Source organism: Camelina sativa, chromosome 12 (assembly GCF_030686135.1).
Source record: "Camelina sativa cultivar CO46 ecotype springtype chromosome 12, ASM3068613v1".
Lineage (NCBI taxonomy): Eukaryota > Viridiplantae > Streptophyta > Magnoliopsida > Brassicales > Brassicaceae > Camelina > Camelina sativa.
Window position 1 is genome coordinate 27,745,620 of NC_141891.1, and position 144,179 is coordinate 27,889,798.

The 144,179-nt window shown below is 37.3% G+C and overlaps 7 protein-coding genes, 2 long non-coding RNA genes, 1 other non-coding gene and 2 pseudogenes across 14 annotated transcripts; 6 read left to right on the top strand and 6 right to left on the bottom strand.

Moving 5' to 3' along the window:
• Positions 1-1,130: 1,130 nt before the first annotated feature.
• LOC104773801 (phosphoenolpyruvate/phosphate translocator 1, chloroplastic) lies at positions 1,131-4,018 on the bottom strand. Its single transcript, XM_010498457.3, has 9 exons — positions 3,360-4,018; positions 2,922-3,044; positions 2,662-2,814; positions 2,358-2,443; positions 2,171-2,255; positions 1,970-2,089; positions 1,815-1,883; positions 1,593-1,722; positions 1,131-1,510 (listed from the first exon to the last, which is right to left on the bottom strand). The coding sequence occupies exons 1-9, from the start codon at positions 3,741-3,743 to the stop codon at positions 1,434-1,436; spliced, it is 1,227 nt and encodes a 408-aa protein (XP_010496759.1). The 5' UTR covers positions 3,744-4,018; the 3' UTR covers positions 1,131-1,433.
• Positions 4,019-6,332: 2,314 nt separating this feature from the next.
• On the top strand, positions 6,333-7,392 carry LOC147930951 (uncharacterized). 3 transcript variants are annotated; one of them, XR_015574104.1, is made up of 4 exons: positions 6,333-6,533; positions 6,617-6,784; positions 6,883-6,958; positions 7,177-7,392. It is a non-coding gene; the product is annotated as an uncharacterized LOC147930951 (long non-coding RNA). The 3 variants fall into 3 exon arrangements; XR_015574106.1 differs by lacking the exon at positions 6,883-6,958 and having other exon boundaries at positions 6,336-6,533; positions 6,617-6,816; XR_015574105.1 differs by lacking the exon at positions 6,883-6,958 and having other exon boundaries at positions 6,336-6,533.
• Positions 7,393-12,496: 5,104 nt separating this feature from the next.
• On the bottom strand, positions 12,497-25,931 carry LOC104773803 (uncharacterized; annotated as a pseudogene).
• Positions 21,985-22,091, top strand: LOC147930952 (small nucleolar RNA R71). The gene has a single exon (XR_015576763.1). It is a non-coding gene; the product is annotated as a small nucleolar RNA R71 (small nucleolar RNA).
• An 11,201-nt stretch (positions 25,932-37,132) lies between the features above and the next one.
• LOC147930953 (zinc finger BED domain-containing protein DAYSLEEPER-like) lies at positions 37,133-37,825 on the bottom strand. The gene has a single exon (XM_087477104.1). The coding sequence runs from the start codon at positions 37,823-37,825 to the stop codon at positions 37,133-37,135; it is 693 nt and encodes a 230-aa protein (XP_087333230.1).
• Positions 37,826-40,522: 2,697 nt separating this feature from the next.
• On the top strand, positions 40,523-43,814 carry LOC104732482 (kinesin-like protein KIN-4C). The gene is made up of 12 exons (XM_010452030.3): positions 40,523-40,802; positions 41,142-41,255; positions 41,341-41,457; positions 41,560-41,640; positions 41,881-41,952; positions 42,052-42,145; positions 42,232-42,263; positions 42,498-42,571; positions 42,713-42,790; positions 42,874-43,018; positions 43,116-43,466; positions 43,545-43,814. Exons 1-12 carry the CDS (start codon positions 40,692-40,694, stop codon positions 43,593-43,595), a joined length of 1,320 nt encoding a protein of 439 aa, XP_010450332.1. The 5' UTR covers positions 40,523-40,691; the 3' UTR covers positions 43,596-43,814.
• Positions 43,815-44,337: 523 nt separating this feature from the next.
• LOC147930954 (uncharacterized) lies at positions 44,338-45,495 on the top strand. Its single transcript, XM_087477105.1, has 4 exons — positions 44,338-44,483; positions 44,612-44,746; positions 44,827-44,883; positions 44,982-45,495. Exons 1-4 carry the CDS (start codon positions 44,338-44,340, stop codon positions 45,493-45,495), a joined length of 852 nt encoding a protein of 283 aa, XP_087333231.1.
• Positions 45,496-56,459: 10,964 nt separating this feature from the next.
• Positions 56,460-60,997, bottom strand: LOC147930955 (uncharacterized). Its single transcript, XM_087477106.1, has 4 exons — positions 60,221-60,997; positions 59,186-60,059; positions 58,917-59,095; positions 56,460-58,754 (listed from the first exon to the last, which is right to left on the bottom strand). The coding sequence occupies exons 1-4, from the start codon at positions 60,989-60,991 to the stop codon at positions 56,460-56,462; spliced, it is 4,119 nt and encodes a 1,372-aa protein (XP_087333232.1). The 5' UTR covers positions 60,992-60,997.
• A 4,416-nt stretch (positions 60,998-65,413) lies between these two features.
• Positions 65,414-67,748, bottom strand: LOC147930956 (xylogalacturonan beta-1,3-xylosyltransferase-like). The gene is made up of 2 exons (XM_087479450.1): positions 67,369-67,748; positions 65,414-66,142 (listed from the first exon to the last, which is right to left on the bottom strand). Exons 1-2 carry the CDS (start codon positions 67,729-67,731, stop codon positions 65,480-65,482), a joined length of 1,026 nt encoding a protein of 341 aa, XP_087335576.1. The 5' UTR covers positions 67,732-67,748; the 3' UTR covers positions 65,414-65,479.
• A 7,799-nt stretch (positions 67,749-75,547) lies between these two features.
• Positions 75,548-76,630, top strand: LOC104733057 (uncharacterized protein At4g02000-like; annotated as a pseudogene).
• Positions 76,631-78,204: 1,574 nt separating this feature from the next.
• On the bottom strand, positions 78,205-109,430 carry LOC104732483 (xylogalacturonan beta-1,3-xylosyltransferase). 3 transcript variants are annotated; one of them, XM_010452031.3, is made up of 4 exons: positions 108,909-109,410; positions 108,681-108,802; positions 79,598-79,973; positions 78,205-78,381 (listed from the first exon to the last, which is right to left on the bottom strand). In XM_010452031.3, the coding sequence occupies exons 1-4, from the start codon at positions 109,275-109,277 to the stop codon at positions 78,220-78,222; spliced, it is 1,029 nt and encodes a 342-aa protein (XP_010450333.2). In that variant the 5' UTR covers positions 109,278-109,410; the 3' UTR covers positions 78,205-78,219. The 3 variants fall into 3 exon arrangements, 2 of the variants coding, with proteins under 2 accessions (XP_010450333.2, XP_087335575.1); XM_087479449.1 differs by lacking the exon at positions 78,205-78,381 and having other exon boundaries at positions 79,414-79,973; positions 108,909-109,408; XR_015575170.1 differs by lacking the exons at positions 78,205-78,381; positions 79,598-79,973 and adding an exon at positions 107,855-108,177 and having other exon boundaries at positions 108,909-109,430.
• Positions 102,232-102,752, top strand: LOC147930957 (uncharacterized). Its single transcript, XR_015574335.1, has 2 exons — positions 102,232-102,593; positions 102,709-102,752. It is a non-coding gene; the product is annotated as an uncharacterized LOC147930957 (long non-coding RNA).
• Positions 109,431-144,179: the final 34,749 nt, after the last annotated feature.

Consider the following 144,179-nt stretch of genomic DNA (forward strand, 5'->3'; position numbering starts at 1 on the left):
ACAATCCGGTGGACATCCTTGAACTTTTTAACGTTGCCTAATCCCTGGATAATATATAGTTATATACATTTGCCAGATTCAAAAACGCCTCTAAAGTACTTGGAGTCTGTCTCCAGATTGATTAGATGGTTGATATTGGAAAAGTCAAATTAACTCTTTTATCTTATGTTGGACGAGCGAGGTTAAGTATTATAAGTAGCATGAGTCTAGTGTCATCTGAAGTCCTTCCCGAACCAAGTGTCGTTAATAAAGAAAGATTAGAATAACTTTGCATTGATAAAAGAAAAGATCTCGGGCCAAAAAAAAAAACTCTTCTACTGGGATAGAGAGAATAAGGTATCCTGTTCGTAAAGGTTCTGTAATACATGCATTTTCAAAACTGTTTAGCAAAATAAAAATAAAAAATAAAAATAAAAAAAATAAAAATAAAAAAATAAAAAAAACAGTAGAACCTCTATAAATTAATACTCACTATAAATTAATAAATTCTTCCGGTCCCGAGTTGGACTAGTGTAAAAAAATGACATATTTCAATAAAATAATAAGATAATAATTTTTTTGGAACTCCTATGTTAAAATATGGTCCTATCAATATTATAAATTAATAACCATTTAAACTGGTACATATATATATATATATATATCTAGAAAGTCTAGTGAAATATGACTCTATTGTTGTTTGTCTATTCTTGAATTTGTATTTTTGTTGGAACTCATCTTTAATTTTTTCATTGTTGTATTCTCAAATCTATAAATTGTGAAGAGTCATAGATGCGAAAATTGTTTCCTTAGTAATTGGTTTTATAGGCACCGCAATATCTTCTGCGACTTCATCATTACCATGAATAATATTAGTAATATTTTTTCTAAACTCTAAACTTCTAACATTTCTTATTTTTACCTAGATAATCTATTAAAAATTTGATATTCATCCTGTTATGATAACCAAGATATAAATGATAACAAAAGTATATTATTTTATAATAAAAATTTTCAATATAAAAATGAAAAAATCTATTTATAAATTAATAAATTAAAACTTCTATAAATTAATAAAATTTTATGGTACCCAGGTCAAACTTTAGGAAGCCAACGATCCTAGTATCCTCTTAGAAGGACCGATTCACCAGTTCCAATAAACTTTTATGAGTTAGCTAAAAGCGCCATTGAGTGTGTTGACAAGATATTCTTGGAAAACTGTAAAACATTTTAAGTGTTTAAAATTTGTCTAGACACAGAAGAGAACAAACAACTTAAAAGAAATTCTAAGAGAAGCGATGGCTGCAGTGAAAAAACTTAGAAAGGGATGATGAAACTTCGTGACCAACCCGCGAAAGAATAAAACCATCTATCTGAAAACTTCCGCTCGAGAAATTGTATAAAAAACCAAAGGGGCCGGAGTGATATGAGATTAGGCATTAGCAGATATTTGCTTAAGCAGTCTTCGGCTTTGGCTTGATACCCTTCACTCTGGAGTATAAGAAGACACCTGCAAGGGCGATTCCAGTTCCTGCAGCAGAGCAAAATAAACAACAAATGAGCTCCAAACTTTTAGCTAATTCACAGAAGCCAAAAATAAGACTGTATATTACCAAAAGCATTAACAGGCGAGACAGGTGTCTTGAAGAAGATAACAGAGCTCACAATAACCACAACACGTTTCACGCAGTTTCCAACAGAATGTGTAACAGGTGATACTCTCGCCAATATCATGTACGACACCTGTATTTTCCGCATTGCACAAAGACAATTCAAAATCTTTGTATGCCCAAGCGAAATAACATATAATCTCTAAGAAAAAGAAAAAAGCTCACCTGCTGGTACGCGTGGAAGCAGAGTGCAGCAATAAGAGACTTTGTGTATATTTGTTGTACATTCACACCCTACAAAACCGAGATGGGCTGTTAGGAACAGGAATTATATGCCAAGGATACAATAACAAAATTAGCATTATGTAAAATATACTCACAACTGACTGAATGTATGAAGGAGTGAACTTGATGCCTTCAGAGAAGAAGGTCACAGGAGCCATCAGAACGAGAGACATCAATGTTATAATTGAGAAGAGGGTGATGTTGTCCAGAGAATCCTGCCGAGACGCAACATCAAATTTAGCTATTTTATTCCACAACACGTCAATAAAAATTTGATCCATGCACAGGAAACTTACATCTTTCTTAACCATGACTTTCTTACTCAGCACATTACGGGATTGGTTAGTCAAGTTTGACGCCATTGCACTCGTAAATCCAGCCCTGCCACAGAAGTTAACATAGTATATATCTGAAAGTTGTCAGAAGAATAGAGATAATCACAACATTAAAAAAAAATGTCACTATACTCGTCGACAAACTGACCAGTTAAATGAGACCTCTGAAATAGAAGCAAGTGCAACTCCACCAACAATTGGTATAATGGCACCAATTACCCACGGAGTAGGCGCCTAAGAAGAAGTTGGTAAATAAGTTATGCTTTAAAACTTCAAAACTGGTGAAGACGTTGCACATAGTTTACACAAATCAAACAAACGCGATGACTAATATTGAATATCATAAATAGGATGGATGGTCGCAACAAGAGATAGGAACCTAGACAGTATACATGAGTGCATCAATCAACTCCGAGATGAGAAAGAAAAACACAAATAAAAAAAGAGCTCACCTCCCCAAGAAACATAGCAGACAACAAAACAGAGAAGAAAGGCTCCATGGCTTTAATGGTGTGAGTAAAGGAAACAGAAACTTTCCCGAGGCTCATGTTCGTAAACAGATTACCAAGTGTGTGCACAACGGCAAGCGGCAAGATGGCCGCTAACTATCAAGGCAAACAAATCAAAGTGAGTGACATATCTCCAGAACAAGAAGCTTGTGATAAACAGTATCAATAAAATAAAATAAAATAAAAAAGCAAATAAAACACACCTGAGCACCAGTGATCTTCGGTCTCTTGTACAGGTTAAGAGCCCACATGATCGTAATGAGCACACTACCGACAGCAAACTGAACCAAAGTGACAGTCATTGGAGCGTGTAGAGCTTTCAAAACCTGCAGGAATCACAAGAAACAAGAAACTATAATTGGTTCACTCACAAATCTCTCTCCCGTTCAATATGACAATAGATTACAATTAAATTTATAAACTGTTCCTCCTCAACAAAAAGCTAATCAAAACACGATTAACACACAACGATGCATCTAAACCTTTACATTCTGAACAGGTTTGTTCACTATATTAAAAATTATTAATGCAGATTGCTCAACTACTCATATCCGTTCCGATTCAAAGCCGATAAAACAGTGAGTCTTCAGACTAAATCAAGCATGTAGAGAAAGCGAAACATTGGAGTTCAGATACAATACCTGCTTATTGTAGATGTTGAAGTAGATATTGAAAAGGTACCACATAGCAAACAACAAGCCAAGTTCTAGTATCTTCGACAATTTCCCACTCTTCTCTCCATCGTCAGCGCTTTCAGGAACTGCAGTAGCGGCGGTTTTGAAACGATTCGTGTCCAAGGAGCGAGAGATCGAAGAAGGGACACCGGACCAAGCTCGGAGAGGCGAATCAGACGAAGCGAGACGCCAGGACCGACGAGATAAAGAAGGAATAGAGACAACATTTGGAGAAACGTTGAGATCGTTGAGGTTCGAAGAAGCAGCGGTTACGGGATGGCGAAGAGATAGCCGCCGTGGTTTTCGGAGAGGGAGCGACGGAGAAAGAGAAAACACGGCGGAGCTCAGCATCGTGGTGGAGATCTGAATCAGAAGTTGGTGAGAGTGGAAGAGAAGGAGGAAGGCGTTGGAGACTCCGTCGAGTGGGTTGGTGGGGACTAAAACCAAATACAACAACAACACTAGTACAGGAAGCAATTGGGTTGAGGCGTCGTCTTATTTATTGAAATGAAATATGAGAAAGCGTTCTTCTATATTATTTTTTAACCTTTACGAAAACCATATAACCTTCGTTGAAAAGTCCGCCTTTTAAAACTTTTGGCTTTGGTATCTTATTATGTAAAGCTTCCTCCTCAAAGTTAGTAACTCACACTATCATAACACGTGTTAAGTTAAAAATTTAGGCATGTATCAGTTTTAACAATTAAATATTTGAGTTAGTAACTTATCAGATTATGATACCTGTCAATTTTACAATCAGAAATCACACATCAAAGTTAGTAACTCATCAGATTGTGACACATGTCAATTTTAACGATCAGAAATCACACATCAAAGTTAGTTACTCATCAGATCATGACACGTGTCAATTTTAACGATCATAAATCACAGCTTTTTTTGTTTTTATTAACTTTTTGTTTGACACATCATCGTTCTTGAACAAGTCTCTAATCGAAGCAACTATATAAAAAGATTTCTAGATATTACCACGTGTTTTCGTCGCCGTTTCTTTGAATTTTGTTTAGTTAATACATACTACGCAATCTTTGACTTTGAAGTGTTAACAAAGTTTCTTATGCATAATAACTAAGGTTTTTGGGATTAACAAATTTCTCAAATGCAAGATAGGTAGCATAAAAAAAAGATGAATACACAAATGCAAGATAACAACATAGATTATATAACACTAGATCAACTAAACATAAAGCATTCTTATCGTCGAACGATAGTACGTCTTACAAGAAAGTGAGAAGCAAGAAACTTTTTTAAAAAAAACAATAAGCTCATTGGAATAAATTTTCTCATAAAGTAGAAAAGGGATTAAGGAAAATATACAAAAAATTATTAATTCTAAAAAATGTAAATACTCACTTCTATATAAACATAGATCATCTCATATTATTCGTCTAACAAAATAATTTATTCAAAAATATTACTTTCAACTTTGTTCTATTGGTCAAACTTTTTTAATGGGAAGACAAATTTTCCATATTTTTTTAAACCAAAATATACTTCCTATTTTCTACTTTTTCAATTTGGAATAGGTAAGATTAATAATTTAATATGTTGACCCAAAAAAATGGAAGGTTAATATTTGCATCTTCTTTTTCTAATACTGTATTTTAAAATTTATTGTAGTAGTTTTAGATTGTTTTATTTAATTTATATTTTCATCTTTAAATTATTTGAGATTCATATATTACCGTGCTTATAATCCTACTATATTAATTGAGAAATACAAATATGAAACTAACCTTAAAATGTATAAAAAATTACATTCAATTGCCATTAAAAAAAGAATTAAGTTTAATTAATTAATTTAAACAAATATAATTAATTAAAAATAAAAAACACTCACAGATCAACCAATCTATATATAAACCAATCAGAATTTTAAAAACTAAAATTTTATATCCAAGTATATACAATACAATTATTTTTAATAACTAAATTCGAAGATTTTGTTAAGTTTTCAAATTAAGATTCTCCTTTCATCTTTATTTTATTTTATTTACAAATTGTTTGGAATTTTCATATAATACTTATAATTTAAAATTCATATTTTTTCTGCATATGTTGTGATTTGAATTTTTTTAAACAAAGATATATTACTCACTGTATGAAAATGTGTGTTTTAATTTCCACATTGGCAGGTTGGTAAAACTAAATTTATATAAATGATAAATTAATAATTTTTACTTGTTCACAATTATAATATTAAAATTACTATTTTATATTTCACAAAATAATGATGCAAATACAACAAACAAGCAATATAAAGCTGTAATAATATGTCAAAAATAAAATACTATAATATTCTAAAATAATTATTATTCAAATAGACTAATAGATTTACATAACAATCAAAATAAATGTTATCTCAAATAAAATAACTTTTTAAAAAATAAAACAATAATTTTATTATTATATTATAATTTTTTTTTTTAAATGTTGATCCGTGCTTTAAGCACGGGATATCTCCTAGTTTTTTATTATTTCATTAATTATGTCAAATTAATTTTCTTCTAATTTCTCAATCTTGATTGGTTGGTCATAAACCTTCTTTTTGTGCAAACATAATTGTTACCATTCGTTCAATCTCAAAAGGAGATAAAGAAGAGAAGGTTATCAACCTAATGGTTGGATAAAAATGGCTAATCAAACACAAGCCTACAACAAACATAGATAGATTGGAAAAATATAAATCGTTGTTGATAGATCCATAAGAGCTTGGAGACAGAGACTACATCATGGTGTGTCAAAGAAACTTTCATGAAATACATTAGGAAATTTAACATTAGTTACTATTGTAACATCCGTGTTCCGGAAATAGAGTTTGGGTTATGTTGAGTAAACCAAAAGAGTGGATTTTAATTAATTTTGGTTTAATTAAATCTTGGTTTAATCAAATTAAACCAAAAACCCTTATTTCTCCTTCTAATTGTCGATGCCTCCTCTCTCCTTTTGGTGATTTTGTCGACATTTTCATCAGAGAGAGGGAGAGAAAGAGACATAACTCTTGGTTATTGAATGTAAAGGAGAAAGAGAAGGAGATCAAGCTTTTTCCTTAGTGTTAAGAGAGAAACAGAACTGTCAGGGTTTGGGAGAAGGAAGATCCGACGGATCAAATCGTTTTGAAAGGTACTGATTTTTGGTAGGGTTGTAGCTAAGACAGTTTCGTACACTCGCCTTTTTACAGAAGTGAATTTGGATTAATATTCTAGGAGATATTGGCATTTTCATGGGGCGTTTCTTCTCATTCGCGGATTGAGACCAGCGGGTGTTACGGGGACGATTGCGGTTTCATCTATAATCTGATCGTGCTGAAATTTTGTGGGAAGCTTCTGGACGTATATACCTTGCTTTTCACCGGAGGGATTAGAAAGTTAACGGTTTGTTTTGATTTCGTGGTTTCACTTGTGAGGTTGTTCTTTTCTGTTTTTTTCTGGCAGTTTGTTTACAATATTTGTTTGTTGTTGTGATTGGTTAGGAACAAGTTTGGTTGTTCTTGGATATTGGAAAGCCTCTCATTTGGTTGTATTTAGTTTTGTGAATCACTTGTTAAGGTAAGTGCAGGACCATGGCTTATCTAAGCTGGAGATTTTTTCTAATCTGTTTGTTTATGTGTTGTTTGGCTTGTTGATTGTTGATTGTTGATTGATGATTGTTGGTTGATGGTTAGAGATGTCACTATTGCTTGTGTGTATAGCCCAGTAGATGGGAGGATTGCCTTACTGAGTGTTTATTAAATACTCATGCATTGCAATATGTGTTTGTGGTGCAGGTAAAGGCAAAGTGTGACCGTGGAATCAGGGCGATGAAGAGGAGGATGTTCTAGTGGTTCGTTTGGTTGTCTGGCTTCTGTTAGGTTGCTAGAGTGGAGTCCTAGAATGTTGTTTAGGATTGCTGGTTCTTTCGATGTTGTTTGGATCATTAGTTTGTGATTGGAATTAATATTGGCTATTTATATTTATTGGATATTGGTAATGTTTTCCGCTGATGATTGTGATTGTGGTTAGGTGGCTAGTGGGTATGGGACCACTAGTTGTAGTTTATTATTATATTATACTATATATTTATTATTTAGTATTTATTATTAAAAAAAAAAAAGGTCGGTCGTTTCAACTATTAAAAGATTTTGTGACGTTGGAAAAGGGACTTTAGTTTCACTAGTTGCTGGAGCAAGCCACTTTAAGATAGCTAAAAGACGTGAACTTGTTCTCTCCACACATAAAGAGGGCAGAGTCTAAAGTTCTCTCTATGGTGGAGGAGGTTGAACACAAGGTTATCTCCCCAAATGAGGAAGGTGTGGGAGGTTGGACGCAAGGTTATTTTTAAAAGGGAGGAAGTTGGAGCGAAGGTTCTCTCCATGGTGGAGGAGGTTAAACGCAAGCTTCTTTCCATAAGGGAGGAGGGCAGAACCAAGGTTCTCTCCATGGTTAATCATACACTATTGTGATGTAATTTATTTTTTTATTCAAAATGTTTTTTGAGCCAACAATTTTAGTGATTAAAAAAACTATGCAAAAGTAAAATTAAAGAGACATATAATAGTTGACTTAATTTGCTTGTATAAAAATTTTATACATAGTGGTAAATAATATATTTGTAACATACAGTATACCTAAGTGTAAAAAATACATTTTTTATGGTAACATACAAAAAAAATTGTATATGGATATTAATCAGTGTATTATAGCAAAAAAAAAATTATAAATAATGTACAATAAATTTTCATATATTTTTATTAAATTTAATTTTATTTACAAAACTTTAAACTCGCACATCCGGCGGATCCTTATCTAGTCTCCTTTATAATAAAACGTAAGTACACAACATTTTTTGTAGACTATATAATTAATAAATTGGTTACAAACAGGTTATAGATTAATTGATAGATTAATTGGTTACAAGTTAAATAGTGGGTGCAATCTTAATCTATTTTTGGAAGATTTTATTACTAGAGCACGTAGTTTCCAAAAATCTTAATAGTGAATATTCTAAAAATAATATCTTAATAGTTTCAAGCTTTAGTAATATTATTTTTTAAAAATAATATCTATTGAATTAAAAATTTTACTAAGTAACGGGTCAAAATTTGAGTATTTAAATTCAATTTCATATTTTTTTGCTACATTTTATAATTTTATAAAATATAATAAACTTTAAATAATGTATTTTGAAATATTTTTAAAATATTGAAACTTGATATAAAAGTTAGAAACTATAAACACTCTAAATTGATTTGTTATAGCAATGTCAATAATATGTCACTACAATATGAAAGAATTTCAAGAAATCAAGTATATTAAGACAAAAAGTATAACAATATATTAAGGGGCATTCTCAAAAATTCCTCTTTTTCCATACCCCTTTTTATAAATACCCCTTCATGTTGACCATTTTTAAAATTACCCCTCTTTATACACAAAATGACCAAGTTATTTTTTTTGAGTGACAGCAAGAATGTACAGTCATCCAAATCGAAAATATTTTCCCGCCAAAAATAAAAAAAGTTTTCCGCCAAAATCGAAAATTTTTCCAGTCGAAAATTATTTTTTCCCCTCCAAAAAAAATATTTTCCGCCAAAATCAAAAAACATTTTCGCCAAAAATATTGAAATTTATACCTTATAAAAACCTTGTAAACGCTTTTAAAAACATTGTAAATGCTTTTAAAAATATTTTAAAAGCGCTTACAAAGTGTTTAAAACCTTATAAAACCCTTATAAAAACCTTATAAAAACGTTTACAAGGTTTTTAAAACATTGTAAAAGCGTTTACAAGGTATTTAAAAAAATTTTAAAAATCTTTTTAAAAACCATTTGAAAACCTTTTTAAACCCTTTTAAAAACTTGTAAAAACGTTTACAAGGTGTTTAAAAAACCTTTTAAAACTCTTTATAAAATCTTGTAAAAGCCTTTACAAGGTGTTTATAAGGCTTTTGTAAGGTAGAAACCTTATAAAACCTTTTAAAAACCTTGTAATTTTTTTTTGGCGGGACAAATTTAGGCGGGAAATTTTTTTTGTCGACAATTTTTATCAAATTTTTTTTGACAAACAAATTTTTAGCGGGAAAATATGTCGGAAAATTCTTTTAATTGATTAAACTATTTTTCATCTAAGGGTAAAATCGTCATTAGAAATTAAAGGAGGGCAAAAATAAAAATGGCCAAAAAAGGGTATTTTTGAAAAGGATATATCAAAAAGAGTATTCTTAACAAATTCTCATATATTAAATTACTCATAATATAATAACTCGTTTTTAAAAACAAAATTTACAAAATTATGTCTTATAATGACATTCAAGTCATGATGTAGAATATACATTGTTGAAATAACTTCATATACATAAACTAATACAATATATTGAAATTTAATTTTAAAATATAAAATATACAAAATTTTGTATAAATTAAATTTTGTTATAACACGGGTACTTATCTAGAATCATTAACAATATAAAACTTACAAAATACTTGTCTTTTTTCAAGCCATCATATTTATCATATGGTTTTATTGCATAATATTTTATCCAAAATTTTTTTTAAAAACAATCACATAAATTATATTTTATCTAAAAATTACAATATAAATAAAATAAATTTCAATTCGTGCTCTAGCACGGATTTTAATCTAGTAATATATAAGAACATATACATTATACACTACCAATTGAAAATAGTATTAACAACTCCCTTACATCGTGTTAGCGAAAGTTTTTTTCCTTGCCATATGCACTATTACCGTAAAGGAAAATTGAAAGTAAAAAATATTTTTAATTTTATCTATATATATTTTTATTTGTAAATTATCAACTATGACTAAACTACTATTATAAAATAAAATTTTAAGACGTTTAAAGAAAAAAAAACCCAGAAAATCATGTTAATAAACAACTATGCACAAAAAAAGAAGAAGAGATTTTGTGATTTTGTTAAGGACAATAAGTTTTTTATATCAATGCTTTTTGTTATGTAATGTCTAAAATTTTTTTTCTCATTTATATATGTTCTAAAAAATTTAGATTATACATTTTATTTTTACATGTTCTATGAATTTCAAATTTGAAATATGTGTCAAAATTTTCAGAATACAGAATTTTAAATGTTCTACGAAATTCATATACATATTCTATACTTACTTTATGTTTTACAAAATTTTCAGGTACATGCGGCGACGAAACGAACAAGCCCGTCACATTTAAAACGTAAATCATCTTTTCCCGTATGAGTTGAATTAGTGACCATGAGTAGTCATTCTGATAACCACTACAAAACTAGATCATCATCCATTTGCGTAATTACAATGCAGTCAAATCTATTTAGTTGAATCCTACATTATTAATACATAGCATCAAAAGCACTCAAGTTATATAGCAATTTCGACTCAAAAGCACTTGTGTTTTGAGTTTTGACTCAACATAATCATAATTTTACAAACATTTTCCCAAATTCGAACATTGAAAAACTGTTGTTTTGTATTTACTATGGTAGGCACTAGGCGGAGTCGCTCAAATGGAAAAAAAGCCTCCACCAAATTTCTTTATGCACATCAATTTAGAGAAACGGGTAGGTGGAGAAGCATGGTACAAAACACATGTGTTGGTCAAGAGGGGGCCACAATCCTACCAATTTTCAGAATCAAGGCCTTATTTGGTACATCATGAATCAAATTCTTAGATTTATGTTTGGCAACTCTCTTTGATCGAGATACCCATGACAACATAGTTAGAGGAGTATTTGGTATTGTGCCTTTTATAACGGAGCTCTAAATGCTTTCAAAATAAGAGATAGAAATATAGAGTGAATCTTACATTACTAATGGCTCTTTTAAAATTGTTCACATTTCCTACAATCTCTTATGGCGAAGAATGTTCTTTAATTCTAGGTTTATAATTTTTAACTAGGTTTTAACCCGCCGTACACCGCGGGCATATAATTTTTATTATAATTTATATTTTATGTAGTATTTATTTGATAAATATTAGATGTTTTGTAAATAGAGTAATAACTAAAATTTCTGGTTGTTGTGTGGCTAAATATTTATATTATTTTTTAATCCGCAATACACTTCATAACTATTTGTTAGTTATATTTAGTTTGTTTTGTTTAGTGTTTGAGATTCTATTTTTATTTTTAATTATTATAACAAAAATAAGGGATCTCAATACATAATCAGTAATTTTTACGCTGTGATTAAGTCACATTTTTTCTAATGATTTAATTATTTTATACAATTTTAGTTAAATCAACTTGATTTTATGTCAAATATTCTAATATTAGTAGTGTTGATAAATAATTAAAAGAGAATTTAACCTGTGTTAACACAAATTTAATAATATTTTATTAATTTCAACATGTTTTCTTTATAACTCATCTACTATATAACCACATTATATAGTATTTTAGACTTTTTTTAATTTTACATATTCGTAATAATTAAAAATTTTATTAAGTTTATATATGTTAATTATAATATTTAAATAAATGTCAATCGAAGATTTTCTTACGTTAAGAATCAAAGCTCACAGGTTTTGGAAAACAAAATGGGAATCAAATTGTTGTTTTCTTTGTTTGCAAAGGATTCATATATAGAATATCTTCAAAACACAACAGAATGTGTGGTTAAATATATGATAATTTTTATTTCCATATTTGATTGCTGTTATTTTTTAGTTGGAATGAAATGTAAAATATTTAGGAAACAAAATCTGGAGTAATTTTAGTTTTGGAAAATTTTTATTGGTTAATCTGGAGTAATGTAAGTTTTGGAAATTTTTTAGGGGTTAATGTTGTAAATAACTTTTTAAATAAACAAAACTAAAAGGGCATAACAATGTTTTGAAACCCGACCTGGACCGTGAACCGGACTAGCTCTCGGGTCACCGGGTCATCGGGTCAACCGGTTCGACCACGGGTCAATTGAATAAAATTTATTTAATGTATTTCTATAAAATAAACATTTTTAAAAATATTATAAAAAAAAAGAATATCATGCTTAACAAAGTATGAAGTTTAATAATAGTAATAAAATGATTAAAACTTTTAAATCCAAATAAGAAAAATAAAGAACACTAATTAAACATCTCCAAATTTACTACAACTAATTTTGGTTATCTCCACCATCATTCCCTTCATACTCTTCAGGTGGCATAGTGAAGTCTTCATCAAAATCTAAAACATTAAAAAATTACATAGTTTAGTCAATGTAACATATAGAATAATACAGCTAAAATAAAATTCTAAGAATTTAATCAACAATTTAGAAGTTACCATTAGAATTTTCAGGGTTCATCTCTTCATGATCTTTGGGATATTCTTCAGCAAGAGCATTTTCTAATTCATCAAGTTCAAGTTCACCTGCTTCTTCTTCTTCAATAATCCAAAACTCTCTTATCAATAGATTCGTAGTCAACAGGATCATATGATCTTTTTTTCTTTGACTTATACGTTTAAAGAAACATGTAACATGGTACAAACTAAATAAGCTAAATAAAAGATAAAAAATTATAGTGACACTCACCTATGTTACAGACGTAGATTGTAGTGCACGAAGATAAGATCATTAAGTCTTTGATGCTCTAGTCTATTCCTCTTCTTGGTATGAATCATCTCAAATACAGACCAATTGTGTTCACATCCAGATGAAGAAGCGGTTTGACTAAGAATTCTTATTGCTAACTTTTGCAAATTAGGAGCATTAAAACCAAAATATCTCCACCATTCATCTAAATATCCATAAAATTAAATGAGATTACTATATAGCACAAAATGCAAGTCAAATTTATGTGGACCAAAAAAAAAATAATGTTGTATAAGATACTTGGCTGAGATGTTTTGCTGCAAGATAGAGCCATAGGGCGAGAAAAGCTGCCTTCACGTTCTCTATACATCTTAAGCTCTTGAAACAGCTTTGTTTTACTATTCTCTGTTTGTTTCTCAAATAAATTCATCAATCCACTCATAACCTCAGGCTTGTCAGAAAATGTAGGATCATAGTTGAAAGTCGGGTTCAAATAGTATGCTGCAGCATGAAGATCATGACGCAACATACGATCCCATCTCCTATCAATGATGTTCGTATAAGGCTTGTAGAGAGGGCGTTTTCCTTGGAACATCTGTTTAATGCCTAATCTTGCTCGATACATCCCTTCATACACATATGGCAACGAAGGCTTCTCATCAGCATCACAAATGTGTAACAAACGGATGATATGAGTCATAATCTTGACTATTATCAAGCAGTCATTCCACATTCTCTCATCCAAGATAATCAATTTAGCTTCCTGAAACAAGGTTATTTGTGTGGTGAATGATGGTGGATGTATGCAATGATGATATATGAATGGAATGATGGAGGGGTGTTTCAATTCCCCTTATGCTATTGCAGTACAAGAGGTATCAATCCTAAATGAGTGCTTGTGAACAGATAAGATGTGCATATGAATCTAAGTTAAGACAAATGTAATGATTGTTTGTCACTAACAATCCTAAGATGGAAATGTAAAGATGCAAAAAGTAAACTACAAGAACCAAGAACTAAATGCAAATGAAACTGAATGATTGAAACTGTAATGAAGCAAGAACAGAAATAGAAACTACTACTAATGAACTAATGCAAGACAATTAATGAACTGAAAGCTAAATGTATGCAACTGGAATGAAACAGGAATGAAACAAGACAATCACAAATCATAAACCAGAGTTCTGGGGATGAACTCGAGCAAGCACTCGACCGAGTGTAGGTCGAGTGAGAGGTCGAGTTGGCTAAATCCGGAAAACAGAGCAACACAACAAAAACAGAGCAACACTAAAACCAAACAAACAACTAGCAAGCTACGAGACTAAGAATTTAAAATCAATAAACAAAGAAGGTTCCTGAGGATGGATTCATGGGAAGAACTAATCATTGTGGTTATCTAACTTGGTCAACAAATCTCAAGCAAACTTTGAGCTAACCTCTAGACATATAAATCTAAGACAAGTTTCTCCCACTCTCATGGTCAAGAAACAATCAAACCTATGCAATTCTAGACTTGTTCTCACACAGTAAAGAATCTACACAAGCAGACATTAAGCAATACATCTCAAACCAAACAAGACCTCTAATCTCTTAGCAAGCCTAATGGTAAGCTCTAGATCTAGCCTTATCTATGCTTCTTAAACATTGGTGTGATGCTAAGGAGCTTGAAATCAAATCCTAACCTCTCAGTTCAAGATCAGCCTTAAGAACATCTAGCCTAGAAGAGATCTACAACAATCAAGCTTGACCAAATCACATAAATCACAAGATCAATCCTTCCTAACCCATCCTCAAGATCCTAAGAAGACTACTCACAACAAGACATGATGAAACAAATCAAAAACCCAGAAAATATTGAAACTTGCATTATTAGAAAGATAAAACTGAGATCTTCAATATTAATCAAAGGATGAAACTCAAATTCTCAATATTAAGAAAGTTATTGAACCAACAATATTGAAGAATCTAAGAGTTTTCTTAAACAAGTAAAAAATCTAATAAAATGCAAAAGGAATAATGCTAAAAAAGGTAAAAACTAGGTTTTTGGGAATATCTAAAAAGCTGGACACTTTGGTGGCTGCAGGTACAAGGTCTTATATAGTGGGGAAGTGGAAGCCCTAAAAATAGAAAAAGTCAAAGCAGTCAACGGCTCGGTCAACTCGACCTGTGCTCGGTCGAGCTAGGGGTCGAGCTGGCTTCTCACATGCAATATCCACTCGGTCGAGTCCTCCTCAGCACACGGTCGAGTGTCTGGTCGAGTGTGCGGTCGAGTTGGACTCCGGACCTTGTTGTTTCAGCCTTAACTCCCTTGTTTCCTCCTCATGGTTGCTTCACATCTCTTCTCCATTGCTTCCATGCTCCATAAGCTCCAAAATCACCTGTTTATGCATGAAAAGATGCAAATGCAATGCAACTAAACTCTAATGCATGATTAGTGCTAAAGCTACACAATAATGGCCTAAATGGATAGAAAAAGATGCAAAAGATGTGAATAAACTAAGGGAAAACAAGGCAAAATATATGAACATCAACACCCCCAAACTTAGTCTTTGTTTGCCCTCAAGCAAATAACCAAAGACATAAGAAGGTAAGTGAAGTTTGAAAGTGGGATCTCAGCTCCTTAAGCTTGCAAATAGACCATCTAGAATCAATGTCCAAGTTACTAATACTATGATGCAAGTTGAATGAGCTGGAATTTAAAGACTTTAGACAAGCATATCACAACCTTTATTGATTTGAGCCTTAGTTATCCACATGCATTCAAATCAACCATTTCCTTTAACATTCATTAAACAAGAATATGAATCAACTCTATGCAATGTTTAAACTCATTTGGCTTGGTAATAAAGGGTTTTGAGACAATGATGGTCTCTTTTTAGAGTGGGGCTTGTCAATATCAAGGTTCTCTCATGAAAATGGATTGAGCTTTAGAAGAATGCTAAAGGTAAGAACACTTAGACACATACAAGAATAAAACCTTGTCTACCCAAAGGTACCCAAAGTGTTTATCCTAGCAATCTAAACCCAAATGATCCTAGTGCTACCCTTTGCTTCTTCTTTTCTCTTTAACCCTTTTCTCTTTTGGTTTTCAAGTCTTATGAGATATTTCTTATTTGATCTTTCTAGTGGAATAGGGGATTCTTTCTTATTGCTATGGTTCTCTTTTCTTCTCATTCTTAAGACATATAAGCATTTTGCTAAACTTGTCTTTTCTTTCTTTTCTTTTCCTTAACTAGAACCATCTTAATCAACACTTTACTTCCCATCGTTTCACTAGACTTTGCTTAAACACAATCTCCTCTTACAGACTCTACCCTTTTTTTTTCTTTCTCTTTCTCTTTTCTTTCTTTTCTTTTCAAAACAGCCAAGTCCCAAACCCAACAAGTGAACCACCTAGTCCTATCTAGTTTGAAAAATGCAAACTAGAACTACACAAGGTCTTACTCTTGTCAGTTCAAACCTAACACTTTCTACCAAGCTCAATCCCAAAAATAGGCCTCACACACTCAAGAACAAACAAGGCTTGAAAGAAGGTATGGTTTAGGGGTAGGGGAACTGATCTTAATGATTTAATCAGCTACTTGGATCAACAAGAGTGGTAAAAAGAAGAAAGATGATCCAAGTATGTATATGGTATCCATGAGTTTAAAGCAATACACACATTGATAATTAAAAGTCAATATTAGGTTCTTATAAAATAGGAAATGGTTTCAAATCACAACATGCTTCAATTTAGACCAAATGCAATGCAAGAATTCAAGCTTGGTTCAATCTTATGCTTCCTACTACTCAACTAGCATCAAAGTACTAATAACTTGGGCATTGATCCTAGTCTAGTGAATAGGCTAGCTAACAAGGAAATACTCATCATAGATCCCTAATGCAAATATTATACAATTCTACATGAAACATGCTAAACAAGATCCTAATATGCAATGCAAACTACATGAACACTCTTTTTTTATGAAGATTTTTTCAAAATTTTTCAAATTTTTATGGTTTTTCTATGCCTTAGATGCTAATGCAAGTGCTAACATGATGATGATAAAAATTTGAAATAAGAACACAAAACACAACATCAAATGCTATCTCAAACCCTCCCCCAAACTTAAATCACACAGTCCCTTGTGTGAAAAAGTTGTGAGAGGATTCAAGATTTAAACACAACACAAAACACAATATGAAATGCAATGGTATAAACAATGGTAAGGTGATAGTGGTACCTTAGGGATTGTGGAAGTAGTTGTCCACATCCATCTGCATGCTGTCATAGGAGTAGTTGGGGTCAGGCTGGTGGCTTGGAGAAGGACTTTGAGGCAGCTCGATGACTCCGATCGATCTTGACTCGGTCGAGTACGTGTCCGAGTGGGGGGGGTCGAGCTGGACCGCGTGTCTCCAAATGTTGAGCTTGGTGCTGGCAAAACTGCTGGTAGAGAGCTGGATCCATGTAGTATTGAGGTAGGATGGGAGGGTATAATGGATAACCTGGATAAGCAGCTGGAGGTGGGAAGCCATAGGGTGATCTGGGAAGGTGCTCGGCCGAGTGCGTCGGAGGTGCTCGGTCGAGTGGGTGCTCGAGTGACCCGGTCGAGTGCCTCGAAAACTTATGTTCGCGGGTACTTGAGCTCCTCTTCCTCAGATTTGGCTCATACATTGAAGCCCTAGCTGGTTCCACAGGATTCGCAACCCTTGAAAGTGCTCTAGTTGACCTACTTCTCCTCAAAGGGCTTGAATGTTGGCTTGGAGATGAGTTTCCAATCTTCAGCTCAGCAATCTCCTTCTTCAAGCCTTTGATAGACTTAGCCATGTTGGTCACCTTCTTCTTCAGCTTATCAAATCTCTTTCCATGCCACTTACCCCATTTTTGCAAAAGAGTTAACCTCTTGGCATTCTCCCTCACTCCTCTACTATCTCTTGGGTTGGGCTCATAATCTTCAAAGTAGAACTGCTCCTCTCCATCAGCTACTTGTGCATTCCTAGCTTCCTCAACTCTACGTTGAATCACTCCATCAAACCAATGCTTCTCAGCTGGCCAAAAATCAATGTTGGCTCCTTCTTGAATGGTGGTGAGCTCTTGGTTAGGCAATATGAATTGCTTTTTCCCTAGTGTTGGAAGCTCAAAGTTGAATATGTGGTTCCCTTGATGCTTCTCCTTGGCTATGATGAGAGTAGAAGTGAGGTAGCTTGAGTCAATCCATCTTGGTGAGACCCTTTCTCCTCTAAGTTGAACTCTAGCAGCTTGTAGGATTGGAGTGATGATGCCTCCAATGGTAAGTGCTCCTCTTGACCCTTTGGTCTCCAACTTTCCTACCCAACTTCTCAATTGGGTCATGTGGTCAATGAGCACCATTCCTAAGTCAGTCTCCACTGTGCTCCCAAGGATGATGGTACCATTCCTTGCTTGAAAGATCACTCCATTAAGAGCCAAGTCAATCATCTTTAGCTCTTCCTCATTGATGTTCCCAGTTTCCTTCCTTGCAAAGAATGTATTTGCAAGAGCTTTGTGGAAGTACCTTAGGACTGGGCTTCTTATCCTAGAGCTCTTGGAGTTGGAGGATGAGTAGTACTTGTTATCTCCAATGGTTTCCCACACAGCATACAACTCATCTCTTGGTACCATCAAACTCCTATTGCTCCCAACCTCAAAACCAAACACATTTGCTACCTCTTTCATTGAAAGCTCATGCTTCTTCCCTTTGATAGTGAAAGAGATGTGACCAGCTCCATGTTCAGCACTCTTCCTTGCATATGTGTGCAGCTTGACAGTAGCTAGGAACTCACAGCTTTCCTCCTTGTAGCCTTCCATGAACAGCCCCATGAACTTGGTGAGATTGCTCTTCTCAAAGAGGTATTCCACATCCTCATCAATGGCAAGCTTCTCCATGGTCTCCTTGTGAGGAGACCTAGTTCCCAAGAACTCCATCCTCATGAAGGCATCATAAATCTGCCTCTTTGACAGCCCACAAGACTCAGCTTCTCCATCATCCATCAATTCTTCTTCTTCACTCTCCTCCTCACTTTCACTTTCAATCTCTTCTTGCTCAACTTCAACAGCTGGCCTCTTCCCTTTGGCCTTGTGTCTCCTCATAAACTCATTGAGAGTAGGCTCTCTTTCCTCCTCACTCTCAGTCCTTTCAGGATCTTCCTCAACAGAGTCTCTCCTTGGATACGGCATCTGGCTCGACCGACTGCTCGACCCGGCACTCGGTCGAGTGGTCCATCGAGTGGTCCGTCGAGTGACTCTCCCAGCTTCACCTCTTGATTCAAGGTCAGCATCACGACGTTCCATGGAGCTTGCAGCGGTTCAGTGAGACTTCTTGGTGATCTTGGAAGACATTTTCAAAAGAAACTAAAGAGAATAAACTCAAAGCTCAAAGTTAATAGGTTAGTGACCCAAAAACTTGAAAGAACAAAGCTTGAGCAAGAGATGAACTTTGAGAGAGATTTCAAAGCTTGAATTTAAGTGTTTTGAGCAAATGAGAGAATGTGAGAGGTTCAAGATCGTGCAAGGGCTATATAAAGAAGCCAAGGGGACAAGGAGACAAGGGTGGAGTGTCCATACCATTCAAATTTGAATTGGGAATCTTTGACTTGCTTTTGGCTGTAGCTCGACCCCACACTCGACCAACACGTGGTCGAGCTCCTTGACCAATTTTGAAATTTCAAAATTTTTCTCCTTGTTCTTCCCTCCACTCGATCGTCCTAACGGTTTGAAGATAAATGGGCTTTAATTCATACCCAGCTCGGCCGAGTACCTTTCGTGGACTGGTCGAGTGGGCCTGCGAGTCTTCTTCTCCAAGTCCACATCTCTCCTTAACCAACTACATTCTCACCTAAAGCCTATCCAACAAAAAACATAAAAGAAAACACGTCAAAACTACTAAGAATTTAAACCATATTTACAAAGGATACCTTAGGGACTTCCTCCCTAGTGAGCTTGTTTAAAGTCACTAAGCTTGACTTTGGTTTCCTTCTTAACTTTGGTTTAGATACCAAGGAGGTGATGAAATCCTCCCTGGAACCTCTTGGTCACTGTGAAGTTGATCCTTGATCACCTCACCCTTGGCACTCAAACCATATTTCTTCTTAAATTTGAGCCTAGGTCTTGCTTTTCTCAAAGACCTCTTGTTCAGCTTGACTTTGAGATCCTCAACCATACTAGACAGCTCTTGAACTGACCTCTTAAGCTCTTCAACAGAATCCTCTTGAAGTGGGAGCTCAGCCTTAGGATCTCCTTCATCCTTGAAAACCTCATGATCAACTTTCTCCTTGATAGTGAAGGGTTGATCATCAATGGTAGGCAGGTTGGTTGGGTTATAGATGTTGAACTTCATGACTGTATCCTCAGCAATGTTCAAGGTCACAAGACCTTCCCTAACATCTATTACTGCTCCAACAGTGGCTAAAAATGGCCTCCCTAACAAGATTGGATCTTCAGGCTCCTTGTCCATCTCTATGACCACAAAATCAGTATGAACCCTTGCCTTCCCTATCTTGAGTGGGACATTCTCCAACCTTCCAACTACCTCTCTATTTGTCCCATCAGCTAGGCACACATGGAGTTTAGTGGATTTGAAATCAGTTCTCCCAAGCTTTTGAGCTAAGGAGTATGGCATCACACTTGTTGAAGCTCCCAAATCACAAAGGCATTGATTGTAGTGGAGGTAACTGATTGTGCAAGGCAAGTAGAATGGCCCTGGGTCCTTAAGCTTAAGTGGGATGATCACTCCTCCAAGGTTCTCAAGATCCTTCTCATCTTGAGCTTGAGCTTTCTTTACTGATAAATCAAGCAAAAAATCTCTATAGAGAGGGTATGGTTTATACTGTTCCAAAGCAGGTCCTCTCTCCTCTTCTTGGTAGGCAATGATGATCTCTTGAATAGCTATCACTTCTTCATTTTTCTCAACCAAAGCTTCTTCCCTCAAAACCCTTTCTTCCTCATGTTGCTTAGCCAACATCTCCTTTTTCTCAATGATTTCCCTTAACTCCTTGATCCTCTGTGCTTTGAAACGCCCAGGGAATGGCAGTGGAGGCTTGTAAGCAGGAGGAATGTACTTAGCAGGCTTGACAGCTTTGGAGTCCCCAGCTCGATCGACCACTCGAGCATGCACTCGGTCGAGTGGCTGCTCGAGCTCCCTGTCGAGTTCTCCTGCGAGTTCCTGTTGCTTTGCACAGATGTCACTTGGGGCTTCAGTAACTAATGAATTCCCCCAAACTTGGACTTCACTGTCCTCAGTGACTTCTTCCTCTTGAAATTGAATGGCTTTGGCTGAGAACTCCCTTGGATTTGAACAGTTTTTCCAGGGAGTTGGTTGGGTTTTGGAGCTGAAGTAGATGCTATGTTACCCTCCATATACTTCACTCTTGAATTAAGACCCTCAAACTTCATATTCAGATCATTGTACTGTGATGTTAACCTTTGGTTCAACTCAGCAAACTGCTTGGCTTCCTCAATCTTTCCTTGTGTTTGCCCAATCAACAATTGTTGCATCATAGCTCTTAAGTCTTGTTCTTGGCCTTGGTTAGTCTGAAACCCTGGTGGGGGACACAACTGAGGCTGGAACACTTGGTGTTGTTGTTTGGGGATGTAGGTTTGTTGCTGTTGAGGCTGCTGAGGTGGATAGACTTGGTCTTGAGGATTAGCCACATTGGTACTCCTATAAGATAGGTTGTTGTTCTTGAAACCTCCTTGGTTGTAGCCTTTGAATCCTCCTTGATTCTGCATGTAGCACAACTCAGCAAACTCAGTCTCCCCCTCTTGAACTTGTGCTTCTTCTTCACCAATGAAATGAATAGACTTGGACTGGCTAAGAAGGATCTTGTCAAGCTTCTCATTGACCATCTTCAAGTTCTTCTTATACTTGTCCTCTTGATCAGTTGAGGAGCTCCTTATGGTCCTATCATAGTCTTCATTATAGTTGCCATCTGACTGAGCAAGATTCTCAACTAATTCCCAGCCTTCTTCCACATTCTTGTTGAGGAAGTTGCCATTAGAAGCTGTGTCAAGCAACATCCTTATCTTTGGAAGCACTCCTCTATACAAGGTACTCAATAGTGACTCATTGCTGAAACCATGATGAAGACATTGAGTCTGATATCCTTTGAATCTCTCCCATGCCTCACAAAAGGTCTCATTGTTCCTTTGAGCAAATCCAGAGATCTCATTCCTCAGCCTTGCTGTCCTAGCATTAGAAAAGAACTTGGCCAAGAAAGCCTTCTTGCATGCATCCCAAGTAGTGATTGCACCAGTGGAGAGAGTTTTTTCCCATAAATGAGCCTTGTCCCCAAGTGAGAAAGGGAACAACCTCAGCTTAAAACCATCCTCACTTACACCATTGATCCTTGTAAGGCCACATATTCTATCAAACTCATCAAGGTGATCAAGTGGATCCTCCATTGGCAATCCATGAAATTTGTTGGCTTGAATCATGGAGATTAAGCCACTCTTGATCTCAAAGTTGTTGTTGGCAACAGTTGGAGGCACAATTCCAGCCTTTTGGTTGTGAGTGTTAGGTGCATATCCAGCACCAATGTTCCTTGGTCTCTGAACCTGATCCTGATGATCCATTGTTACTATAACCTCTTGTTGGTCCTGAACAACTCTCCTTTGCTTAGTTCCCAAACCCTTTGTCACCTTGTGGATGTTGTCAATGTGCTTGAGAAGATGGTCCTTTCCTTTAGACCTTGTGTGCATCAACAAACACAAACGATTTTTCCCAGGCACGCGACTGAGCACAGGCTCTTGTTGGTGATCAAGTCGACTGGAAACTGATGGTTATAGAGATCCGGTGTCTGGCTCGAGCAGGTGCTCGATCACTACTCGGTCGAGTGGTGGTCGAGTTGATGGTCGAGTGGTACCTGAAATGGGACTTCAACCCAGAAACAGAAGATTCAAGTGTATAAACGAACTTAATCTTAGACTAATATGGATCCTAAATGTCACAAAAACACACTCAAATGGGCAACGGCGCCAAATTGAAACAAGGTTATTTGTGTGGTGAATGATGGTGGATGTATGCAATGATGATATATGAATGGAATGATGGATGGGTGTTTCAATTTCCCTTATGCTATTGCAGTACAAGAGGTATCAATCCTAAATGAGTGTTTGTGAACAGATAAGATGTGCATATGAATCTAAGTTAAGACAAATGTAATGATTGTTTGTCACTAACAATCCTAAGATGGAAATGTAAAGATGCAAAAAGAAAACTACAAGAACCAAGAACTAAATGCAAATGAAACTGAATGATTGAAACTGTAATGAAGCAAGAACAGAAATAGAAACTACTACTAATGAACTAATGCAAGACAATTAATGAACTAAAAGCTAAATGTATGCAACTGGAATGAAACAGGAATGAAACAAGACAATCACAAATCATAAACCAGAGTTCTGGGGATGAACTAGAGCAAGCACTCGACCGAGTGTAGGTCGAGTGAGAGGTCGAGTTGGCTAAATCCGGAAAACAGAGCAACACAACAAAAACAGAGCAACACTAAAACCAAACAAACAACTAGCAAGCTACGAGACTAAGACTTTAAAATCAATAAACAAAGAAGGTTCCTGAGGATGGATTCATGGGAAGAACTAATCATTGTGGTTATCTAACTTGGTCAACAAATCTCAAGCAAACTTTGAGCTAACCTCTAGACATATAAATCTAAGACAAGTTTCTCCCACTCTCATGGTCAAGAAACAATCAAACCTATGCAATTCTAGACTTGTTCTCACACAGTAAAGAATCTACACAAGCAGGCATTAAGCAATACATCTCAAACCAAACAAGACCTCTAATCTCTTAGCAAGCCTAATGGTAAGCTCTAGATCTAGCCTTATCTATGCTTCTTAAACATTGGTGTGATGCTAAGGAGCTTGAAATCAGAACCTAACCTCTCAGTTCAAGATCAGACTTAAGAACATCTAGCCTAGAAGAGATCTACAACAATCAAGCTTGACCAAATCACATAAACCACAAGATCAATCCTTCCTAACCCATCCTCAAGATCCTAAGAAGACTACTCACAAGAAGACATGATGAAACAAATCAAAAACCCAAAAAATATTGAAACTTGCATTATTAGAAAGATAAAACTGAGATCTTCAATATTAATCAAAGGATGAAACTCAAATTCTCAATATTAAGAAAGTTATTGAACCAACAATATTGAAGAATCTAAGAGTTTTCTTAAACAAGTAAAAATTCTAATAAAATGCAAAAGGAATAATGCTAAAAAAGGTAAAAACTAGGTTTTTGGGAATATCTAAAAAGCTGGACACTTTGGTGGCTGCAGGTACAAGGTCTTATATAGTGGGGAAGTGGAAGCCCTAAAAATAGAAAAAGTCAAAGCAGTCAACGGCTCGGTCAACTCGACCTGTGCTCGGTCGAGCTAGGGGTCGAGCTGGCTTCTCACATGCAATCTCCACTCGGTCGAGTCCTCCTCAGCACACGGTCGAGTGTCTAGTCGAGTGTGCGGTCGAGTTGGACTCCGGACCTTGTTGTTTCAACCTTAACTCCCTTGTTTCCTCCTCATGGTTGCTTCACATCTCTTCTCCATTGCTTCCATGCTCCATAAGCTCCAAAATCACCTGTTTATGCATGAAAAGATGCAAATGCAATGCAACTAAACTCTAATGCATGATTAGTGCTAAAGCTACACAATAATGGCCTAAATGGATAGAAAAAGATGCAAAAGATGTGAATAAACTAAGGGAAAACAAGGCAAAATATATGAACATCACTTCCTTTGCTTTAGATGTTTTGAAAAGCTGCTTAAGTTCATGATAAGTACTTGTAACCAAAGCTTGTAGATCTTCTTTATGTTGATGTAGACTTTGTAGAGCAATAAAATTTGTAGCAAAACGTGTCTCTCCAGGACAAATGATCTCTTTCCAACCTGGTCTTTTTCTGACCCAATTCAAAGTCGACTTATGATTGTAAACAAATATAGTTACCTTAGACATACAATGCACTAAATTGTGAACAAAAGGGAGTTTCACAACATCTTTCAGAATCAGATTGATACAATGAGCTGCACATGGAGACCAAGCAATGGTGGGAAACTTTTCAACAAGAAGCTTTCCTGCAGCTTTGTAGTTGGGTGCACTATCAGTCACAAAATGAACCACATTATCTGAACCGATCATACCCACAAATTCAGCAAACAAGTTGCATAAATTCTCAGCACTTGCATAGATATCAGAAGCATCAACTGACTTGAGAAATGTAATTCCTTTAGGACAATAAACTAAGAAATTAATCAGCGGCCTTTGTCTTGTGTCCTTCCATCCATCTGCCATAAGAGTACATCCAGTACTACTCCATGTACTTCTAAACTTATCAATGATCAAAGAAACTTGAACCTTAGCATCCCGCAACAATCCAACACGCAGAGCATGGTATGAAGGGCCTACATATCCATGACCCATACTTGCTACCTTACTCATCATAGGCTGAAAAAGTGGAGAATTCACAGCATTCATCGGAATACAAGCATCATAAAACCACAATGCAATAGACATATCCACATCATGTATTATCTCTTTACTCTGCAAACAAGCTTTGATAGTAGGTTGAGTCTGATCATGCACACCTCTTTTAAAGTATTCATGTAGATCAATTCCTTGTTTCCTCCTCTTTTGACTTGGGCCAACATCGATATCATCTCCATCAACATCATGAATTTCAGGACCATCTAAGTTCGTATCATCCAAAACAATATTTTTCTTCTTCTTGCTTTCAATTTCTTTCAGTGCACTCATTATCTTAAATCGCACATCTGCAGTAATCTTCGAACACGCATCAATATCCCCTTTCACGCTAGCAAGATGGTGTTTCATCCTATTAATTCCACCTCCTAATTTTTTTTTGTGACAAAAGGAACATTCCAGAATCGTTTTTCCTCTTGCGTCTTTTGATTGAATGACATACGACCAAGCAATATCAATTTTTCCTCGGACTAAACGGTTTGCAGCTGCTATTTCTTTATAGTTTTCATCTTCCTATGTTACCATTTCCTGTTAAATTCACAACAGAGAAAGAGAAAAAAACAGATTTGAGATATATAGACAGGATCATGATCGTTTGCTAATATATATTTATATATATAAATTATAAAAGCATGAGGATGAATAATTATGACACACGAACACCTAACATCTTATATTTGAAAAAGCAGAGTAGTCACAAGAAAACAGAGTACCACGAGAAAAGCAGAGTAGCCACGAGAGTTGGAAAATTATACTAATATTTAAAATCAATCAAACACATGATCATCAAAACTAAAAAGGAATTTCAGAATAGTGGAGAAAGAATAGAGTTAGAACACTCAATGGTTCTTACGCAAGTATGAAAGATGGCAAAGAAGTTGAAGACGAGAGGGAGGTGTGTGAGTCGTGTGTCGCCGTCTAAGCTAAAAGGTTCTAAAACTAATTGAAAACTGTGAAACCCTATTATTTTTTTCCAAAAATCAAGTAGATTTTTTTGAACCGCTAACCGGCTGGGTCAATCGGTTCACCGGGTCATGGGTTAATAGCGGTTTTTTAGGGGTTAATGTTTTAAATAACTTTTTAAATAAACAAAACTAAAAGGGCATAGCCATAACACAAAATGTTAATATAGATTTTTTAAAAGTATACACTACATAACTCTTATGTTTTTTCTTTTTGAGTCACATACATGCCTTATCAAACAAAACAAAAGCCACATCCAAAATTTTCTAAGTAATTTTATAGTAATGGCCTACAGTAATAATTCTAACCATTAGCCTTAAACTTTCATATACGAAACTAAATTTCAGTATGCCGCTTCGTCTAATTATGTTAGGGGGGGGGGTATTGAACTTGTTTTTTTGATAGGATTTGGTTAATATTTTAGAATTATGAGATATATGAGTAAGGTTTTAGAAGATTTGATGATTTGTTAGAGATTTTATATTAAAGAAATTAGAATATGTGGGATTTTGTAAGTGATTTTAGAATATTTCAAAACACACCATCTATCTTTTTTTTCTTTATTGATAAAATGTGATTATTATTACCAAAAGAAACAGTTTTTTTTTTACAAGAGATTGGTGTAGCAGTGATTTTATTTAGACCAAAAAAAGAAGATTAAAAAGTCTAATGAAAAATGGGAAGTACAAGATGCAGAGATTTACTTAAACCATTGTTGAAGAAGATTTTTAAAAGCATGGTGCTTTCTCCGAGCCAGAATAGTGTCCTAAATGTTCCTGTCAATTTGTTTGAAGATAGAGGAAACAATAGAGGAGATGTTGTTGTGAAGACGATTGTTGCCCTCTTTTCATATATGTAGATTGTGGCATGAGGGCTGAGAAGCAAATCTTTTGAGTTTTGAGGGTTAAGGACACATTAGCAGAAGTCAAAGACAGATGAGGACAGACCAGTCGACAAATATGAAAGATGATTGGCCAAGCTTGTGAAGAACAAGCTTCCAAATCTGTTCACTGAACTCACAATACAGAAGAAGATGGTATCGGGTTTCTCTGTGAAGATTGTGGGTGCGGCAAAGTGTTGATTAAGCTTGAATAAGCTTGAGGCTAAAGTCAAGTATATTTAGGAGAAAAGCTAATTATACATATTTGAGATTTAGGAGTTATCTAATAAGTTAGTTTTTCCATTTTGAATTAGGAAACTTGTCTAACAGTTTTTCATATATAAGGAGATGCTAAGGTTGTGGCATAACTTATGAGTTCGAGAAGAACAAGAGAGAGCTTTAGGTTTTGAGAGATTTTCCTAAAGATTAATAAAAGAGAGTAATTATTTTGTTCTTAAATCATATAAGAGTTTCTTTGTTTCTAGATTCTATATTTGGTATCAGGGCTTTGCAAACGATACCATGGGAGAGATTACGGAGTCATCAAACATGACACTAGCAAAAGTAAAGGAGGGAGGTTCTTCTTCGTCTTCCATCAAGTGTCCTATGCTAACCACAACCAACTACGCGGTCTGGGCCATGAAGATGAGAATTCTCCTCAGGGTACATAAAGTCTGGGATATCATCGAAGAATCTTTGAACGGCGATGAGAAGAAAAACATGGCTGTGGCTTTGCTGTTTCAGTCAATTCCTCAGGCACTTATTCTACAAGTTGGAGAATTGGACACAACAAAGAAAGTGTAGGAGGCCATAAGAACAAGACACGTCGGAGCAGAAAGGGTCAAGGAAGCAAGGTTGCAGACGTTGATGGCTGAGTTTGATCGGTTGAAGATGAAGGAGACAGACTCAATAGATGATATCTCTGGCAAGTTATCTGAAATCTCCGCCAAATCAGCTGCATTAGGAGAAGACATTGAAGAACCTAGACTCATCAAGAAGTTCCTTAAGAGTCCCCACGCAAGAAGTATATTCATATCATTGCTTCACTAGAACAAGTACTCGATCTCAAGAACACGAGTTTCAAAGACATCATCGGACGTCTGAAGAGTTATGAAGAGCGTATCATTGAAGAAGAAGAAGCTCTGGATGACCAAAGCAAGCTGATGTATGCGAATATGGAATCTCAACCATACTTCGAGTCTACTGGAGATTTTAGAGGTTAAGGACGATTCATTAACAGAGGCAGGGGTCGCGGAGGACGATTCAACAACGGACGGTTCAATGGTGGAAAAGATATCTCAAAAGTGATTTGCTATAGGTGTGACAAAGCTGGACATTTTGCTTCAAATTGTCCAGATCGTCTTTTTAAGCTGCAAGAGGTACAAGAAAGTGACAATAAGAGTACACTGGAAGCAGATGAACTTATGATACATGAGATAGTAAATCTAAATGAAGAAAAGGTTGTACCAAGTCAATTTGAGACCAGCACTGGGGAAGATGGTGTTTGGTACCTTGACAATGGAGCCAGCAACCATATGACTGGAGACCGAAGGTATTTTTCAAAGCTCGACGACTCAATCGTAGGAAAAGTGCGTTTTGGTGATGATTCTCGAATAAACATCAAAGGAAAGGGTACAATTGAGTTCATTGATAGGAATGGTGATTCAAGAACAATGTCCGATGAGTATTTTATTCCGGGGTTAAAGAGCAACATCATTAGCCTTGGACAAGCTAAAGAATCAGGCTGTGATGTTCGAATGAAAGGAGACAACCTAACAATGCGTGACTGTGATGGTAAGTTGCTGGTGCAAGCAACTCGATCGAAGAACCGACTATATAGGGTGAATATGGGAATAAAAGATGGATTGTGTCTGTTTTCTACAACAACAAGTGACACAAGTAGATGACATGCACATTTAGGTCATCTAAACTTCGGAGCAATGAAAGCTATGATAGAGGGAGAACTTGTCATAGGATTTCCATGGATCAACTTGGAGAAGGAAATTTGTGGATCATGCTTACTTGGCAAGCAAACATGTCAAGCATTCCCACAAGCCACTGCCTATCGAGCAACAAAACCCCTTGAGCTGATACACGGTGATCTGTGTGGTCCTATAACTCCAAATACAATGGTTGGAAATAAGTATGTCTTTGTGTTAATCGATGATTACACAAGATATATGTGGACAACTTTGTTGAAAGAGAAGAGTGAGGCGTTCAACAAATTTAAGAGATTCAAGATCTTGGTGGAGCAAGAAACAAAGGAGCATATTCAAACGCTTAGGACTGATCGAGAAGGTGAGTTTGTGTCTCGAGAATTCAATGACTTCTGTGCTGATGCAGGAATAATCAGGCATCTTACAACCCCATACACTCCACAACAAAATGGGATTGTGGAAAGGCGTAATAGAACACTAATGGAGATGACTTGAAGCATTCTCAAGCATATGCGGGTCCCGAATTTTCTTTGGGGAGAAGCAATAAGGCATTCTACATATCTTCTTAATCGAATTGCCACGAGGGCACTCAAAGACAAGACTCCATATGAGATGTTACGATAGAAGAGACCAAACCTTAGTCATATTCGGGTGTTCGGTTGCATAGGATATGTGAAAACAGAGGCTCCTCATTTGAAGAAACTAGATGACAAGTCACGAGTGCTAGTTCATCTTGGTAAAGAACCGGGATCAAAGCCATACCAGTTATATGATCCGCACACTCGAAAGATAACAGTAAGCAAAGACGTTGTCTTTGATGAGACAAAGTGTTGGAACTGGAATCAAAACGTTGTAGAGGGAGACAAGGCAGGAGAATTTAATATTAACTTCGGAGTTTTTGGGAATCATGGTATCCAAGATACATAACAAGTCGAAGAAGAACAGAGGAGGATTGAACCTGTTTCTTCGGAACAGAGGAAGATTGAACCTGGTTCTTCGGATAATAATGTTGCAGAATCATCAAATGAGTCTACTATAGAAAGAGATGATGATGAAGGAGAGAGTGATGGTAGTGAAGACCAAGCACAATTGGGGCTCAGGAGATCACAAAGAACAATCGTGAAACCCAATTATCTCAATGATTATGTGCTGCTAGCCAAAGTGTGTGGAGAACACTTGTTGATGGCAATAAACGAAGAACCTAGGGATTTTTCTGAAGCACAAGAATCAAAACAATGGATGCTTGCATGTGAGGATGAGAGTGGCTCCATTACAAAGAATCATACTTGGAATCTAGTTGATCTTCCATCAGGAGCAAAACCAATAGGCTTAAAATGGGTATTCAAGCTTAAGAGAAACTCCGATGGCAGTATAAACAAATACAAGGCCAGACTAGTCGCAAAGGGATATGTGCAGAGACTTGGAATTGATTTCGAAGATGTGTTCGCTCCAGTAGCACGAATTGAAACAATTCATCTCTTAATCAGTCTTGCAGCGTCCAATGGGTGGGAGATACACCACCTTTATGTTAAAACAGCATTTCTTCATGGGGAGCTGAAAGAAACAGTTTATGTAGCACAACCAGAAGGTTTTGTTGTGGAAGGGTGAAACAAGTATTTCTTATGTTTGTGGTGAATGATGGTGGATGTACGCAAAGATGATATATGAATGGAATGATGGATGGGTGTTTCAATTCCCCTTTATGCTATTGCAGTACAAGAGCTATCAATCCTAAATGAGTGTTTGTGAACAGATAAGATGTGCATATGAATCTAAGTTAAGACAAATGTAATGATTGTTTGTCACTAACAATCTTAAGATGGAAATGTAAAGATGCAGAAAGTAAACTACAAGAGCCAAGAACTAAATGCAAATGAAACTGAATGATTGAAACTGTAATGAAGCAAGAACAGAAATAGAAACTACTACTAATGAACTAATGCAAGACAATTAATGAACTGAAAACTAAATGTATGCAACTGGAATGAAACAGGAATGAAACAGGAATGAAACAAGACAAGCACAAATCATAAACCAGAGTTCTGGGGATGAACTCGAGCAAGCACTCGACCGAGTGTAGGTCGAGTGGGAGGTCGAGCTAGTTCAATCCGGAAAACAGAGCAACACAACAAAAACAGAGCAACACTAAAACCAATCAAACAACAAGCAAGCTACAAGATTAAGACTTAGAAATCAATAAACAAAGAAGGTTCCTGAGGATGGATTCATGGGAAGAACTAATCATTGTGGTCATCTAACTTGGTCAACAAAACTCAAGCAAACTTTGAGCTAACCTCTAGACATATAAATCTAAGACAAGTTTCTCCCACTCTCATGGTCAAGAAACAATCAAACCTATGCAATTCTAGACTTGTTCTCACACAGTAAAGAATCTACACAAGCAGGCATTAAGCAATACATCTCAAACCAAACAAGACCTCTAAGCTCTTAGCAAGCCTAATGGTAAGCTCTAGATCTAGCCTTATCTATGCTCCTTAAACATTGGTGTGATGCTAAGGAGCTTGAGATCAGATCCTAACCTCTAAGTTCAAGATCAGCCTTAAGAACATCTAGCCTAGAAGAGATCTACAACAATCAAGCTTGACCAAATCACATAAACCACAAGATGAATCCTTCCTAACCCATCCTCAAGATCCTAAGAAGACTACTCACAACAAGACATGATGAAATAAATCAAAAACCCAGAAAATATTGAAACTTGCATTATTAGAAAGATAAAACTGAGATCTTTAATATTAATCAAAGGATGAAACTCAAATTCTCAATATTAAGAAAGTTATTGAACCAACAATATTGAAAAATCTAAGAGTTTTATTAAAGAAGTACAAAATCTAATAAAATGCAAAAGGAATAATGCTAAAAAAGGTAAAAACTAGGTTTTTGGGAATATCTAAAAGTCTGGACGCTTTGGTGGCTGCAGGTACAAGGTCTTATATAGTGGGGAAGTGGAAGCCCTAAAAATAGAAAAAGTCAAAGCGGTCAACGGCTCGGTCAACTCGACCTGTGCTCGGTCGAGTTAGGGGTCGAGCTGGCTCCTCACGTGCAATCTCCACTCGGTCGAGTCCTCCTCAGCACACGGTCGAGTGTGCGGTCGAGTTGGACTCTGGACCTTGGTTCTTCAGCCTTAACTCCCTTGTTTCCTCCTCAAGATTGCTTCACATCTCTTCTCCATTGCTTCCATGCTCCTTGAGCTCCAAAATCACCTGTTTATGCATGAAAAGATGCAAATGCAATGCAACTAAACCCTAATGCATGATTAATGCTAAAGCTACACAATAATGGTCTAAATGGATAGAAAAAGATGCAAAAGATGTGAATAAACTAAGGGAAAACAAGGTAAAATATATGAACATCAAAGGGTGTGAAGAGATGGTCTACAAGCTAAATAAGGTTTTGTATGGTCTTAGACAAGCCCCAAGAGCTTCGAATGAAAAGTTAAATGAAGTTTTTAAGGAGTTGCGATTCAAGAGGTGTTCTAAAGAACCTTCGATTTATCGGAGAAGGGTAAACCATGAGATCGTCGTCATTGCGGTGTATGTCGACGATCTATTTGTCTCCGGTTCAAGCATTGAAATCATAGAGGAGTTTAAAGGGGAGATGGAATCCAAATTTGAGATGAGTGATCTTGGCAAGCTGACTTACTATCTTGGAATCGAAGTATGTCAACACCAAGATGGGATAAATTTGAGTCAGAAATGTTATGCATTGAAGATATTGGAAGAGGCTCGAATGTCCAACTGTAACTTTGTTCATACACCAATGGAATCTGGACTGAAGTTATCAAAGGCACAAGAGGAGAAAGATATTGATGCTACGAACTATAGGAAACTCGTGGGCTGTCTTCGCTATTTACTACACACAAGACCTGACTTGTCTTTTTGTGTAGGAGTTTTGAGTTGCTATATGAAAAATCCTAAGGAGTCACATGGAGTGGCTATGAAGCAATGTCTAAGATACTTGCAAGGAACCACCACATTAGGGTTATCTTTCACGAGAATGACTTCAAAGAGGTCGAGCTTGGTCGGGATTAGTGATAGCAGCCATAACATGGATCCAGATGATGGCAAAATCACAACTAATCATGTTTTCTATCTTGGAGGAAGCTTGATTACTTGGTGTTCCCAGAAGCAGGAAACAGTAGCTCTGTCATCGTGTGAAGCTGAGTTCATGGCTGCTACGGAGGCAGCGAGACAAGCGATATGGTTGCAGGACTTGCTTAGTGAAATCACGGAGACAGAATGTGAGAAGGTCGTCATCAGAATAGATAATCAATCAGTGATCGCACTCACCAAAAATCATGTGTTTCACGGCCGGAGTAAACACATACACACAAGGTACCATTTCATACGAGAGTGTGTAGAAAATGGGCAAGTGGAGGTTGGACATGTTCCAGGGGATGCACAGAAGGCGGATATCTTGACAAAAGCTCTTAGAAGAATCAAGTTTAAGGAAATGAGGGATCTCATTGGTGTACAAGACTTGATGAAGAAGGAATTCAAGCTTAAGGGGAAGAATGTTGATTAAGCTTGAATTAGCTTGAGGCTAAAGTCAAGTATATTTAGGCGAAAAGCTAAATATACATATTTGAGATTTAGGAGTTATCTAATAAGTTAGTTTTTCCATTTTGAATTAGGCATCTTGTCTAAGAGTTTTTCATATAGAAGGAGATGCTAAGGTTATGGCATAACTTATGAGTTTGAGAAGAACAAGAGAGAGCTTTAGGTTTTAAGAGATTTTCCTAAAGATTAATAAAAGAGAGTATATCTTTTAGTTCTTTTGTTCTTAAATCATATAAGAGTTTCTTTGTTTCTAGATTCTATACAAAGCACATTGTTGGTGATAGCCCAAGAGTGAAGCCTTGATCTTGTTGGGAGTCTATCCAAGTGAAAGATCCAGAAAGTGAAAGCCAAATTGGGAATGTTTCCAGGATACCACACAACTTTTGCCCAAGATTGGTAGAGCCAGTTGGTCTCACATGATTCCAATTGTGAGATGTTGTAAAGATGGTTCTAGAGAAATTACCAGACTTCCAACTGTATATACACCATGTCCTTTTTGACTTGATGGTGGATCGATGGCCAGAAGATTTGATGATTAACATAATATCTCATCATCATTTGCAGCCTGCAAAAAACAAAACACATTAGAGTAAACGAGAAACGATGAAATGGCCTTTTGATAAACAAGAATTGAACATCATTATGCTTCCCACCGGAGCTCACACTTCATCTTCTGCTAAAGAGATGAAATTTGGACAGTAGTGACTCTGATTGTTCCGGTAGTGACTCTGATGTCGTATTAAACGAAGCTTTTGGGGAACCATGTTGCGAAGAGGGTACAAGTGGTTTCGTGGAAGATGCGAGCCTTCATCAGTTCATATATTGTCGCAGTGATGTTCTCAAATCAGGAAAATGCACTGGCTATGACGAAAAACAGAGTCATGTACATAAGTGGAAGATGCAATTAGTCTGACTTTTTTTTTTCGGAAATCCTTTAAAATCCTACCTTAAAGGGTGTGACTATATGAGTCACATTTATCAACTAAAAAATTTCAAAGATAATCATATCCTTGGTTTCTGCTTTCCACTCTCACGTTCTCATTGTCAAACAAATTTTTTTTTTATCATTTTTTCACAAAAAGCCAGGAATCATCTTTGAGAATTCTTTTGTTGGATATGCTCCATCTTCTCTTTTCTCAAGCGAGTAAGGCTTGCAAGTATGGGTGTCAAAATGATTAACTCAACTCAAATCAACTCATTACCTAATGAGTTTAGATTAAATGAGTTCATGGATTAACCCAGCTCATTTAAACAAATGAGCTGGGTTAATCCATGAACTCATTTAATTTGATGAGTTAAGTGGTTAAATGAGTTCTAAATGAGTTCTGAAACCTGTTTGTAAATGAGTTCTGAAACCTGTTTGTAAACCTGTTAAATGAGTGATATCCTTGATTATGCTAAGTTATAAGATTATCATGTGAGCAAATCAATTCAACAACGGCCAGAGAGTCACATTTGCAATCAAAATGTTGGAAATAGACAAGAAAGAGTTTGAATAAGATGTATTCAAAACAAAAGTTGACAGATTCTTTAAAGACGTCTAGTGACATTGCACATCAAAAACCCACAAGATAAAGATTCTATCTTGAGGATCTCACTTCTTTTTGGGATCACCAGCCTTTGTCTGCAGACATTGAACAAAAACCATTCTTAAGGATTCAATCACAATTTTTAAAAAGGGAAAGCAAGATATTAAACATTTAGAAACCAGTAGACTCACCTTCTTAACACCACAAATCCTCTTAGCCCTGTTCTTTTCCACTAGAAGTTGGGTTTTCCCGAATGACAACTATCTCGTCCTTCTCATCTACATCATACAAACCAGTTTATAAGAAGCGAGACAGTAAAATGGCATCAAAATGACAACTCTACATATACGAGCATAGTCAATCAAATAACAGCAACACACATGTACATGAGCACAAGAACACACATAAAGCTTCACCTTACAAGAACGATACACACGAGTACAAGAACACACATCATACGCGAACAATAAACACAAGTACACAAGTTTGTCTCTTACCTTCATCATTAGCCGGATAACCATATAGCCAAGAACGAGTACACAATAAAGCTTGGACATTGCTAGGAAGGAGACGACTTCAATACTTATTTATTACGTGAGCACCAATGCTAAAAGAGGACTCAGAAGCAACGGTTGTAATGGGGATACTAAGCACATCCATTGCCATGTATGTTAGGGCACCAAAACGATGTCTATTTTCTCTCCAATACTGCAAAACATTCAAACTGGGATGACTTTTCATATCTAATTTTGGGTCCTCCAAATACATTCTTAACGCTGACTTTCCTTCTTCAACTTCTGGAACATCATCTAAGTCGAATAAATCCTGTATCATATGAAAAGTTATATCAACAAGACAACAAGTCCAAGTCACAATCTCAAATTTAATAGAAGTCAGATCATTATCAGAAACTTACATCTAGCACATGATCATCCAAATTCTCACTTCCTCGTTCTGAAACACGGGAATTTGTTCTTGGAGAACTCACAATAGGGGTCAAAGGAAACGCTTTTCTATATTCTTCAAAAAGCTTTATAAGCTTACTTTCAAGGAAATCTATCTTTTCCTGTGAAGTCGATGGATCAAGCTCATCATAACAACGCTTCAGAAGTTTAAATTTCATCCTAGGATCCAAAACAACCCCCATTGCAAGAATAACACTATATTCTTCCCAGTATTTATCGAATCTCATCCTCATTTTATAAATCATATCTCGAATTATCTTGTCTTCATTGTATTGGTGCACTTCCAGCAAACACTGAATCTTCCAAACATGTCCAAAATATAAATTTGAAGTTGAGTAGCTTCTCCCAGACATCAAAGAAGTAATCTTGTAAAATGGCATCAGAATCTCATGAATAACCTTTGCTCTCGAACTGATGACTTCCACCACGTCAAGGTGACACTCTACCGCTGAGTTATATTTCCATTTTTCACTTGAGGGAAAATGCTTGTAGTTTTTATCAACTATCTTAAATCTATTCAATGCACGCTGATACTTCAAAGCTTTTGTCAGCATCACATATGTTGAGTTCCATCTCGTTTGTACATCTAAAGATAGAACCACTTCACCTTCACCTTCTACACATTCTGCAAGCGCAATTCTCCTAGATGTTGAGCCTTTAATATACTTAACAGTCTCTCTGATCTTAGACAATGCATCATCAATCACAAGCAAACCGTTTTGCACAATACGGTTTAAGATATGTGCACAGCACCGCACATGAAAAAACTCTCCTCTACACAGCAAATTATCATCCAGATTAAGATGATCTCTCAATATATCTTGCAAACAATTGTTGGCTTTAGCATTATCCAAAGTAAGCGTAAAAACTTTCTATTCTATTCCCCACTCCTTTAAACATTCATAGATCCTACTAGCTAATGCATCACCCGTGTGGGGAGGAAGAATGTCACAAAATGACAAAATTTTGCTATTCAATACCCACTTTGCATCTATGTAATGTGCCGTTAAAGCAATATATCCATCTCCACCGAGTGAACTCCAACAACCAGAAGTCAAACATATCCTACTAGGAATCTTTTCTAGCTGAGACCTCAAAATCTGTTTTTCCTTTTCCCAAGTTCTAACCACATCAGCTGCAGCAGTGTTCCTAGTATAAAACTTATAGTCTGGATTCATGTAATGAATGTAATCCCTCAACTCTTCATATTCAACACAAAGAAAAGGCAGATCATGTCTAATAATCACTCGACTAAACTTTTCCCTAGCAACTGCATGATCAATCTTTGCTCTTTTTCTTTCAACCCCCATCGAACATTTATCTTTATGGCGAATCAGATTAGATGTTCCAGTAGTGGGCAACATCAAGTAACTCTTTGAGCAGTTCTGACAATATGCTCTCTTATCACCATTATCTTCCTTTTCTAGTCTAAAGTAATTCCACACATCTGATGTCCTACTTCTTTTACGAGAAACACTTACCAGGCTTTTAGATTGTGATGTATCCACTGATATTTGCCCTTGCCCACCATCTCCACTACGAGTATATATATCTTGACTGTCCATTGATCTAGAAAAAATAAACAAAAGTGTTTCTTTTGATAGGAGTTAAAGGATAACAAAAATACAATAAACTCAGTGAAAGAGAGATCGATAACAAAGCTCACCTCTTGAGTTAGTGGCACCAACTTGATTGTCGAATTAAGAGCTTTTTGCAGGTCTTTGCTTTGGACTATGTGATGATTTGAGCTACCAAAACTATATCACAAGTGCTCGAAGTTCCACTAGATCGAGTTCTATCAAATGAAAGAAATAAAAACTTAAAGCTATATCATGAACCCATATACAAACATGAAAACAATCATGAACAATCATGAACCCAAATACTTAAAAACAAAACCCAGAAAAAATCAACTTAAACCCAGCAAAATACAAACATGAAAATAATTTTCTAAACAAAAGCACTAGACCCACGTTCCACATCCATAAACCAAATCAAACAAAAACAATTGATACACGACAAACCATAAACTAAGAAAACAACACAAAACGGTCGAAATAATGAACACATACACAATCAAGATAACGAGAAGTCGAGAACAATCATGAACCCATATACGAACATGAAAACAATCATGAACCCAGATACTTAAAAACAAAACCCAGAAAAAATCAACTTAAACCCAGCAAAATTCAAACATGAAAAGCTTAAGGATTGAAGCGAACCTGAGAGGATCGGAGAAGAAGCTTAAGGATTGAAGCTAACATGGGTTGAAGCTCAATCTGAATCAAATTTGATTTTTCACAAATACAGGACGAAGCTCATTCACTTATTTGGGGGAAAAGATCGGTTTACACATTTTGACCGGTTTAGTGGTTTTAGTAATTTTGAGTGGTTTTAGCAATTTTGACCGGTTTAAGTATTTGATGGATTAAATGGTTAATCCATTACCCATTATAACATAACTCAATTGATCCATTAAACCATTTGATCCACTAACTCAATTTATTCATGAAATCATTAGGATAATTTTTTTTAACCCATTAGGGTCTATGGGTTGAGTTGAGTTATGGTTATCCATGAAACTTGACCTATTTTTACATCCATACTTGCAAGTTCCCATAATCTGATTTCACATTCAACCATTTTAGCTCCAGTTTTCTGTTCAGTTTTCTTCTTTCAATATTATTCTTTTTAATCTTTTTCTCCTTCTTTGTGTTTTAGATTTTTTCAAACGATCGAGCAATTTTTCATTCTTCTTTGGTCTTCTTTGCTGGGTTGGCCTAATTAGAATTCAATTTTACATAAATTTCTTGATATGTAGCTGCGATAGAATCTGGGTTAGTTTTTGATTGTATCGGACTTTGCTGTGTTTTTGAATATGGAACTGTAAAATTCAATCTTGGTTAGTTTGTGGAAAAAAAAAACATGGGTACGTATAATAAAAAAAGTATGGAGAGAACCCTCTCCTTTTGCGTCTGAAATCTGAATACTCAAATATCAAAATTCTCTCACCCCAATAGAATTTTTGCTAAGTTGATATTTAAAATGTCAAACAAATCATGAACTTTCAAATTTGGGAAGAAAAAAACATGAACTTTCGAAATGTCATTTAAATCCCAAACTTTTCGTTGACTTTTCAATAAAATAACTAAGTTTCGTTGACCCGGCCATTTGAAACATGACACTAAATATGTATTAAAATAATAATAACGGAGTTAACTTCCGTTAACACTTAGTTAGCAGTCTTCGTCTGGCTCGTTTATAAAGCGACATCGTTTAAATAAAATGAAAATAAAAACTGAAACCAATACTGATCGAATCCTTAATCTTGAATGTCAAGAAATAGTACTCTTCCATCGAGCTATGATAACAATTTGTTAAAAGGTCAAACAGAAATGTGTATATACACAATTAATTGAAAATAAGAAACAGATCGCCCATGGCTAAGCTCTTCAGTCTTCACTTCTCTTGGTTTCCTTTGTAAACTTAAGAAATAGCTTCTGTCTCTTCTTATATCTCCCTTAAACCCAATTCTCTCTTTCTTTTCTTGGTCATCACCCCAGATCTCTCTAGCTTTCTAAAATCCAACAAGATTCGCAGCTTCTCCGGTAAATTAGACCATCGCCTTCTCCGCCGGATAAAGAGGAAGTTCCAATGTTGCCGAGAACCAGCGAACCATATCCGTAAATCGAAGAAATAGTTTAGTGCTTTTAGTTTAAAGATTTTGGATTACCAATATAAATATATACGTTTCTTCATTTTCAGTTAATTAATGTAGCTCAACTGGATATGGCTACATGTAAAATGTCCTTTAGGGAACCGGTTCGAATCCCATATTTGTTTTCTATTTCTTTGTTTTTTTTTTTAAACGGCGTCTTTAAGTGTTAACGGAAGTTAACTCCATTATTATTATTTTAATGAATATTTAGTGTCATGTTTCAAATGGCCAGATCAACAAAATTTAGTTATTTTATTGAAAAGTCAACAGAAAATTTGGGATTTAAATGACATTTCGAAAGTTCATGCTTTTTTCTTCCCAAATTTAAAAGTTCATGATTATTTTGACATTTTTCCCCTTCTACAATCACAAACAACATGTCAAAATAATAAACCAAAACCACTAACAATCACAATCAATGTTATTTGTTCAAATCTCACCAAATCACAAACAAAAATAAACCAAAATATCTTAAAAACTCGCTAAATCTCTCAAAATCCAAAATTTTATAAACTCACAAAATGTTTGAATACGGGCTTTTGTTATTTAAGGCCCATAATGAAAATAAAAAGAAATAGTTAAAAAATAGTGAATTCAAATACTTCCTCTGTCCGCACCTTTTCACCGATTAGGAAATTAAAAGAGAGAGAGAGAGAAGGAGCGTTCTTGTCTCACTCACATCGAGAAAAATTGAGAACTCATCGCCGGAGATGACGAAGAAGCTAAATCTCCGATCAAAAGAGTCATCTCCCGGAGATGATGCTGAGAAACTCTACGAGAAGAAGATTCGAGATCTGGAGTCCGTGAACGAAGCTCTCAAGGTTTCCCCCATTTCTGTTTTTGAAATTTTCTCGGTTTTTCAAATCTAGAATTGCTTCTTTTGGAACAGTGATTTCGCTTTGATTTTCTCCAAAATTTCGTTTAATTCATGGATGATGTTCGTCGCTTCAGTTTCCAATTTTGCAGAGAAGTGTGAAATTTAGTGGTTGATGATAATTGGATTAGTTTATCTGGAATCAGTAGTGCTATTATTTGATTACTCCTGAATTTTTTATATATCTGTGTGGATTCATCTTAAGAAATGAGGTAGGTATACTAATGTTCTGTGCTTTGATGTGTAGAATCATCTTGAACTGATTTTTTTTTTTCGATTTTGGCAGTGTGATGTGGAGGAGTTAAAGTCAAAACTGGCTGATGTTTCCATTAGCTCTTCGGTTGGTACGTTACAGTTAAGCAGAGAGTTTTCTCAGAAGTCTATTGCTACGAAAGTGGAGGTGAAGTTTATTTTTCAGGTTCCAGTTTATAAAGAAGGATACTTATGCTATACCATGTACATTTCTAACCTTAATACTTGTCTAGGGTATGAGTTCAAGGAGTAAGTCAAATTTGCTCTCTATGTGTTCAACGAAGAAGTATAAAACTGAGAGTTCTGTTAAGCAGTTTGATGGTGAAGTTCAGAAATTAAAAGCGCAAAAGGTAAAGCATCTTGTTGCAAATATTGTTAAGTTCAATGAAAAATTACAGCAGTTTTTTTTTTTTTGTAGTTTTTTACTTTTGTGAGTTGTGGCTATTCTTCAGGTTAAGTTGCACTGCAAGATCAAGCTAGACTCTATGCACTTCAGACTAGTGAAAACTTCACTAGAAAAGGAAGTTCTTCAGGTAAAGAGAGTAGTATTTCTTATTATCATACATTCTCTATGGTTTATGAGTGAATCTCAAATTATGAAGTTGTAGATTCCAGATGGAATCTGGTTACCTGCCTTACTATACTTATCTATGATTGATAAAACGTTCTTTTAAACCTTTTCTTGATGGGTTTGGTCGACAATTGTGATTGCCTTATCTAGTTCTTTGTAACACCTCAGGCTTTTTAATTTAATAGTGCTTCTCTTATAACAGCTCAAAAAAGAGCTAAGGAAAAGCGAGTTTGAGAAACAAGTCCTGTCAGCTTTAAACAATCGCCAGAAGCGGGTATGACTTGTGCTGACTGTACTGTTCTATCTGTATTTTTCAGCAACCGTGGTTTACTGAGTCCATGTGGCTTGTTAATTTCTATATTCTTTTACTCAGATTTTGCAGCTGAAGAATACACATGCTTTGACAGCCCTGAAGCGCCGAAAGTTGCTGCTCCAATCTAAAATGATTTCTTCCAACAAAAATAAAGGTCAGATAACAGATAGCTAGTATACATTCCTTTTTTTCCTTTATCTTTTGCTAAATTGTTTAGGTGTCTTCTTTTTAATATGCCAGGTCCATTAAAAGGAACAAGCTCTGGGATTCAGGTATGGATACCTTAGCCAATGTAACATCTTAGTTTCAACAAGAATTTAAGAACTTGGTTAAGTTTACATAGTCTTTCACCTGCACTTTTTCTTGAATTTTTTTATTTAGTATCTTTAGATTGTACCTTACCTTCCACAGGAAGATATAGAGACTTGATATTCCATAAAAGATGCGGCAGTGTATTGATTTCTATAAGTTGGAAGTCCATATGGTTTCTGATTCTGGTTGTGCAGGAGTCTAGCAATGAAACGGGGCTACAAATGAAGTTGAATGAGATCCATTCTGATTACGAACGCCAAATGAAAGAGTAAGCTTTCAATAGAAAAATTGTGGGATTTTATTTCTTTTTGCTATTACAACTCTACGGAAAAACACTGTATGTGGAGCTAATAAAACTTCCTTGTTACTTCAGTAGCTGAAATTATGTGTTCTTAACTATTCTTATCAGAATGGCTGAAGAGGTCAAACGGTTCAGCTTAGAGGCCGGTGTGCTGAAGGGAGAATTTGAGGGAGAGCAAAGCTCATGGTAAGTTTGATCATAGCTAAACTTTTGTTGTAGCCTAAATTTGTTTACTTACGTAATTGATTATCTTTGCTTCTGTTATTTAGCTCTGGGTCGTGTGACAACCAAATAAACGATACTCCAATGGACTCAGAGCTGAAGGAACTCAAAGAGGAATTTAACAAATTGAGTACTCTGGTCAGCCAGATGGAAATGACCAAATCCCAATTCAGTGAGACAGATAAAGTTCAGGTTATCAATCTGGAACTGAATATTTAGTTTATACCTACAAGCCAAGGCCAATTGTTCTGGTTTGTGGTCTGATTTATTTATTCTAATTGTTCATCAGGGTGAACCAGTTGAACGCTCTATTACCAGCAAGAATACCGACGATCAATCAACCTTGGCTCCATCTCAACCTGAAACTTCTGAGGAAACACTTTGCAAAAAGGAGCAGAACAAAGCAGACTTGTGTTGCTCTTGCACTAAAAAATCTTTGTGCAAGACCAAAAGTTGCAAATGCAGGGCAAATGGAAGCGGATGTGGGGACTCTTGTGGCTGCTTAGCCTCGAAATGTAGCAACAGAGAAGAAGAAAATGTAAAACCAATGCAACCAGTAGATGCTAAGAAACCCGCTGGGATTAGCCATGATGACAAAGACGCAAACAAACAACCATTACGCGACATAGGGAATATACAAGTAAGCTTCTTCTTCTGTGAACCTCTATTTTTTATGGCAAACCTTTTTACATATCTTATTTAAATTTGGATTCTACAGGAAGCTGTAAAAGTTGGTAAGCTGAGGAAAGTGCAGAAACGGGTTTCTTAGAAATAATGAAAATGGCAAAAAAAGATATGAATGCAAACAGAGAACTCTTCAAGAAGCTTAAAACGTTTATCTTTTGTTTTTTTTGCCAAAACCGCTGCAGCAATATTATTTAAGAGTTGTAAAAGATAAGGTGTCAGACATCTGGATAAGAATGGATTATAAGATATCTGGTTGTTTAAGAAAAGAAAAGTTTGAATAATAAAAAAAAAAATTCACTAACCATTCCAAATAAAGATTTTCTCTCACGGGAAGGCAAAGTGAAGAGGGTTTCCAGGGATTAGCCACCACATAAAATTATGACAAAAATACTCTTTTGAGGAAACTGTTATCATTTGGTTACATGAACCAATTATAATCTACTAAAGAATTATAAACTGAATATATATATTTATGAGATGAGAAAAAGAAAGAAGAACAAGAGTAAGCGGAAGTTCAAAAAACTGTCTTCTTCACCAAAACAAATTCTGGAAATTTGTAAGAAATCTTAGTTTATTTTATTTTCTCAAACCATCTAATAGGAAAGCTAATAATTGATTGTTTAAGATATAATTAGTAGCAACAAACGACTAAACTCTAGGAAAAATTAGGTAAAGAGTAATCCAAAGAAAATCAGAAGAGGAGGGATGGCGTCCCAAAATCTCGTTTTTGAATTTAAATATGCTAAAATGCATATGCTAGATTTACAAGATTTATGTCTAAAATATTAAAATAAAGAAAACAAAGAATTATAAAAAAACTGTGAATGACTGCTGCAAAACTAGAGTTGCAAAAGGAAGAAACACAAGGGACAAATTCGCGTGGGACTACAGCAGATCAGGACACTACTCTGTTAAGTCAGGCTACTGGGTCATGTCAGAAATTATTAATAGAGAGTCTGAAGCAGAGGAGGTTCTCCAACCGAGCCTATCGCCGTTATTCAAACAACTGTGGAGAACTGATGTCCCTCCCAAAATTCGCCACTTTCTCTGGAAATGTATGTCCAACTGTCTATCTGTTTCTGGCAATTTGGTGCACAGGCACCTTGCGAGGGACGACTCATGCTGTCGTTGTCCCGACAGTGTTGAAACAGTCAATCATCTGCTGTTCAAATGCACCTTTGCGAGGTTAACATGGGCCCTCTCTTCATTCCCTGTTCCTCCAGAGGGTGAATGGTCAGATTCTCTATACCAAAACCTCCACTATGTAATGAATATTAACGACTTTCACCCACAGGGAACTTCGAATAGCTCAGGTTTGATATGGATCCTATGGAGATTATGGAAAAACAGGAACTCCCTGGTCTTCCAAGGTAAGGAATTTACAAGTCAAGAGCTCATTTTGAAGGCAAAAGAAGATGAGGAAGAATGGAGGCTAAGAATACCACCCAAGCGTCAATCTGAATCCCAGAACACCACTACTCCGAAAGCACCAATTAGATGGAAAACCTCCCCCACAAAACTGGTTAAAATGCAACTTTGATGGAGCTTGGAGGGAACAGGAAACAAACTGTGGAATAGGTTGGGTTCTGAGGAATGAGAAGGGTCAGGTATTATGGGTTGGTAAGAGGGCTTTACTGCGGGTCACTTCAGTGCTGGAAGTTGAGTTTGAAGCTTTAAGAGAAGCAGTGCTTTCACTCGCACGACTCAACTATACGAAGGTAATTTTCGAATCAGACTCTCAGCTCCTTGTGTCCATGATCAATAACGGCAATGAAAAGCAACAAATACAGCCAATCGCCCAGGACATAAGACAAACTCTCCAGCATTTCGATGAAACGCGAGTGCAGTTCACACCAAGGGACGGCAATAGAGTGGCGGACAGGGTCGCAAGGGAAGCTCTCTTCTCTACAACTTATTCTCCTTGTTTGTACTCAATCATGCCAATTTGGTTAAAACAGCTAGTGGATGTTGAAACTGTGTAAAACTTAATTTGGTGAATGAATAGTTGATGTTGAGCCAAAAAAAAAAAAAAAAAAACTAGAGTTGCAAAAAAGATAGTCAGGTTGAAGATGATTGTAAATTTACAATTTTGCCCTTCATTGAATTTCTTCCGTGTACGTGTATGCAGTTTACAGTGTACGTAATATTGACTTTGTGAAAATGTATGTCTATCAGATTATCTACTATTATGAAGTTGGTATACATAATATTTAATGTGTACACATGAACAAGCAAATAGAGATTAATTTAATGTGTACGTACACATGAACAAACAAATTATTACTGTGTACGTACATGGTAATGGTAATACTAATATCTTAACTTTTCTAATAAAACGATTCAAAAAAAATTAAAGAAAAAAAATATATATAATGAAATAGATCTTAAAAGTTAGTAGTTATAATCCCTGTTTTTAAAATCCCCGCCTAGCACCGATTACGCCCCGCAAAATCGATAGACCCACCCTCTCCGCCTCGATTAATGACTAATCCCCACCTAGCATCGATTATCCAATTTTATCTGTCTAATTTGACTATAATCCGTCTAATCCGATTACTTCCCGCTTAATTTGTATATAATACTTATATTTAGAGGCAAATATAAATCAAATATGTATTTTTTTTGTTATTTAGACATTTAAATTAAGAGTTTATGATGTTTTTACAATAATTGATGTACAAATTTTTTTTTTAAAATTACGTTTTTATGTGTTTACCGTAATTTTAAAGAAAATACTATAATTTTATATTTATTTGATATTTTTATTTTAACATAAACAGAACTATACGTATATTTAATACTATATATTTTTATTTTATTATTAATTTAGTAAAATAACCCTAAAACTAGTTCCCGATTAATCTCCGTTTAATCTCCGATTTTCTCGCTAGGCGCTAGGCCCACTCCGACCGCCCGACTAGCGCCTAGCGATTTCTAAAACAGGAGTTATAATTATGTGTTTTTACTGTAGCGAGAACACTTTAACGAGAATAATTTCAGTCGGTGTGTCAAGCGAATAGAGAATATAATGTAACTTCACTTCAAATCGATATGTTTTGTGTACAAAAATATATTCATGTGTAGTGTAGGTAAAGAGACATTGTACATTATATATGTTTTTTTTTTTGGATTTGACATAGTTTGGCATAACATATCGATTATAGTCTGGGTTGAATCTTTTGTATGTGTACCAAACATTTATTATGTTGTTGTGTATGTATGTTAGTTGTGAACATTATAAACTTAATTGGTGGATCTGATATAGTTAGTTGTGCACATTATATTGTGTACGTATGTTAGTTGTGTACATTATAAACATATAATAACCTTAAAGAAATCTTGTGTATGTACATTAAATGTGTACATACATATATGAAAAACTAATATCATGTACGGACACATATTTATATGATACCGGGAAGCTGAAATCGTTTCAACAATATGTTTCAAGATTAAAAATTTTATATAATTTAAAAAAGTAAAATGGATCTTTAAAGATTGAAAAAAATAGTTATAATCCAAACTACATAAATAAAAAGTAACTAGGGAGGTACCTGCGCTTAAAGCATGGTATTAAGATTTTAATAATAACAGTTTTGTTATTTTATGATATGTTACTTTTCTGAATAAATATGTAATAATTGACATATTTAAATATAGTGTTTTATTTTTTAAAAAAAAGTTTAAAATGTTTTATTGGATTGTCAAGAAGTTTTTATATTTGCATATATAGAGAAACATTTATCTTATTAAAGATAAATAATACTCTCAATGTGAAATATTAATTGAGTCTTTTAAATAAACAACTAAACTGTAGTAAACAGATATTGAGATTCAATAAGTAATTCCAAAAATTTTAAAAGCATAAGCAATTTCTAATAGTTTAATATTATAATGTATTATCTCAATTACAAAATAAAGATGAGAGTAATGCAAAGTTGGATTTCAAGTAGCGGTTAATACAAACATACTAAATTTTAGAGACATTCAAAAAGAGAAAAATAAACGGCCAACACCTCATTCTTTACATTTGAGTGCCTGAGCTTTCACCTTGTTGATGGTTTATGTAATAACGCCTAGCAAATTCAGACCTGTAAATATATAAAGTGTTTTAAGAAATTGTATTTTAACATCATACAGAACTTGATTTCATATACATAATTACATCTTACATAGCCTAGTGATGCTCTAGTCTTTCGAACTCTGATTTTATGAAGTTCTTCGAAGAGTCCAAGGTATTTTCAAGACATAATGCACCTATGGACATTTAGAATTTTAGGTGAATTTATTGATTACCTTATGATGATTATATCAGGAAAAACTTATGTTACATACTTTCATATTTTCCAATCCTCATAAACCGCATTACACAAAACACAAGTTCGGATTTGTATATGAGATGGCACCCGCTTGATTGCCATATGGTCCTGAATTGAGAAGCGTAGTTGTCTTTGAGACGACACTTAACAATCTCACACCTACATATTTATCAAATCAATAAAAATCTCAACAGAGACAACTTTAAAATGTAACAGTCATAAAGGTAGAGTAAATATCTTTTACCTGCCATTCAACAACAGGCAAACAACTTCATTAATATCAATGATACTCGCAGGCCTTCTTCTATCTTCCACATCCATTATACACGCACAAACATGTAATTTGGGAAAAAGACAGAATTTAGGTTTCGAAACTGTTGCTAATCTATTTTTGGTAAAGTGTTAGTCTTTCTTTTTTATGTGAAGGACCAATACACAAAGTTTCATAAATCCTAAAAAGAATCTAGTTTTTTGAACACAAAGATACCAATTAACTATATTGACAGATTGTTCCAAAATAATATAAAATCAATTAAAGAAATTCCTTACCGAAAGAGATGGGATGATCTATTTTTTCCATGTTTTATGTCATCCAAATCCATGGAAAAATAATTCTTAGGACTCAATGATTCGAGCAGCGTCACTGTGGTTTGACCCATAAATTTAATTTGATAGGGATGATGAGTATTCCTATCCTCCATGGTTGGATTGATCACTTTGAAATTTCTAATATTGTACCACTCACCATCGTCTAGATATTTTGGGAGGTTAGCGAGTGTATCGGTTAAATAAGGAGCTTCAATTTTGTCACCCTTCACAGTTTAACAAAAATTATGTAAGAAGTCTTATATACAATAATTATTAGAACTTGAAATTTAAGTAAAAATTATTCAACTTGTAACATCCGTGAACCAAAATCCCGGTTTAGGGATTGCATCGGTCGATGCACTATGTGCATTGGTCAATGCAAGGTCGATTTTCTGCGGACGAGTTTAAGTTAAACGCTGCATTTTGGGTTAGGGAAAACTCTTAACACGAGCTTTTGTCTCATTCGACGTGTTTTGGCCGTTTTCGAGAAATAGGAAGAGAGAAAGAGTTTTGCGAGTGTTCTTGAGGAGTTTGGGAGATTGGGAGCTGTTCCTGTAGAGATCTGTAGCTGGGATCGTTGTAGGAGCTTCATGAAGTGTTTTTCTTGCTTGTTTGAGGTTCAGAATCTTCTTGGCAAAGGTAAGTGCATGACCATGGCTTATCTAAGCTGGAGATCTCTCTAATTTGCTTGTTATGTGTTGTTAGGCTTGTTAGATGGTTATTTGGGACATTATGAAGCTTTCTTGTGGCTTGGGATCGAGTTTTGTGGTTGTAGGAACGAAGATCCGGCGAGAAGCTTCGGGGGAAAACGATGCTCGGCATTGCATTGTTCGGTTTACTTTGTGCGTTGGTCGATGCAAGTGCGAGGATGGCGTGTAAAACCTAGGGTTTTCGTGTTATGTCGAGCATGCGTCAGTCGATGCAATGGGAGCATCGGTCAATGCAAGTTAACCTTGCATCGGTCGATGCATACCTTGCGTCGGTCGACGCAACCCCCAACTGGTGTCGGTCGATGCGTGCTTGGTGTCGGTCGATGCATTGTCCTGGTTTGTCATTGTTGATTGTTGATTGATGGTTAGAGATGGCTCTATTGCTTGTGTGTATAGTCCAGTAGATGGGAGGATTGCCTTACTAAGTGTTTATAAAATTCTCATGCATTCCAATTTGTGTTTGTGGTACAGGTAAAGGCAAAGTGTGATCGTGGAATCAAGGCAATGAAGAGGAGGATGTTCTAGGGACTCGATTAGTTGTTGTCTGGCATTTCTAGGTTGCTAGAGTTGGGTCATTAGAAACATTTCTAGGTTGCTGGTTCTATGATTCCTATTATTTGGATATTGGTTATGTTTTGAATATTTGGTTATTTATATTTATTGGATACTAGTATTGTTATTCCGCTGTTGATTGTGATTGTGGTTAGGTGGCTAGTGGATATGGGACCACTAGTTTTAGTTTATTTATTATTTATTATTTATTATTTAACAAAAAGGGTCGGGTCATTTCAGTTTGGTATCAGAGCCCTTACGGTTCTAGGTTTTGGTTCACTAGGCTTTGTGCCGTAGATGTTTGAGATTTGCATGCTTTGATTGATTATGTGAGTTAGTCAATTGTGTGTGGCATGGAGTCCTAGAACATCCTCTTCAAGCCTACTGTGTGACTCCACAGTGAGTTTATGTTTTTGTGTTATAGTATAAATTGTTTGCTTAGTCTTCTGTTCATGGTAGTGCAGATGGCTAGAGATGGTGCTGTTGCTGGTCGTGGACGCGGACGTGATCGTGGACGCGGACGTGGTCGTGGTAGGGGCAGAGGCCCGACAGTGAATGATACTGCGGACCAGAGTGTGACAGTTAAGGGTGTTGGCGAGTCGCAGGGTGTCCAGGAGGATTCCTTGAGTGTGGCCGGAGGGGACGGTGTTGACGCTCCAATGGCCGGTGATGCTAGGGTTCCAGGTGTTAGATTCCCAGCGTGTGGAGTCCCTGGTGCTGAATTTATGGCTTTGCTAGCACAGTTGTTGGAGCGGTTACCCAAAGTGGTACCGGCTCAGGCTCAGGTGGTGCCACCAGTGGTGGCGGAGGAGCGGCAGCCAGTGGCTGCGGATGCAGGAGCACATGGTCGTTATTTGACAATGCTCAAGGAGATGAAGGGTCTCGGGACTGCAAAGTTTCCGGGTTGTACAGACCCTACTGCTGCAGATGTGTGGAGGACAAGTGTGGAACATAACTTTCATACTCTGAGATGTCCTGAGGAGTTTCGGATGGACATTGGGGTCCACCATTTGATTGGTGATGCCGAGGTGTGGTGGAGATCAGTGGCTGCTAGGAGAGTGCAGCGGGAGATGACTTGGGCTGACTTTGTAGGGGAGTTCAACCGCAAGTACTTTCTGAGGGAGGCATTGGACCGGTTGGAGGTGCAGTTCCTTCAGTTATCTCAGGGGATGCGGTTAGTGCGGGAGCTGGACTTGGAGTTCAGTCGACTTCTATGTTATGGAGGTCGAGCTATGGAGTCTGAGGAGGCTCAGATGAGGAGGTTTTTGAGGGCCCTACGTGATGATTTGAGGGTTCATTGTAGAGGGCAGAGTTATGCTACGCGTGCAGTGCTGGTTGAGACTGCGGTAGAGATCGAGGAGGATATCCGGGCACAGTCACTGGCGGTTAGTCCAGCAGTTCAGCCTAGAAAGGCTCAACATCAGGGAGGTTCTAGCAGGGGCGGTAGGCCTGTGCAGGGAACCAAGAGGAGGTGGGAGGCTATGCAGAGGCCGAGTGGTGCGAGTTGCTTCGGTTGTGGGAGCAAGGATCACAAGGTTGCTAGCTGTCCCAAGAGGAGGGCTTCAAAGGCAGCGGCTCATGTATGCTACCATTGCAGGGAGCCAAGGCACATCATGCCCTTGTGTCCCAAGTTGCAGCCGGTGGCAGTGGCAGCATTGCAGCAGGTGCAGCCTGGAGGGCAGCAGGTGCCACAGATTGAGCAGGCGCCACGGGTCTACATGACTGTAGAGACTGGTGGAACCAGTGTAGGGGAGATCACATGTATAATTTCTGGTACTCAAATTTTGTGAATTTTAGTAGGTTCAGATTTTTATGTTTCCTGCGATAAAATGTAGGTTCTCAACACATGAGGTTTGTGTAGGGACCTTGTTTTACGTGAGCACGGGTTCAGACTCGCGGCCAGGAACACTTGTACCAGACCAAGACTCCGAGGACGCGGCCGAGACGCTTACACCATTCATGGGACAACACCCGGCCAACACACTAGTAATCACTCAGGGAGCTACGACGCGTTCTAAGAGCTCTTCCAAGTCCACCAGGCAGAAGATCAACTTGTTCTTGCAAACATTCATCCGCAACAACGACCCAACCAAAGCAGATCAAACGGAGACCGTTCGCACGGCCTTCATCCTTACCCAAGGATGAAGGAAACCAAGTCGTTAGAGCAAGGAATCATACTCTTTTTCCTGACTCCGGGTTTTTCCACGTGGTTTATCGGAGGAAGTTTTAACGAGGTGAGGAGCTTTAGCGCAAACATTTGAAGTCAAAGACGTTTCCCGTGCCAAGACCGAAGACGTGTTGTTTTACTTATGTTTTGCGTTTTGAACAATTTCTAGAAATCTCTCTTTGTAACGTTAAGTAGAGTGATGTGTGTGGTTGTGTTCAAACCACTTAGAAGAGCGACGTGTTCTATTTCAAAGAGAACACGTCAAGGGAAACGTGTGCGGACCATTGCGAGTCCGCGTGTCCCTAGTGTCCTCTAAACCTAGATCTATTTAAAACCTCTCTTAGTTCTTGTAAACGCAGACTTGATTGAAATAAAACTTTCTTATCAAAGAGTGAATCGTTGTATCTTGTCTCACTCTCTCCTTAGACTAGTCCGAGACTATCTATTGAGAAACCCTAGCCGATCTCGAACCGGGTTCGCCATCGACTAGCCGATCGTGAGAAGAGTCAGCCCTCACGTGTCGTCATTCATCCCACCTTCGCTCCACTCACTCTAGTAGAACCATCTCTTGGTTCGCTAGCCGTTCCCCAACCTCGTTAGCCGTTCCGCATCGATCCGTCCGTATGACCGAAGTTGAGACCTTCGTCCCAACTCGCAAATCACCCGTTTGTTTCCCTTAAAACTTTGTTTCCACCATTTGTTTTCCCTCTCCTGTCGTTTTACCAAGCTTTTCCCAAGTACCCCGAAGACGAGCCGTTCTGACCGTTCGGCAAGACGACCGGTGCTTGCATCAGCTGGTATCAGAGCTCAATGTTCCTAATCCAAAGGTTGTGTCTTTATGAACCCAGAAACTCGTTTCCTTTAGTTAAAGTTTGGATCTTGAGCTTTTCTAGTAGTCTCGTTTGCTTTATCTTATTTCACTTGTTTCATTTAACCGTTTGGTTTAAATTGGTGCATGCGTAGCATTGTTAGTAGTTTGTTTAGGTTGTTGCTTGTTCATCGTGTTCATCGTATTGTTCATCTATGTTCTTGTCTAGACATTGTTAGATCGATAAAGTTTCGTTTTTGCTTTCGTATTTGTGTTGTGGTTCAAAAGCACTTTTGTCGTGACTCGCTTTTACTTTTGCTTTTATTTAGTCTTAGGATTACTTTTGCATCGCTGTCATCAATCATTGTGTAGCATAAGAGAAATATCTCTTTGTGGTCCATTGAACGTAATATACTCATGAATATTCGTTCTTTGTTTTGACGAGGTTTAAATTCAACCGGACAGTGCATCGTGTCGAGCCACGTCACTGTTGACCGTCCATACAATCACCATGGATGAACAACATCCGCCGGAGATTCCTCTACCTCCACCAGAGATTGGTGCCACCTTGACGGCCTTACGCAATGGTATAGAACGCTTGGCCGAGCGCATGACACGCCTTGAGCTCGCGAATCCCCCGAGAGAAGATCCTTTGACCTATGCAGCGCCAACGACCAGACCCAAATCAAAGCGACCAGTCCGACGAGGACTACGAACCTTGACCAAGGTGACGTCACCGACGCGATGACCAGTACGAGGATGCACCGTGGCCTAACGAACCTGGTCACAAGATGACGGCTCCAACATTTGCCGGCAAGTCTGATCCGGAGGCCTATCTTGACTGGGAGAGCCGAATGGATCACCTCTATTCGTCTCACAACTATCCGGACCTTCGTAAGGTCAACTATGCCGTGGCCCAATTCACCGACTACGCCCTCGCGTGGTGGTACCGTTTAGTGGCCGAGCAACGCCGCAATCATGACCGACCGATCTCCACTTGGGAGGTCTTTAAAGCCAAGATGAGGAGGCGATACGTTCCACCATTTTACCACCAAGAGCTCCAAAAGAAGTTTAGGAGGCTCACTCAAGGCTCGCAGTCCGTAGAGGAGTATTTTGAGGAGTTCGAACACCTACGGAACCGACTCCAAGTCGAAGACACCGAAGAATCCCTCATGGCGCAGTTCCTCGATGGTTTACAAGACCGGATCGCAAGAAAGGTCGATCGCCAACCTTACCAAGGGTTTGAAGAGCTGCTGCACCTATCGGTGCAAATTTAGGGTCAAATCAAGAAGAAGAACGTTGCCGCAAGTCGCACCAGAACCCAAGGAGTTCCAAACTGGTTTCCAAACGCGTCAACGTCCAACCGGCCACAAGAAAAGCCTAGAACGGCCAATGTCGAATCAAGGTTCAAGGCAAAGGAGCCGGCCACCAATGATCGTCAAGAACCGCGGCGTACCACCAATGATGTCCGGAGACGAGACATCATTTTCTATAAGTGTCAAGGACGAGGCCATTACGCACGAGAGTGCCCAAACGCTCGCAACATAATCATCACCGAGTCTGGAGAGCTCAAATCCGAAGGAGAAGCAACCGAGGAGAATGATCGAGCTGAAGCGGAGCTAGAAGAGGTCGTAGTCGAACCAGACGTTGGAGAGCTCCTGATGATCAGACGCGTCCTCAACACCAGCGTGGAGACCTACGACGCGAGCCAGCGCGACAACATATTCCATACTCGTTGCACTGTAAGTGGGAAGATTTGTGGGTTGATCACCGATGGTGTCTTGCACTAATGTGGCAAGTTCTAGCATGGTCAAGAAATTATTTCTTAACACCACAAATCACCCTAGACCTTATAGACTCAAATGGTTGAATGACAAGACCGTGATTTATGTTAAAGAACAAGTCACGATTCCGTTTAGTGTGGGTCCTTACAAAGACCAAGTCTTGTGTGATGTGGTGCCAATGCAAGCTAGCCACCTCCTTTTGGGGCGTCCTTGGCAGTTTGACAAAAGGACCACTCACTGCGGCCACACCAACCAATATTCTTTTGTTCATGATAACAAGCGTATTTGTTTGAAACCGTTGAGCCCTACACAAGTTCATGAGATGCAATCAAAACTGTCTAAGAATTTCGGCAGCACATCTTTAGCAACTTACGAATATTATCACTTTGTGATCTAAGCTCATACTTATTGCCGTTATTCGGACCCATCGAGTCTTTTTTTATCATTCCAAGTATCCATTTTTCCAACATTGGTAACTTCTCCAATGACATCTTAATATATAAGACGCAAACTCAAATCAAAATAATGTATAATACAATAGAAGTCAATTATGGGAGATTCTAAAGTATACAAAGAATATAACTTACTGACCAAGTAATCATCACAATAAGAGTCGTTTAATATTCGATTATAATTGATGAATTCTAAATATTCTTCACCTCCAACAATCGAAGTCTTACTAATTTTGGTCTTCTACAAAATAATAATCTTGTATCGATGAGTGGTAGCTCTGCATGACCCATATTGGTCGACGACTTTAAAATTTTCAAGCTCAATCCAATCGCCAACATGAAATTTGGTCACAAATTTGTCATAAACATCACCACGAAAACTACATTGGATCTTCTTTCCCTATTAAATAAAACAAATACAATAAGATTTCTATAAAATTTGGCTTAGTAATTAATGAAGAATTTAAACATTTAGCAAACCTGATTATCAGTTAAAACCATCTCTAGGGTTGAACCAAAGACGAATAGTTTTTTCTTCCCATAAACACAAAATCCTAACACGGATTTTCCAATCGTATTTTGAAAGATTCAATCGTGAAACACGATCAGCCGGAGAATTCATGACCATAATATAACCTGCACTAAATGAAATCAGAAATTATAAGCAAATTAAGATTTCCAAACATAATAAAAGCATTGTGTGTCGAAAGTTTTCAAGAACCTTGGAATATTCTCGAGATTTGGATATTAAACTTAAGATCTGTTAGACGTCTCTATATATATATATATAAACTTAGAGATTAATATTTTTCCTAACTAATAATAGATATGTGCAAATATATAACATATATGTCTCTTAAATATATTAATTTACTTATTTAAACAATATTTAATTTTATACTAATCTAACAATTATATAAAATCTAAGCAAAATATTTTTATGTCTATCTTTATCACTTAAAATTATTCATATAATCATCCATTTAAGTAATAATATATATATATATATATATTGGGATATGTTAATTTTATTTATCAAACAATACTTGTTACCATTTTAATTATTTCAAACTTGTAAATTTTAAAAAATCGTAAGTTTTATCCTTTTGCTATTTTGCATAATTCATAATTTAACACTTCTCAAAAACGTTTATAATCAGATCCACAAATCATAAAGCTTTGGATATTGTTGGTTCAACAGTTAATAAAGATATAATAATGTCGATTAAAGAAACAATATTATAGGAATTCTGTAACTCAACGTAAATAATGTCTTTGTGATGAGGAGACTTTAAATACTATCCAAAACTCATAAAAGTGTAATATTACAAAAGATCAAAGATAATTATACTAATAATTAGATTATCGTTACATTAAATAAACTTCAAATTAATCTAAAGAAACAAAAATTATAGGAATATTATATGGTGATGGAAATTGTCTTCTCGTTTTTTTTTTTTTTTTTTTTTTTTTTTTTGTATGAATGTTAAATTATGTTCACCAAAAAATAACAGTGGTCCAAAGTTGGTTTTACATCTTAAAACAACAGTTTAACAGTAGAAAAATTTAAGAAACTGAAATGGCTGAAAGAGGATGACTTTGGAACCAGAGTTGAAGTCCACTCTCATAGCCAGAGGTGGATGTCAGTGTGAGCAAACGATTGCGGACTTGCTTGGCAATGAAGCGGCAAAGGGTGGATGACGGAGTTGGAGCTTCACCGTGCCTTCGAGCATTACGTTCCCGCCATAGGCTGTGTATAGTGGATTGGAAGACATACCGCAGAACAAAAAGGGGTAGTCGAGGAGTAGAAGAGTCCACAAGTAGAGAGGCCAAAGTTACCCAAGACGTGGTGAACCGAGCTCCCAGTAGGTTCTGAACAAGAGCAGACCACACGTTCGAAGAATAGGAGCAGGAGAAAAAAAGATGATCTCTCGTTTCCCCATAACCCTGGCAGAGAACACAATCCCCGTCTTCAGCAGCATTCCACTGAACCAACTTGTCACCAGTTGAGAGCCGATTGTGAAGAGCAAGCCAAGCTATAAAGGAGAACTTAGGTGTTGAATGAGTGAACCAAACTCCTGCAGACCAGGCACAGGGAGTGTTTGGTTGCCTTATCAAGCACCAAGTATCGTAGGAAGTGAATTTATTCTTAAACGAACCATTCTTCTGTTTCCAGAGTGAACGATCACCACCTTGAAGTTGCACTGATTGACGGATAGAGTCAAGAGCATCCTCAATCTGATTAAGAATATCAACACGATGCTGTCGTCTGTGATGCGAGAGAGCCTCTGCCACAGTACTCTGCTGTGGGATCCCCATATCAATGCTACCCCGGTTTCCAAGCTGAGCAAACAACTGACCAATAGGACTCCAAACATCAAACCAGAATGAAGTTTCAGTGCCCGAAGATATCTCCTTTTTATGTAAAGTCGCAGCAAGGTCACGGTATTTAAGAATCTTCCGCCACATCCATGATCCACCAACACTCCTCTCATTTACAGACCAAAATGAACCAGTGCGGATCAAGTTCCTTCGAACCCAGTTGACCCAAATAGAGTTATTAGCAGACACTAGTCGCCAAATGAGCTTCAAAATACACACTGTATTCGTATCCTGCAAACGACGAAGCCCCAGCCCTCCCTCATGCGTTGGTTTACACACGTCAAGCCAAGAGATTTTGGCCTTTTTTGTATTTAGGTCCGGACCCGACCACAGGAATGCCGAGAAAAGACTATCAATCTCCTCAAGGCATCGCTTCGGTAGACGGAAAGCAGAGAGCCAAAAATTGGTTAAACTAGATAACACTGATTTAATCAACTGAAGCCGACCTGCAAAAGACAGAAAACGACATGTCCAGCAGGAGATACGACTACGAATACGCTCAAGGAGAGGAAGATAGTCAGCATGTGTCATAGAACGAGTGAGGAGAGGAAGCCCCAGATACCGAACAGGGAGAGAGCCCACAGAGAACCTGAAGTGCTGTAGAATGTCTTGCTGATGCTGCGTTGTAAAACCAGCCATGAACAGCGTGGATTTCTCAAGGCTTATTCTGAGACCCGAGACAGCGGCAAACCGATCAAAAACAGCTAGAGTCTCTGCAATAGAGTGTGAGCTCCCATCAGTAAAGACGAGAATATCATCAGCAAAGCAGAGATGTGTGAGGTTCAGAGTTTTGCAGCGAGGATGATAACCAATGCGATGATCAGTAGCAGCCTTATCCAGCATTAGGGAGAGCACATTCATACAAATGACAAAAAGATAAGGGGATAAAGAACATCCTTGCCTCAGGCCTCTTTTGCTTTGGAAATAACCAGCTAATTCCCCATTGACTTTCACCGAGAAAGAAGCCGAGCAGATGCAGAGTTCTATCCAGTGAATAAAATCCGCGGGAACATTAATAGCTTTGAGGATGTTGAGAAGAAACGGCCATTGCACTGAATCGAAAGCCTTGGAGATATCAATCTTCATCATACACCGAGGGGAGATGGACTCCTTGTGATAATCCTTCACCAATTCCGAAGCAAGCAACAGATTCTCCATCATAAGCCTATCCTTGATGAAAGCTGACTGATTAGGAGCAATGAATGAAGGCAATATAACCTTCAAACGATTTGCAATAATCTTGGAGACTACCTTATACAACACATTGCAGCAAGAAATAGGACGGTAATCTTTCATCTCCTTAGAGTCAGATTTTTTTGGGATTAGAGCCAAGATTGTCGAGTTTACACCTTTAGGAAGGAAACCTTTAAGGAAAAAAGATTGAACCGCAACAACAAAGTCTCGTCCTATGATTGACCAAGCTTGCTTGAAAAACTCTACAGTATAACCATCCGGCCCAGGGGACTTACCAACCGGCATCTTAAATAGCGTTTGTCGAATCTCTTCTTCAGAAACCAACTTCAACAAACCCTCTTGTTGAGGAGAAGAAACACGAAAAGACACCAACTCCTCTAACTGAGAAACACTCATCCCCTCATAGTCGTTTGGCTCAAGAGCTAGAAACTCCTCAAAGAACCTTACTGCCTCAGCTTTAATCTCCGGTTGAGTTTTTGCAGTGGAGCCATCTTGACAGAGAATCTCTCGAATAGCATTAAGAGCTTGTCGAGACTTGACAGATTTGTGAAAAAATTTGTTATTCTTGTCACCCAACAATAGCAAGTGTAGCTTGGACTGTTGTTTCAAAAAACTTTCCTCCAAATCAGACACATGATCCCACCGCTGGAATGCCTTGTCCTCAGCCTCCTCCGCAGCCGAGGAGGGATGTGAAAGCGTAGAAAGCTGTTTCTGACAAAGGTCCTTGTGCACAACCTCCACCTGCTCTGAGAGTTTAGTAAGCTTTTGGCGACTTAAAGACCTTAATAGAGGTTTTAGTGCTTTAAGCTTCTTTGCAAAACGAAACATAGCAGAGGTAGAGTGATAGAGGCTCTCCGAGCTATCCCAGAAAGTTTGCACGGTGGAAATAAACTCGGGACAAGACATGATAGCATTCGTAAATTTGAATGGCCCCCTAGGTTTGCAAACTTGGTTCCCCACTGAGAACCGACAGCGAAGGTGGTCAGAGCAACCACCAGCTTCAAACACACCATAAGCATCGACAAATCGACGACTCCAAACCTCATTGACCAAAATACGGTCTAACTTCTTGCAAATTAAACCTTCATCTCGCTTGTTTTCCCAGGTAAACAGAGGTCCATGCGAATGCATATCTGTTAACGAACAATGTCGTATCATATCCTGAAAATCACGCATTCCACTAGTGACAAAGGGATTGTCATCATAAGTAGAGTGCTCAGCACCATCAAGTATTTCATTAAAATCTCCCACTATCACCCAAGGCTGGTTTTTAAAAAGTGGGGAATCAAAATGAGACTTAAGATCCTCCCAAAGTTCCTTTCTTTCTTCAGCCAGATTATATGCATAAACAAACGAGACGAAGAATTCCATAGTGTTACCATGCAAAAGAATTGAGCAGGTGACGACCTGACCACTCTTAAAAACTGGTGTTACACGAACATCTTCCTTCCATACCACCCAGATTCGACCAAGATCATTGAACTCATAATTAGTAATTGAAGACCATCCACGGAACACTGAAGAAATGATCCTAGGGGCCTTTATTTCCTGGACACGCGTTTCAAGTAAACACCCAAACTGCAGAGATTCAGTTTGCAACCAATCACGAACAATAGAATGTTTTTTAGACTTGTTAAAACCACGCATGTTCCAGAAAAAACCAGACATTAATGACGAGTTCGGGAGTTCTTCCTGCTCGAGACGCCAGGAGGAGCCCCCTTGGCTTGCTGAGAAGAAGACTCCGAAGTAGTCTTGTGTAACTGTTTCGTCTGCCGTGGCAAGGAAGCTCGAATGGGAGCCTCCAAAGCAGCTATCTGCTTAGTAGGAACTACAATAGCTACAGCAGCTACATGAGCGACAGTTTCGACAACTACATCAGCCGGGACCAAATGATCAGACTTAGTCGTTTCCGAGTCCCCAACATCCTCTGTATCCCCCAGAACCGAGAACCTAGAAGAGCCAGAAACAGTAATATGTCCCGCAGCAGACGGAGTGCGAGCTTTGTCAGAACTCTTACACCCCTTCCCAGGAGAGACAACCGACCAACCTGCATCTTCAGCCACTTGAGAAGGAATTTCCTTACTCACACCATCAGTAGCAGTAGCTACAGTTTGCGGAAGCGGGACCGGGGGAGGAACCTCTGCCTCTGTAACCTTTTTTGGAGAAACAATTTCCCCTTCTTCAATAACAACATCAGAACCTTTAGTATATAACACTGGAGCAGACACACAGTCATCACTAATGTGCCCCCACCCATTACATCGAGAACATTTCGGAGGGAGCCAGTGGTATTGGAACTCCACAGTTACATCCTCTGTTTTTGACAATTGAAAACGAAACGTGGAAGGCAAGGTTTGCGTAAGCTTGACTTCTACAAAGACCTTAGCCTCACCGAACCTACTGCAGAGCTCAGTATCCGGGTGCAACCTAATAGGGTTACCTATTGGGCTGGTCAAAAAACCGAGACCCTCCCAAGAAAAGAGAGAGTGAGGAACATTCTTCAGAGAGACCCACAAGGGCATCGAAGAAATAACAGGCTGCGCATCCTCTGGAAGGGGGGACCATTTAGCTAGCATCATAGGTACTCCCGCAATATTCCACATACCGCGTCGCAAAACTCTCTTCCTTGTAACCTCATCACGAATACGAAAACGAACAGAAGTTGCAGAGTTTTCATAAACATCTATGCGGACTGACTTATCACCAAGAGACCATATCTTGTTGACTATTACATGAATATCACCAAGAGACCATATGCGAAATTGTCTTCTCGTTGATTTTCTCTTCCATATCATCTCTTCATGACACCAAACTGTGGTTTTGGAATTTCAGAATTGATGATTTTTTTGGTTTGAAGAGCTTGTGTATTGTATATAACCCAATCCGAAAATTTAGTTGTCGTAGTCATCGAACGAATCATAACATCATCATCAGGACCATCTTCATTGTAGGTATCATATTCATGAATATTAACGATCATAGTATTCATGCAAACATGGCAATCCAAGTTTAGACATAATCTGTTATCTATTATAAATTATAAATCAGTTATAAATCCAAATACAAACGTCGTAAACATTCTGATTATAAGAAATAATACCTGATACTATTTAGAAACAAATTAATGGATCGTTTAACCTGGTCAATGATACCTACGTCAAATAATTATTAGTATTATTATTTATGAACCACCATACAAACAGGTAAATACAAATAATCAATCGATCAGTACACAACACAAAATCGAAAATTTTAATATAATCTTGAGAATATGACAATTATAATTTAATGTAAACATCAACCAAAAAGGGTACAATATTATACCTTTTTAAAAAGATGAACCAACAACAACCAAAGCTTTATGGTTATGGAATCTTGCTTCCCAAGAAACCACTACACGAACAGGAAAACAATTACAATAGTATGAGTTTGTGAATCATACAAAACAGCAAGATCAGAATATAAAAATAAAATTGACAATATGAATGAATTTTATGTTAAAAACTCAACCAAAAAGGCACGACATTATTATACATTTATTAACAGTTGAACCAACAACATCCAAAGCTTTATGAATTGTGGATCTTGCTTTTCAAAAAGCCACTGTACGTACAGGAAAACAAAAGGGATCAGTCGATGGATCATTAAAAAAAAGCAAGATCAGAATACAAATATAAATTTGAGAACATAATAGGAGAATTATTAAAATTCAAGGGAAGAGTTTTTTTTTATTGGGATTATGGTGAAAGCAAACGATATCATTGTATTTATAGATGCAAAATGATCTATCTATTTAGGGTTTTTAGTTTTTTAGGATTTCCAGTAAGGAGGTGTATTGTCATCGAGCTTTTTTCTGCAGAAATCCATTAATTTTGTTCGTCAATCTTTAAGCATTCTAAGCCCATAAACTACCAAAAATCCATTTAATGCATGATAGATTATGGTCATAAATTATCCAATTAAACGTCCAAGAGAGTTTTTCTAGCAAATTTAGGGATTAAATTAGCAAATTCTAATTTTGCAAATATCTTTTTATGCAAATAGATTTTTTCTGTCGATTTTTTGATTTATTTTTAATGCTAAAATAGGTAAATTTACATCCAGGAGCAAATTATTTCAGCGAAAGGGACAATTTCATTAATAGTAAAACGGTAAAATTTTGCTGAGATTGAATGTGGGACGTTTTCACTTCTCTTTTAATATAATAGATTACAAAAGTGAAAATAGAGGAAATGTGAAAACAAAAACAAAAGGGTGGAGAAAAAAAATATATTTAATTTATTATGATAAACTTTTTAATTATTATTTTCCTCTATTTTTTTTATTTTTTAATTAATATTTCTCTTTTTAACTGTAGCCAAAGAGAAATAATGGTGTACTGACTTGTTTCTAACTAGATCACAATTTTGTTAGAGATATTTCTGTCCAAAATGATGCAGATGGCTAAAAAATGGGAACAAACATCTCCTTTGACCTAAAGTAAATAAAAAACATCCCCTATGGCTGTAGCATATAATTTACCCCAAAAAAAAACCTACATATGCCCAAACTACATAGATATTATATTTACTAAACTATCACTTGTGATATATTAATGGACCATAAAGGAAGAAAAACATGTTTATATCATTAGCACGTACAAAACACTCCTCAATTCAACTTTCACAGGTTGAGAACTTAGTTGTCATATGATTTGAAAAGTGTAATCGAACTTTTTGTTGTTGGTGTATGAAAACATTTAAAACCATCCCTTAATGAACAATAAAATGACGAAATGCGCCTAGATGATGCAAATCGGGTTACGCAGGTTGTCAAATAACATTTATACAATAATTTCAAAAAATTTATTATATAAAGTTGGGTTTTAAAAGTTAGTCATTAATAAGATTTTGACATGTGTCAAGTTATTAATATCAGATTTTGAGATGTGTAAAATTTAATATTTAATAGAAAGAATTTGATTACAACAAAAAATAAAATATTTTGTTCTAAAAAATATTAATAAAGTAAAAAAATAATTATCAAAAATTACAGAATTTATAAAAAAAAATACAGTTTTAATATAATTATAAAAAGGTTATCTAGATATATATATATTTCATAAAATTCAAAATTATAATTTTCTTTAATTATTTTTAATTTTACGTTATTCAAAAACATTGCTTTAAACTTTGTTTAGTTGAGAATTATTTTTTTTAATGGGAAAGTAAATTTTTTTTTTTTTTTTAAACCAAAATTTTCTCCTACTTTCTCCTTTTTCAGTTGAGAATAGGTAAGATTAATATGTTGACCCAAAAAGATAATAATATATGCATCTACTTTTCTTAATACTGTATTTTAAAATTTATTGTAGTATTTTTCGATTATTTTATTTAATTTATATTTTTATCTTTGAATTATTTGTGATTCATATATTACCGTGCTTATAATTTTCTATTATTTCTTTACTTATGTCAAATTAATTTTCTTCTAATTTCTCAAACTTGATTGGTTGGTAATAAACCCTTCTTTATTTTGCAAACATAATTGTTACTATTATTCATTCAATCCTAGAGGGAGATAACGAGTAGAAGCTCATCAACCTAATGGATAGATAAAATAGGCTAATCAAACACAAGCTTACAACAAACATAGACAGATAGATTGGAAAAACATAAATCGTTGTTGATAGATCCATAGGAGCTCAAAGACTAGGACACCCTGGTTTGCAGAAAGATTTAAAAGAATTGATTTTGGCTACATATATTACCAAAATGCACTTACTTTTTCGGTCAAAAGTCCTGAGAGAATTTCATAATGGGTGATCTTCCTGGAAGTGATTGTAGGAACTGTGCGAGTGAGGAAAAAGCACAGAAAAATATCATTTGTTGATATGTAGGATCGGTAAACAAGTTTTTAAAGCCTCCCAGACGTAACAAACCAGTCATCGAATATGGGTGGGTCCACGAGCAGAGAATAGATATAGGGCCCACTTAGGAAGGTGAGCCCATGGACTGAGAGTGGACATGGGCTCACTAAGCAAGGTGGCGGTTGAGGCGTTACAGAGACAGAGGCGACATCATGGAGTGTTAAAGACACTTCCACAAATACATTGGGAAATTTGACACTAGTTACTATCAAAAAAATTTTGTGACATTATATAAAAGGTTTTTACTTCTATTGGTTGTCAGATCAAGCCATTTTGAGATAGCAAAGAGACGTGAACATATTCTCTCTACACAGGAGGAGGGCAGAGCCAAAGTTCTCTCTATGGTGTAGAAGGTTGGACAAAAGGTCATCTCCTCATGGGAGGAAGGTGGAGGAGGTTTGACAAAAGGTTATCTCTCCAAGTGAGGAAGGCGGAGCCAAGGGTCTCTCAATGGTTGTGGAGGTTGGACGCAAGGTTTTCTCCATGAGAGATGAGGGTGGAGCCGAGGTTTTCTCCATGGTGGTCATACACTATTGTGATTATACATCATTGATTAGTATACTATGTAATATATTTTTTATTCGAAATGTTTTTTGAGCCAATAATTTTAGTAATTAAAAAACTATGCAGACGTGAAAGTAAAATAGTTGGCTTAATGTGTTCATACAGACATTTTCTAGGTGGGTGAATATATTTGTAACATAGAGTATATTTAGGTGTAAAAAATATATTTTTAATAGTAACATACATTAAAGTTAAAACAAATATATTTGGTCAAATGGTACTATATAAAAATATATTTTTATAAATAACGTACAACAAATTTTAATATAATTTATAAAACTTTAAACCCGCACATTGGACGGGTCCTCAATAGTTCATAATACAACACAATAACGAAGAAAAAAAAGAACGTTAGAATAAGAATAAGAAATGCTTTGTTTCTCTTATTGACATGAAAATTTTTGATCTTATGTTTGTTGTAGTGTATATATACAAGAGATAACTATGCAAATTTATAGAAAGAATACAAAGCTATGGTAACTCATATGAATTTAGACACTTAAAAGTTTATTTGTAACAAAACAAACAATAATGGAAACTATGTACCAAGCCTAAGATTAAGTCGCCTTAACCAGATAGAGTGAAGCATCATATGCATCACATCGTAGGGTTTAGCTGGACGATTCAGTACGAAATGCTTCTTCACTTCTAACACTCTCTTATACATCTTTAAGTATCTAACGATTGAGACACTCTGTAGAATGGTTTTGATCTCTGGTATCCTGGAAACAGGGATTTGTATTGAGAAGGAATCCCAATTAAGCACATCACTGAATGGTAATGAATAATTATCCGATATGATCACCAGTACACAACCAGCGTATATCGCCTCAACCTCTCTTGGACTAGCAACTTCCCAACCACTCGGACAGAGACAAAACTTGCTCATTCCCATTAATTTTGTATAGTCTTTTTCCGGGGGAAGATGGTCATAGACTTGGACTTCATTGTCCATTTCTTTCCAATGTTTAAATAAAATTTTTCGGATATCACCGTGACTTCTTCCAGCAAAAAATGCGAGTATAGATCGAATTCTCGGTGATATTCCAAGAAAAGATGGACCCAATTTACCTTTAGGAAGGTAGATCTCTGGAATAGATATGTCCACATTAGGCCGGAATCCTTCCGAGGTGTTAGCATTGCAAAGTCCCCTTATGAATTTTTCAAATAATTTCGGATTCCCGTCGATCACGTCTGGTGCCTATATATACAACAACCAAAAAAAAAAGTAATCATATTTCTATGCAAAATTATAAAATAGATCATAGATTCTTGATTAAATAGTAACCAAATTACAATATTCAAGCAACTACGTGAAAACCAAAACTAATATATGATATCAAAGTTGGAGAGTTTCAGGCAAATTTCAATACGTAAATCATTTCTCTAATTCGTTTCTTGTTTCGTTATGTATCTATTATCTAACAAGATTATCGGGTATATAATATTTTTTTGTATTATGATACATAAATTAACCATGTTAATTATATTTCACATTTATTATAGTTTAATCATAGTTTACCATTTTATATATTTTATTGAATGTAGAATAACTTAAGTAATTTTTATCTATAATATGTAGAGATATGTATAATAAATTGAATATATACATTTGATTATGATGTATATGGACTAAAAAATATATACATTATGCTTTATTTTTCTTACTGTATGGCATATACATCTGTGTATGTAATAATTGTGTTATAATTATTACTGTATGTCTTTCTAATGACTCTTTCATTCTATTGAAATTTGTTTTTGCCGAAAAAAAAAATTTGAAAATAAACTCATGATTCAGCACTAAAAATCTCAAAGGAGCTAGGTATTTGCTTATTTGAATTTAAGCCAACAATGTATACAACAACCGAACTTAAAATATATATATATATATATATATATATATACATATGTTACTTTAAGAGAAATACTCTAAAACAGCACTAAAACTAGTTTTATGGACAATTATATCACACATTCCATAAATTTCCAAAAAAGCATAATTTAACACATTAGAATATTTAAAATTAATTTTTAAAATTAATTTTTTTTAGGTTTGGGTTCTCAATTTCACATTTAGGGTATAGTTTTGATGGGTAGGGTTTAGTATTTTGAATTTAGGATTTAATTTTGAAAGATTAATTGTGCTATTTTTGGAATTTTAGAGATGTTGTGCTAAGTTTGTAAAAAATACTTATTTTAGTGCTATTTTTGAGAATCTCCCTACTTTTAATTAATAGACTGTGAATATTAAAACCTAATAAATTATATATATATCATTCTATAAGGAAAAGATAAAATAAAATTGTCGTGGGATGTATTACGGCTTAGCCAAGTTGGTTTTACTAATTACAAAAACTATCTAAGATCTTAATTTAAGATGTCTCAACGGTGAAAAAGAAATGCGGGAGTATAAAATATACATACCCAGTCATGGCATGATACCATGAAATGGTCGCCTCCCTGGCTTCTGTTCCAATAGGGATACTTAGTAGCAACTACGTCAACGTAATCCTCTATAAGACGGTGTAGGCGCGTCCGCGAAAATCCTTCAACAGAGCGGATGGGCTTGTAGACGTAGTGGATGACCTTGGCGACACTAAACGGTACGAAGAAAACGTGAGCATTCTCCGGGCGATCCGCCCGAAAAGGGCTTCTACTCTTCGGGCCGTCCACGCACATTTCGTCCATGAATTGACCTTCTATGCCGTAAATGTCATTCACAGGGCCGTCATGGAACAGTGGGACCTCTCCCTCTGTGTATGTCCACGCCTTAAACCGATTCATCATTTCCGTGTGACTCCTGATTTTTGTGCATACAAAAGTGTGACATCAATGTTTATTTTATACAAAGTATTACAAATGTAATTTAAAAAGCATCAAGAAAGATCACTGAGGTGAACTACGTATGCCACGTTGTTAGTCACTAAATATCTCATATTCTGTATGCTACTTGATTAAAAAGAATCGCATAGTCTTTTATCGAATGAACCAACATCTCTTTATTTCAATTTTATATCAAAATCTTAATTTAATACGAAATTTTATTTAAAGAAGACAAAAAAAAAGTCTAAATGGTTTTGTTTTTAATTAGTTTTTTAATAACACATACTTAATGATTAAAACCTTTTCACGGAAGCTTTTTTACTAAAAAGTTTATATGTTAAAACGGTCATTTGAATCACTGCCGTATCCATCTTCTTAGCTCGAAGAAATTGGGGAATCCACTTGATGAACTAAAGTCAGCTTTTGTTTGGATCCTATGGCAGTTATAGAAAAACAGGAACAGCCTTCCCGAGACTAGAGACCTACCGCAGCATTAGATCGTCACCTTTTTATTGCTTGTAGTTCCTTCTTTTTGTTTTTATGTTTCATCTTTCTTAGGCGATATGCCGATGTCGAACACTCTTTGTATGTGGCGAGATGGCAGAAATGAAATGGAATAACAAGTTCTTTTAGGAAAAAAGGAATCTTATTATTTTTTCTAGCTGTGCCCTCGAAATCTCGTGAATGAAACCGAGGGCTGCCTACGTACCCGAGATCCGGGATCAAGCCAGTCGTAGTTCGTTGTGTGCATACTCTCACAACCGAATTTTTAAGCAAATGGTCTAATAATAGTAACGTTTGAGGTGAGCCGCATTCCAAGAGTTTTTGATTTGCTTGCCCTCCATGGTCAGGAGCTCGTACACTCCTGGGCGAATTACTTTGGAGATGAGATACGGCCCTTCCCAGCGAGCGCCGAGCTTGCCAGCGTTGACCTCCTTTGTATTCTTGTACACCTCACGTAATACCAGGTCGCCCTCGTTAAACCTGCGCTGGCGAACGGCTTAGTTATAGTATTTGGATGCGGCAATTTGGTAATTCTGGATACGGACGAGAGCTTGATCGCGCAGTTCCTCGGCGAAGTCAATGTTATCTAGCATCATGCTGTCGTTGAGCTCGGAATCGTTGACTAGCATAGCGCGGCGCAATGTAGGCACTCCAGCCTCGACTGGAGCTAGAGCTTCGATGCCGTATGCTAATGCAAATGGGGATAGCCCCGTGGCTCTGCGAGGGGTAGTCCGGTAGGACCAAAGCACGCCGTCGAGTTGATCTTCCCATGCTTCTTTCTTGAGTCCGAGACGCTTTTTCAGCCCGTCTATGATGGTTTTGTTGGTCGCCTCGGCTTGGCCGTTTCCCTGAGGATATCAAGGGGTCGAAGTGCTCAAGCGTATTCCCCATTTGCCTAAGAAGCGTCTGGTGATCATTGAGGTGAACTGTGTCCCGTTGTCGGTGACGATTTCGTAAGGGAGCCCATGGCGACAGATAATGTTTTTCCAGATGAAGTTGGTGACGTACAGCGATTGTATCTTGTTGAATTACTCTGCTTCCACCCATTTGGTGAAATACTCGGTCAGGACCAAGAGGAACTTCTTTGACCTCGATGGGGGTAATGGGCCGACGAGATCCATCGCCCAACGCATAAAGGGGTACGGCGCAGTAACGGTGTTTAGCAGCTCGGGAGGTACATGTTTCATCTGTCCGTGGCGTTGGCAAGGCTCGCATTTCGCTGAAAACTCCTCACAATCGGCGACCATGGTTGGCCAGTAGTGACCATCCTTCTTGATTTTCAGTGCGAGTGCGTGCCCTCCGGAGTGGTTTCCGCCATCACCTTCGTGGACCTCCATCATTATTCGTTCTGCTTCCTCCCGATCGACGCAGGTGAGAAGGACTCCGGACGAACTGCGTCGGAAGAGGCTGCCCCCCATCATGGCGTAGTGTACGCACCGAGCCTTCAGACGGCGAGCTTGCCAGCGATCCTCTGGGACCTTGCCATCCTCGATGTATTTCTTTATTTCAAGCAGCCAATCGTCTGGTGGTTGTATCACTTCCACGGGCTCCTGGATGGGTGGATCAACTTCCATTGGGTCCGAGGCGTTACTGATGGCGTATGCCATTTCGGAGTGGTCGATGCTAGGAGCCTCGATACATTCGATCGGGATCGTCCGTCATAGACTTGGGTCGGAACAATTTGCCAGGGTGGCGAGAGCGTCTGCTGACGCGTTTTCGCTCCTCGGGACTTTGATTAACCCGAACGAGGCGAACTGTGTGGAGAGAGTCCGGAGTAACTGGCGATATGCCTCCATGCGCCCGTTTTTAGCACCGTACTCCCCACTAAACTGGCTAACCACTAGCTGGGAGTCGGAGAACACTCGGATGCTAGTTACTCCCAAACCTTGAGCTAGTCGCAGTCCAGCGAGGACGGCTTCGTACTCAGACTCGTTGTTTGATGCCTTGAAGCCGAGTTTTATAGCTTGCTCAAGGACTTCGCCCGTTGGAGATCGGAGTATAATCCCGATGCCAGATCCTTGGTTGGAAGAGGAGCTGTCGGTAAACAAAGTCCAGGGTTCTTCCTTTGGTACGGTCTCTTCAAGGTCAGGGGATAGCTCGGTCATAAAGTCCGCTAGGACTTGTGACTTCAAGCTCAGGCGATAACGATATTCGATATCGTACTCGCTTACCTCGATTGCCCACTTCACTATTTGCCCGGACTGAAGGGGGCTGTGAAGGATCGTTCGGAGCGGCTGGTCGGTTAACACGACAATGGAGTGCGATTGGAAGTAAGGTCGTAGCTTCCGAGCGGCGACGATCAAGGCGAGAGCGAGTTTCTCCAAGGTTGGATAGCGTGTCTCCGCGTCGTTGAGAGCCTTGCTTGTGTAAAATATTGGTCGCTGATCACCGCGGTCATCTCGGACTAGCACTCCGCTTACCGCCGAGCTGGAGACGGAGATGTAGAGGTATAGTGTTTCTCCCTCCTCAGGCTTTACGAGCACCGGCTGATTGGTCAGGTACTGCTTGAGCTGTCCGAAGGCAGCCTCACAGGCGTCGTCCCAATGAAAGTCTTTATTGCCCCGAAGGAGTTGATAAAATGGGAGACACTTGTCCGTCGATCGGGCAATGAAACGGTTTAGCGCGGCAACTCGACCTGTTAAGCGCTGTACCTCTCGTTTGTTGGTTGGTGATGGGAGTCCCAGCACCGCTTCGATCTGTTTCGGGTTCGCCTCGATTCCGCGTTCTGTGACGATATATCCCAAGAATTCCCCCGAGGTAACCCCGAAAGTGCACTTGGTGGGATTTAACTTCATCTGGAATCGGTCTAGGATGTCGAAGCATTCGGCGAGGTGCTGAACGTGTTGGTCTGCTATAAGGGATTTGACCAGCATGTCGTCAATGTAGACTTCCATCGTTTTCCCTAACAGGTCGGTGAACATCGTGTTGACCAGGCGTTGGTAGGTCGCCCCTGCGTTTTTCAGACCGAATGGCATCACCTTGTAGCAGTAGGTTCCTCTATCCGTGATGAACGCGGTTTTCTCGCGATCGGCTAGGTTCATTGCGATCTGGCTATATCCGGAGAACGTGTCCATGAACGAGAGGAGTTGGTTGTCTGCTGTGGCCTCCACGAGTCGGTCGATATGAGGTAACGGGAAGCAGTCCGTGGGACATGCCTTATTGAGGTCGGTGAAGTCAACGCAGACTCGCCATTTGCCGTTCTTTAGAAATGCCACCAGCTCGGTCTCGAATTTTTCATCGAGCTCAGCCCCGATTCTGACAGTCCGGGAGGAGTCTACTTCGTCGATGTTGACTTGTACAATCCGGCATCCTGTAGCCTTCAGCCGATCTCGCTCTGGTTTGTGAGGATCCACTGTGTGATCCTCACCCTGTAATTGCTATGCGTCGTCCTTCCGTCTTTGCTTTTTCTCGAGGACGGAGCAGGTCCTAGCCATCTTCTGGTCGCCATACAACGTATAAATTCCCGCAGCCGTTGAGAATTTCTGACAAAGATGGTAGGTGGAAGGAACTGCTTGCATAGAGTAGATCCAAGGTGAACCCAAGATGGCGTTGTAGATTGGTGGGGCGTCTATGACCACGAACTTGGTCTTACGTGCTACGCCACCGGCTTGGACTTGTAGTTTCACGTCGCCCATCGATGTTTTGGCGACGCCGTCGTACCCGGTCAGCGTTCTCCCCCCTGGTTTGATTTGTTCTGGCGTGACGCCCATTTTCTCCAGTGTTTGCGAGAACAGGACGTTAACCGTGCTACCGGTGTCCACTAAGACGCGTTCTACGTCAAATTCGCCCATTCTGACTTCCACCACTAGGGGGTCGTTATGAGGGTGGTGGATCCCCTTGGCGTCCTCCGCGGTGAACGCGATGGCGCTTCGTCTTTGGAAATCGCCTGGACGTTAAAGACCTTACGCGCTCGCTTTTTCAGGGCTCGTACAGAGTCCGGGCATTCATCGGTCTGGCCGATGATCATAGATATATGACCCCGAGGTGCTGCTTGATCGCTCTGCTGTCCTTTTTGACGCTTGGACGGTGTCTGGGGGACTTCCACTGTCCCTGGTAACGGCGTCTGCTGCTCGGTGGGGGGTGGCTGTTGCGGAGTATCTGGTGCGTTATTGGATTGGTTGGCGCCCTTCTGACCTCGGCCAGGGTTGGATCGCCCGAACCTTCCTCCTCGACCTCTGCCACTACGGCCGCCGCGAGAAGCTTTTGGTTGATAGACAGCTTTGATTTCACCGGACAGGTACTTCTCATATAAATAATTGGACAGGTGCTTACACTCGGCTGTTGAATGGCCGCCGAACATATGAAAATTGCAGTACAGCTCCTCTTGTGCATCGGGAGAAGCGGTGTTCTGTCCTTTGTCCTCGGATATCGCGTTGACTACTCCGCGCTTGGGGTCCCTCTGGTCGTGATGCTTCCGAGGTTCCTGATAGGTGTCCCGATTTTTTTCTTTGGCCACGGCCGGGCGAGGAGGAGGGAGCTTCCTCCACATAAGCGACGCGAGATCCTCGGTGAAGGGCTTCGTCCAGGTCAGTGGCTTCCCTGATATTGAGATCTACGTGCAGTCGGGATCCGGGAATGAGTCCTTTCTTGAAAGCAGCGATTGCGACGTCCTCAGCGACCGTTATGGTGGCGTATTTTTCCTTGAATCGGGTGAGGTACTTTCGCAGGAGTTCGTCGGGCTCTTGGACTATTTCCCATAGTTCGGCGCTGGAAGCGTTGCGTTCTATAAACACCCGATAATTTCGCAGGAAGGCTGTCGACAGTTGTTCGAAACAGTCGATAGTGCCGGGAGGGATATGAGAAAACCATATTAGAGCGTTCTCAATCAAACTGTCGACGAACAGTTGGCACTGGCCGGCGTCCTTCTGTTCCTCGGTGAACCTAGCTTTTGCGATAGTAGCCATGAACGAGGTCAAGTGCTGCACTGGATCCTTCGTTCCATCGTAAGTTGGAACCCTTATCTTTATGTTCGGGACATATGTTCCCAAGATGCGCTGGGTGAATGGAGATCGCTGCGTGGCCTCGAACATTCTGTCGATCTCAGGTGCCGAGCTTACAGCTCGGTGGAGGAGGGACCCCATAGCTTTGATCCTGAGGTCCATTTCCTCCAGCTCGGAGCAGGAAGGTGTGGCTGGATTTCTCTGAGAGGATTGCCCCAGCTGAGGCTGCGTCCCTGATGCTAGTACGGATGGTACGTGCTGGTTCGGGAATCGGAAAGTCGAAGACGGCGGGTCGCTGAACAGGCGGCGGTTTAGAGGATCGTTCCTCCGAACCTCCTGTGACGGTGCCTCGTTCTGTTGATGTGGCGGGGGTGCGCTGTGTCCCATCGCGTCCAGCCGTTGATTTGTTGCGGAGATAGCCTGGAAGAGGTCTCTGGATACCTTTCCGAACACGTGACGGAGGTCGTCCATTGTGACGAACTGGGATGGTTGGGCGACTTGCGCAGGCGATCTCAGTCCATCGACAGTTCCATTGACCGGTGGCACCTCCTCGGCCTCCTGATCCCCCTGACGGTGTATCTCAACTTCCTCCACCCCGTCGGCAAGTGCTGCGGACTCATCTGCTGGGTTGGCCAAAGTTCGGCGAATACCCGTCCGCACGTAGACGCGCGTGGTGGGTGCGGCGACAGGTGGATCCGCGGCGACGTCCTGAGAGTTGGTCTCTCGGTTGGTTGGGTCATCTTGTCGTGGGGCAGTTGCGTTGGCACCGTTGTTGATGATTGAAGACATGGTGTTGGCTCTTGCTTTTGATGAGATCTAGAAGAGAAGTGTTTTGTAGAACTTAGGTCCCCTCTCTCTAGCGCCAATTGTAGAAACTGAGGTTTCTCACAATGAATTTGTTTAGAAGGGAAACAAATTCAGTAACAATCTCTTCGAGGATTTCGATCAAAGTAAGCAAGAGAGGAAGAAATGAAATCTCTTGAGGAACAAGCTAGGTTTTGCTCAAGAACAAAGAAGAATTTAGGGTTTTGTATTAATGATTCGATGATCTTACAATGAGAGGATTGCCCTCTATTTATAGGTATTCGAAGATCTACTCAATATACTCAAATATATCGAATATATTGAATATATTGACTTTCCTAACTACAGGTGAATTAATAAGGAAAGTCTTTCCTTTCTCGCTAGGTCAGCCGCAGGGCGAGCTGAAGTGCCGATTCGCCACCTCGTCCATGGGCTTCTTAACGTTATTGGGCTTCGAGGGATGAAGTCCAATCCTAGGTCGAATTCCTGGTTTAGATAGCCGGTTCTTTAACGGGTCGTGATCGGTATGTCGGGGGTGCTAATTCCCGTACCAACACTGAAGGGATTGCTCTGTCACCAGATATTATATAGTGCAAAAAGCTTTGACTGTCACTAGGGAATGGTCTTCAGTGCATAGTCAGGATATTTCGCTTACACAAACCATATCAATGGTCCAAGAGAGATGGCATCCGCCTGCTCAGGGGGAAGTAAAATGCAACATTGGTTTCTCTTGGTCTAAAAGTTTTTGCATATCAGGTGCTTCGTGGGTGCTACGAGACCATACTTGTAATGTTATACTTTATAGCAGAAGATCCTTTTCATTGTTGATTCAGTTTTTGAAGCCAAAATCAAGAGCTGGAAATGGGCATTGGAAAGTATGGCAAGTTTGCATGTGGAGAATGTGATTTTTGGTTCTTCCACTATGGAGATCATCAAAGCTATGCACAATCCTAGTCAATGGCCAGCATTAGTAAGTTATATCTCTCCGCTTATTATGTTTGGTAAAGACAAACCAAGATGGTTTCTTCTTTTTGAACCGACAGACTGCAACAATGGAACCTTACAAATTGCAAAAAGTGTTACTCTGGACCTGAGGTTATCTTCATATGTGGCTCGTGGAGCTCCTATTTGGCTCACTGGTTTTTTTGCTCATGAACAGAGAATGATACAGGACAACAACATGTTTTCTAGCACTATGCTTTAATCAGTATCCTCTTCTCTTGTTCTATATATATGTAACTATCTAAGGGTTGTCTTCAGTAAGTTTTTTAACTTATCACAAAAAACAAAAACAAAAGTCTTTCAGTCCTAAGCGGTGAATATTTTGATCATCATCTCTTACCTTGGTTTAACCCCCTTTTTTATCTACTTTGACTTTTTTTGGTCATTATCTCTTCATCCCTAAGTTTCCTGAATCCCCAAGTTTAAAGTTGAATATTCTTATACGATATTCTACTTCCTATATATATTTCCTTCTTGGGTTCCATATACTACTATTACATTTACTTTCCTTTCCTCTCCTCTTTTTTCTTATGTCTGACGAGTTGTGGAATGATCTGCAATATATGGATCTGCGCAGACATGACCCATAACTGGTTATTCCTCATACCACTTACGCTGGAGTGTTAGCTAGGAATCGAGTTAGCTTGATTGGGAGACCTCTTAACCCTAGAGAGCAAGATCTTAGACGAGTGATCTTCCTTTTACCTCATCACTAGGGTATAGCTTCGCGGGTTCATGGACGTATTCTAGATGACAGTTATGTCCAGTTTCTTTTTAGTTCAGAGGTGGATCTGTTTGCAGTCCTACGAAGGGGACCTTGGGTGGTTGACAACTGGTTTGTTGCTCTACAAAGGTGGGAAGACTTCCCTGAACTTGATTTCCATACCAGTATTGATCTCTGGGTCCAAATCCGAGGTATACCTCTGCCCTATGTTTCAGAAGAATCGGTCAAGTTTATTGCCAAAACTCTTGGTAAGGTTGTTGAGTTGGATTTCAATGAGGAGACTACTTCGCAGATCTCTTTTATAAGAGTAAAGATAGAGTTTGGAATCACAGACCGCCTGCGTTTCTTTAGAAAAGTCCGTTTTGAATTAGGAGAAGGGGCCATGATAGGTTTTGAGTATGAAAAACTCAAGAAGTTTTGTACTAACTGCTCTCGCATTAATCATGACTCCTCCCACTGCCCGTATCTGGTTCCACCGATCCATCAAGAGGACATCCTTAATGTTCCAGTAGGTCCTGTCTTTGAAGAAGGCGAAGGCTCCAACATCTATAGTTTTCTGCACGAGAACCATACATCTCTAAGTTCTGAGATTTCCTCTTACTCTCCCATCTCACAACCACCAAGACCTGCTGCTCCTGGGCCTAATCTGGAAGAATTTATGGCTTCTTATCCGCTTGGAACTCGTCTTTCTTCATGTTCAGACTTTTTAAGAGTCTCCCCTAAGGCGAGAGAAGCTAATAAAGGGAAAGCTAAAGCTAAACTTGAAAGTGGAGAGTGCTCTAAACGTAGGAAAGGAAAGGAAGTTCAGTTAGAGTCAGAAAGAAATACTCGCCAGTGCAGAAAGGATCCTGGCTTAAGGTTCTATCCGACTGAGCATGAATCCCCATGAAAACCGAATAAGGATACTAATCTCAGAGAATGATCAGCTTTTTTGCCTCTGAGATTCTCTTTTTGTTTTAGGTAATAATTTTCACTTTTCAGATCAAGAAAGTGGAAGCTTTTGATACACCTTCTGGTGTTCTGGTCTGTTGAATAGTTGATGAAGAAAGGTCATAGAAGAGATTCATGAAGACCTTTGACTGCAATCTTTTTGATGATGATGGGGTGATAAGTAAAATACTTTCATATCTAAAGCTTATGTTAAATGCTTTAAGACCAGATACAATGATCTTCATTGTAATTTTAGTCTTCTTGTGCATGATATGAAGTTTAGCTGATTCCCCCATTGTCCAATAGTTACTGCTCTGTAATTTAAAGTTGCTCTGTTTTTATGTATGCTGTAAAAATGTTGACTCTCTTTGGTTCTCACCAATGTTGGTGCTGATGATGTTTAATATATAAAATCATACTTTGGAAAAAAAAATCATTTCCGTATGAATGTAGTTGAATATAATAAAAACTTCTTTTTAGTTTTGCAAAAACCTTAATCTCAAAATTCAACTGCATTAAAACTCTACGAACTGAAAAAAAAAATCATATATATAAAAGTAGAGTTCTAATCTCTCCTTATTGGTCAATTTAATATTTAATGTTTTAAAATATAATATTTATTTTTAATTAAACTTAAAATTCAACACATTTAATCATATATATAAATTCATACTTTAATTTCACTAATTACTACTAATTTGTAACTGAAAATTCATACTTTAATTTCACTAATTACTACTAATTTGTAACTGAAATTAAATAAATTGTGAATTGACTTTTGTAATCCTCCATTCATTTTCAATTAAACACACTATCAATTAAAATTGTAACTCCTCTAATTAAATTATTTTAGAAATAACTTCTATCACTACAAATCCTATAAATAACCATTCCCACATCTTCCTCCACCATATCTCAAATTCTGAATACTTTTTTTTTTAATGTTTTTGCATGGATTGAAAACTCGTTGTAAGCGTTTTTTTTTACAACTCATTGTAAGTGTTTAATTATATATTTTGTTGGATATATCTTATATTGTATTTTCAATTTTATTTCTTTGTTTTATGTATTGGTTCATTTCTTCTTTGTTTTCTTATTATTTTTAATTTTAAATTACATATGATAATTAAAAAAATTACATTACATATGTATAATAAAAATTTGATGGCTATACAAAAAAAAATATCATGCAGATTTAAAAATTATTAATTTTGATCATTGCACAATAAGATAATCAAACTAAAGAAATCATCTTTATTCTTTATCTAGATATTTGATTATTTCTTACATATTTATTTTAGGGAAATTACCTAGAATATTACATAAAAGTAGGTTTATTACTAGACTAACACGTTGAGATTTCTGTTTTACTAGAATAACACATAAAAGTATACAAATTACTTCTATACCTGAGTTGTGTGTTTTATTACGTTTTATGCCATTTCTAATTAAATTTGTCTTTGATTATCAAGAGAAAGAAACAAAAAAACTTTGAAGAATCATTCTCATTTTGTTGGGATTCTCTTAAATTTGGGTTGGTAAAAAATATCAAATTGACGTAGTTTCAGATCTAGTTTTTAGATCAGAACAAAGTTTTAGATCTAGTTTTAGATCAAATTTGAGTTGGTAAAAAACATCAGATCTAGCATTGCAAAGTCCCCTTATGAATTTTTCAAATAATTTCGGATTCCCGTCGATCACGTCTGGTGCCTATATATACAACAACCAAAAAAAAAAGTAATCATATTTCTATGCAAAATTATAAAATAGATCATAGATTCTTGATTAAATAGTAACCAAATTACAATATTCAAGCAACTACGTGAAAACCAAAACTAATATATGATATCAAAGTTGGAGAGTTTCAGGCAAATTTCAATACGTAAATCATTTCTCTAATTCGTTTCTTGTTTCGTTATGTATCTATTATCTAACAAGATTATCGGGTATATAATATTTTTTTGTATTATGATACATAAATTAACCATGTTAATTATATTTCACATTTATTATAGTTTAATCATAGTTTACCATTTTATATATTTTATTGAATGTAGAATAACTTAAGTAATTTTTATCTATAATATGTAGAGATATGTATAATAAATTGAATATATACATTTGATTATGATGTATATGGACTAAAAAATATATACATTATGCTTTATTTTTCTTACTGTATGGCATATACATCTGTGTATGTAATAATTGTGTTATAATTATTATTGTATGTCTTTTTAATGACTCTTTCATTCTATTGAAATTTGTTTTTGCCGAAAAAAAAAATTTGAAAATAAACTCATGATTCAGCACTAAAAATCTCAAAGGAGGTAGGTATTTGCTTATTTGAATTTAAGCCAACAATGTATACAACAACCGAACTTAAAAAATATATATATATATATGTTACTTTAAGAGAAATACTCTAAAACAGCACTAAAACTAGTTTTATGGACAATTATATCACACATTCCATAAATTTCCAAAAATAGCATAATTTAACACATTAGAATATTTAAAATTAATTTTTAAAATTTGTTTTTTTTAGGTTTGGGTTCTCAATTTCACATTTAGGGTATAGTTTTGATGGGTAGGGTTTAGTATTTTGAATTCAGGATTTAATTTTGAAAGATTAATTGTGCTATTTTTGGAATTTTAGAGATGTTGTGCTAAGTTTGGAAAAAATACTTATTTTAGTGCTATTTTTGAGAATCTCCCTACTTTTAATTAATAGACTGTGAATATTAAAACCTAATAAATTATATATATCATTCTATAAGGAAAAGATAAAATAAAATTGTCGTGGGATGTATTACGGCTTAAATCTTAGCCAAGTTGGTTTTACTAATTACAAAAACTATCTAAGATCTTAATTTAAGATGTCTCAACGGTGAAAAAGAAATGCGGGAGTATAAAATATACATACCCAGTCATGGCATGATACCATGAAATGGTCGCCTCCCTGGCTTCTGTTCCAATAGGGATACTTAGTAGCAACTACGTCAACGTAATCCTCTATAAGACGGTGTAGGCGCGTCCGCGAAAATCCTTCAACAGAGCGGATGGGCTTGTAGACGTAGTGGATGACCTTGGCGACACTAAACGGTACGAAGAAAACGTGAGCATTCTCCGGGCGATCCGCCCGAAAAGGGCTTCTACTCTTCGGGCCGTCCACGCACATTTCGTCCATGAATTGACCTTCTATGCCGTAAATGTCATTCACAGGGCCGTCATGGAACAGTGGGACCTCTCCCTCTGTGTATGTCCACACCTTAAACCGATTCATCATTTCCGTGTGACTCCTGATTTTTGTGCATACAAAAGTGTGACATCAATGTTTATTTTATACAAAGTATTACAAATGTAATTTAAAAAGCATCAAGAAAGATCACTGAGGTGAACTACGTATGCCACGTTGTTAGTCACTAAATATCTCATATTCTGTATGCTACTTGATTAAAAAGAATCGCATAGTCTTTTATCGAATGAACCAACATCTCTTTATTTCAATTTTATATCAAAATCTTAATTTAATACGAAATTTTATTTAAAGAAGACAAAAAAAAAGTCTAAATGGTTTTGTTTTTAATTAGTTTTTTAATAACACATACTTAATGATTAAAACCTTTTCACGGAAGCTTTTTTACTAAAAAGTTTATATGTTAAAACGGTCATTTGAATCACTTCCGTATCCATCTTCTTAGCTCGAAGAAATTGGGAAATCCACTTGATGAACTAAAGTCAGCTTTTGTTTGGATCCTATGGCAGTTATGGAAAAACAGGAACAGCCTTCCCGAGACTAGAGACCTACCGCAACATTAGATCGTCACCTTTTTATTGCTTGTAGTTCCTTCTTTTTGTTTTTATGTTTCATCTTTCTTAGGCGATATGCCGATGTCTAACACTCTTTGTATGTGGCGAGATGGCAGAAATAAAATGGAATAACAAGTTCTTTTAGGAAAAAAGGAATCTTATTATTTTTTCTAGCTGTGCCCTCGAAATCTCGTGAATGAAACCGAGGGCTGCCTACGTACCCGAGATCCGGGATCAAGCCAGTTGTAGTTCGTAGTGTGCATACTCTCACAACCGAATTTTTAAGCAAATGGTCTAATAATAGTAACGTTTGAGGTGAGCCGCATTCCAAGAGTTTTTGATTTGCTTGCCCTCCATGGTCAGGAGCTCGTACACTCCTGGGCGAATTACTTTGGAGATGAGATACGGCCCTTCCCAGCGAGCGCCGAGCTTGCCAGCGTTGACCTCCTTTGTATTCTTGTACACCTCACGTAATACCATGTCGCCCTCGTTAAACCTGCGCTGGCGAACGGCTTTGTTATAGTATTTGGATGCGGCATTTTGGTAATTCTGGATACGGACGAGAGCTTGATCGCGCAGTTCCTCGGCGAAGTCAATGTTATCTAGCATCATGCTGTCGTTGAGCTCGGAATCGTTGACTAGCATAGCGCGGCGCAATGTAGGCACTCCAGCCTCGGCTGGAGCTAGAGCTTCGATGCCGTATGCTAATGCAAATGGGGATAGCCCCGTGGCTCTGCGAGGGGTAGTCCGGTAGGACCAAAGCACGCCGTTGAGTTGATCTGCCCATGCTCCTTTCTTGAGTCCGAGACGCTTTTTCAGCCCGTCTATGATGGTTTTGTTGGTCGCCTCGGCTTGGCCGTTTCCCTGAGGATATCAAGGGGTCGAAGTGCTCAAGCGTATTCCCCATTTGCCTAAGAAGCGTCTGGTGATCATTGAGGTGAACTGTGTCCCGTTGTCGGTGACGATTTCGTAAGGGAGCCCATGGCGACAGATAATGTTTTTCCAGATGAAGTTGGTGACGTACAGCGATTGTATCTTGTTTAATTACTCTGCTTCCACCCATTTGGTGAAATAATCGGTCAGGACCAAGAGGAACTTCTTTGACCTCGATGGGGGTAATGGGCCGACGAGATCCATCGCCCAACGCATAAAGGGGTACGGCACAGTAACGGTGTTTAGCAGCTCGGGAGGTACATGTTTCATCTGTCCGTGGCGTTGGCAAGGCTCGCATTTCGCCGAAAACACCTCACAATCGGCGACCATGGTTGGCCAGTAGTGACCATCCTTCTTGATTTTCAGTGCGAGTGCGCGCCCTCAGGAGTGGTTTCCGCCATCACCTTCGTGGACCTCCATCATTATTCGTTCTGCTTCCTCCCGATCGACGCAGGTGAGAAGGACTCCGGACGAACTGCGTCGGAAGAGGCTGCCCCCCATCATGGCGTAGTGTACGCACCGAGCCTTCAGACGGCGAGCTTGCCAGCGATCCTCTGGGACCTTGCCATCCTCGATGTATTTCTTTATTTCAAGCAGCCAATCGTCTGGTGGTTGTATCACTTCCACGGGCTCCTGGATGGGTGGATCAACTTCCATTGGGTCCGCGGCGTTATTGATGGCGTATGCCATTTCGGAGTGGTCGATGCTAGGAGCCTCGATACATTCGATCGGGATCGTCCGTCATAGACTTGGGTCGGAACAATTTGCCAGGGCGGCGAGAGCGTCTGCTGACGCGTTTTCGCTCCTCGGGACTTTGATTAACTCGAACGAGGCGAACTGTGTGGAGAGAGTCCGGAGTAACTGGCGATATGCCTCCATGCGCCCGTTTTTAGCACCGTACTCCCCACTAAACTGGCTAACCACTAGCTGGGAGTCGGAGAACACTCGGATGCTAGTTACTCCCAAACCTTGAGCTAGTCGCAGTCCAGCGAGGACGGCTTCGTACTCAAACTCGTTGTTTGATGCCTTGAAGCCGAGTTTTATAGCTTGCTCAAGGACTTCGCCCGTTGGAGATCGGAGTATAATCCCGATGCCAGATCTTTGGTTGGAAGAGGAGCCGTCCGCTAGGACTTGTGATAAAGTCCGCTAGGACTTGTGACTTCAAGCTCGGGCGAGAACGATATTCGATATCGTACTCGCTTAGCTCGATTGCCCACTTCGTGATTCGCCCGGACTGAAGGGGGCTGTGAAGGATCGTTCGGAGCGGCTGGTCGGTTAACACGACAATGGAGTGCGATTGGAAGTAAGGTCGTAGCTTCCAAGCGGCGACGATCAAGGCGAGAGCGAGTTTCTCCAAGGTTGGATAGCGTGTCTCCGCGTCGTTGAGAGCCTTGCTTGTGTAAAATATTGGTCGCTGATCACCGCGGTCATCTCGGACTAGCACTCCGCTTACCGCCGAGCTGGAGACGGAGATGTAGAGGTATAGTGTTTCTCCCTCCTCAGGCTTTACGAGCACTGGCTGATTGGTCAGGTACTGCTTGAGCTGTCCAAAGGCAGCCTCACAGGCGTCGTCCCAATGAAAGTCTTTATTGCCCCGAAGGAGTTGATAAAATGGGAGACACTTGTCCGTCGATCGGGCAATGAAACGGTTTAGCGTGGCAACTCGACCTGTTAAGCGCTGTACCTCTCGTTTGTTGGTTGGTGATGGGAGTCCCAGCACCGCTTCGATCTGTTTCGGGTTCGCCTCGATTCCGCGTTCTGTGACGATATATCCCAAGAATTCCCCCGAGGTAACCCCGAAAGTGCACTTGGTGGGATTTAAATTCATCTGGAATCGTTCTAGGATGTCGAAGCATTCGGCGAGGTGCTGAACGTGTTGGTCTGCTATAAGGGATTTGACCAGCATGTCGTCAATGTAGACTTCCATCGTTTTCCCTAACAGGTCGGCGAACATCGTGTTGACCAGGCGTTGGTAGGTCGCCCCTGCATTTTTCAGACCGAATGGCATCACCTTGTAGCAGTAGGTTCCTCTATCCGTGATGAACGCGGTTTTCTCGCGATCGGCTGGGTTCATTGCGATCTGGCTATATCCGGAGAACGCGTCCATGAACGAGAGGAGTTGGTTGTCTGCTGTTGTAACATCCGCGAACCAGAATTTGGGATTTTGGAAGGAGTGTCGATCGACACTCTAGTGGCATCGATCGACACCACTAATTTCTGGGTTCGACCGGTTTGATTTAATTGCCGAATTTGGTTTGGTTTGGTTCAATTAAAATCCCTAAAATCGTGTGTAAAAGGGGAAAAAACGACCCTAGGTCGTATTATTTGTTTGTACTCGCCGCTTTTGAGAGGAAAAGAAAGGAGAGAGAGTTCTTAAGCTTTTGGGAGAAGTTTGGGAGATTACTTGCTGTTCCTGAGAGTTTTGGAGCTGGGAAAGAGTTAGAAGCTTGCTAGGAGTGAGGATTTCGTTCCTACTGTTCAGAATCTTCCTGTTCTTGAGGTGAGTGCTTGACCATGGTTGATCTAAGCATGAGATCTCTCTTGTTTGAGTGTTTTCCTTGTTGTTTTGTGTTGTTTTGTGCTTGGGTTTGTTGTTTGTGTGATTTCTAGTGAATTCCGAGATGGATAGACTTGATTGGAGTCGATTTTGGGTTGATTGGAGTCGGAGTTCGTCGCTGGGATTCGCGCAGATCGTGTCTGCAGAGGAAGCATCGATCGACACTCAGGAGCATCGGTCGACACCAATTTGATGGGCATCGGTCGACACTGTTTGGCATCGGTCGACACCTTGTTGTAGCATCGATCGACACCGTTTGGCATCGGTCGACACTAGTCTTATCCGAGACTTGTTTTTCTGGTGTGATGTATTGTTGTGTGTTGTTTGTTTTGCTTGAACTTGAGGGTCTCATCTGCTTGTGTGTATAACCCAGTAGATGGGAGGATGGCCTCACTAAGTATTTATGATAATACTTACGCATCTCAATTGTTGTTTGTGGTGTGCAGGTAAAGGAAAAGTGTGATCGTGGAATCCAGGGCTATGAGGAGGAGGATGTTCTAGAGACTTGATTGATTGTGGTCTAGCTGTTGTTAGGTTGCTAGATTAAGTCAAAGGAACATTGTAGGATGTTAGTTGTTGGTTATCTCTTTATTTGATTGATGTTATTGGTTATTGGATTTGAATGTTGGAATTCTTTTGGTTTAATGGAATTTGTTCTATTTGATTATCCGCGGTTATTGATTGATGTTAGGATGTTAGTGGGTATGGGACCACTAGTAAATTAAGGTAATAAAAAAAAAAAGGAAGGGTTGTTTCAATTTGGTATCAGAGCCCTTACGGTTCTACGTCTAGGGTTCATTGTGCTTTTTCTGTTGATGTTTAGGATTACATGCTATAATTGATTGTGTGATTGGCAATTGTGTGTGGCATGAAGTCCTAGAACATCCTCTTCGAGCCTGATTGTGATTCCACGGTGAGTTGTGTTTCTTGTGTATTAGAATTATTGTTTGCTTAGCCTTCTGTTCTTGGATGATACAGATGGTTAGGGGTGAGGATGCTGTTGGTCGCGGTCGTGGTCGTGGGCGTGGTCGTGGTCGTGGTCGGGGACGAGGTCAGGTTCCTGAGGCCAGTGTGAGTGTGACCTAGAGCATGGCCAGTGAGGAGGTGGCGGAGTCACAGGTTCATCCTAGTGTGTCTGGAGACCAGGCTGGTTTGGGTGACGGCAGGGCGGATGGGCCCGATGTCGGTCACGGTGTTGCCCCGGGTGTGGGGGTTGCAGCGGGAGGTGCTCCAGGCAGGGAGGATGTCTTGATGGAATTGCTAGCTCAGGTAGCTCAGGCTTTGCAGCGACTTCCAGCAGTTGTGCCGCCAGTGGTTGGTGGGCAGGATCCGGTAGTGCCGCCCGTGGGTGGTGGACAGTTTCCAGTGGTGCAGCCTGCAGCGGGTTTGCAGGCAGGTGTGCAGCCGGGGGCCGAGGTAGTGGATGCTCAGTATGTTCGGATGATGGAGCAGCTGCGGCATGTGGGAGCAGGGTATTTCTCAGGAAGTACCGATCCGAGTGTAGCGGATGAGTGGAGAGAGCGGATGGAGGATATTTTCCTTTCGCTTAGGTGTCCCGACCGGTACAGGGTGGATCTGGCAGTGTTTTACTTGTCAGGAGATGCTCGTGTGTGGTGGAGGTCGGTGACAGCACGGAGGGTGCAAAGGGGTATGTCTTGGGGAGATTTTGTGGGGGAGTTTAACTCCAAGTATTTTCCTCAGGAGGCACTTGATCGTATGGAGGCACGGTTCTTGGGTCTGACTCAGGGGAACCGTACAGTGCGGGAGCTGGATGCAGAGTTCAGTCGGCTTGTAGGGTATGCAGGCAGGGCATGGGAGCCAGAGGCGGCTCAGGTGCGGAGGTTTTTGTTGGCTCTGCGGGATGATTTGAGGACTCGGTGTAGAGTGAGGAGTTATGCTACGAGAGCGGAGTTGGTTGAGGTTGCAGCTGGGATAGAGGATGATTTGAGGTCACAGGTGGTTGTGGTCGGTTCTTCAATGCAGCCACAGCAGTCTCAGCAGTCTCAGCCGTCTTCTGTTCCTAGCAAGGGCGGCAAGCCTGCGCAAGGGCAGAAGCGGAAGTTTGATTCTATGCAGAGGTCGAGGCACGGGGGTGCGAGATGCTTTGGGTGTGGTAGTAGGGACCACAAGGTGACTAGCTGTCCACAGAGAGGTGAGCAGCGGGCAGTGACAGAGCAGCGGGCGGTGACGGAGCCGCGGACCGATACTCGAGTGTGTTACTACTGCAGAGAGACGGGGCATATCAAGCCTCGTTGTCCCAAGTTGCAGCAGAGGGCAGTAGCAGTGTTGCAGGCTGGAGCTCAGCCAGGGGTGCAGCAGGGTGTGCAGCACGGTGTGCAGCCGGTGGGTTGGATTGAGCCGACGACTCAGGTGTACTCGACCCAGGAGCCCGGTGGCACTAGTGCAGGAGCGATCACATGTATAACTTCTGAGATTCGAACTTAGTCAATTCAATAGTTCAGATTATATTTGTTTTTGCTTGTGGTCAAGTGTTAGGTTCTCAACACATGAGATTTGTGTAGGGACCTTGTTGGTGGGCGGGTTTAAGTCCCATGTTATGTTTGATTCTGGAGCTTCTCATAGCTTCATTACTCCGGAGTGTGCCGTGAGTGCGGGGATCAGAGGGGATTCTGGAGAGCGTTCAGGAGTTGTCAGAGTTGCTGGAGGCAAGTTTCTGAGGGTTATTGGACGAGCTGGAGGAGTTGATATTCAGATCGCAGGAGAGTCGTGGCCAGCGGATTTGCTTATCAGTCCAGTGGAGTTGTATGACGTCATTCTTGGTATGGATTGGTTGCATCGGTATAAGGTGCATTTGGATTGCTATCGGGGTAGAGTGAAGTTTGAGCGTCCAGGAGGGAAGTTGGTTTTTCAGGGTATTAGACCGACTTCGGGGAGTCTCGTGATCTCAGCCGTTCAGGCAGGGAAGATGATCGAGAAGGGCCGTGAGGCTTATCTGGTTACTATATCTATGCCAGAGTCAGTGGGGAAGTCTACGGTTAGCGGTATTCCGGTTGTGGAGGACTTTGAGGATGTGTTCCAGTCATTGCAGGGATTACCACCATCTCGGTCGGATCCTTTTACCATTGAGCTGGAACCGGGGACGATGCCGTTATCCAAGGCTCCTTACAGGATGGCTCCAGCAGAGATGGCAGAGCTGAAGAAGCAGCTGGAGGATTTGTTGGGCAAGGGTTTTATCCGTCCTAGTTGTTCACCGTGGGGAGCTCCGGTGTTGTTTGTTAAGAAGAAGGATGGGAGTTTTCGGTTGTGTATTGACTACCGGGGTTTGAACCGAGTTACTGTGAAGAACAAGTTCCCTCTCCCGAGGATTGATGAGTTGTTGGATCAGTTGAGGGGTGCTACTTGGTTCTCCAAGATCGACTTGGCTTCAGGTTATCATCAGATCCCTATTCATGAGTCAGATGTGAGGAAGACAGCCTTCAGGACGAGATATGGGCACTATGAGTTTGTGGTGATGCCGTTTGGGTTGACAAACGCGCCAGCTGCGTTTATGAGATTGATGAACAGCGTGTTCCAGGAGTTTCTGGACGTGTCAGTCATCATTTTCATCGATGACATCCTGGTATATTCTAAGAGTCCTGAGGAGCATGCAGTACATCTGAGAGCAGTGTTGGAGAAGCTGCGGGAGCAGAAGTTGTTTGCTAAGCTGAGTAAGTGCAGTTTCTGGCAGCGTGAGATGGGGTTCTTGGGTCATATTGTTTCAGCTGAGGGAGTTTCAGTGGATCCAGAGAAGATTCAGTCCATCAGGGAGTGGCCGAGGCTGCAGAGTGCCACTGAGATTCGGAGTTTCCTGGGGTTAGCAGGTTACTACAGGAGGTTTGTTCGAGGTTTTGCGAGTATGGCTCAGCCGATGACTAAGCTTACAGGGAAGGATGTCCCGTTTGTGTGGTCACCAGAGTGTGAGGCAAGTTTTGCAAGTCTCAAGCAGATGTTGACTACCACGCCGGTGTTAGCATTGCCTGAGCAGGACGAGCCTTATGTTGTGTATACAGATGCTTCTAGAGTGGGGTTGGGTTGTGTACTTATGCAGCAGGGGAAGGTTATAGCTTATGCTTCGCGGCAGTTGCGGAAGCATGAAGCTAATTACCCTATTCATGATTTGGAGATGGCAGCAGTGATCTTTGCTCTTAAGATTTGGAGATCCTATCTGTATGGTGGGAAGGTACAGGTATTTACAGATCACAAGAGTCTGAAGTATATTTTTACTCAGCCTGAGCTGAATTTGAGGCAGAGGCGTTGGATGGAGTTAGTAGCGGATTATGATTTGGACATAGCTTACCATCCTGGTAAAGCTAATCTGGTTGCAGATGCCTTGAGTCGGAAGCGGGTGGCTTCGGCTCAGGAGCAGGATATGGAGGTGTTGGTAGGTGAGATTAGTGCATTGAGTTTGTGTGCTATCTCACAAGAACCTTTGGGTTTGGAGGCAGTTGATAGAGCAGATTTGTTGAGCAGAGTGAGGTTAGCTCAGGAGAGTGATGAGGGGCTGGTGAATGCCTCTAAGGCTGCGGGTGCAGAGTATCAGGTTTCTGCTAATGGTACTATCCTTGTGCATGGTCGGATCTGTGTGCCCAAGGGTGAGGATTTGAGGCAGGAGATACTGAGAGAGGCTCATTCGAGCAAGTTCTCTATTCATCCAGGGGCGACCAAGATGTACCGTGATCTCAAACGGTATTATCACTGGGTCGGGATGAAGAAGGACGTAGCAGACTGGGTGGCGAAGTGTGATACTTGCCAGCTGGTGAAGGCGGAGCATCAGGTTCCTGGTGGTTTGTTACAGAGTTTACCCATTCCAGAGTGGAAGTGGGATTTGATCACGATGGACTTCGTGGTAGGTTTACCTGTGTCGAGGACGTTTGATGCTATTTGGGTCATTGTGGACCGTTTGACTAAGTCTGCACATTTTCTGGCCATCAAGAAAACTGATGGAGCAGCGGTTTTGGCCAAGAAGTATGTGAGGGAGATAGTCAGATTGCATGGTGTGCCTGTTAGTATTGTGTCTGATAGAGATTCCAAGTTCACTTCGGTGTTCTGGAGGGCGTTTCAGGCAGAGTTGGGCACGAAGGTGCATATGAGTACAGCCTATCATCCTCAGACGGACGGTCAGTCAGAGAGGACGATCCAGATTTTGGAGGATTTATTGAGGATGTGTGTGCTGGATTGGGGTGGTCATTGGGCAGATCACTTGAGCTTGGTGGAGTTTGCTTATAACAACAGCTACCAGGCTAGTATTGGGATGGCTCCTTATGAGGCCCTGTATGGGAGGCCGTGTCGTACACCTTTATGTTGGACTCAGGTGGGGGAGAGGAGCATATTTGGTGCGGATTTTGTTCAGGAGACCTCGGAGAAGATTCGGGTTTTGAGGCTGAACATGAAGGAGGCTCAGGATCGGCAGAAGAGCTATGCTGATAAGAGGAGAAAGGATCTTGAGTTTCAGGTTGGTGATAGAGTGTACCTCAAGATGGCCATGTTGCGGGGTCCGAACAGGTCTTTGACAGAGACTAAGTTGAGTCCGAGGTACATGGGTCCGTTCAGAGTGGTTGAACGGGTGGGACCAGTGGCATATAGGCTGGAGTTGCCTGAGGTTATGCGTGCGTTCCACAAGGTATTTCATGTGTCGATGCTGAGGAAGTGTCTTCACGAGGGTGATCAGTTGTTGGCTAAGATTCCTGAGGATCTTCAGCCTAACATGACTTTAGAGGTGAGACCAGTGAGGGTGCTCGAGAGGAGAGTCAAGGAACTTCGGAAGAAGAAGATTCCTTTGATGAGAGTCCTGTGGGACTGTGACGGAGTAGAGGAGCAGACTTGGGAGCCCGAGGCGAGGATGAAGGCAAGGTTTAAGAAGTGGTTTGAGAAGCAGACCGCTTGAGCTTGTCTAGCCGGGTCCGAGCTGTAGTCCGTGGCTGGAGCGGGTACGGAGTATTCCAGCCCATCTCTCTTGATTTTTGGTCGCTTAGGGGTGGTTGGTTGTGCGACTAAGTATCAAGATTAGGTGGTGCTCGGGATGCGGGTTGTTGGCTCCGGTTGTTGTATTTTTGGTTTTTCTGATGTAATTTCGTTGAGATTGTAACGATTATGACTTTTTGAGATTAATAAGATGAGTATTTTTCTTTATGTTTGACTGCTGTTGTCATGGGAAAAAGAGAAATAGCTCGGGTTTCTATTTTTGGAAAGTTTCCATAAATAGAAAGTTTCCACAAAAGGAAGGTTTCCATAAATAGGAAGTTTCTAAAATGGGAATGTTTTGTGGAAATGTGAGGTAGATCTAGCCGGGAGATACTCGTTAGCATCAGTATTTGTTTTGCTCTAGGCCGTGTGGGCCCAACTCACGTGATACCGATAGCTCGATGGACTTTGTGGCCAGAGAGTGGGAGTGGTATGTTGCTTCGGATGATGATCCGAGAGCGCGCTTGAGGGTGACGACCCAAGAGCGGGATATGTGAGGCTCCCTGGATACCGTAGCTGTGAGCCGAGGCTCGGCAGTGAGCCGGTATGTCTCGAGGGTTGCGACCCGAGAGCGGGGGGAGTGTGTGTGTGTGACTTCCTGGATGCCGTAGCTTAAGGCGGTTGGCCTGATAGCGAGCCGGCATGATTCGTTGGTTGCGACCACGGACGGGGGAAGCACTGAGTTGTGAGCAGATAGTGTTATGATGCGAGTATATTGGCTAGAGGGAGACCTCGAGGGTCAGTCGGAGGTGTGCGGGCTGTTGCGACAGTGGCACGGGAAACCTTGACTGATGGTGTTTAGTCCGGTCTGGGGACGTGCGGGCCGTGATGACGGTGGCACGGAGGTCCTTGGCAGATGGACGGTATTGCGGGATTCGGGGACGAATCCGTATTGGTGGGGGAGAATTGTAACATCCGCGAACCAGAATTTGGGATTTTGGAAGGAGTGTCGATCGACACTCTAGTGGCATCGATCGACACCACTAATTTCTGGGTTCGACCGGTTTGATTTAATTGCCGAATTTGGTTCGGTTTGGTTCAATTAAAATCCCTAAAATCGTGTGTAAAAGGGGAAAAAACGACCCTAGGTCGTATTATTTGTTTGTACTCGCCGCTTTTGAGAGGAAAAGAAAGGAGAGAGAGTTCTTAAGCTTTTGGGAGAAGTTTGGGAGATTACTTGCTGTTCCTGAGAGTTTTGGAGCTGGGAAAGAGTTAGAAGCTTGCTAGGAGTGAGGATTTCGTTCCTACTGTTCAGAATCTTCCTGTTCTTGAGGTGAGTGCTTGACCATGGTTGATCTAAGCATGAGATCTCTCTTGTTTGAGTGTTTTCCTTGTTGTTTTGTGTTGTTTTGTGCTTGGGTTTGTTGTTTGTGTGATTTCTAGTGAATTCCGAGATGGATAGACTTGATTGGAGTCGATTTTGGGTTGATTGGAGTCGGAGTTCGTCGCTGGGATTCGCGCAGATCGTGTCTGCAGAGGAGGCATCGATCGACACTCAGGAGCATCGGTCGACACCAATTTGATGGGCATCGGTCGACACTGTTTGGCATCGGTCGACACCTTGTTGTAGCATCGATCGACACCGTTTGGCATCGGTCGACACTAGTCTTATCCGAGACTTGTTTTTCTGGTGTGATGTATTGTTGTGTGTTGTTTGTTTTGCTTGAACTTGAGGGTCTCATCTGCTTGTGTGTATAACCCAGTAGATGGGAGGATGGCCTCACTAAGTATTTATGATAATACTTACGCATCTCAATTGTTGTTTGTGGTGTGCAGGTAAAGGAAAAGTGTGATCGTGGAATCCAGGGCTATGAGGAGGAGGATGTTCTAGAGACTTGATTGATTGTGGTCTAGCTGTTGTTAGGTTGCTAGATTAAGTCAAAGGAACATTGTAGGATGTTAGTTGTTGGTTATCTCTTTATTTGATTGATGTTATTGGTTATTGGATTTGAATGTTGGAATTCTTTTGGTTTAATGGAATTTGTTCTATTTGATTATCCGCGGTTATTGATTGATGTTAGGATGTTAGTGGGTATGGGACCACTAGTAAATTAAGGTATTAAAAAAAAAAAAGGAAGGGTTGTTTCAGCTGTGGCCTCCACGAGTCGGTCGATATGAGGTAACGGGAAGCAGTCCGTGGGACATGCCTTATTGAGGTCGGTGAAGTCAACGCAGACTCGCCATTTGCCGTTCTTTTTCTTGACCACCACCGGATTGGCCAGCCAGTCGGAGTATTGTACCTCCATTATCTGATCGGCCTTCAAAAGTCGCTCGATTTCTTCCTGCACTGCTTTTGCTCGATCGGCACCGAGACGTTGCCGTTTCTGCCGAACTGGTTTGAAGGTGGGATCGATATTCAATTTATGGCATGTGACCGACGGATCGATGCCTACCATATCTTTAGTTGACCAGGCGAACGTTGAGGATCGCGATTTTAGAAATGCCACCAGCTCGGTCTCGAATTTTTCATCGAGCTCAGCCCCGATTCTGACAGTCCGGGAGGGGTCTACTTCGTCGATGTTGACTTGTACAATCCGGCATCCTGTGGCCTTCAGCCGATCTCGCTCTGGTTTGTGAGGATCCACTGTGTGATCCTCACCCTGTAATTGCTATGCGTCGTCCTTCCATCTTTGCTTTTTCTCGAGGACGGAGCAGGTCCTAGCCATCTTCTGGTCGCCATACAACGTATAAATTCCCGCAGCCGTTGGGAATTTCAGGCAAAGATGGTAGGTGGAAGGAACTGCTTGCATAGAGTAGATCCAAGGTGAACCCAAGATGGCGTTGTAGATTGGTGGGGCGTCTATGACCACGAACTTGGTCTTACGTGCTACGCCACCGGCTTGGACTTGTAGTTTCACGTCGCCCATCGATGTTTTGGCGACGCCGTCGTACCCGGTCAGCGTTCTCCCCCCTGGTTTGATTTGTTCTGGCGTGACGCCCATTTTCTCCAGTGTTTGCGAGAACAGGACGTTAACCGTGCTACCGGTGTCCACTAAGACGCGTTCTACGTCAAATTCGCCCATTCTGACTTCCACCACTAGGGGGTCGTTATGAGGGTGGTGGATCCCCTTGGCGTCCTCCGCGGTGAACGCGATGGGGTCCGAGCTTAGCGCTTCGTCTTCGGAAATCGCCTGGACGTTAAAGACCTGACGCGCTCGCTTTTTCAGGGCTCGTACAGAGTTTGGGCATTCATCGGTCTGGCCGATGATCATAGATATACGACCCCGAGGTGCTGCTTGATCGCTCTCCTGTCCTTTTTGACGCTTGGACGGTGTCTGGGGGACTTCCACTGTCCCTGGTAACGGCGTCTGCTGCTCGGTGGGGGGGGGTGGCTGTTGCGGAGTATCTGGTGCGTTATTGGATTGGTTGGCGCCCTTCTGACCTCGGCCGGGGTTGGATCGCCCGAACCTTCCTCCTTGACCTCTGCCACTGCGGCCGCCGCGAGAAGCTTTTGGTTGATAGACAGCTTTGATTTCACCGGACAGGTACTTCTCATATAAATAATTGGACAGGTGCTTACACTCGGCTGTTGAATGGCCACCGAACATATGAAAATCACAGTACAGCTCCTCTTGTGCATCGGGAGAAGCGGTGTTCTGTTCTTTGTCCTCGGATATCGCGGTGACTACTCCGCGCTTGGGGTCCCTCTGGCCGTGATGCTTCCGAGGTTCCTGATAGGTGTCCCGATTTTTTTCTTTGGCCACGGCCGGGCGAGGAGGAGGGAGCTTCCTCCACATAAGCGACGCGAGATCCTCGGTGAAGGGCTTCGTCCAGGTCAGTGGCTTCCCTGATATTGAGATCTACGTGCAGTCGGGATCCGGGAATGAGTCCTTTCTTGAAAGCAGCGATTGCGACGTCCTCAGCGACCGTTATGGTGGCATATTTTTCCTTGAATCGGGTGAGGTACTTTCGCAGGGGTTCGTCGGGCTCTTGGACTATTTCCCATAGTTCGGCGCTGGAAGCGTTGCGTTCTATAAACACCCGATAATTTCGCAAGAAGGCTGTCGACAGTTGTTCGAAACAGTCGATAGTGCCGGGAGGGATATGAGAAAACCATATTAGAGCGTTCTCAATCAAACTGTCGACAAACAGTTGGCACTGGCCGGCGTCCTTCTGTTCCTCGGTGAACCTAGCTTTTGCGATAGTAGCCATGAACGAGGTCAAGTGCTGCACTGGATCCTTCGTTCCATCGTAAGTTGGAACCCTTATCTTTATGTTCGGGACATATGTTCCCAAGATGCGCTGGGTGAATGGAGATCGCTGCGTGGCCTCGAACATTCTGTTATCTCAGGTGCCGAGCTTACAGCTCGGTGGAGGAGGGACCCCATAGCTTTGATCCCGAGGTCCATTTCCTCCAGCTCGGAGCAGGAAGGTGTGGCTGGATTTCTCTGAGAGGATTGCCCCAGCTGAGGCTGCGTCCCTGATGCTAGTACGGATGGTACGTGCTGGTTCGGGAATCGGAAAGTCGAAGACGGCGGGTCGCTGAACAGGCGGCGGTTTAGAGGATCGTTCCTCTGAACCTCCTGTGACGGTGCCTCGTTCTGTTGACGTGGCGGGGGTGCGCTGTGTCCCATCGCGTCCAGCCGTTGATTTGTTGCGGAGATAGCCTGGAAGAGGTCCCTGGATACCGTTCCGAACACGTGACGGAGGTCGTCCATTGTGACGAACTGGGATGGTTGGGCGACTTGCGCAGGCGATCTCAGTCCATCGACAGTTCCATTGACCGGTGGCACCTCCTCGGCCTCCTGATCCCCCTGGCGGGGTATCTCAACTTCCTCCACCCCGTCGGCAAGTGCTGCGGACTCATCTGCTGGGTTGGCCGAAGTTCGGCGAATACCCGTCCGCACGTAGACGCGCGTGGTGGGTGCGGCGACAGGTGGATCCGCGGCGAAGTCCTGAGAGTTGGTCTCTCGGTTGGTTGGGTCGTCTTGTCGTGGGGCAGTTGCGTTGGCACCGTTGTTGATGATTGAAGACATGGTGTTGGCTCTTGCTTTTGATGAGATCTAGAAGAGAAGTGTTTTGTAGAACTTAGGTCCCCTCTCTCTAGCGCCAATTGTAGAAACTGAGGTTTCTCACAATGAATTTGTTTAGAAGGGAAACAAATTCAGTAACAATCTCTTCGAGGATTTCGATCAAAGTAAGCAAGAGAGGAAGAAATGAAATCTCTTGAGGAACAAGCTAGGTTTTGCTCAAGAACAAAGAAGAATTTAGGGTTTTGTATTAATGATTCGATGATCTTACAATGAGAGGATTGCCCTCTATTTATAGGTATTCGAAGATCTACTCAATATACTCAAATATATCGAATATATTGAATATATTGACTTTCCTAACTACAGGCGAATTAATAAGGAAAGTCTTTCCTTTCTCGCTAGGTCAGCCGCAGGGCGAGCTGAAGTGCCGATTCGCCACCTCGTCCATGGGCTTCTTAACGTTATTGGGCTTCGAGGGATGAAGTCCAATCCTAGGTCGAATTCCTGGTTTAGATAGCCGGTTCTTTAACGGGTCGTGATCGGTATGTCGGGGGTGCTAATTCCCGTACCAACACTGAAGGGATTGCTCTGTCACCAGATATTATATAGTGCAAAAAGCTTTGACTGTCACTAGGGAATGGTCTTCAGTGCATAGTCAGGATATTTCGCTTACACAAACCATATCAATGTTCCAAGAGAGATGGCATCCGCCTGCTCAGGGGGAAGTAAAATGCAACATTGGTTTCTCTTGGTCTAAAAGTTTTTGCATATCAGGTGCTTCGTGGGTGCTACGAGACCATACTTGTAATGTTATACTTTATAGCAGAAGATCCTTTTCATTGTTGATTCAGTTTTTGAAGCCAAAATCAAGAGCTGGAAATGGGCATTGGAAAGTATGGCAAGTTTGCATGTGGAGAATGTGATTTTTGGTTCTTCCACTATGGAGATCATCAAAGCTATGCACAATCCTAGTCAATGGCCAGCATTAGTAAGTTATATCTCTCCGCTTACTATGTTTGGTAAAGACAAACCAAGATGGTTTCTTCTTTTTGAACCGACATACTGCAACAATGGAGCCTTACAAATTGCAAAAAGTGTTACTCTGGACCTGAGGTTATCTTCATATGTGGCTCGTGGAGCTCCTATTTGGCTCACTGGTTTTTTTGCTCATGAACAGAGAATGATACAGGACAACAACATGTTTTCTAGCACTATGCTTTAATCAGTATCCTCTTCTCTTGTTCTATATATATGTAACTATCTAAGGGTTGTCTTCAGTAAGTTTTTTAACTTATCACAAAAAACAAAAACAAAAGTCTTTCAGTCCTAAGCGGTGAATATTTTGATCATCATCTCTTACCTTGGTTTAACCCCCTTTTTTATCTACTTTGACTTTTTTTGGTCATTATCTCTTCATCCCTAAGTTTCCTGAATCCCCAAGTTTAAAGTTGAATATTCTTATACGATATTCTACTTCTTTTATAAGAGTAAAGATAGAGTTTGGAATCACAGACCGCCTGCGTTTCTTTAGAAAAGTCCGTTTTGAATTAGGAGAAGGGGCCATGATAGGTTTTGAGTATGAAAAACTCAAGAAGTTTTGTACTAACTGCTCTCGCATTAATCATGACTCCTCCCACTGCCCGTATCTGGTTTCACCGATCCATCAAGAGGACATCCTTAATGTTCCAGTAGGTCCTGTCTTTGAAGAAGGCGAAGGCTCCAACATCTATAGTTTTCTGCACGAGAACCATACATCTCTAAGTTCTGAGATTTCCTCTTACTCTCCCATCTCACAACCACCAAGACCTGCTGCTCCTGGGCCTAATCTGGAAGAATTTATGGCTTCTTATCCGCTTGGAACTCGTCTTTCTTCATGTTCAGACTTTTTAAGAGTCTCCCCTAAGGCGAGAGAAGCTAATAAAGGGAAAGCTAAAGCTAAACTTGAAAGTGGAGAGTGCTCTAAACGTAGGAAAGGAAAGGAAGTTCAGTTAGAGTCAGAAAGAAATACTCGCCAGTGCAGAAAGGATCCTGGCTTAAGGTTCTATCCGACTGAGCATGAATCCCCATGGAAACCGAATAAGGATACTAATCTCAGAGAATGATCAGCTTTTTTGCCTCTGAGATTCTCTTTTTGTTTTAGGTAATAATTTTCACTTTTCAGATCAAGAAAGTGGAAGCTTTTGATACACCTTCTGGTGTTCTGGTCTGTTGAATAGTTGATGAAGAAAGGTCATAGAAGAGATTCATGAAGACCTTTGACTGCAATCTTTTTGATGATGATGGGGTGATAAGTAAAATACTTTCATATCTAAAGCTTATGTTAAATGCTTTAAGACCAGATACAATGATCTTCATTGTAATTTTAGTCTTCTTGTGCATGATATGAAGTTTAGCTGATTCCCCCATTGTCCAATAGTTACTGCTCTGTAATTTAAAGTTGCTCTGTTTTTATGTATGCTGTAAAAATGTTGACTCTCTTTGGTTCTCACCAATGTTGGTGCTGATGATGTTTAATATATAAAATCATACTTTGGAAAAAAAAAATCATTTCCGTATGAATGTAGTTGAATATAATAAAAACTTCTTTTTAGTTTTGCAAAAACCTTAATCTCAAAATTCAACTGCATTAAAACTCTACGAACTGAAAAAAAAAATCATATATATAAAAGTAGAGTTCTAATCTCTCCTTATTGGTCAATTTAATATTTAATGTTTTAAAATATAATATTTATTTTTAATTAAACTTAAAATTCAACACATTTAATCATATATATAAATTCATACTTTAATTTCACTAATTACTACTAATTTGTAACTGAAAATTCATACTTTAATTTCACTAATTACTACTAATTTGTAACTGAAATTAAATAAATTGTGAATTGACTTTTGTAATCCTCCATTCATTTTCAATTAAACACACTATCAATTAAAATTGTAACTCCTCTAATTAAATTATTTTAGAAATAACTTCTATCACTACAAATCCTATAAATAACCATTCCCACATCTTCCTCCACCATATCTCAAATTCTGAATACTTTTTTTTTAATGTTTTTGCATGGATTGAAAACTCGTTGTAAGCGTTTTTTTTTTACAACTCATTGTAAGTGTTTAATTATATATTTTGTTGGATATATCTTATATTGTATTTTCAATTTTATTTCTTTGTTTTATGTATTGGTTCATTTCTTCTTTGTTTTCTTATTATTTTTAATTTTAAATTACATATGATAATTAAAAAAATTACATTACATATGTATAATAAAAATTTGATGGCTATACAAAAAAAAATATCATGCAGATTTAAAAATTATTAATTTTGATCATTGCACAATAAGATAATCAAACTAAAGAAATCATCTTTATTCTTTATCTAGATATTTGATTATTTCTTACATATTTATTTTAGGGAAATTACCTAGAATATTACATAAAAGTAGGTTTATTACTAGACTAACACGTTGAGATTTCTGTCTTACTAGAATAACACATAAAAGTTTACAAATTACTTCTATACCTGAGTTGTGTGTTTTATTACGTTTTATGCCATTTCTAATTAAATTTGTCTTTGATTATCAAGAGAAAGAAACAAAAAAACTTTGAAGAATCATTCTCATTTTGTTGGGATTCTCTTAAATTTGGGTTGGTAAAAAATATCAGATTGACGTAGTTTCAGATCTAGTTTTTAGATCAGAACAAAGTTTTAGATCTAGTTTTAGATCAAATTTGAGTTGGTAAAAAACATCAGATTGACAAAATTTGGGTTCACTTGCTCTCTCAGAACAAAGTTTCAGATCTAGTTTTTTGTCTGAGTTATCGTCGGAGTAGCAACAACAAGAGTGAGCAATCTTTCACTCCCATCAGCGCAGCGGTGGGTTGTTTTGTTATACAATTAATGATTTTCTGAGTCACGATCAATGATTCTTCTTCTTCTTCTAGGGTTTGATTTTTGTTTTCTAGGGTTTGATTCTCCTTCGTCTTCTTCTTCTAAACGTTCCAATTGATTTTTTTTTTGTTCTAGGGTTTGGTTTCTAAATTTTTTTTTCCTAGTGGCTTTGATCTATCGGTGATGGCTTTGTGATTTGTTTGTTGGGTTCTCTCTGTTACGTATCCTACGGTAACTCTGCTTCTTCTTCTTCTTCTTCTTCTTCCTCTGGTTGGGGTTTTTTTTTTAACTAACAAGTTTCTTCATCTTCTGTCTTCTTCGCAGTCGCAGATGTTTTTTTTATTCTATATGATACAGTTATGGCCTTTCGACTCTGAAATCTCTCAACTGCAGTTTCTAGGGTTTGCTTTCTAAATTTGATTTTTTTCTTTTTTTAACTTCTAGGGTTTTCTTTCTTCAATGGAATTCGTTTTTATTTACTCATCGTTCTATTTTTGTCAATCCAGATAGATTGATTATGTTCGATTCGTTTGATTGAGGAGGAGGCTACTAAGATCTCTCGCTGATGGGTTTGATTGAGCAGAGGAGGGTACTAATATAAGATCTTCTAGGGTTTGTTTTCATCCCTTGTCACTCTGTTTTCTCTGTTTGTTTTTAACGATTTTGTTTGTTTGTTTGTTTGTTTCTCTAATTAGCGATCTCTCTATGTTTGTAATTGCAAGCAAGCTTTGTCATAATCTTGTCAAAGTATGGATCACAATATGGAGTACTGCAGTAAGTATTGCAGCCATGCGACTTGCTTATTATTCTTATCTCTTTGTCTCTAGTTTAACTTTGTTCTCCATGTTTTTGTGTGTTGCATCAGCCTCGCAAGGACTAGCAGACAGAAAGGCATCAGTAGAGATGATGATGATGACTTGATCAAGCGCAAGGCACCCCCATTCATGGTTTCTGGTATGAAGATTTGTTATTTTTCCTGTGTTGCCTATGTTTTCCCTCCTCACTTTCTCATAAGGCCTCTTGTTTTTTCTTTGTTTTTTCATCCCAGATAGGTTTCTTGCCATGATCTCTTCTCACTTTGATGGTCGCTGCAGTAGCACTTGGGATAAAAACAGGCACAGAGGTTTGTCACAGGTAACTTTTCACTTGATATGAGTTTTTATTTTTATTTTGATTATGACTCTTTAGTGTTGTTCTGATGCTTTCTTCTCCTCTGCAGCTGCTCTCCGTGACTACAAATCGTCTCTCCAAAACATGAATGATGAAGCACAGCTGTCAGGTGGTTTATCTATTCTCTCCTTTTCATTATTGGTCCATATATAATTATAATCGAAATTATAATTTCTCTTATAGGTTCCTTCGGATGGAGTGCTAATATATGGCCACTCTCTTGCCCTTGATGACACTAGCATGACTGGAGAGATCAAAATCGTGTGTCTTTCTTTATCTTTTTTTTTTTTCTATCATAGTGATTTTGTTTACTTTCTCTTCCCGCTTTGGTATAGCTCCTAACAGTCAACTTCCCTTATCTTGCTAGGTTAACAAAGACTCTAACAAGGACCCATTCCTAATGTCTGGCTATAAATTTGCAGATGGAAATGGTATGATGTGGCGAACCTATCGGTGATTGGTTGTTGTGTTCTCTCTGTTACGCATCTACTAACTCTGCTCCTTCTTCTTCTTCCTCTGATTTTTGTTTTATTTACTAACACGTTTCTTCGTCTTCTGTCTTCTTCGCAGGTGTTTTTTTTTTGGAAGCTTATAATATGTGATCCAGTTATGGCTTTTGACTCTCAAGTCTTAACTTCTGCTTCGAGGGTTTGTTTTCTACTTCGAGGATGAATTGAGGAGGAGGCTACTAAGATCTTCTAGGGTTTGATTCATCCTTGTCACTCTGTTTTCTCTGTTTGTTTTTAACGGTTTTGTTTGTAAAAAAAATCCTCATTCTTGTAAGTACAAAACATACATCACCTTCTCTTCTCAACAGGATCGTTGATGAATTAGCAAGATATGGTGCCAAGTGATGATCGGAGGAGTTGCAAGCTGTTTTTTTCCATGGTTATTTCATTGTAAGTTAACTCTCTTGTTCTCTCTTGCTTCTTCTCACTTGGAGTAAAACAGAGACATATTCAGTGATCCTAATGGAAGTTATAAGATTCTCTGAATTTTGAGGTTTCTGTTCACTTATTCTGATTCTTGGATGGCTTTTTTTTTTTTGCAGTTACTGTACGTGGCCTCGCATCTTCTGCTTCATGCCAAGGTTTGGCTTACCTCTGTTGAAGTTAGGGTTTTTATCTTGTAGGCTTGGCTTGGTCACTGTTTAATCTCGGTTCTGACTTTGTAAGGATGTTAGTTTTCTCTTCATCTTTCTTTTGATTTAGCTTTTCGTAGATTCTTTCGCTTTGTTATGATTTCTTCTTATTCTATGATTTCAGGTTTTCGACATCTGATTCAAAAGAAGTTAATGGGCGGGCTTTGAGGAATCAGAATTAAAGGTTGGTTTACTTGGTACTAATAAACCTTGTTTTGCTTAGTTAGGGTTTACTTACTACATATGACTTTGTGTTTTGTTTTTTTGCAGATTGAATCATTCCATACCTTTTGCTACCGTAGATGCCGAGGAGCAATCTGGTGCTCATAGTGCTGAAGTACAGAGCTTTGGTGCATATTTACTACTCAGATTGAATTTTGTATTTGGTTCTTAAAGCTTCTTATTAAAGTCGCTGATGAGTAGTACTCTCTGAGCTTTACTTTCTTATTATGTTTGTAGTGATGGATCTTCGAATTACAACACGCTTGTAGATCCTCTAAATGGAAAGCGATTGTCATCATCTCAGGTCGGGTCCCCAGTTCAAGTCTCCTGATTATAACGGGTTCTTAACGCTACTCTAAAACACAAGAGCTACGTACGGTAAGAGATTTTCTTTTACATTTTGATAAACACATCTCTATTATCCTGGTTCATCGTTATCAGTTTCAATCTTAATTGTCTCTTAATCTTTCTTTCGAGTTAGCTTTTCATTGGTTCTTTTGCTTTATTATGACTTCTTCTTGTTCTGTGATTTTAGGTTTTCAACAGCTGATTCAAATGGAGTTAATGGATCAATGTCGATTCTCAGGTTTGGTTTATTTTCAGTTTCTTAAACATTCTGGTTTTTTGCTTGATTGATCTTATCTCACCATTTTGCAGGTTCTTACTGTTTTTGTTTGCAAAGAGACCTGGGATAGCATATCACGCGAAGGCTCACACACTAGTTTTGTCTCTTCTGTGGTATTTGTTCTTCTACTGTAAGTTCTTCTTTTTTTATGTTTCTTCTGAGTTCTCTCACCGTTTGATAAATTAATTGGTATCATCAACTCAACTGTTCATCTTCTAGTTAAATTTCCTCTCTGACGTCTCTATTTATTTTACTGCAGGATTCAGATTGTTTTTGTTTTTGTGTTTCCAACGGGACATGTGGAAGACCAGCAGCACATCGTCCACACACACACTCAGTAGGGTTTTGTTTCTTCTGTGGTATTTTGTATCATTCTACTGTAAGCTCTTAATTTTATTACTTTATGTTTATTCTGAGTTCTCACCGTTTGATTGGTAGTATCTTACTCTTTATCTTATGCCCTAAATCGAATTGTTATTGTTCACCAAAATTGGAACTTGGGCTCTGTGTTATTTTTTACTTGCCTCCTCAAAATTGTGCATATCACTCACTGTGTTTTGTCCGCTGTCTTCTCTCTGCAATTGCTTGCTGGTAAGTGGTAAGAAGGTTACTGTACTGCTACGTGACAGTCCTCAGAGGTATGGTTAAGATTTTTAAAAACGTTTTAGCATCATGTTATGGTTTTCTTATAACATAATTATTCAACACCGCTTGGTTATGAGTGATCTTTTCTTTTTTTTTTTCTTGTTACAGGTGCATCCGTATTATATGTAGTAGCTAGTTACTGGGAACAAGAACTCTAAACGAGAAGCTATCATGGTTCCTGGACGAGGGTGGTGAAGGCACAATTCAAAAATGTTGGAGCTGATTGCCATCTATGCTCTACCCATTAAGTAGGTAACTCCCACTATATACTTTGCTTTAAGTTGTGTTTTGATTTACTACCCACATGATTACGGATTGCTCTCTGTTCATGTTCATGTTTTGATTTTGCTCTCTCTCTCTCTTTATTCACGACTCCTCAGCTCTACATATTTGGTTATGTTTTTTAAGCTCTTCATTCTACTTTTAATGTTTCTTTGGAGTTCTCACCGTTTGTTAAATTTAATAGGTTATTTCAGTCTTATGTTTAAAATTTTGTGCTTATTACTCACTGTTTGATCCTTTAAATTCTTGAGGTAGGTATACAGTTAGAATTCATCCCTCTGGCTTATGGTATACACTTACAGGCCAAACCAAAGGTATTTACTCATGAGGAAGTTTCTAGCGTTTTTAAGCCTCCCAAGAGAACCTTGTTGCAGTACTTTTCATTATTGCTGTGTATGATCTCTGAGCATTACTGTCTAATATCAGGCTGAAGCAACAAATGCCAAAACTCGGAGACAAAGTCTAGATTCAAAAGCAAAATCCATGCAAGGACCCTTCCCAAAAGACTCTTTATACAAAGTAATATGATGTGGCAGTCCTCATTTCAAGAACCTTATAGAGTGTATTTAACAGTCTTCTGTCAATGTATTTGTATAGAGTGTATAGATAATAAACGTGAGGATGATGTTATTACCATACTTATATACCAATCATAAGATTTTTTCCTGGGAGTTATGTTATTGTTTTTTTGTATATATCTGTCTTACACACTAGAAAAATCATTACAATCAGTTTTAAGACTTACATATTCAAGATAAATCAAGAACCTACAAGACCATATGGGTTTCTTTTAGCGTCCATGAGAGACGAAAGATTCAGTGAAGGTCAAGAGAGCAATGGAACTGGACTCAGGAGAATCAGCTGTTTCACCTGAGATTACAAGACCTGGATAAACTTCTCGAGCTTATACAATGTCAAGTAAGTTATCAGGAAGCTGAGCCACACTGTCCAAGAATTTAACGATGCTGTACATATTCGGTCTGATGGCTGCTACCGGATGTGAACAGAGTAAGCCGAGTTTCAGAATAAGTGCTGCTTGCTCCTCAACATACTCATCTCCAATCTTATGATCAAGAACCTGCATGATATCTCCATTCTCCCAACACTCTTGACACCCAATCAGTAAGTACCATCTCGCTTTGCGTGGCAATATAGGTTTTCTCCCGCAAGCAATCTCTAGCATCACTACACCGAGTGCAAATACATCTGAACTTGTACTTGCCTTTCCTGTTCTTGAGAGCTCAGGTGAAATATACCCAAGTGTACCTTCAAATCAACAACATTGTTTTGTTTGTAAACAATTTGTGTTCATATGTACGTATGCGTTCATAACTTGTGTACGTATGCGTTCATATGTACGTACACGTTTATATGTACGTACACGTTCGATTTTAGGTTTAATGAACCCAAAATTACTATAATATCCTCATCTTCTACCTCTAACATACGACTGAAAACCCTAATTTTCCCTGCCTTACTTTATTTTTTCACGACTTATGTCTATTTTTTTGTTTCACTTGTGGGGTTTTTACTCAACTATTATAGATTTTTATCTCAACATCTGATTTCTAAATTAAAAACCTATAAAAAGTGAGTTATATAGATTTTCGAACAGATATCTAGCTCTTCCATGGATGAACCCAGAGGAAAGATTAACGAAACAGAGTAGGAAAAAGACGTTTGCTCCGGCCGACAAACAGAATACGATTGATGAATCTGCTACAAACGTTATTACATGAACACCATAGATCGGAAGAACAACAAACGTGTTTAGATCTACCTCCAATAAGTCTATCGCAACGCTAGACTGTCTTTGACAGCTCAAACAAATTCGTGTTATTCTGGTAAGACTTTACAGCTGTCAAAAATGCTTACTAAATCTACCACGGACAAGAAACCTACCATCACACTCCGAAAACTATTTCAAAAAAACAAACGAGTATACCGAAAATATCTGAAACGAGAGAAGGCTGTCGAATAAATCTGTCGCAACAGGCCATTAGTCTACCATAAATATCTTTTGGGTCATATTGACTGTTGAAGGTGTACATCAGATATTTTTGGTACACTTAGTTTTTGATACACATATACGTCCACCGATAAGTGTACCAACACTACAACTAAGTGTACCATCTACGTCGACGGCAAAGTGTACCAGCACTACAACTAAGTGTACCAAAAATATCTGACGTACACCTTTAATCAGTCCACGTGTATAAATCTACCATCAAAGGATCGGTAGACTTAGTCCCAACTTCCAATGTTTTTTTTTTTCTAATGGTATTAGCCGTAATTACGTTTTTTCCCAACACTAGTTTCAGGGGTAGTATAGGTACAATGGGTTAGTCTAGTAATAACAAACAATTGTATGTTACTTTTGTAATAAGGAAGCTTTTATGCAATATTCTAGTAACTCACCCTTTATTTTATTTGTAAAAGTATGCAATGTTTTAAGAAAATAAACTATTGTAATACAATAATTAAATTATTTTTTTTTTAATTCTCTCTAACCTCTAAAAAATTGTAATACATATTTTTAGTGTACTCATCATTATAGTTAGTTCTTGTGATCCAACATATAATTATATGAAGCTCTTGATTGCACTTCATATGATTTCATAGGGAATACATTTAATTTGTTACATACAAAATAATTTGGATTTTAATTATTTTACACTTTAGTTTTTTTCAGCATTTAACTCTTTAGTTTATATATTAGTTTATATCATAGTAAATAATCATTTTTACACACACACACACACATATATATATAATTTGTTCAATTTGCTCTTTAATGTTTTAATATATAATATTTCTTTTTAGTTAAAATTAAAATTCAACTCATTTAATCATATACATAAATTCATACTTTCAATTTACTATTTACTACTAAATTGTAACTGAAATTACATAAATTTTGAATTGACTATTGTTTTCCTATATTTATTTTCAATTAAACACACTATCAATTATAATTGTAACTCCTCTAATTAAATAATTTTAGAAATATAACTTCTATCACTTCAAATCCTATAAATAATGATTCTCACATCCTCCTCCACCATATGTCAAATTCTAAATATTTTCTTTCTTTTGTTTATGTTTTGCATGGGTTGAAAACTCATTGTAAGTGTTTAGTTATATACTTAGTTGGATATATCTTATATTGAGTTTTCAATTTTGTTTTGTTTGTTTTATGTATTGCTTCCTTCCTTCTTTGTTTTCTTATTATTTTAATTTTAAATTACATATGTATAATAAATTTGATGGCTATCCAAAAAAAACTTATCATGTAGATTCAAAAAAATATTAATTTTGATCATTGCACGGTAAGATAATCAAGCTAAAGAAATCATCTATATAGGGAATGTACTTAATCTATATAAACAACTTAAACTGATTTGGATTTTAATTATTTAACTCTTTAGTTTATGTAGCAATTCATATGATATTATAGGGAATGTATTTAATTTATATAAAAAAATAAACTGATTTGGATTTTAATTATTCAACTCTTTAGTTTATGTATTAGAACATAAACTGAATTTTTGAATATCATAGTATATACTCATTTTTACTATGTACAATATACAGTATTTGTTTTACCTTGTATAGTCAAAAATATCAAACAAAATACATAGTAAATACCCTTTTTACTATACCTTTTTGCAAAAATACAATTTTTGTTGTTAATTTTCAATAATACTCTTTTTAATATATAACATAACTAAATTTTAACCCTAAAATCCAAATACTAAACTCTACCCCCTCAAAACTATATCCTACATCTAAAATAGAGAATCCAAATCAAAAACAAAAAATTCTAGAAGTTAATTTAACACATTATAATTGTGTGAAAGAGAACAAAAAGGAAAATAACCAAAAAAATTGGTATTTTTGAAAAGGGGTATCAACAAAATGGTATTTCTAACATTATCTCATAAGAGGTCTATTATGCAGGCTGAACAATAAAAATAAATTTTTTTTTGATAAATATGTATGTATAATTATATTGAAATACTTTATATAATTTGATAATGTAATGATTTGAATAAATAAAGTTGATTATTGAATTTTGGATTTATTTGTTATATATGTATATATATATATATATATAGACTTTCAAACCTCTTTTCTAATACCACTTTTGAAAATTACGCCTTTTAAAAATTTTATTAAAAATACCACGAAAAACTGAAATACGTGTAATCTTAGAAAAATATACATAAACTATCTATATATGTGTGTAAAATTTTATATATACTTTATAAATACCTTTTAAAAAACTTTTAAAACTTTATAAATTTGACAAAAACAAAAATATACCTTATAAATATTTGGATTGAGTATCTAAGTAGTACGTACTATCTAGAAATATCTTATAAATCTTATAAAACTTCATAATTTTGCATATTTAAAAATGGATATTTTAAAAATGAATAGATGAAAGAAACATTTCCAAAAATATTAACAAACTTTATAATTATTAAATTAATTAAAATTAATTAACATAATTAATACAGCAATTAGCGCATATGCACGGACTTTTACCTAGTAGTAAAAATAGAAGTCTTTTGCTTAAATCGAGGCATCTCACCGGAGCCGTTATAAAACACGAGTACGTTGCGTAATAGTGTTCTTTTGTCTTTATTGCAACTTTTATTAAATGCCGAGTTCTTTGATGAAATCGATGCTTAAATAGTTGGAAAAATAAAAACCCATGTGAAAATTCATAATTGTCAGCGGTATATCACCTTGGACTGATAAATCTAAGTACATTCAAATACTGTATTTTTTTTTGTCATCTGAAATATATATTAAAAAGAGATAAAGGTAAAATACAACCGACGCCAGCAGGACTTTAACCTCCGGAAACTGAGTCGACGAAACTTTACCTCCGGAAAAACAAACCGGCGAGGTTTAAAGCTCTCAGAAACTAAGCCCCAAATTCGGGGAGTCAAACAAGAACATAAATAGAACAAGGAAATAAATAGATCTAAACAGGATAATAGATTTTACACAAAGAAATCAATCTTCTTTTTGCCTGAACAAACCAATATCGCAAGAACTAGAAGGCTAAAGACACCAGAACTAACCACAACCTTGATAGACTACGAATATCTTGCCTCACTTGGTGATTTAGAGTCTTCAGAAGAGAAACCTTGGGAAATCTTGAGCGGCGTGACGGAAGAACCTCAACCAAGCATTCAGAGACCGTCGGAAACGCCATGGTCGGAAATATCATCTATGTGACTTGAACCAGTAAGAAAAACCCAAACCTAGGCGGATCTCGCCCTACATTCGATTTGTTGAAGCTGTGTGAGGAAACCCAAAACAAAAGGTCGTCGAAACCGAATCACCACTAAACCGACTGTGAGTGGCTTAGAGCCATCGCGATTTAGGCCAAAGAAGACTAAGGCAAAGAAGAAAAAATGAAACCTGCAACAAAATCAAACAATCCAAAACCTAGATCTAAAAAGAAAAAAACTGGAAAAACCAGAGATCTCTCCAAAAAAACACTAGAACTAGATAACTAAGCTAGAAAACAAAAGCCGAACCAACGCCATGGCTGCGGTGGCCCACACGCGCCGGTCGGAGACAATGACCTAAAGCGGCGGTGAGTTCTTTGCAAGGAGAAAAGGGAGAGCAAATTTTTAAGAGAGAGAAGGAGCCCCAGTAGAAGTTGTCTTTCAAATACTGTACTTATATAATTACTAACTGGAGAAAATTATTTATATGGAGTATTTTATTTTATAACTTTTGATTAAAAATAGAAGAGAAGAATAGTGAAACTCAACTGATGAAAGGCGGCTGGGTTTTTGTAGAGGGAGCTAATATAATTTTGTGTTGAAGCTGCTTTCTTAATTGCTGCTCTTGCTTTTGCTAAATCTGATTCTATTTTATCCAACCCACTTCTCTTCTGATCGTACCAAACAGAATCAGTTTTTAAATATTATTAGAAAAATAAGTTTTGTTAGAAAAGTTTGTGAGAGTTGAAAATAATAACTAAAAGAATAATTACATACCCTGATAATAACTCTTTTACTTGTAGGACTTGGAGACTTATTTTGGTTTTGTTGATCATCGTATAAAGAATGGGAGACGGAAGAAAGAGTAGTGTTTGTTGTGTTTCTCTCTCTAAGAAGAGGCAGTAGTAGTGGAGAAGGAGAAGAGACTGGAGCAAAACTAGTGTTTGTTGTGTTGTCCTGTCCAAGAGGAGACATAGAAGGAGGAAAAGAGACAGAGACAACAGATAGTTGGTTTCTGTAATCGATCAAGGGCTTATTATTTGGCTTTGTAAAGACAAATAGTGAAACAGAAATAAGAATAAGAGATATGGAGAAAAGGGTTAATAGAGAAAGAGAGCATCTGCTTGATGATCTTGGAGCAGCCATGGATGGATATGTTTCTTTTACTCACAAGAGGAAGACATAAGAGAATTTTGGAAGTGATATGAGGAGAAAGGAAGAAAAGTCATGAAAGATTCTTTGTTTATGTCTCTATCATATATCATTAGTGGGAGAAATGAGTTTTTTGCTTCACCAAGCAACTTGTTCTCTTTATTTTTTTTTCTTTGATATTTAAATTCAATTTTTTTTTTGTCACGTTTATTAAAAGAGAAAATATATTTTTATGTATCAAACAAGGAAAAAATTGCTGTCGCTAAAATAAATAAATAGATACTTTAATCTGCTAAATGGCAAAAATGGCAATTTGAAGTGTCTTTATCTGGAAATTTAACAGAATGATCAACATTATTTTTGTTTGACCAATGCTTATGCCATCTTATATTATTGAGTGGTTCTTAATAAATATATTTATTTTTAATATTTATATGGAGCTTATTCAATGATTAACAACGCATTATTTTATTGAATCAAAAATATTTTTGGTCATTTATATAGTAGTATACAGATTACAGGCCCGTAACTTGATTCAGTAATACTGTGGGAGAGGGACAGAGAAGTTAGACAAAGTTTAGTTTATCTTTAACGTTAGTTAGACACAAAGATTTATAATCCTACAATCAATGCGTTTGTTGAATTGATAACTACTGTATATATTTTTAAATTATACTGTACAAAATAATAATACAGTAACAGTATAGAGCTAAGTCATATTATACGTATACTGCTAGTCTTTATCATTGTGACATTGCTTACCAAATTACTTTCAAGACTTTTTCTGGTAGATAAGAACCATATAATAATAATTTCTATTATGATTCTGTAAATCAGCCTATATAAGCAACACCTATATATTGACTTTACTAATTTAACTAGAAGAGTTACCCGCACGCTTGTGCAGGCAAGAATTAAATAACAAAAAATTATCAAATTAATATCCTATTTTCAAATTAGATTTTTGTTCTTTTTAAAAATGTTCAAAATTGTAATTATTTTTGTATTTTAAACTTTTAATCTCACATTTTTAAATGGACAATGAAGAAGAGTATTTAATAAAATGTTTATTAAAGTCTTCAATATATGTAAACTTCTTAAAAATATTTTGAAGCCCATTTGTTCAATCTAGCAAATTTTCAAGTATTTAATGAGCCCAATACATATTATGTGGTTAATTTAAATTAGGTAGAATTTGGGTCAAAATAATTTATAATTTTGTTTAGAACATTAAGAAAATTTAGAAAGCAACCCATAAAAGGGTTTATAGTATTTGATCATACAAACTTCCAAAATAATTATAAAGTTAGCATATACAAAAAGTTTGTTAACTAATGTGCCTTCAGCTTAAATTCCTCCAGTTTACCCTTCATGCTGCATTATGTGCTTAATGTAATAATGTCCAGCAAATTCCGACCTAAAAAATTAGAAAACACATTCATAAGTTAGACCCTAACATGATACACCACTTGATATTTACGAACATTAAAAACTTATAAAGCCTTGTAATTCTCAAGTCTTTCAAACTCCGGTTTTATAAAGATCTTGGAGGAGGCCAATGTGTTTACAATACACGGTTCACCTAGGGATGTTTTAAGTGTTAAAAAGTTTGCTAAATGAGTATAAAACCTAGTCTTAAGCATTTGTTCAATCTAGCAAGTTCTATTAATAGTACATACCTTCAAACTCTCCAACCCTCCAGAAATGCAGTACACAAAACACCGGTTCGTTTCGATATGTGAGAAGGCATCCTGACGACTCCCATGAATACATGAAAAGGGTAGCATAGTTGTTGACTGCACGGCACTTTATAGATTCATTCCTACAGATGAAGATAGTAGAAACATTTTATAAAGAGTGACACTCAAAACTCTTAGCAACATGATATGTGGAATAAATGTGTCTTACCTGCCATTTAATAGCGTGAAAACAACTTCATTATCATGTTCTCTGTTGTCCGTTACAGCTACTACACAACCGCAAACATCTATTTTTTTGCCAAAAAGTCAATTTTTTTTTCTAAAAAGATGAATAATTGTTTCCAAATCTATCATATACATAAAGATATTTAGTTTAAAAGTTCTATTTGTACTTTTATATGAGAGGAACGAATTCATAAAGTTCAAAAATTCTGAAAAGTCTAAAGATTTTCCAACACAAAGATAGCAATATCTATGAATAAATGTTTCCAAATCTATCATGCACGTAAAACTACTTAGGTAAAAGTTCTATTTGTACTTTATATGGGAGGGACCAATACACAAAGTTCCAAAATTCTTAAAAGTCTAAAGATTTTCAATCACAAAGATAGCAATATCTATAAATAAAGGTTTCCAAATCTATCATCCACATAAAACTACTTAGGTAAAAGTTCTATTTGTACTTTATATGGGAGGGACCAATACACAAAGTTCCAAAATTCTTAAAAGTCTAAAGATTTTCAAACACAAAGATAACAAAAATCTATATCCACAGGGTACAGTTGAAAATTATTATAAACCGTATTTTAAAAATGTACCAAAAGAGATGGGATGATGGATTCTTGAACGATATATATCACCCAAATCTTCGAATCGGAAGTAATTTTTCGAATTTGCTGATTCCAACTGAGTCATGGTTGAATCATCAGTAAACTTGATTTGGAAAGGATGATGAGTATTCCTCTCCCTTAGTGTTGGATTGATGATTTTGAAAGTCCTAATTTCATACCATTCACTCTCATAAATATACTTCCGGAGATTTTTTAGTGTTGTTGGAACAAAGGCCACCTCAATTGTGTCACCCTTCAAAATTTGATAAAATTGTGTTAGTAATCTAATATATAAGACTTTTAAAATAACAAATTTAAGTAGAATTATCATTTGGAAATTTCTCTAACCTTTTCGTCCACAAGTAGAAGAACACGTTTGCTGAAGAATTCATAGACATACCAAGAATTCAAGACCTTGGCTTGGGTACACCAGTTGGTTCTTCCCCGATGAAGATCAAAAATATAATTGATACTCATGATTCTATCAAATTAGGGTTTTTCTGTTTTCTCTCAGTTGTCGGAGACGAAAAGGGAATTTCAGAATTGTAAGAAAACAAACAGTCACGATTAAACGTTAAGTCTTAACGTTTTAGCGTTTCACATTTTTTTTTTCACTATTAGATGTTATTATTTAAATTATGATAACAGATGAAAGACAGATTTTGTTGTTAATAGATATGATGCAAGATTAAAAGTTAAATGTGTTTGAGATTTAATTGTTGATATTTAGACTTTATGATACAGTCAACAATTATATTTACCATTACATAAATATAGATTATATCTAATTACATAGCAATAGTACCATTTTAGATATATTACAACTAATTGTAATGAGTATAATGAGACACATTGTATTTTAAAGATCATAAAAATTTGTTTAAATTGTAGAAAATAAATTTAGATTTAAAAATCCAAAACAATTTTCAATTACAAACATAATAATTAAACAGTCTCAAAAACCTCTTTGAAAACAACAATAAGTGTTTTATTCTGGCATTTCCTATCTTTATCTGTAATTAACACCTTTAATCCTTTTCTGGTTGTGACTCGAGAGAAGGCAACATAAAGCTGTCCATTTGTGAAATCCGGTTTCGGAAGAAACAATCCAACATGTTTTAGCGTCTGACCCTGACTCTTGTTTATAGTAATTGCAAACGCCACGGCAATAGGAAACTGTCGTCGCCTCATACAAAAGGGAAACTTTACATCAGGTGGACTAACATACATTCTAGGGATAAGTACTCGATCACCAACCTTTTTTCCTGTCACGATCCTTGCTTCGATTACATGATTGGCCATCTGAGGAATAATTAGCCTCGTACTGTTACATAAACCTCCCTTATGATCTATATTCCTTACCAACATGACAAGTGCTCCAATTCTCAAAGTCAAAACATGGCTTGGCAGTCCAGAAACTTGAATACTGTTTAGGAATTCCTGAGTGTAGATCATATCATCAAGTCCGCTTGTATTAGACGTTTCAATACTATCAGAGCTAAGATATCGTCTCTCCTCACCTGTAAATAAAAAATTTGAAAATTTTTATATGTTTTGAATATTAGAATTAAAAAAAAAAAATTCTATATCCTATTTAATTTGCATACCTGGAAGCTTAGTAAGCATAAACTGATTTATCTTATCAACATCGTCATTTCTTGGACTTAGAATAGCTCTTTCACTAAAGAATTTTGGATCAGTCCTCCTTGTAAATTGTTCTCCGTAGATCTCTTTAACTATTGCTTCAATAGGATTTCCACTTGTATTAATTAATAAATCATCCGGAATTTCTATCTCCACATCCCCACTATTTGACTCGTTAATTTTGCCATCCCCAATATCAAGAAGCCACTTAGAAAAAGTAGCAAGAGCACCCGCATCCATACTATTACATGCTTTGCGAAGTCTCAAATTTTCGGTAAGTTTAAGAACTTTACAACTATTCCAAAGAACAGATGAGTTAATAGATGCTAAAACTGTCGCTACCCTTCCTCCTTCCGTAATAACTGGTAAAATCTGTCTAAAATCACCTCCTAACACAACAACTTTACCTCCAAAAATCTGGTCACACCTCATGATATCTCGCAAACTCCTATCTAAAGTTTCGTAACAAAGCTTGTTCATCATTGGAGCCTCGTCCCATATTATGAGCTTTGCTTCTCTAATTAAATCAGCAAGATTAGATTCGGCATCTATCGAACACACAGAATATTCATTAAGATTGATTGGAATACCAAATCTTGAATAAGCCGTTCTACCACCTTCCAAAAGCAAAACAGCTATACCACTTGAAGCAACATTAAGAAGAATATTACCTTTAGACCTTATATCAGCAGCAAGAATGGTCCACATAAAAGTGTTTCCAGTACCACCGAAACCATGGACAAAAAACATTCCACCTTTGTTGTGATTCACAGAGTGAATAATTTATTCATAAACACGTCTCTGCTCATCAGTTAGCATAGGTAACAACTCATCGTACAATTCCTGTTGTTTATGAGGCTTATATATTCTCTCATCTGCGATAAGCCTATTTACTCCTGTTTTCATTATACTATCATCTGGTCTAGGCATTCTCTCGAAGGCCGTAAGAGACGTCCCATTTGATCGTAACATAAGTTCTATTTCAGTTAAACATATATTTTCTATTTGAATCCGTGACAACATTAGACCTACCATAGAAAATTTAAAACACTTTATTATAACGTGTTCTTTTGGAAAATGAAATATTTTAATGAAATAAAATAAGTTTATGAAGTACCTGGATCGTTCATGTTTCTCCTTTTTTTAAAACAAAATATCCTCACACAAAATGTCTTTCGTTTTATTCCAAACTTCAAGAGGAACAGTTAAACTCTTTGTATGCAGAAGAATCGCAAATAACTTCCTTGAAAATTTCCCAAAACACCATTCACCTGCTTCATTTATAGCTGCAATGTACTCCTTATCGTCATCCAGTAATCCCAAAGCATAGCAAGCTTCTTGGAAATCCTTATAAAGTACACCATTGACTGTTTTTAAATAGTCAAAGCTTGTTGGTCTTGGAATTTTATTAAGCAAAACTCGCAAGTAATAGGCTTGTCCTATAGAAGGCGGTACATACGTAATTCTGCCTATTGCAAAACTTTTCCATTTCTCCGATCTTGGCTTCCAAAGTTTTTCTCTCCTATTCCACACAAATTTAGTTGGAAATTCAGCATACGTGAGTTTTCTGGCCTGGGGATAAATCTTGTTGCATTCCATCCACCCCAAAAATTTAGAAGTTCTATTTGTTGTACGGTGCAAAACATCTTCTATTGGATCATCCTTGTTGTAAATAGCCAATTCTTGTCCTGGAAGATGAAACGGGAGTTTTTCTACGGCCGTAGTACGATAACAAATCGGGAAATCAAAAATTCGCCAAGAAGCCTCACATGCAGATACATACCTAAAAAAACGTGGATTAGTTTGACACACGTTCTTAAAATATTTTAAAATTGTAAATAATTAAATATGAGAATGTTTGACAATTCGAATTACTTGTTACCTGCAATTGAAAAACTTTTTTTATTTCATTATCCTGATCTTCTTCTCCTACTTTGGCTCTAACATAGTCTGGACCTTTAGTGATGTACTTGAACAAATACTTTACTGAACGTGTCTGGTTGCACTACTCAACATTTATATGAGCACGAAAACAGAGTGATAAATCACGATTATAGGGAATAACGTAACTATTATCGTACTGAAAACCCCTTTTCTCCACAACTCTCCCATCGTTTCGTCGTCTATATATTGGATAACCAGCATCGTCGACAATAGTATTATCCATGAATGGTTTTGGGAAGAATTTGGTGCATTGCCCATTATTCATGCAGACACTATCTCTGTTCATAGGACCACACAGACCATGGATCATCACATCAGAAACAACTTCGTATAAATACTTATCCACCTCTTTATCAGGAATTTCAGCGCTTATGAATTTATCAATGTCGTCTGTTGTATGCATCTTATTGTCTTGGTGTAAAAACAGAATCATGTGCGCATGAGGCAGACCCCTCTTCTGAAATTCTATTGTATACATCGCTGAAATTTTTGAAAACAAATAAACATTTCTATTTAATCATTATTAAGTTACATTTTTCGAAAGACTAATATAAATAATAATAAAAATAATATAATACATACCAGAAATTACGATACCGAAAGTTTTTTCCTTTTTTTGGTCCATTAATCTATCAAGTTCCATCTTGAAAACTCGACTACATATATCAGGTCTATCTTCTTTACTACATATGCCTTTCTAGATAACGATCTATTTCAGGCCACCTTGGGTTGCACGTAAATGTTATGAAAAGATCAGGAAATCCATAATACTTGCAAGTAGCCATGGCGTCTAGATAATGTTGCATCATATATCTCTTTCCACCTGTAAACGATGACGGAATGAATATTATTTTTCCATGCTGTGCAAGATCTCCATGTCCTTTTTCAGCAGCTTCAATTATCTTATCGACTCTTTTAGTTCGGAGTTTGCTTTGGTTCATCCAAATGTAGTTCAACCTGTTTGACTCGATAGTAGTGAATGCATCGACTAAAAACTGCTGGAATAATTTTCCTGCTATAACAATAATCGAAGACTCTTGATATCTTTCAAATATTCTATACGCATAAAATTCTCTCATGGTGACTGGTTTCCTTTTACGTCCACAGGTATCCACGAACCCTATATCGATGCCTAATCAGAAACCATCTTCACCATAAGGGAACAACAATGGGTAATGTAAAGGCAAGTATGCGGGATGAAGCTCACTTATTCTCTATAAATTACCCGAAGAACTTTCTATAACGATGTCATGTTTATTCACACCAGCCGTAAAATCTGCGGGTATTAGAGCAGCAACCTCTTTGCTGGTAGGAAGATTATGAGTTCTTGCATCAGTAGTTCTTTCTGAAGGTAACATTAATTGCAAACCGTCGCTACCGTCTTCCATATTAAATCTTTCACGTGCCGATCTAAACGCTCTAAAATGCGGATTATGACTATCTTTTTTAATAGCCCAACAATCTCATGTCTTAAATCTCCAGAAGATCCTGGTGTTCTATATCAACAACAAAACACAAAATTTATAATAATCATGATTAGTAGAATATAACAAATTTTATAAAAGATATTTAACAATTATTTAAGATATGAATAATATTTAAATACGTATATATCAATATTAATAATTACCTAAATGCAGAGATTCTATTATCTATCTCGTTACATACGTCATGTATATACAATTGCAAAAACATTGGTTCCTTGCTAGGTTCTAGTAAGATATCACCGATACGATGATAGTTTTCTCCGCACATCTGGAATAGATACGGTCCATTATTTATTGAATGGTTAATTTTCCCACCTAACGATGTGAACAAAAACATCATGTTGTATGCTCGTATGTTATCGCGGAAGTTTTTACCCCTATCGTCGTTATTATAAAACAACGCTAATAACGTTTTAGGTGTAGTCTTCAAAGTAGGAAGTATTACTTTGCCGCGATGGCAACACAGTGAAAAATCCGGCTTTGTCTTTTTAGTCCGTTTATTCAATTGTTCTCCATACCACATATATGCTCCACAATTATCACATAAAAAATAAGGATCTCCATCATCATAATAACCTACATATATTTAAAAATATATATATTTTAAAATACATATTTTCAAAAATTTTGTATAACGAATCAGATATGCATCGAGTTATACCATTATTTAATAACTTAGCTTTTACAGGAGGGATGCCAAGAAACATTTCAGATGTCGCATTGTTATCATTAATCTCGAATGAATTCCCATCAGTAGAGCTATCTGAATCACTTTCATCGTTCGTATCCGAATCAGTTGCGACGAAACATGCGAAATGTTCCTGTATTCCGGGTAGAAGAAAATTTTCTGCATAGGTAACGATTGGATTAGTTATTAGCATATATATATTAAATTTTAAATTCCTTCCCGAACATATAACCTTTTTTCTTCTTTTTTGCCCTTTTAGACTTCAGTATTTGCATTCTTTTCAACCTTCCCGTCTTATGGGGATCAGGATACTGTAATATTCGTAAAAGCAGATAGATTTATCGTAGAACTAACACCTGTAGTTTAATAATGTTGTTGCGTACAATCTATTAGTTTTGAATGAAACATAACTCTTAATGTAAAGAATAGTAAATGTCTGTATGTTTCCTAGAGACGGCATGCGTCGTTACATTCTTCCTCCGATATGGAATCTTTGAAGGTCTCATTATATTACGTCAAGTGTACCAATCTGCAAAATGAAATTCAAAGTACGATCAAGAATTCATATAATCTAGTAATTCTGACCATTTTAGTCTAAACGTCGTTGTTAGGTTTGTTTATATAAGAAGACGGTGCCGTATATATTTTGTAAACTAAAATGTACTAATTATTGATATATACGAATATTGACATATGTTTATATATATCCTCTTAACTTTTTTGAATTCTTTTTTTTTTAAATATGTTATTTATCTTTCTAATTATGTATGGGGATCTCTAATACGTATTTTTGAGATTTACTTTCTTAGTATTTATTAATATATCTTTTTGTTATATTTCCATAATCTTTAATATCATTATCGGATCATTATCGAACCATTAGTTTAATAAATATTGTTCTAATTTATATATCATTATTGTTATAACAAAAAATATCTCAACTTATATTTTTCTTTTTTCCATTAGTAACATTATACTATTATCGAACTTTCCGCTGGATTGTCATATCATAATAATTATTAAAAAGGTAACTTCATTGTATTATCATAACTAATATCCCTTAAAAATCAAAACGAATTATAATAACATCATGATAATAATTATAAATAAAAATAGATATTATTATTTAATATTTAAATTAAAATTTAAATTCAAAAACGTCTTTCGAAAGTCAATCCTTTTTCATGTTAGATCTTTGCGTCCATATCTTGTTCTTCTCACACCAAGAAAATTCAGTAACACCCTTATCATATGTGTTAATTGACTCATTGATAGTCATCGTTTGTATTCCATCCAAGTTTGAAATCGAGATTTCTTTTTCGTTGATTTCGTTATACTATCTTCACCGCCAACAATGGATTTTTGAACGTTAAGATGCGCCAATGAGTTATCTTCAGAAGAACTTGATTCTTTACTGCTTTTTCTGTATTTTTTTTAACTGGTTCCGGAATGCTATCCTCAAAAAGTAAAGGAATTGTTCTGGTTGAAGTTGTGAACGGAGTGCATCTTCATCAGCTTCTGGACTCTTCTTAGTGGATCGACGAACTCCAGATGAACGTTTCATTATGATTATGCATATATACATTTGTAAAAAGTGATTGTAAATTTATAATAATACAAATTAATGTAAAGCTTTATTTTGCTTTACCTTTTACGTCAAACAGCAAGAACTCAAGAATTGGTTCAGTTTTTTTTTTCTAGTTGACATGGTAATATATTAAGACTTACATATATATAACATGTAGTAGATAAGTTTTCACATTTGATAATATTATATTTCTCAAAATTTCGTATTGAATAAGCACAATATTCAGGATTACCATTAAGTTTTTAATATAGTAAAATTTGTTAACGTATTCGATAATGATCATTTTCTTAATTTCTCATATTGAATATTCAGATTATTAATTTTGGCATTTTATTTTTAAAATATTATCATTATTTTTGGAATTTTGATTTATTTCAAAAAGTTTTACTTTGGGGTTTAGAGATATTCTAACTATCATTATTTCCCAAACGACTATATAGTATGATTTTTATTTATGTCACATTATATATATAACTATAATATTCGTTTATTTTTAACATAATAATAGTAAATGACTGAAATAAATTTTTACCAATACCAAGACGTTTAGAAGTTTTGTAGCGTTAGAAATTGTCTACATAAATTAAAATTTTATTTCAAAAATTAAACCAAAAAAGTCCAAAATAAAATTAAACCAATATCATGTTTTGAAGTGATGTAACTTGTTCAATTTTGGGGTTCAGTTTTGATCTTTTTCCTTGTCTTCATGCTATGACCCCCGCTCGACCCAACATTGCTTTCTGTATGTTCTCTCTTAGATAAAGTCAAACTCATGTCAGCTGGTGCGATTTGTAACTTATGATCGTCGACATCCGAATAATTATTTGAAAGTTCATTCCTTCCATAGAGTTCCTACATTGAAATTATATACATTGAGATTTAAAAGATATAGAATTCATAATGGTATTATGGGTATTTGAATTTTTTTTCGTCTGAATTTAGTACCTTGCCAAATTGCACAACCATGTCATCCTTATCCCAAAACTTTTCGACAACATAAGCAGACTTGTCGCTTTTAAAATTCTCGATTGTAACCGAAATTTTAAACAGCATAGTCTTCCCTACTCAGACAGAGAGACTTTCTGGAATAGCTGCAGTATCATCTTGACCGAAGGTGAACGATTGATTCAATATGTGTTTATATATTTTAAAACCAAATGGACTTCATATGATACTATACTTACTTTAGGTTTTTCCAAAACCAGTTCTTCTGCCTTTTTTCCAATAAATAGTTGGGCAAGACCGTCAAAGAAGAGCAGCTTAATCTTTTGCGAACTTCCGTACCCAACATGAAGTATGAGTTTATACCTTTAAAACAGTTTGGAATCAGTCAAAATGTGCGTTTAGTTCCAAATCACAATTCTTAAAAACATTTAAACAGACTAAGTGAAACTTACTTATAATCAACATCCGTAACATCAGCATCACAAACTCCACAAATATAAAGTAAATCTGCTCCAGTTTGAGATTCTGGCGGATACTGCTGCACCTTCTTATTGCAAATTTGACAGGCACTATAATACCATTTAGGCAACAATTCAACAGAATGTATTGTCGCGATTGTCACACATGTTCGCGCCTATAAAGAATAAATCAAACATTCGTTCCCCCATATATAATTCAGAAACAATTTAAGTTTCACGATATCAAATTTACTTTAGAAACATTACCTCAAGTGAATAAACGATTTGGTCCATAGTACTTTTTTCGTTCATGATGAAAAACTCTTCATATAATGTCACTTTTGGTTTCTGAGGGCTTGGATCATCATCAAGTTGTATTAAATCAACAGCATCAGTAGGCAACCTGTAAAGTTATGATAATAATAAGAATATGTATACGAATATAGCATGACTCGTGAAATAACTTAAAAGGGATTTATATATATATATACTTACTTCTTTCGAAACGCGTCTACTTCAGACATAACTGGATTTATCAGAATGTCGGTAGAGTTGAACGCATTGGAAATACTATAATTCCTTGTAACATGGATTTAATTGGAAACGTTAGATTTGACAATCATAAGCTCAAAGATTTCTTCCGAAAATCAGATATTACCTTTCCATTCCTTCAAGCATGCAAATCGTATTACATAAACGACAACAGTATCTTGATGTTCTTTTATTTGTGTATCAAAATCCTTTGCAAGATCACCCCACACCGTGCAATTTAACCGGGTTCCACTATATTACGAATGCATGAAATAAGAGTATAAAATTAGATATGATATCTCAAATTAATTTTAATTTTCAAAAATAATTACTAAGGTTTCATACGTTAAATCTTGCAAATCGAAGCTCAATTTGACATTATCCTTCCCTTTCGTTTTGACGCTATCAAGATTTCTGACACCAACGATCTGGCCGATTACATCTACAAAAAACATTTGAATTATTTGTTTTTCTTCTCAAAAATTTAACTTTTAAAAACGAAGTTAACAACTCACCAAACAATATATTCTTGTCTACTTCTCCAGCTAAGATAGAAGTAAACGTCTGAAAATATTTTTCTGGAACACGAACTGGGAATTCATCACATGGTTTCACAACAGTGGTTCTATAAAAGACGATTTTAAATCCCAAAGAACTTGTCTTATAACTACTATCATAATCCATTAAGCTGAATGTATCAACTATTTTAGACTCGCCGACAGCGAGTTGGTTTTGAAATCTGCTAACCAAACCATCTTCAATAGATGCATGTATCCTTGTACCATATATATAACGATTTGAAGTTAAAAAACTATTATCCAGATTCACTAAAATTTCATAGATAATTCAAATCAACATGACATTTCAATTTTTAATTAGAACTTACATCACTATCAACGAAGACCATCTGAAGGGACTTGAATGACTTCCAAAGTCTTATGATACGGACTCTAATCTTTTGATGGTTTAAAGCAGGGTTGAGATTGCCTAACTGAACAAAAGGACGAACGTTCATCTTTTTAGAAGTCATATTGAGTTGTGCATACGACTCTTAAACACAACCGACTTGATTTTATATTTTTTTAGAATATTTTCTTACTTTATTTTTTTTTAAAACGATAATGATGAGGAATGTAAACATATCATTTATGAATATTCTTGATATGCTTAATATCATTATTCAAAAAGTAAATTTAACATGTTTTTACTCCTAAAGATTTAATGAAAATCATCAAGCAGTTGTAAATTACCATATGTCGATCTTTAACATAATCATTATTTTGTAAATTATAATAATGGTCTTAAAATTTTAAAATTACACAAATCTCTATATGTTATAATTTGCAATTAACGTAAATTTATAAATAATCCAGAAAAATGATATTTTAATTAATTTATAAAATCCCAACAAATCTTCAAATACAAATTAACAAATGTGTTTATCAATAATATCTAAAAATACAGAACATCAAAGTTCGGATCCGAGCATAGTTATCAATAAGAATTTCGATGCTTCTCAAAGGAGTCCTCAACAGCAAGATGAATATAGGAGTCAAGTGCATCACTGTATTTTGCAAAAGGATAAATTTTAATCAGTATTGTTCATATCAATTAATCATTAAACAAATAAAGTTAGATTTGATTATTACCTTAGGTCCATATCGAACCTATAGTCGGTATTATCCAAATCTTTGATTCTTGACTCACCATGATCAACGTAATTGTACCTACATATTTGAAGATAGTCAGATATATCCACAAATTTTTAAAATATATAATAGAAAGATGATCCAAAGTATCCTTCACTCTTTGGGTCCTCGATAATCTCCGAGCATCCATCACCGTTGGTTAAGAGAACATTATCATCTAGCATCACCGATTATAAATAAATAAATTATTCATTATCATTATAAACTGCATTGAATTTCTAAATTAATATTCTATAAACAAATGTAATCACTTTCAAATCTTAGTGTTTTCCACATCTTGTACAGACAGACCCTCTTCCTGTTACGCAGTTTGAAAGTTTTGAACATATGGTTGGCATAGACTCCTGTTGCGAAGCAGTCAAGTACATATCCCCTTTGGAAAAAAAATTTGTTGATATAAATAAGGTTAACCAACGTATTTTATCAAGTACTTTAAACAGTTTTTAAAAATATTTCCATTCATATATAAACTTACTCAATCGACTCGATAGTGAATTTTATGTAGCGATCCATCAAGCTCCAACGATAGGCACCATCTTCTTTTTTGAAACTCTTGATTTCACCCATATTGGTGATGCATCCAATCAAATTAACTGTCATAAAAATGATTAATATGTATTAAAAAACAAATAAATGTTTTCTAAAACAATCCATTATAAAGTATGACTTACCGTAAGGCCATCTTCCATGAAACGCATTATCATAAATACGTTTAAAATCTAGATTATTAAAAGATTTGCAAATGATAGGATCTCTTGCAAAACTGATAATAGTTTTTTCTGTGAAGAAGATCCGATAACCGATTTTAGTTTTCTGGATCTGTTCTCTGTCATCCTTGACTTCAAACTTCTCTATAACATAAGTTCGATCCTCCGACAAATTAAATTCTGGAACACCATTGAGTGATGCCGGGATGGTAGCATGTCCAAATGTACCCTAATTCAGAGTATGATTATCCAAGGTATTTAGACACACGAATATATATGAAGAAACAATGAAATAAATCTGTATAACATACCTCTTCGTCTACCAAGATTAGCTCTGTTGACACATCATTCGGATGATCTCTCACTCTCCATGAACGGAAAACCTTGACACGAATCATTCGTCCCATTGTCCAAGGACACAATTTGTCGAGCATCACAAAGCTTGCGATTTTTTTTTTGTCTTTAAATACAAAAGTATTTGAGTTAGAGAGAAGTTTCGAAAGAGAGTGAAATATAGAAGTTGAAAAGACAATAGTTTAGTTTTAAGTTTTAAAACTCAACTATAAGAATTTATAAGGTGTTAATGGTTGCATATAAAGTATCAACTCGAAGGGATGTTACCACTCACACCTTTTAACTAAATAATTGAAAGGTTCATGAATATGTAGATATCAGAGGGGACGACTATTTTGAATACAAATGGAAATTAATATAATAAAGATTTCGATTTATGAATTATATAATAATTGAATAATATTATAAATCAATTTAAAATCCAATCACATTATCATAGGGGTTTAAAGTATCATTTTTTTTTTAAATATAAAATATAAAAGTCATACACTTAAAAATTAAATTCAAATTTCCATATCAGCAAAGGCATCCAACATCTGTGTGACTTGAGGATATGGAGGATTGATCATGACACTGGTACAATTGTGCACCGTGGTAGCCATCCATGTATCTACATTAATAAAATTTTATAATTAGTTATCTTTTTATAAAGGGGAAAAAAGCTTAAAAATACCCCATCTATTTTTTATTTGGACGTTTAATACCTTGTCTTTTTTGGTTGGAAGAAAAATATATCATTTAATTAAAACGTGCGATTTAATACCTAAACTAATAAATTTTGTTAGTTTCATACCTACGATTTGTTGACAAAAATAAAACGGTAAGGGTAAAAATGGAATTATATTTTTGTCAAAAAAGCGTAGGTATGAAACTAACAAAATTTATTAGTTTAGGTATTAAATCGCATCTTTTAATTAAATGATGTATTTTTCTTCCAACCAAAAAAGACGAGGTATTAAACGTCCAAATAAAAAATAGATGAGGTATTTTTAAGCTTTTTTCCCTTTTATAAAGGAAGCAATTATAAATATATCAGCAAGAAATGATTTGTACCTTTATTACTTTCGAGTTTGGCAAAACTTAATACACATATGATAATATCATTGTCACGATGTATCCAATGATCATAGAAGCCTTTCGCGTAGTCCTTTGGTAAACGACATGAGAAACGATCACCCCCGCAAATTATCATCATTGAGTACCTCTGACATCTTTGAAAAAATTAAATATAAAGTTTAATAATTTTGAATAACTTACTCAATATTTTCAAGAACAACAAATAAATCATTCCATTCTTTGTATGGTGGACCTTGTTCCAAGCTATTTCCAACACTAAAGACTCTTCCGATAAGATCTACGATTATTTTTCAGTAGTTAAACTAATCAAATACTTCAAACTTAACTTATAATATAATAACAAAATATTACCCTTACCTACACAATATTGAGAATCAAAATATCCACTTTTAATATCAAAAGAGAAAAATTGATCTGAAGTCAAAGGAAGGATTTTCTTAAACCATGTACCATCTCCCCAATGTATTTTAAAATGATGGTCAATTGGCCTAAAACCGCCATCAACATTGCTTAATGAGAAACTTGATAACATTATCCATTCACCTTCTTCCAAATCGTTTAGAAAGATGTCACGATAAAGAGAACCCATCAATACATGGATTTTCGTACCCTAGATAAACGTTATACATAGGTACATAAAATAAAATTAAATTAAATTTTATTAAACACAATATAATGAAAATATACCTTCTCATCGACTACGATTAAGTCTGTTGATTTGAAAAGAGGATGACGACACTCAAATTTCCTCAGAATTTTTACGTTAATTTTCCACTTATGAACGAAGGGGTTTAGGTCGTCCACATCGTAAAAATAGTCTCTCTTCCCGAACCATTTTTTTACAGCATTGGATAGAAGGTTAGCCATATTTTTGTTTGAAAAACCTTTGTAAAAGAATTATACATTCAGTCTTTAAAACGTATTTAAATATTCATAATACTGAAATCTGTTTTGGAATATTTACATCTAAAGATATTGTCAAATATGCATAATATTTATCATCGTCAAAACTTTAATAGTATTTGTAAAATTACCATTAACTAATAAATCATCATTATTATTATGTTTCCGATATTTTTGTAAAAATTCCCTTTTGTATAACTATTCAATATTTTTTAGATACTTACATTCCAAATTATATTATCACCACAAAGATTTTGAGATAATCAAAAATTAAAAAATATTATATATATACATATATATATATATATTTATTTATTTTGGATTCTGATTGCAAACCTTATGTAAAAATTGATTTAATTTCATATTAATATTCTATATTATCTTCATATTTTTTTATGTAATTACCATAATTAGTTGTTAGTATTTATAAATTTTTTATATATTTAATACAAAAGAATTCATTGATTCGATCATACTATAATTTATTTTGTTTAGTTTCAAATTATTAAAATTAGATGCAAATTAAATTTATGTCAATTAATCTATTAATACTAATATCTCTGAGAATTACTTCAAAATAAATTATTATATGATAACTAGGTTTTGAACCCACGCTATGCGTGGGTTTATTTGATATATTTTGATAAAAATTATATATGATTGATAACGGTAATGAAATATTATCTTGTAGAAAACTTTAAGTTACTATTAAGAAAAAAAATTAAATTTCATATACACAATTTTTAAAAATATAAAAATCAGTTGTGTTTTAAAATCAAATCTGATTAAAAAATCATGAATCTAACTCGACGTCCAGGCGAGGCGGATCAAACTATGACATCACATATCTTAAACCCTTTCTTTGGCCACCAGAAAAACGAAACAATTTATAATCATGAATTTATCTCCTTTTTCATATTTAATTGATTGTTATCACCTATGTTTTCATGTTTTTATTTAATGTTTTCTTATTTTTCATATTCTTTCTTGTCATTTTTATTGTCAAATTTTATGGTAGTTGTTATCGTTACTTTTACCGTCCAGTTCTTTATTATACTCTTCTTCTTGTTCTTCCTCGTCAATTTTTTCACATTATTTCACCGAAAAAACCTTTGTTTTTTAGACTACCACACAACTTGTTAACTCATCAAACTCCAAGAACAAAATTATTTTTTCTCATAAAAATTATGCAATTCATGAAAACCAGCATAGTCAACAAATGCACCCAATTATTGATAATTTCATCCATATACTTCTCAAACCAAAATTCTTACTTGCAGAGAAACTAATATGAACACATGTATAATAAAAACAATATTTGTGCTTTTCGTCGATCCTTCTTCTTTAAACTCAAATAACATCAAATCAAGGTCTTGCGACGTCAATCGTTCTTTCTTAGACTTAAAAATAAAATTTTGACTGCAAAAGTATCAAATCATCTGTAAAGTCATACACAAAACCATGTTTTACAGCTCATAAGAGATATAAAGCACAAATGGAGATAAGTAAGATATTTTCAAGATATTAAAAATTTTGATATATAATATTTAGTAATTTTTAAACTTTTAAATTTTTAAAAGATATTCAATATTTAAAATATTTCAAACTTTAGATGTAGTTTAATTATCTGTAACATTTTTCTTTTTAGAGTTAAATATTAATGACACTTTTACTTTTTATTGAGTTTAAATAGTTATAATATTTTAACATTTTTATGGAGGTATTTATCATATTTCTAAACATTCTATAATAAATATTTTAACCTTTAAAAATTTTAATTTTCTAAAATAAATCAAATAATTTTAAATTTGGAAACATGATAAATAGGCATAAATCAAGCAAACCTGATAAATTTATAGTTAAAAGCATATTATTTTTATTTATAATGGTTCTCAGCCACTGTCTAAAATTTTCTAGCCGATGTGGGAAGTTGTACATAATTCTTTTATTTCTATAGATTTTCTTTTTTCTAAAAATATTAATAATATAGATTACTACTATATTTCCAAAAAATTTCTTAGCGAAATATCTAATTCTTATTGCTTTTTTAAAATCCTATATGGACACCTTTAGGAGTTTATAGCTTCAACTTTTTATTAGTATAGATATACTATCTTAAAATTTCTATGGAGGTTAAGTAATTGTAATATTTTAAAACATTCTATTAAGTTTAAATATTTTAATATTTGAACCTTTTAAAAGTTTCAATATTTCTAATATTCCAAATTTTTTAAATTTATAAATTTAAATTTTTTAAAAAGCTTTCAAATGTTAAGAAATTTTTAAAATTTAAAAATTATGATATTTTGACTTTTTAAAGCTAAAACTTTTAGAAGTTTCAATATTTATAATATTTTAAACTATTAAAAATTTAAAATTATAATATTTAAAAACTTTTTAAAAGCTAAGAGATAATATTTTTTTTTAAACTTTTTAAAGTTTTAGTTTGATCAAATAAAAAACAGGATCAAAACGAATAAAACTTTTAAACTTGGACGTCTGATAAATCAAGCTTTCCTGCTCATTCGTTGTTAGAAGCATATTAATCTTATTTATACTGGTTTGAACCATTGTCTAAAAATTTCTAGCCAATGTGGGATATTATACATAGTTTTATTATTTCCATAAATTTAAAATTTTCCTTTTTCTAAAAAATTCTGGAAATTTAGAAAATGTTAATGAATGATATGTCAAATCCTGATAGGTTATTTAAAATAATTCTTAATATATAAAATTCTGCAAATTTCTAAAAATGTTAATTAGTGACATGTTGAATCCCTATTGGTTGTTTTAAAGCTTAGGTCTTAAAAACCTTTTAAGTGTTAAGAAATTTTTAAAATTTAAAAATTATAATATTTTGAAACCTTTTTAAAGCTAAAGCTTTTAGAAGTTTCAATATTTATAATATTTTAAAATTTTAAAAGGTTCGAATATACTATTTGAACCTTTTAAAAAGTTTCCATATTTATAAATTTTTATACTATTATTATTTTATAATTATAACATTTAAAAACTTTTTAAAAGCTAAGAGCTTTTAAATTTTTTAATTTTTATAATATTTAAAATTTTAAAAAATTAAATATTATAATATTTTTTGAAACTTTTTAAAGTTTTAGTTTGATCAAATAAAAAATCGGATCAAACCGAATAAAACTTTTAAACTTGGACGCCTGATATATTAAGCTTTCCTGCTCATTCATTGTTGGAAGCATATTAATCTTATTTATACTGGTTTGAACCATTGTCTAAAAATTTTCTAGCCAATGTGGGATATTGTACATAGTTTTTTTATTTCCATAAATTTAAAATTTTCCTTTTTCTAAAAAATTCTGGAAATTTAGAAAATGTTAATAAATGACATGTCAAATCCTCATAGGTTGTTTAAAATAATTCTTAATATATAAAATTCTGCAAATTTCTAAAAATGTTAATTAGTGACATGTTGAATTTCTATTGGTTGTTTTAAAGCTTAGGTGGTGAAACGACCGACCTTTTTTTTTTATACTAAATAATAAATATAATATAATAAAATAAACTACAGCTAGTGGTCCCATATCCACTAGCCACCTAACCACCAATACATTCAACAGCGGAATAACATAATCAATATCCAATAATAAACCAATAATAACCAATAACAAACCAATATTATAGCAAAGGCAATATCCCAATATTAAACAACAAGAAACAAGGAACCAGCAACCTAGCAATGTTTCTAATGATCCAACTCTAGCAACCTAGCAATGCCAGACAACATTCAATCGAGTCCCTAAAACATCCTCCTCTTCATTGCCTTTGATTCCACGATCACACTTTGCCTTTACCTGCACACCATAAACAACAATTGAGATGCGTAAGTATTATCACAAATACTTAGTGAGGCAATCCTCCCATCTACTGGGTTATACACACAAGCAATAAGATCTCTACATGCCACAAACAACAATCAATAAAACAAACCAGGCAATAAACAAAGCATGCAACATCCATCGTAACTGGAAGAGGGGTGTCGACCGACACCAGATGGTGTCGATCGACACTGACTATCTGGTGTCGACCGACACCAAACTGGTGTCGACCGACACCCTGCCCGACACTCCCGAAAACCCTAGTTTGTGTCGACCGACACCTCCACATGGCATCGATCGACACTCGCCAAAGTCCCGAGCCGTCCTCGCGTTGGTGTCGACCGACAACCCAACTGGTGTCGACCGACACCGATGCCGAGCAGCAATTTCCCTCGATCAGAAACTCCGAATCTCGCCTCCAATCTTCTCCAATCCGCTCCATGCACTCCCAGAAGCCAAACCCAGTCTAGACAGTGACGAAATACCATAGAGAACTCAAAGAAACAACCACATAAGCACCAAATCACATAGAATCTAGAGATCTTAGCTTAGATAAGCCATGGTCATGCACTCACCTCTTTCAAGAAGATTCTGACCAACAAGAACGAATTCCCTCACTCCTAGCAAGCTTCTAGCTCCTTCCCAGCCTTAGATCTCCCACGAACAGCAAGGAATCTCCCCAATCTCTCTCAAAAGCTCAAGAACTACTCCCTCTTTTGTTTTTCTCTGAAAACGGCGATAAAACACCAACAACACGACCCTAGGTCGTTTTCTTCCTCTAAAAACTCGATTTTAGGGATTTCCTAAACCAACCACGCAAACCGGACAATTAAAATTGAACCAACCAAACCGGCTACCACTAGTGTCGATCGACACTCCCCCTGTGGTGTCGATCGACACCCTCACCAAAATTCCCAGAAAATGGTTTGCGGGTGTTACAATTCTCCCCCACCAATCTAGATTCGTCCTCGAATCTCGAACAACCATCAGTGAAGGACTCCCGTGCAACCGTCTCCACAGCCCGCACTCCTCCGACCGAGCTACAGAAGGTCACCTCTAGGCGATAGACTCACGTTCCAGGCGTCATTTGCTCTTGACTTTTTGGACTTTCCTTTACTCCTAGGCCTAAACCTTGAGTTTTTATTGGCTCCTCATCAGACCTAAGTCTGCATGCCAAAATATATAAGGAAAAGTCCAAACTCGTCTCTCGGGTTACCACCCTACAGCGCGCCCCCGGATCGTCATCCGAAGTCGATATACCAACCATACTCCCCAGCCACAAAGTCTCTGAATATGGCAGTACTAGGAGAACCTAAGTCCCACAAGAGTCGCGAGCAAACGATTCTGAACACGTCTGAGTCCTATCCCAATCCAGGTTTCCTTCCCGTGGCTCGCGTAAAACATCTCAATGTCCTACCAACCACATATCCCCTCACCGGGATACCCCATGACCACACAAGGATCATATTCACGCCACAAAGGCCATCTGTCCCGAAGGACCGTCTGTCCCGAAGGACCATCAGTCCCGAAGGACCGTCTGTCCCGAAGGACCATCAGTCCCGAAAGACCGTCTGTCCCGAAGGACCATCAGTCCCGAAAGACCGTCTGTCCCGAAGGACCATTAGTCCCAAAAGACCGTCTGTCCCGAAGGACCATCAGTCCCGAAGGACCGTCTGTCCCGAAGGACCGCCTTAACAGGCACTCTGGCTAAACAGCCTGCCACAAAGGCCACACAATAACAAAAGAATACTGCCACAACGGCCACACCATAACAAAAGAAATACCGCCACACACTGGCTCACTGACTCAAAAGTCCGCCACTAAGGCCATAATAGCCCCTCCAAGACTCTCCACCGCTAAAATGGACAAATTCCAACTCCCGGAAAACTTTCCATATTTAGCACTTTCCATTTTTGGAAACTTTCCACTTATGGAAACTTCTATTTCAGGAAACTTTTTTCCAAAACCCCGCCTCACGGAAACTTTGTACCCCGAACACCACCTCATCTTGTTACTGAGTCACACAACCAACCACCCCAAGCGACCGAGTAACAAGAGAGATTGTCTGGAATACTCCATTCCCGCTCCAGCCACGGATTACAGATGGGACCAGGCTAAACAAGCTCAAGTCGCGGCTTGCTTCTCATACTACTTCTTGAACCTTGCCTTCATCCTTGCCTCAGGCTCCCAAGTCTGCTCCTCAACACCATCACAGTCCCACAGGACTCTCATCAAAGGAATCTTCTTCTTCCGAAGTTCCTTGATCCTCCTCTCGAGAACCCTCACTGGTCTCGCCTCCAAAGTCATGTTAGGCTGAAGATCCTCAGGAATCTTAGCCAACACCTGCTCACCCTCACGGAGACACTTCCGCAACATAGACACATGGAAAACCTTATGGAATGCACGCATAACCTCAGGTAACTCCAATCTATATGCCACTGGTCCAACCCGCTCAATCACTCTGAATGGACCCATATACCTCGGACTCAACTTAGTCTCTGACAATGACCTGTTCGGACCCCGCAACATGGCCATCTTGAGGTACACCCTGTCTCCTACCTGAAACTCAAGATCTCTCCTCCTCCTATCTGCATAACTCCTCTGCCTATCCTGAGCCTCCTTCATGTTCAGCTTGAGAACCCGAATCTTCTCTGAGGTCTCCTGAACAAAACTAGCACCAAACATGCTCCTCTCCCCCACCTGAGTCCAGCATAATGGTGTACGACATGGTCTCCCATACAAAGCCTCATAAGGAGCCATCTTAATACTTGCCTGATAACTGTTGTTGTAAGCAAACTCTACCAGGTTCAGGTGATCTGCCCAATGGCCACCCCAATCCAACACACACATCCTCAGCAAATCCTCCAGCGTCTGGATCGTCTTCTCAGACTGTCCATCTGTCTGGGGATGATAAGCTGTACTTATATGCACCTTAGTACCCATCTTTGCCTGAAATACCTTCCAGAACACCGAAGTGAACTTAGAATCCCTATCAGACACAATGCTCGCTTGCACCCCGTGCAACCTGACTATCTCCCTCACAAACTTCTTAGCCAAGACCGCTGCTCCATCAGTCTTCTTAATGGCCAGAAAATGTTCTGACTTAGTCAACCGGTCCACAATGACCCAAAAAGCATCAAAGGTGCGTGACACTGGCAATCCTACCACAAAAATCCATGGTGATCATATTCCACTTCCACTCAGGAATGGGTAAACTCTTCAGTAACCCGCCAGGAACCTGATGCTCAGCCTTCACTAGCTGACACACATCACACCTCGAAACCCAACTAGCTACATCCTTCTTCATCCCGACCCAATGATAGTACCTCTTGAGATCGCGGTACATCTTAGTCGCTCCTGGATGAATGGACAACTTGCTCGCATGAGCCTCTCTCAGAATCTCCTGCCTCAACTCCTCATCCTTGGGCACACACACACACGACCGTGCACCAAGATAGTACCATTATCTGAGACCTGATACTCTGAATCCACATCCTTAGAGGCATTCACCAGCCCCAAATCCTTCTCCTGAGCCAACCGCACCCTACTCAGAAGATCTGCTCTATCTACTGCTTCCAAACCCGACGGTTCCTATGAAACAGCACATAAGCTCAAAACACTGATCTCACCTACCAGAGACTCCATCTCCTGCTCTTGAGCCAAAGCTACCCTCTTCCGACTCAGAGCATCTGCAACCGTGTTAGCCTTACCAGGATGATAGGCTATCTCCAAATCATAATCTGCCACCAGCTCCATCCACCGCCTCTGTCTCAAAATCAGCTCAGGCTGAGTGAATATATACTTCAGGCTCTTATGATCTGTAAACACATGTACCTTTGCACCATAAGGATAAGATCTCCAAATCTTCAGGGCAAATACTACACCACCCATCTCCAAATCATGAGTAGGATAGTTGCCTTCATGCACCCGCAACTGCCGCGAAGCATAGGCAATCACATTCCCATGCTGCATCAGAACACAACCCAAACCAACTCTAGATGCATCTGTATAAACCACATAGGGTTCTCTCTGCTCAGGCAAAGCCAACACTGGCGCAGTAGTCAGCATCTCCTTCAGGCTTGCAAAGCCTTCCTCACACTCTTCTGACCAGACAAAAGGAACATCCTTCCCTGTCAACTTAGTCATAGGACGTGCTCTGCTTGCAAACCCCTGCACAAATCTCCTGTAGTAACCTGCCAATCCAAGAAAACTCCTGATCTCTGTGGCATTCTGCGGTCTAGGCCAATCCCTAATAGCCTGAATCTTCTCTGGATCTACAGAAACTCACTCTGCAGAAACAATGTGACCCAGAGAACCCATCTCACGCTGCCAAAAACTACACTTGCTCATCTTAGCAAACAACTACTGCTCCCGCAGCTTCTCCAGAACTGCCCTCAAATTCACAGCATACTCCTTAGGACTCTTAGAAAATACCAGGATATCATCGACGAAAAAGATGACAGACACGTCCTGAAACTCCTGAAACACACTGTTCATCAATCTCATAAACGTTGTTGGTACGTTAGTCAACCTTCTTGTTTGTCCAAGAACCTCTAGTAACTTGTCTCTTAGGGAAAACTTCCACAAGATAGATTAATCCAAAATTAGCTTTCCGCTTAGCTATTCTCCACAGCAAATCATCAATACGAGCGTAATAAAACAAACAAGTACCATACATTCACATATTCCGATTCACTGTATCAAATGCTTTGCAGACCGCCAACTTAACCTACTTGACTTGTTTCCCCCCAGCAAGCTTACCAAAACCTTAAATCTAGTAACCTTGTCCATCCCCAATGAACTTCATCCACCATCGTCGCAACGATTAGTTTATCCTGCCATGAAGGCTTCTCGTGAATCTTATGTACCTGGCAACCATGCCCTTACCGGCTCATATCTGCTGCAGCTCTCCTTCCCGGGACTCCAGCACCACCGGCCACTCAATCCTGGCACATCAGCCACACATTCTTGACCACTCCGGTCACAAAACCCTGGCCCACCGGCCAACATAATCCTAAAATCCAAGATTAAACCATCATCACTCTCGAGGTCTACATTCCGTCGTTATGTTCATACTCACGTTCTATACATTGCTTGCTCCCAACTCTTCCTCTCTTAGGTCGCAACCTTTGAGCCATACCGATCTCACTCTCAGACCAGTGTCTTCGAGTTATACCGTCTCACTCTTGGACCACAATCCTCAAGATCTCGGTATCAGGGGAACTACTCATCCCCTCAGCCACTCTCGGAGCCCTCAGCCCCTCGAGCTATCGGTATTCAGGGGAATCACCATCACCTTAGGAGCAACAATCCTTAACGACTATAAACATCTCTCGACACAAAGTACCTCCTGTGGTCCGAGTATAACATTGCAATGTTACACCTGCCCACTAAACTTATAATATCCAAATGGATTAACTACCAAGCAGAGAAATATCTGCTCCAACTGCATATGTTCACCTATCCGCCTCTCTAGGCCCGATACCCCTTGAGAAATAATCTCATACCGGTCATCTACAACCGCTCCATCCTCTTAACATAAGGTGGAAAGTCCTCAACATCCGCAGCCCTCGGCTGCACCCCGTCACATGCGGCACAACTGGAGCCTACACTGGTACCCCTCTCGGTAACCGCTCCAACAGCACGCCAACCGATTTGCCAAGCAATCATCTCGACCCTGGGCTCCACCTGCTGCAACCCCACACCTGGGTTCCCAGCACCACCGGCATGCTCACCGGCTAACCCCCTCTGGTCCCTCTTGATACACTTGCGATCCTCTGACGTACCTCCTCGTGGAACTCTGGACCACACACTCGCTGGCCTTGGGACCCGCCCGACAATGACCACGACTACGTCCCCGTCCACGACCAACAACTCAAACACCTTAACCACTAATCTTCCAAGAACAGAGGCTAGCAAGCATAAAATATATCAATACCACACAAAGAAACATAACAATAACTCACCGTGGAATCTCATTGAAGGCTCGAAGAGGATGTTCTAGGACTCCATGCCACACACAATTGACTAACTCACATAATCAATCAAGCATGCAAATCCCAAACATCTACAACAGAAACTTAGTGAACCCAAACCTAGAACCGTAAGGGCTCTGATACCAAAATGAAACGACCGACCTTTTTTTTTTTTAATAATAAATAATAAATATAATATAATAAAATAAACTACAGCTAGTGGTCCCATACCCACTAGCCACCTAACCACCAACACATTCAACAGCGGAATAACATAATCAATATCCAATAATAAACCAATAATAACCAATAACAAACCAATATTATAGCAAAGGCAATATCCCAATATTAAACAACAAGAAACAAGGAACCAGCAACCTAGCAATGTTTCTAATGACCCAACTCTAGCAACCTAGCAATGCCAGACAACATCCAATCGAGTCCCTAGAACATCCTCCTCTTCATTGTCTTTGATTCCACGATCACACTTTGCCTTTACCTACACACCACAAACAACAATTGAGATGCGTAAGTATTATCACAAATACTTAGTGAGGCAATCGTCCCATTTACTGGGCTATACACACAAGCAATAAGATCTCTACATGCCACAAACAATAATCAATAAAACAAACCAGACAATAAACAAAGCATGCAACATCCATCGTAACTGGAAGAGGGGTGTCGACCGACACCAGATGGTGTCGATCGACACTGACTATCTGGTGTCGACCGACACCCTGCCCGACACTCCCGAAAACCCTAGTTTGTGTCGACCGATACCTCCACATGGCATCGATCGACACTCGCCAAAGTCCCGAGCCGTCCTCGCGTTGGTGTCGACCGACACCCCAACTGGTGTCGACCGACACCCCAACTGGTGTCGACCAACACCGATGCCGAGCAGCGATTTCCCTCGATCAGAAACTCCGAATCTCGCCTCCAATCTTCTCCAATCTGCTCCATGCACTCCCAGAAGCCAAACCCAGTCCAGACAGTGACGAAATACCATAGAGAACTCAAAGAAACAACCACATAAGCACCAAATCACATAGAATCTAGAGATCTTAGCTTAGATAAGCCATGGTCATGCACTCACCTCTTTCAAGAAGATTCTGACCAACAAGAACGAATTCCCTCACTCCTAGCAAGCTTCTAGCTCCTTCCCAGCCTTAGATCTCCCAAGAAAAGCAAGGAATCTCCCCAATCTCTCTCAAAAGCTCAAGAACTACTCCCTCTTTTGTTTTTCTCTGAAAACGGCGATAAAACACCAACAACACGATCCTAGGTCGTTTTCTTCCTCTAAAAACTCGATTTTAGGGATTTCCTAAACCAACCACGCAAACCGGATAATTAAAATTGAACCGACCAAACCGGCTACCACTAGTGTCGATCGACACTCCCCCTGTGGTGTCGATCGACACCCTCACCAAAATTCCCAGAAAATGGTTTGCGGGTGTTACAGGTAGACAGCCCTAGAAGATTATAGCTCCTACTTTTATTTAGTATAATTACCAAAAAAATAATTTCGTAAATTTTGAATATCAAATTTAAACCCAAGCTAAAATATCATAGATATTTATGATATATCAAACTACACATTTAAAATTTCTTAATATCAGTTCTCCATTAAGGCAAAATCCTTAAACATCTGTGTGACTTGAGAACATCCAGAATTGAGCATGACCATTGTACAATTGTGTACCGTTGTTGCCATTCATGTACCTACATTAACAATAAATAATTAATTAACATATTTTTAATTATAAACAATAATATTTTCTACGTGTAGAAATAATACAAACCTTTGATAGTTTCAAGTTTGGCAAAACGTAACACACATATGATATCAAAATCACAATGTATCCAGTTATTGAAAAAGACTTCGCGTAGTCTTTTGGTAAACGACATGATAATCGTTCAAACCTACAATTATACGTTGTGTACAATTAGAGACATTAATGAATACGATTGTATTATTAAATCAAATTTCGATAATAGAACGACTTACTCAATATTTTCCAAAACGACGTACAACTCATCCCATTTTTTATATGGAGGACCTTCATCAAAACGATTTCCAATAGTGTACACTCTTCCAATAATGTCTTTTCATAAAAATTCCATTAGAAATTATCTAACAGGTATTTAAAATTTTTTTAATATAGTTATTTAAATCTCACCTACACAATAATCAAGGTCTAATTTTCCTCTTTTGATATCATTAAATGATACAAAAGAATAAAACTGCTTGGAAAACAAATGATGAATTTTTTTAAACCATGTCTTGTCTCCCCAATGTATCATAAAACGATGATCAGTTAACTTAAAAACCCCATCAACAATGGTTAGTGAGAAACTTGATAACGTTATCCAGATCGTTTAAAAAGATGTCACGATAAGGAGGACGCATCATAACTTGAATTTTTTTACTCTACATTATTAAAAAATATATAAGCAACATATATATATATATATATATTTTTTGAAATTTATCATACGGGATACATACTGTAAAATTACCTTATCATCAACTACAATCAAGTCTGATGATTTGAAATTAGGATGCCAGACCTCAAACTTCCTCAGTATTTTAACGTTAATCGTCCACTCATGAATAAAAGGGTTTAGGTCATCCATATCGTAAAAATAGTCTCTCTTTCTGTTTTTTTTTTTATAGGATTGAACAGAAGGCATGCCATGTTTATAGAAGAGAAACAAATCTTATGGTAAAACTAAACCTACGATCTCGATTTTATAAAGTTGTTATCGAAAATATATGTATACATAATCCTTTTTTTTTTTTGGAAATTGTACATTTACGATATTGTCAAACTCATTATTCCTTATCATTAGATAAATTTGATGGTATATATTCATTTTCAGTAATCACCAATATATTTTTATATTTACATAAACTTTTAATATTTACCTATTCTTTTTAGAAACTTACGATTTTTAAAAGTTTTAAATATTTGTATAGATATCTCATTCAATAAATATAGGAACTATATAACATGAACATTTATGGAAAATATTAAAGTCCAATACTAAATTATGTTTATTTACGATTTATGAGAATAACTTTAAACTAATTTTAGATTTCGTAATTAGGTCAATATCTATATTTTATATTATCGCTTTAACGAATTATCGGGTTTTAGAATAATAAAATAAAGCATCGATTATATTTTACGCCAGATAATAAAAATTTAAAATTCAAGAACAGCAAACGATTAAGACAAAATTCTTAACATTGTTAACCACTAAAGGGAACACGAAGTTTATCCCAATCAATATTAGGAACAACACATTCTTTTTCATCTTTCTCAACAACAACCCTAACATCTTCTAGCCTGTTTCGCTCTTCAACCAAGTCGATTTGCCCCTCCAAGATATCGTTTATTAGCGAGATCTGAACATCGATTGTTTCAAGCTGACAGTTTAAGCCAACAGATTCTTCCTTTTTGTTGATATACTCTTTCAACATATCAATAATCGCAGTGAAATGTTTCGTCGTTTCCTTTAGAACCACGTCTCTCGATTTTTGGAACCCTTGTTTAACCATGTCGATTGCTTCATCTTCCCATCCGAAATCTGACATGGGCTCTTTCCGTTTCCTAGAACTTTCACCTTCCATTTATAATTCTGAAAAAAAAAATTTATAAAAATCTTTAAACTTACAAACTAAGAACTGCTGAAACGAAAAAATTAATTGAATATCGTTTGGGATCTTACCACAAGGATATGGATGATAATAAGCTTTAATTTTTCTCTCTCTTTCTTGACAGGGGAAAATAAAAGGTCACGATAATAATATAAAGACGTAGAATGCTTAAATATTAGTTCTAAGAGTCGCGAAGGTTCTCAAATTGGCGTCTATTAAGGCTAGGCCCATATAGGTTAAACAAGAAAAAACTTTGATCCCCTCTGTCAAAATTTAGATTTAAGTTTAATTAGAATCAAGTGAGACTACTTGTAAAGATATTTTATTTTAGTAAAATACTTAATAAAATTTAAAATAATCATTCCAAAACATAAGTAAATAAATAAAAACGAATATTCATGCCCAAAGTTTCAACAAACTATAGCTTGCTGCTCGAATCACAAAATCAATCTTCATCTTCATTGTCTTCATCACTGGAATCAACGTCTAGCCAGCGTCTGTAAAAGTTAAACAATTCAGGATTAAACTTCCCACATAATTTTGTTTATACTATTTTTTTTCAATTTATTAAATTAATGAAATTACAGCATATCGCCAGTATTAATTCCAGCCACTTCATCTTCAAGAATGACCTTTGAGCATCGTAACTGAGACATCAGACATTGCATACCTAGCAAAGTAGAATTTAAGTAAAAATGATATTTTGGGTGGTATATGAGACTAAATATTGAACAGTACCTTCGTAAACAGAGATCCTCCAAAACAGAAGAGTACACATTATTGGTTAATTAGTATAGGTAGGTGAAGAAATAATTGTTTTCCGCTTCTCAAGAAATGCAGTACAAACCGAACCAACAGCAACACATTCAATCTCTTGGCCACTTTCAGAAAAAAAATTGATTGTGTATAATTTAATCAAGAACTGTTTAAAATAAAATTTGTATGTATTTACAATGTTATAGAAAATTTTGTAAAAATCTCTTACTTGTGTTCAAGGATAGTGAAGGTCACAACTTCATTTTCTGAAATGTAGCCATTTTGATGATAGACGAAATCAATCATCTACGGCTCGTTTACATGTACCACCATTCCTAAGACATCTAATATAAAAGATAATTCCAATGAAAAAAAATATAGAATAATTAAGGATGGATTTATGAAGATGACTTGAGTATAATAACTTACCTACACAACAGTTCTTCTCGTCAGGTGTAGAATTATGCATTTTCAATGCATCATACATAAGAATAAAATTGTCAGTACTTCGGGGATTTTGGAACCATTTTTGTTTTTTCCTGGATCAGGATCTCAAATGGATGGTTTGAGTTTCAGAATGATTGTTGACCTTCAATCACTATAAATCCAAAAATCTCGTATCAGTCTCCTTCATTGAGCTTTCCATAGTAACACTCTACATAAAGTCCCGCATCTATCTTGGCATCAATCCTATTTCCCTATAATATAAACATAATTTAGCATTTCATTGATAAATTTTTGTTGCATATCTCGTTTGATATTTGAAAAAACGGCAAAATGGATGAGGAAGAATATTTACCCTTTCGTCTACCAAAATCAAACTTTGATAAAAAGGCTGTCCTTGAATAAAATATGGTGGCCATTCTCGAAGTATTTTCACAGCAACTTTCGGGTTACGTAAAGTAGGGTTCATATCTTTCAAGTACAACACCATCCCGATTGGCCTTTTTTTTGCGTGTATTTAGAAGCAAGAAAATTTTCAGAGAGAAGTTTCAGTTTGTTGTAGTTCAAATATTAATAGACAAAAGAAGATAAGGATTATAACAATCAGAGTTATATATTTGTGTGGATTGTATTAAAACCCGTTGTCTACACAGGGAAAACTGCACGAGTCTCTGTTCGATAAGAATGAACAATGTTTTCGTATTTTCAGAATACTTTATTTTTGAAAACTAAACTGGACGGTTGAAACTCTAAATTTCAGATTGCATGCCTAACTTTAATTTATTTTTTCAACTTGCATGCTGGCATCTTTTTATTACCATGCATTGGGCTATCCTTTCTTTGTTTAGATTTTTGTTGAAACTTCATTGGAAACCTAAAAGTCTATCGCTTCATATTTCTTTATAAGTATTTTATTTATATTTAGCTATTTTTCAAATTTTTGTTTAAAGGAAAATTCATGGTTATTTTAACCATAAATCGTTATATGTAAATAAATTAAATCTTTCATTATATTAAAGCATGAATTTTTAAAAATCCGACTACTATTTAAATATAAAATAATTAAATTCCCTTAAAATCCCTAATAAGCCATAAAAATGAGGAACACAGTATTCTATCAGCGAGTCCTCTTCCTTGATCTCCTATAATTCAATTAAGTAGAACATGAAAGTAGTTTAGAAACGAATCTCGTTTTCATCTAATATATAGAATGAACAGAGATGATATTCTTACAATTCCATCATTTTATCAGCGAGTCCTCTTCCTTGATCTCCTATAATTCAATTAAGTAGAACATGAAAGTAGTTTAGAAACGAATCTCGTTTTCATCTAATATATAGAATGAACAGAGATGATATTCTTACAATTCCATCATTTTTGCAACCTCTGAATTTTGTGGATTGAGTTTTATTCGCGTACAAACTGTAGAAGATATACTTCTTTTTCCTGCAAAGTTATATCAGAATTTATTCTTTTAATACCCGATCAAAAAAACTATGCAATATAAATAATTAAATTAAATGTATACCTTGGAAATCTTCAATAACACCCCATCGAATAACACAAATTAAATGATCACCCCGGAATGATTTTAAAGCATCGTAGAATTTTGCAGCTGTTTTTTCGAATAATTCACACCTTATTAGGGTTCCACTAAAATTAAAGAATTAAAATTGTATGTTTCAAAATGATGGCTAAAGATTATGATTACGTATAATATATATATATATATATATATATATATATATATATATATAATTTACCTGAAATCACGAAGATCAAAAGAGATTTTGTGGTTAATTGAGTAATCCTCTGCTTTATTATTTATTTTAAGATTTTCTTCAGTACTTTGCAGCTCATCGTCCTTTTCATCCTCCTCTAAATCTTGGACATAATTTTCGTCATCATGGTCATCGTTACCACTGTTATCTGATTGGTATTCGCCCTCATCATCAGTTTCTTCTTCAGTATCATCCTCTTCTTCATCAATCAAATCATAACAAACATCATCTTATTCATCGCTTCCTTCCTGTATATAATCATCATCGTCATGATCTCCAACATCACTGTCATCATCAGATTTTTTAAAGATTGTACAATCTGATTCAGAGTGATCATGAACAGAAATATTTTTCTTTTGCTCTAAACCATACCGAATACAATACTTAAATAACATACATATATTATCACTTTGTGTTACGTCCACATGTTTCTTGTTATTTTCCAACCCCTTGATTTCCTCTTTTTGTTGTAATTTTCTGAAATTACAACTGAATTCGCCAATATTTACAACCTCACCAACGACGTCTGTATAAAAATTAAATTAGTTCAAATACAAAGAACTACAAATAATAATTGAATTTAATTTTAAAATAACTAAAATAATTCCTCATCGACTAAGTAATCTTCACATTGGGTACCATCATGAATGAGTTTGAAATCGACGAAATCATAGAAATCTTCCCCTCCAACAATTGAATTCTCTCTGATCTTGGTATTGTAAAAAATAACAATTTTGTAACAATGTGTAATAGCTAAAAATGAACCATTCTGTTCAACAACCTTAAAGTCTTTGAAATCAAGCCAATCACCAACCTTGAACTTTGAGACAAAACGATCATAAACATCTCCACGAAAGGAGCATTGGACCTTTACACCCTAGTAAAACATAGTATTATTAATTATAGCATAATACAATTTTATATGTCATAACAATATTTTAAAAACCTTGTAATTTTTAACTTTCAGGTATAATTGCATATAAGCTTGTTGTTTGAAATATATAATGAGCTTATAATTAAAATAAAGTAAATACCTTAATATCAGATAAAACCATCTCCAAACTTGGACCTTTCTCTTCCCACAGACACAAGACTTTCACACAAATTTTTCATTTATATTTTGAAGAGTTCAAACGCGAAACATCATCGAAAAGGCTATACCTAACCATAGTTTTTTTGTTTTTTTTTTTGTTTTCTGTTTTCTTCTTTGATTTAGGTTGGAATCAAAACAGTCGAATAGACGTGTATATATATATATATATATATATATATATATGCAATTTAATATATTCACAATTTATATTTTTTTCGAAAGTGATATTTTAAAATTTTTGTTTAGCAAATCATTTAACTAATCTGTATAGATCTCCAGACATTAATATCTTTACATTTCCCTTTATTTTAGAGATAAATAGTAATCTTCTTAATGTTTATCATTACGACTTTTAATTCGTATTTATATTTTCTATTTTTACATAAATCGTGATAATACACTATATTTCATTCTGATTTAAATATAGAATATCTCTTAAGATTATCCACCCTACTTTACATAATGTAAAATAACAACATTAGGTTTTCCTAACAATAATCTTCAAAATTTTGAACATAATAATTATCACATTTTAAAGAATATTAGCTATCAATATGTCATTTCATTATATTTTTCCAAATTTTAATAATAATCAAGAACTTTAGTAACTGGTCTATTAGATATCATAATATTCATCATACTATTCTCTAAATATCATGCTTATCTTCTCCTCACGCCTGAATATGAGCTACGACACCAAGGATTTATTCTTCCATATGCAGATTATTTACATTAATTAACAATATTATTCAAAATTTTAAACATAA

What these genes read in the sequence shown, in the direction of transcription:
- LOC147930953 (XM_087477104.1), bottom strand. Translation starts at nt 37,825, where the DNA reads ATGGACAGTCAAGATATATATACTCGTAGTGGAGATGGTGGGCAAGGG.
- LOC104732482 (XM_010452030.3), top strand. Translation starts at nt 40,692, where the DNA reads ATGACGAAGAAGCTAAATCTCCGATCAAAAGAGTCATCTCCCGGAGAT. An exon ending in TAAACAATCGCCAGAAGCGG is followed by an intron (nt 41,953 to 42,051) that starts GTATGACTTGTG and finishes TCTTTTACTCAG; the next exon opens with ATTTTGCAGCTGAAGAATAC. An exon ending in TACGAACGCCAAATGAAAGA is followed by an intron (nt 42,572 to 42,712) that starts GTAAGCTTTCAA and finishes TATTCTTATCAG; the next exon opens with AATGGCTGAAGAGGTCAAAC.
- LOC104773801 (XM_010498457.3), bottom strand. Translation starts at nt 3,743, where the DNA reads ATGCTGAGCTCCGCCGTGTTTTCTCTTTCTCCGTCGCTCCCTCTCCGA. An exon ending in CGAAGATCACTGGTGCTCAG is followed by an intron (nt 2,815 to 2,921) that starts GTGTGTTTTATT and finishes TTGCCTTGATAG; the next exon opens with TTAGCGGCCATCTTGCCGCT. An exon ending in CTTCATACATTCAGTCAGTT is followed by an intron (nt 1,884 to 1,969) that starts GTGAGTATATTT and finishes TCGGTTTTGTAG; the next exon opens with GGTGTGAATGTACAACAAAT.
- LOC147930954 (XM_087477105.1), top strand. Translation starts at nt 44,338, where the DNA reads ATGACTGCTGCAAAACTAGAGTTGCAAAAGGAAGAAACACAAGGGACA. An exon ending in GAGAGTCTGAAGCAGAGGAG is followed by an intron (nt 44,484 to 44,611) that starts GTTCTCCAACCG and finishes TTTGGTGCACAG; the next exon opens with GCACCTTGCGAGGGACGACT. An exon ending in GAACTCCCTGGTCTTCCAAG is followed by an intron (nt 44,884 to 44,981) that starts GTAAGGAATTTA and finishes TCTGAATCCCAG; the next exon opens with AACACCACTACTCCGAAAGC.
- LOC104732483 (XM_010452031.3), bottom strand. Translation starts at nt 109,277, where the DNA reads ATGGCTGCTCCAAGATCATCAAGCAGATGCTCTCTTTCTCTATTAACC. An exon ending in AACCCAGCCGCCTTTCATCA is followed by an intron (nt 79,974 to 108,680) that starts GTTGAGTTTCAC and finishes CACAAAAATCAG; the next exon opens with GAGTCACACGGAAATGATGA. An exon ending in TGGTATCATGCCATGACTGG is followed by an intron (nt 78,382 to 79,597) that starts GTATGTATATTT and finishes TTGTATATATAG; the next exon opens with GCACCAGACGTGATCGACGG.
- LOC147930956 (XM_087479450.1), bottom strand. Translation starts at nt 67,731, where the DNA reads ATGATGAATCGGTTTAAGGCGTGGACATACACAGAGGGAGAGGTCCCA. An exon ending in TGGTATCATGCCATGACTGG is followed by an intron (nt 66,143 to 67,368) that starts GTATGTATATTT and finishes TTGTATATATAG; the next exon opens with GCACCAGACGTGATCGACGG.
- LOC147930955 (XM_087477106.1), bottom strand. Translation starts at nt 60,991, where the DNA reads ATGCCCTTGTGGGTCTCTCTGAAGAATGTTCCTCACTCTCTCTTTTCT. An exon ending in AGACGAAACAGTTACACAAG is followed by an intron (nt 60,060 to 60,220) that starts ACTACTTCGGAG and finishes TGGTTGCAAACT; the next exon opens with GAATCTCTGCAGTTTGGGTG. An exon ending in GGTTGTGCACAAGGACCTTT is followed by an intron (nt 59,096 to 59,185) that starts GTCAGAAACAGC and finishes ATCATGTGTCTG; the next exon opens with ATTTGGAGGAAAGTTTTTTG.